A 144,179-nucleotide genomic window follows, 5' to 3' on the forward strand; every position below is an offset into this window, starting at 1 on the left:
CAGAGGAAGTTGCAATCCAGCCTCTCCAATAATAGCACATCTCAATCTATATGGAAATGAGGCCAGGGTTTTTAATGACATTTGCCCCTGGAAAAAGTGAAAGACACAAGGCAGACATCATCTAAAGCGTGCCTAACGGGATCTATTGATTAGAGCTGTGAACTGAGACTAATTATCTGAGTGGGAGAGAGAATGAACAAGATGCCGGCTTTTATTTTTTTATTTTTTCACACTGGCTTTTTCCTCTAAAGTGTGTGCATAGATATGTATGGAAAAAGCAATTACAATCTTGGCGCCATAACTATTTGTACCATCATGCTATCTGGAATACAAAGAAATGGGAGCCCCAGGCATTGTACTGCATGGCTGATCATAGCCTCATGTTATCTGAATTAAGCATATTCACTATGATTCCACATTCAAATATAAATGCAAAGCAAGATGTGTTTGTCTCCTAAGCACATGATAATGCAATGTTTTTAAGATCCACAGTACAACACAAAACACTGGAAAATATACTTGCAGTATAACAGATGGTTTTAAGTATAAATGAAGAGACATTGCTCAATATTTTTGCCTAAGCTAATTGCTTCGTATCATTACATTACTATGGGCTGCTGTTGGCAGTGAGCTTTAGTGTTGTCGGCTTCCTGTCTGAGTTCCATGTTTGACTGAACGCCCCCACATTCCCTATCTGACTGCAGCACAGCCCCACCTCACCCCCTCTGCCCCCTGCTGGGGAAAACATAGTATTCTTAGGCAACACAGTCTGGGAATCCACCCCAAGTCTGAACCCTGAGCGTGTGAAACATATCTGCACTGTCCGCAACCCTGTCTCTGCTCCATTTACACAACAGGCCCGGCCATGTGATCCATGTTGCCAGATCTGACTGTTTGGGATGCCTGGCTGGTCCGGATGGGACAAGTCCTCCATTCATACCCTTGTTCACTGCGACCAAAAGATTAGTCCTGGGGATTGTGGGTAATGGTCCTCTCCCAGCCGACTTATTATCCCACCACAAAAATAGATCATTAAACTTGTTTCCATGTTGAAATACTTCTGGCTCTCTTTTGCAATGTGTTCTGGTGTTGTGCCAGGGAGTGCTTCCCTCAGAGTTCTCACTCTGTCGGCTATGCCTCTTGTTGCTGATGAAAACACCACCACAACTTTACACAATGGCAGCACAACATCACAAGGGTAGGTAAATTGCATGCAACGCAAGAGTGGCCTCAAAAGCGGCTTACGCAACATAAAAGCGGCTGCTCAGCGAAACAGGGCTGATTTATCAAGAAACACTGCTGTGGGTGAATTGAACGGCTCAGATTTGAAAGGAGAAAGGCAATTTGTCGCCTTTAGAAGTACACTGTGGTAAGTTAATAAAAAGCACACCTGATAATGCAGCATGCTTTGGGTGCATGGTCTCTCCTCTCTGGAGGTAGAATCGGCACTGCTATGCTGGCGTTTCATGGAGCTGTGAAGTGTGGCTGCTCTACATATGCTACAAGGCGTGTCTAACCCCTGACCTGCTTGTGTGGATTTCCGCCGGGCCTTCTTGATGTCCTCCTCGTGTTTGTTCATGTGCTTGATGTCCAGCTGCTGGGTCTTCACTTCCAGATCTTTCTGCCGGTCTGCCAGGGCTTTACGGGCCTACAGCAACCCAAGCAGCAGTGTGAATACAGAAACAATATGAGTCATTTCATGCTAATCCTCAGATCTAGTGAACCTACAGCTATTACCACAGTCATGGCAGCCCTTTCATCTCGGCTACCTATTTCCCCACTCAAATCCCGGCCTCATCCCTTAATCTATTCTTATTTCACATCACAGGATCTTCCTTCATCTCGCCTGTTGAGGCAATTCTCCAATGTCATGATGTAACACTGTTGGAAATGTAAACACAGCACTTGGCAGACACGAACCGTAAACCCACAAAATCTCCTGTGTTTAATGGATGCCTCAACTCAAATAAAACGAACAGGACGTTATGATCGATCGATTAATCTAGTCTATATGATTACCATGGGGAGAAAGATAGGCAACAAAAAGCAACAGGTTTTTCCTGAGCAGAAAAACAGTTCATCTTATAATACGTTGAACGGTTTCAATCGTCCAACAGAATAATGCTGTGGTGCAGTCAGATCATTCCTAAACCACTTCTTCTGACATACATGCTGGATCATTTAAAGCTTCTCTGGTAAAACCTGAATTGTAGGACAAAGATTATAGGATGCTTTGGTTTAGAATGGTCCATACCTTCTCCACGCCTGCATAGCGGCTGGCCAGCTGCTTCCTGAGGTCTATGATGTGGTGATCGTACTTCTTCAACTCCTTCTTGAAGTTGTCTCTGAACGTCAGCAGGGGCTTCTCCACCTCACACTGGAGCTGAAGAGGTACAGTTATTACAGTTGTAATTGATATGTACTTATGTGTAACTACACTGTAACTACATTGTACCTGCCTATCTAACTATTATATAAACACACCAATTTATAGTCCTGGTAGTCCTATACAGGATATATGTGACCTAGCTGCATAAAGCATGGATATAAATAGTCATGAAAAGTGCACTTAGGCCACTATATGTTCAAGAGGATTTCTCACTCTTCCACACGTTACCTAACCCCATCCCATCAGTCGTGGTGTCTCCGAGCTCAGAGGAGAGGGGATCATGGCGTGCTGTATGTCCGCATCCTGGGGCTCATCAGAAGACACCACTAATGAATCAGACAATGGAGGCTATGTATAGCTTCAATGCTACATCTGCTTTATTTTAAGCATTCTTTAGACCCAGTAGAGTTTTTTTTCTTCACTGGTAAATGCTGCTGTAAGCCCCCCCTCTTTTTTCTTTGCCCATGTCAGACCAGAGTGAGGTAAACAAACACACCAGGACGTGGTCCTAGAGGCCTTGTATTGACCAAAGGAACACATAAATAAACTGACTGCCAACTAAGCCTTCTCTAAGGGCTCCATAGCCCATAGAAAATACATCTTATAATGTTATTGAAGGTATGAGTGAAGCATGGATGTTGTCCACTTCCGTCGGTTCACATGGAGATTTTGTAATTTTCTTGGTCTGTTACAGTACATGCAATCATAACATCCACAGTATCTTCTAGCAAGACAGTAGGCTACCTTATTGGAGAACTTGAGGTGGACTTCAGCCTCATCATGACAACTCCTCTTCAGCTGGGCCCAAGCTTCCCCAAGGGTTCTGGAATGGGATCAAACAAGAGACATCAACCAAACTGGATAGAATGGATGGGAAAACACTCAAGTAGCAAACAGGTATATGGTGAAGAATAGAGAATGAATAGAAATCTATTCTGTTAACTCACTCACCCTTCCTCCTGAGCAGCCAAGGGGCTCTGGGAGAGCTTGGAGAGGTTCTTAGAGTATTCATCTTCAATCTTTATCCTGCAACGGACAACGACAGCCATGGGGCTCTAAAGTATGGGACTCCAGGGAAGACCAATAGAGGGGTACATTTTTTAAAGCTGACAGAGTTTCAGAGGAGCATTGGTGCATGGAGACACTGTCCTCCAGTATATCACCGACACCCAAAGACATACAGCACTGTGGCCACTATGATGTTCAAAGGCAGAAGCCTATTATTCTGTGCTGAGAAGATATCAAACAATATCCTTTAACAACAGCCTGGATATAAGTTAATGCACTTTCCTGTGGAAAGGCCAGAGATGGGAATGATGTGAGGCTATTTACTCATGGCCACCCCGAGGGCAACTCAGAAATGCAAGCCATATTTCTGTGACATTCAATTATCCCACAAATACCCATTAACCATACACATCTGAGCAAACCTGTCCTCTACGGGAGGTCACGAAGGCCATTCCAAAGAAATGGATATGGCCAGAATCTGACATCAGGTCAGCTGTCTCACTGAACCAATGAAGAAAGGTCAGCCCTGAATTAGAACGTTGGGGAATGGGACCTTTAAATGAATTGTGTGAATACAGTCAGGGGAAAAAGTGAAAGTCCACTTAATTATCAAGTCTATTGAGTCAATGGGAACTTTTGTTGTGGGCGCAAAATGGGGCCTCTTGCTATGCTGAAGCCTATGAAAGCATATGTTTAGGACGTCTACTTTATGTACGTCTACAACGTTATAAACCTAGTACAGTACAACACATGTATCTGAATTCAGATGTGCATGGGGATGATACACCTGGGGCAGCAGCTAGCCTGGCGGTCAACAGTGTCGGGTCAGTCCCCAAGTCGACTAGCTGAAAAATCTCTCCATGTGCCCTTGAGCAAGGCACTTAACCCTAATTGCTCCTGCAAGTCGCTCTGAAGAAGAGCATCTGCTAAATAAATACATTGTAAATATATGAATAGATACTATAGAGTGGAGCCAGGTTGTCAAGGACAAAATAACCCACACTCTACAATAACATAATGACAAGAGAACCCTGTTTCACCCTGATAAGACATGACAAACAGTCCAAATAAGATTACGATCAAAAAAGATACGATAAAGAGAATCAATAACATTTCCCAACACACAAAATACACAGTACCACTGACCCCTTCCAAGCTGACTATGTTGTGTTACCTCTCCCGGACGAACTCAGCCATCTCTTTCTGCATCTGTTTGCCCTTGAGCTGTTTCTGCAGCAGCACCTCAAAGCCGCCCACAGAGGGGGTCCCTTGGGGGTCCTTCTTGTCAGTCTGAGGGAGAGGATGGAGCATCAATCACACACCCAGACCAATACAGCCACAGACTTCATTTCATGGAGAAAATGACATTGTTTACATTGAGTGTGTGTGAGTGGTGAGGGGTGTTGGGGAGTGTGTGTGTGTGTGGATGAGTGTATGAGTCAGAGAACTACAAATGTATGTGTTAAGGAGTGCATGCGCGCGTGGGTGTGTTCGTCAGTTGCGTGTGAGTTATGAGTGTGTGTGTGTGTCTAAGGGTTGAACAAGGAGCAGCACATCCCACTATGTGTACCAGGATGCGGATACGACAGGGAGTGATGTGGTAGCCCCACGTGAACCAGAGGTGACAGATTCATTTCACACAATGGGCTTGAGCTTTGGCTGAGTGGAGCACATTATGCCACAGAAATACAGACAGCCACTGAGAACATGACTCAGTGGAACAAGAACAACCATCCAAATCACAGTTCAGTGAAAAGAGGCTTCTGTTACAATCATGTTTGTAGACACATGAGTTGGCGTTAATATGACAGACAAAATCTACCCTGTTGGATTCAAAGTCATATGTAACAGGGCTGAGATTCCTATAAACATAGGAAGTAGGGATCTTGTTCTATGAGCTGGAGAGTGGTTTAGAGATGTCAGGGCGCTATCTTACCCAGAAGTAGTCACAGTAGCTCCACTCATTGGGCTTCAGTAGCTGCTGCTCTGGTTGATCTGGCATCACACTGGGCAGCGGGAAGGTCACGCAGTTGATCTGAATGCAAAAAAAATAGTGAAACGAATTCAAGAGAGTGAGAGACAAGTGAGAGAGGTTTTCTGTGAGACATCAGAGGGAGATGAAGAAGGAAAGGAGGAGGAAAAGAGGCTAATTGCCTTCAACTCTCAGGAATGAATGTGGGAGAAACACTATGGTTAGAGCAGACATCAAAGGTGCCATTTGTGGGAGATGTGCATAGAAGCTTCTCATTTGGAGACGGGACATGGAGGCTCGGTTTGTGTCTGTCATGAGGACGGGAGTAAAGGTCAGGAATGAGTAAATACTCTCCGGGGGTGTTGGTCATCAAGATGGTGACCCAGAGAACCCTCGGAGGTGGAGAAGGGGCGGGGAAAGAAATGGAGAGGGACAGACGGAGGGGAGAGGGACAGAGAAAGAGGGAGAGAAAAGAGAGGGGGGAGAAAGAGAGAGCACAAACCGGCCAGTCCTGGCCTTACGATCCTTACACTTATTTGCGATAAACTAAAACAACATCATAATGAAGAGAAAGACCTACAATCAGTGATATAGAGGCAACAACCAACAACAACCCAAACCACTGTAGAGCGGAGTCACAGCTTAACACACCCAGCACTCAGACTGAATACACACTCTGGTCAATAGCGTCTTCAATTACCCTTAGAGGACTGCAATTATGTAATGTTCACCATCTGTAACCTCTCCCTGCTGGCACAACAACATGTCTTCTATCTATGCCATACTGCCAATGACATCCCAGCAGACTACATGGACATCCAGACATGCTGAATCTCAGATGCACAAATATGTATTATGTGTTCACTGCTTGGCTAAAGCACACAAGGAAAAAACACACTGTGCACATTTCTACTAGCTGATTGCCATATTTGCTTATGTAACTATGACAATGTTTGAAGCTTTGTGTTGCAAATCATTGAGCCTATTGGGAGTTGGAACTATTTAGAATTAGGGAGAGATTTAGAGAAGTTCCTGAGAAAAAACTGTCAAACAATGGAAGCAAGCCCGAAAAGCTATTCTGTAATAAATATTAACATGAGCTCTGTTATTTCCTGAAGGCAACCAGCCGTCTGCAGAGATCTCCAACTCCTGCTTGAAATCAGTTCTATCAATGACCCCTGGACATCTAATATGTACACACACACACACACACACACACACACACACACACACACACACACACACACACACACACACACACACACACACACACACACACACACACACACACACACACACACACACACACACACACACACACACACACACACACACACACACACCTATAAGTCTGCATAATATGCATGCTTCCACACATCACATGAGATACAGTAGCAGGAACACACATAGAAGTGTCGTAGACTCTTTCTAACACTACACAACAGGATTTACATAGTTGGTGGAGCCCAGTCACTTTGTTCATTTTCTGCCTGAGAGATCAGACTGATTGTCACGGACACCAGATTTTCCATCACACTGATTCGCCATCTATCACTTCTGTTGTTTATCTCCTGCTCACATCCTCCAGAAAATGAGACCATCTATCTGCAGCATGGCTGTCTCTATAGCTCACTACTCTTTTATGGGCTCTTAGTGGGGTGCTACACTGTTAGGACTCAGAGATTCATATTCATTACCGATATGAAAACCAGGGAGAATTGTATGGCACTGTTGGCACTGTGTGGTTTATAGTAGTTGATGTTTTTGGACAGTCAGCTAATCGAGGGTGTTATGGTTCAGCCTGACAGTGTTATGGAGATTCTGAGAGGCAGGCAGGGTCATAGCTTATGAATGATTCACATGATGATGGTCATTCCTGTAGTTTAGAACAGACTAATTACACTTACCCCCAACAGCAGACAGTGTTGACAAGTGCCAGTTTGCCTAATCACCCAGAGGGACAGTCTGTCCTCTACCTGCATTCATTATACAGTCATTTCCACCCTAAAGGCTTAGGCAAATGTAGAAAGGTTCATTCATTGCCTGGACGTTTAAAAATTGTGAGCTGGACCTCACACATTGGAATGGTTTAGCTCTGCTGAATAGACAGAAATATTACTAACAGCATGGAAAATAATCCATGCTTAGAGACATAAAGCACAGAAAATAAACCATGCTTAGAGACATAAAGCACAGAAAATAACCCATGCTTAGAGACATAAAGCACAGAAAATAACCCATGCTTAAAGACATAAAGCACAGAAAATAACCCATGCTTAGAGACATAAAGCACAGAAAATAACCCATGCTTAGAGACATAAAGCACAGAAAATAACCCATGCTTAGAGACATAAAGCACAGAAAATAACCCATGCTTAAAGACATAAAGCACAGAAAATAACCCATGCTTAGAGACATAAAGCACAGAAAATAACCCATGCTTAGAGACATAAAGCACAGAAAATAACCCATGCTTAGAGACATAAAGCACAGAAAATAACCCATGCTTAGAGACATAAAGCACAGAAAATAACCCATGCTTAAAGACATAAAGCACAGAAAATAACACGTGCTTAAAGACATACACAGGGTGTCAACACATAAATCTCTTGCCACCTTAGCTAACACTATCAGAAAATAACTCTTCAGAAAATAACTCTTCCCCCAGCACATACGCACACGCACACACACACACACACACACACACACACACACACACACACACACACACACACACACACACACACACACACACACACACACACACACACACACACACACACACACACACACACACACACACACACACACACACACACACACACACACACACACAGAGACTGTAGGGTACTCAGCCACTGTTGCTAAGCGACAAATTACTTTTGCTGTAAAGGCACAATCCCCCATAATAACACTATTCTCAGAATGCTGTGGCTTCCTCCAACTCATTAATTTAATGAGTGATTATTGGTTAAAAAAAATATAATAATAATACTCAAAATAACCCAACTGAGTCTTCCAAACAACAAGTCAAACAGCACTTGAGTATGTTTAATGAGGTGGAAAACATGGCTGGCTATTCAGATGATTCAGCCCTGTCCATCTTCCTTCCATCACACTCAGGACCAGCCTTAAAATACGGAGGAGACAACAACACGGTTACGGGTCTACTGGTCTCAAATCAGTGGAGGCTGGTGTCACTTTAAATGGGAGGATAGGCTCATTAAAATGGATTAAAACACATTAGACACACCGTTCCATTCACTCCATTCCGATCATTAGTATGAGCCATCCTCCCTTCACCAGCCTCCACTGTCTCTAATGGAGGGGCCGTGATCCATCTATATGGGATCTGAGTCTGTCCATGACAGCTGGAAGACAGGTCACGTGACGCAACATGCATCATGGGACAACAGAAAAACACTCTCCTGGATTGACATCATGATGAACGCCATACTCAGCATCAACGACTACAACCTCCCATTATTCCAATCATTACACGACACCACTTCTTCTACGCAATGAATGAGTCCCTGAACAAAACCATGAATATCAATAATCACAGACCAATTACCCCATTCATGCCATTTCTCTTTACACCGCAAAGTATAAAACTGCATTATAATGGAATGAATGTCACCTAATCTACTGGTCTCCTTTTCTGAGATGTTCATTGCTTGATCCATTCATATTTCTACAGAAGACATGACGTCATGGTTAAATGTTGTGCACAACAGCACCACAATCATTTGTCAACAATGCCATCAATCAAGCCCTATAAAACAAAGCTCACCTGTAAAAAAAATATCTATATATATATTAAAAAACATGTTTTTTATTTTTCCACAATATCAATTCAATTTGTTTTTCTGAATGGCTCCAGTGTTTCCAATGGCAGTGTTTTCCATTTCAGCACCATTAATCAGTGTGCTATTGCTTTTGTAACCATGGAAACTGGCAGCATCTCTCTGTGCAGGTCGGTGGTGCTTCACAATAGGCAGACTGACAGCTCCTGTGGCTGGAGCAGGCCAGCGAGCCCACCGAGCAGAACCAACACTGGGCACACACAGAACTGTCTGTCAGCCCTCAGCCCAGCACTCACCATCTCCTCCTACATTCCTCATTATAGGTTACATAACCACGAGGTCCAGTGTCAGAACAACTTAAACACTCTGAGGGATGTTCTACATAAATCTGCATACATGTGGTCCACACAAATCCCTAATTTGCTAGAAATGAGTTTATATATTTCTGAGTATAATGAGTTTAATGAATGCTAGTTATGGATACGTGGGAGTAGGAATTCAAGCTGCTTGTCGGATGTATAAATGTTTTCATTAGCTGTTGTTGATGGAGAGTAGAACGGAATTATAATCATGGCTGTAATGTGGAAGTGTTGATGTTGTGTTTTGGTGAATGCAGTCCTGGGTGAACTGCATTGTCCTGCAGCCATGTGGGGTCCATTGGGGGGTGGGAGGGATGCAGCATTACACTCACATAATATATTTCTATGTTTTCTAGAGAAGAAGACTCAGAGGGCTCGTCAGATTCTGGATCTGTCTACAAAGGTCTTGTGCTTGTGCTTTTCAACAAAATCAAAGCCCATCATACATTGAAAGAGTATGATAAAAACATGACTTTGCTGCATGGGATACCTATTCTCACTCAAAGTCTGCGGCAGCTTCTGTGAACTGAGAGAAATCTGAACCTCTTCATTGCTTATGGACGCATCTCCTGTGTGTAAATGGCGCTTGTGCAAGCGTCAGTCCCAAACCCACAAGACTGATAGAAGGGAGCAGACACAATTACAGTCCATGAGAAAAAGATTAGCAGTTGACCTGTGGAAACCCCACTGATTAAGACTAATGTTCTATCCAATAGGCTGTTTGGTGTGGCAGCAGTGTTCCTGCACTGTGGGTTCCCCCATCACTCCACAGAGATCTGCAGCCAAACACAGAGGCTACACTGCTACACGGACACACTGTAGCATAGTGGGTAGATGCAGTACATTTTAACGTTGGCAGATGGTGGAATGAAATACACAAACATCTAGCCTATTGTCGGGTAAAACATTGTTATCTGCTTTCTTCTGTTCAATTATCTCAAAAGGGAATAATCCTAGATAAAAATAAACATTCTGTCAAATCTGCTGTTTCTCCCTGGTGCAATGGTGCACAGGATCTGTATCCTAAACACAGTCTGAGGCTGCTGCTGCTTTGAGAGAGAAAGGAAACAACAGAGATAGACAGAGAGAGAGAAAACAGAGAGAGATAGCGAGAGAGAACAACACAGAGAGAAAGAGAGAGTGAGGGAGACAGAGAGAGATGGGTAGTGAGATGGAGAGGTTCTGGGTTTGGAACTCCAGGGTACTCACTGTTATCTTGGTCTCCTTGATCTCCTTGTTCTGCCTCTTGGCTGGTGAATTGTTCCCCGGGTTCTGTTGGGAGAGACAGGAGGCATCGTCAACATCAAAGCTCTCCTCGGTGTCAAAGCTGGCCGCCTCCATCATCTCAAAACACCGCTTCTCCTCCTGCTCCTCTCTCTGCTCCTCCCTCTGCTCCTCACGGGGAAACCCTGCTTCTGCAACTGAGGCTGCCTCTCACAGCCTGCTGCCTGCCTGACGTGGTGAGTCGAGTGGAGACGCGTCACGGGGGTGGGGTGGGGGGGTTGAGTAAAGGGCTGGGGAGAATGGAGGAGGTGTGAAGTGGAGAGTGGGGGTGGAGGCGGTTGGTCATAGTCCTAGGTGCGCGATGAGGCTAGCCTCCAGTTAAACTGCTGTCACCCGAGTCTGGAGGTTGACGGCAGGGGGAAGATGCAGCAAGGAGCCCTGTGTCTCCCTTCTGTCCATACTGAAAACTAGTAAGACAACACATGGATGGAGCCAGCGGAAGAGAGCGAGAGAGAGTGCTTTAGCAATGTAAACATATGTCTCCCATGCCAATAAAGCCCCCTTGAATTCAGTTGAGAGATGGAAGGCTGAAGGAGAGGTGGGGATTTATTAAAAAATTTGATCACCATGCCTCCCTCTTCCCTCTTCAGATAGATAGAAAGAAAGAGACAGAGAGAGAGGGATTGTGAGAGAGGGATTGTGAGAGAGAGAGAGAGAGAGAGAGAGAGAGAGAGAGAGAGAGAGAGAGAGAGAGAGAGAGAGAGAGAGAGAGAGAGAGAGAGAGAGAGGAGAGGGATGGTTTTGAATGAGGGAGGAGAGGGGGCAAGGTCTGAGGGAAATGGCTTAGTAATGATAACTAGAAGGCTAATTATGATTAAGAGGCAGGAGGAAAAGAGGAGGAGGAGGAGGGAGAAAAACACAACCAATGAACAGCCTCTCTGGCCCCACATGTGTGTTCATGAGCTTTAGAGCTTTGGTCTCTGTGTGTGTGTGTGTGTGTTTTAGGGAGATGTGTATGTGCATACAATACTGTCTGACAGTGTGAGTGTGTGTTAGCTTAATGACAATACAGCGCGGTGTGGGTACAGGATGTCTGATAATAGTGTGTGGGTTCAGGATGTCTGATAATAGTGTGTGGGTACAGGATGTCTGATAATAGTGTGTGGGTACAGGATGTCTGATAATAGTGTGTGGGTACAGGATGTCTGATAATAGTGTGTGGGTACAGGATGTCTGATAATAGTGTGTGGGTACAGGTCTGATAATAGTGTGTGGGTACAGGATGTCTGATAATAGTGTGTGGGTACAGGATGTCTGATAATAGTGTGTGGGTACAGGATGTCTGATAATAGTGTGTGGGTACAGGATGTCTGATAATAGTGTGTGGGTACAGGATGTCTGATAATAGTGTGTGGGTACAGGATGTCTGATAATAGTGTGTGGGTACAGGATGTCTGATAATAGTGTGTGGGTACAGGATGTCTGATAATAGTGTGTGGGTACAGGATGTCTGATAATAGTGTGTGGGTACAGGATGTCTGATAATAGTGTGTGGGTACAGGATGTCTGATAATAGTGTGTGGGTCTGATAATAGTGTGTGGGTACAGGATGTCTGATAATAGTGTGTGGGTACAGGATGTCTGATAATAGTGTGTGGGTACAGGATGTCTGATAATAGTGTGTGGGTACAGGATGTCTGATAATAGTGTGTGGGATGTCTGACAGGATGTCTGATAATAGTGTGTGGGTACAGGATGTCTGATAATAGTGTGTGGGTACAGGATGTCTGATAATAGTGTGTGGGTACAGGATGTCTGATAATAGTGTGTGGGTACAGGATGTCTGATAATAGTGTGTGGGTACAGGATGTCTGATAATAGTGTGTGGGTACAGGATGTCTGATAATAGTGTGTGGGTACAGGATGTCTGATAATAGTGTGTGGGTACAGGATGTCTGATAATAGTGTGTGGGTACAGGATGTCTGATAATAGTGTGTGGGTACAGGATGTCTGATAATAGTGTGTGGGTACAGGATGTCTGATAATAGTGTGTGGGTACAGGATGTCTGATAATAGTGTGTGGGTACAGTGTGTGGGTACAGGATGTCTGATAATAGTGTGTGGGTACAGGATGTCTGATAATAGTGTGTGGGTACAGGATGTCTGATAATAGTGTGTGGGTACAGGATGTCTGATAATAGTGTGGTCTGATAATAGTGTGGGTGTACAGGATGTCTGATAATAGTGTGTGGGTACAGGATGTCTGATAATAGTGTGTGGGATACAGGATGTCTGATAATAGTGTGTGGGTACAGGATGTCTGATAATAGTGTGGGGTACAGGATGTCTGATAATAGTGTGTGGGTACAGGATGTCTGATAATAGTGTGTGGGATGTCTGATAATAGTGTGTGGGTACAGGATGTCTGATAATAGTGTGTGGGTACAGGATGTCTGATAATAGTGTGTGGGTACAGGATGTCTGATAATAGTGTGTGGGTACAGGATGTCTGATAATAGTGTGTGGGTACAGGATGTCTGATAATAGTGTGTGGGTACAGGATGTCTGATAATAGTGTGTGGGTACAGGATGTCTGATAATAGTGTGTGGGTACAGGATGTCTGATAATAGTGTGTGGGTACAGGATGTCTGATAATAGTGTGGGTGTTTTTGGAGGGCTGATACATCTTTGTATGTTTTTCAGGGGTGGGGGTCCAGAGGGTGGATGAGCGGAAGAATTGATGTACACATGTGTGAGTGCATCGTATTTGCGTGCGGAGGGAGCCAAAGGGTGTGTGTGTGTTTACCCACGAGTGCGTGGTGGTGTTATCTGTGTGGGCAGGGCGCAGCCACACTTATCCTCTCTTTCTCGCTCTCCTTATCTCCCTCTCTCGTTCCACTCTCTCCCTCTAATGATGGCGTTCCACCAGAGGCTGCAGCATGTTTGCAGCGAAAAGCAGAGCTGCCCCTGTCCGTACACGTGATCGCCCCAAGGACACCACCCCACTGTGCACTTCTCTCCACCCCTGCTTATTACAACACCCCCCTGCAGAGGCCAACACAACAACACAGTCAGCTGTAGTAACCCAGTGAAAGCCTCATGCTTCGCATCGACACACTCTCACCTTCCTCCTCCGAAACATGGCGCCGTTGACCAGCACCTACCGATGTGTCCGGGCTGCTCGGAGCGCGGCAATCCAGCCAGCGGACTTTCCCAGAAGCCCAGGACGCCCAGTTCTCCCAGTTTGAGCTATGAAGATTATCTTGCTGTTGTCCTTACAACATCTGTCAACAAACCCTGCGGCGTGGTCCAAATCTCAGCTGCCCATATGGCCCAAATCTGTCCATGTATTCTCCCGTTAGCTGATGACGGGGTACTCACTATCGCTGGGTAATTAGTCACGTGGGTTGGCGTGTAATACTTCTTGGCCCAGGTTCATAGCTGCTCAAAGCAGGACTGGGGAGGAACATAGAGGACAATTTTTGTCCTGAAGAATATTTGATGCGTGCGATGGATTTCAAGCATACCATATCAAGAATAAACAGTGAATTGTTGCATTAAAATAGTACAAATGTTCATTAGTTTGCCTGCAACATGTCATAGGTGTTACAGGAACCATTATTGAGTTTGAGCTGCTTAATGTTGATGTGAAATCAATATCAGACAACTATTTCACTCCGATCAATACGTTGAGCTGATTGCAATGTTCCAACAGTAATAGACTTAACGGGTTGGACAAAATATAGGTTTATCAGGTGAAGTCCCTTTTAAAAAGGGTATTGCAGACTGCAGTGCTGAGTTGAAAGTCTCACCTGTTTGTCCATAGTGGTTCTCCGTAGGGGCACGCCAGGGGGGTCCGTGGGATGCATAGCTCTTCCTGTGGTGTAACGTGTTCCATTGACTACAGGGGAAAAGATCAGAAATGTCATTGAGATGATTGACAGATTAAACCCACTCATTACTGAATCAGTTCAGAACGATAAACAGATGGGGGAACATACAACTCCTTCATGTGAAGGACTGGGTATCAATCCATTATAGTGAAAAGGTCAGGTTGTGCTTATATCTTCAAGTGACATCTTAATGTTGTGGAGTCGTTTGCATCCTAACAGTAGGGAATAATACATCCCCATTCATCATCCAGACAGAAAGCAGTTTGCACTCCCTTATATCCCTCCTTTGTCCCAGCTTCAGTCCATCTCACTGGGCTACGGCTCAGTACACTGCATATCTCATAGGTGTTTTCATCTTCTTCTCCCTCTGGCCCATAAGAAAACAATGGCCTTGAAATAATGCAAACGGCCTAAAGGGAGATGATCCTGTGTGTGTGTGTGTGTGTGTGTGTGTGTGTGTGTGTGTGTGTGTGTGTGTGTGTGTGTGTGTGTGTGTGTGTGTGTGTGTGTGTGTGTGTGTGTGTGTGTGTGTGTGTGTGTGTGTGTGTGTGTGTGTGTGTGTGTGTGTGTGTGTGTGTGTGTGTGTGTGTGTGTGTGTGTGTGTGTGTGTGTGTCACAGCCCTGCGTATGTCTATGGTAATGTCCCTACTCACATCCTACAGGGTTCTAATGGTTCCTCATCAGCCGTGATTCATGGCCTGTCGCTGCATATCAAGGAAGCCCATCACAAAATGAGCTAGAGTATTATTACAATTGAAGTGGAAAGTTTACATACACCTGAGCCAAATACATTTAAACTCAGTTTTTCACAATTCCTGACATTTAATCCTAGTAAAAATTCCCTGTCTTAGGTCAGTTAGGATCACCACTTTTTTTCAAGAATGTGAAATGTCAGAATAATAGTAGAGAGAATGATTTATTTATGCTTTTATTCACATTCCCAATGGGTCAGAAGTTTACATACACTCAATTAGTATTTGGTAGCATTGCCTTTAAATTGTTTAACTTGGGTCAAAAGTTTCAGGTAGCATTCCACATAAGTTGAGTGAATTTTGGCCCATTCCTCCTGACAGAGCTGGTGTAACGGAGTCAGGTTTGTAGGCATCCTTGCTCGCACACGCTTTTTCAGTTCTGCCCATACATTTTCTATGGGATTGAGGTCAGGGCTTTGTGATGGCCACTAAAATGCCTTGACTTTGTTGTCCTGTTTTATTTCATCAGACCAGAGGGCATTTCTCCAAAAAGTATAATCTTTGTCCCCATGTGCAGTCGCAAACAGTAGTCTGGCTTTTTTATGTCGGTTTTGGAGCAGTGGCTTCTTCCTTGCTGAGCGGCCTTTCAGGTTATGTCGATATAGGAATCGATTTCCTGTGGATATAGATACTTTTGTACCCGTTTCCTCCAGCATCTTCACAAGGTCCCTTCCTGTTGTTCTGGGATTGATTTGCACTTTTCGCACCAAAGTACGCTCATCTCTAGGAGACAAAACGCATCTCCTTCCTGAGCGGTATGATGGCTGCATGGTCCCATGGTGTTTATACTTGCGTACTATTGTTTGTACAGATGAACGGGGTACCTTCAGGCGTTTGGAAATTGCTCCCAAGGATGAACCAGACTTGTGGAGGACTACAATCTTTTTTCTGAGGTCTTGGCTGATTTCTTTTGATTTTCCCATGACGTCAAGCAAGGTCTTGAAATACATCCACAGGTACACCTCCAATTGACTCAATTGATGTCAGTTAGCCTATCAGAAGCTTTTAAAGCCATGACATCATTTTCTGGAATTATCCAAGCTGTTTGAAGGCACAGTCAACTTAGTGTATGTAAACTTCTGACCTATTGGAATTGTGATGCAGTGAATTGTAAGTGAAATAACCTGTCTGTAAACAATTGTTGGAACAATTACTTGTGTCATGCACAAAGTAGATGTCCTAACCGACTTGCCAAAACTAGAGTTTGTTAACAAGAAATTTGTGGAGTGGTTGAAAAACAAGTTTTAATGACTCCAACCTAAGTGTATGTAAACTTCTGACTTCAACTGTACATCAGCATGACTCCTGAGGGAAGCTGAGCACCACAGCCATGTAAAGACATGACATAATGACCCCTGAGGGAAGCTGAGCACCACAGCCATGTAAAGACACAACATAATGACCCCTGAGGGAAGCTGAGCACCACAGCCATGTAAAGACACAACATAATGACCCCTGAGGGAAGCTGAGCACCACAGCCATGTAAAGACATGACATAATGACCCCTGAGGGAAGCTGAGCACCACAGCCATGTAAAGACATGACATAATGACCCCTGAGGGAAGCTGAGCACCACAGCCATGTAAAGACATAACATCATGACCCCTGAGGGAAGCTGAGCACCACAGCCATGTAAAGACATGACATAATGACCCCTGAGGGAAGCTGAGCACCACAGCCATGTAAAGACATAACATAATGATCCCTGAGGGAAGCTGAGCACCACAGCCATGTAAAGATACGGCATAATGACCCCTGAGGGAAGCTGAGCACCACAGCCATGTAAAGACATGACATAATGACCCCTGAGGGAAGCTGAGCACCACAGCCATGTAAAGACACAACATAATGACCCCTGAGGGAAGCTGAGCACCACAGCCATGTAAAGAAATGACATAATGACCCAGCTCTACCTCACACATAATGGAGCAGAGACCAGGTGAATAGGGATCAGAAGGGGATACTCTGTTAGAGAGACATATACAGAAATATATATCAAGGGATCAAGCTATTTTACGAGGTCTCAGAACAACAGTGTGCTAAAATGGAATGGTATGAAGTCTCACTAGGTATCTGCGGTATCATCAACAGAATGCTCTGCCACAGATATGGAGCCCATGGCGGTGCTGTCATACTCATTCTAGACCCATGGCTGTCTCCATGAATGCTTTGCATTATCCAAGCAGACTGAGTTATGAGTTACAGGCAGTGTAATCTGAGCCCACTTCCTGTTCAACACTACTTCACCCTCTCTAACCTTACCCCCAATCCGCCCAATCCCTAACTTCCTGGGGCTCGTCTCCAGTGCCGGGCCGGGGCATCCGGAGCCCAGGGAGGATCCGGGCTGGACTAGCCAGGCAGAGAGATCCCTCAACCTGGGCTCCGCTACTACCCGCGCCCCTTCTGGGAGGATTAGCCTTGTCTGGTCTGACAAATCCCTACAGCTGGCTATTCTCTCCCTGGTTGTTCTCCCAGTGTGTGGAGAGAACATGCCAGCAGTGGAATACCATCTACTGGCCTGGGATGGTGTTCCGCAGACATACAGTAATGAGAGGCAGAACCTGAAATGCCCCTAAATAAGCCAACAAGTGTTCCAGCTAGCTACAGTAGGTCAAGTTAGATTGCTAAGGCTTCAGTTGTACAGCTACTACACAGCGAAGAAGAATTATTGCTATATCGATGCAAGCAACACTTTTGACACTTATTTAACTCAATAGATAAGGTAGATTTAAATCAGAAGAGGCTTGATGTTACCTTCTGGTAAGGAGTTTCTTTGTGCCGGTGGTCTCACTGGGGTTCCATAAGTAGCAGAGGGCCGTTCCCATGTTGTTTCTGGAAGAACACATAAATGGTTAAAGCCAAATGAGGAGTAAGGCACAATGGACACACAGTTCCACAGTTTCCCTGAACGCTGAATGAAACTCTAAAGAACACAGGTGGAGAGCACAACCATTCAGAAATGTTCAGAAAGTATTGTAGAGGACATGGTCACACAGGACTATAGCGGGCGACTACAGTGTTCTGATAATCAGTGTTCTCGTTCAGTTGAACAGAGAAACAAGACGAGAATACTTGAAATGAAAAGTATTGAAATTAATGATTCACTTGCAGAAAAAACTATTGATATTCTTGACATTCTCTGAGAATGTTCCCGGGGCATCAAAGAAACATCTTTTCAGTTAGTGGAGCAAGAAGTCCTTTGTTATCTGGACAGTGTTAGAGAAGCTTTCTGACTTTCAATCAGGCAGAGACACTGAAAAACAATGATCTGATAACGTCGGCACATTACATGCTCTTGAGTAATAAAAGTGTTAGATTTGCTTGAAAATACAACTGAGTGCCCTTTAAAAATAGCATCTCGAATCAGTGTAATTCAAAAACACATTCTAATCATTATGCAGTTGAATTAAAGTCCATGATAGAATTCAGAATAATAATGAGTGTTACAGCATGTGGTTTTATAAAATAGCCCCTGGGTCTTTATCTCTACTACAGTGTGTGGTGTGCCAAGGTGCAGTGTTCTGCCAGAGTGCTGGAGCTGCCGTGGGTGAAGCCTGGCTTTGTCCTGTGGGAAACAGTCTTTTTCTCTGGCTCCTATCCCATTGAGGCACACACACGCACACGCACACACACACACACACACACACACACACACACACACACACACACACACACACACACACACACACACACACACACACACACACACACACACACACACACACACACACACACACACACACACACACACACACACACACACACACACACACAGCTCTTACTGTGTAGTGCAGAATCATACCACCAAATGAAAAGGGTCCGATAAGCATCTGTATAAAAGCAGGTATTTCTTCTGTCTAGTAATCAGGGGTTGTTTAAATGTCATTACACAGGACGGCTTTGTGGAACACATGGTTTGAGCTGCTGAGGTACCTGCAGCAATGGCTGCCATCACCACACATTTGGGCTAATCAGATGAAAGTGGATGAGATGTTAAGCCCTCCTTCAGATTAATGCACTGGAGAGATGATGATGGGGAAGGGTAATGAGCTCTCTGAGACGGCAGCATTTCACAGCAGAATTGGAAACTATGGTTACCAAACAAAACACTGACAAATGGAACTGAGGGTTTCTGATTTTAAAAGATGTGAACCTACACACTGGAGAAGGCTGTTAAGGCAAACATCTGTGAACGCTAACCTGACGCAGTAAAAAAACGAAGTAAGCTTTATGCGTGTGGACGCGTCACACTGTTTTTGCTCGTGAAAGGATGAAATATGTATTGGTTCCAGCATAATCGGGAGGTTATATAGCTACAGTAATAATGCAGATATATACATTATATATACATAGTCAGAGAGGTATTGTAGAAATCTATGGTGCTGGCAGAAGGTGAATCACAGCCAATAGGAGTGGAGGATCTGACAGATTTCTTCCACCCTCCTCATAATATTGATCCTCCTCTCACATGAGTGAGCATGTCAGTAGGGTTGTGGTGGAGCTGTGTGCCTGGCTTACCTTTGCTGCCGGTGTTGACATAGTACCTGCATCCCTCGGGTGACTTGTAACCTCTCCAGCCTTGGGGAAGAGGGACACTCTTACTCTCATCCCCCGGTGCAGGGCTGGTGGCCGCTGGCTTCTGTCACAAACATACCACTCGTTTCACTACCAGATAATTAATATAAGCTGGGACTGTTTCCCAGTCTTGCTCATATAAATGGTGAGTACAAATATTAACTATTCATTGAGAAATGGTGATTTTGTTCTGTTTTTTTACTGTAATTGATTTGTGCACTTGATTAATACACATAATGTTCCATACTACGTATCTGCATATCAAGGAGGGGTTGCATCAGCCTCTAATGTTCCCAATTAGCAGTGTCTGCTCATTTCTTCCCAGTTACAGTACAAAGTACTCCCACATTTCGAAAGCAGGCTGATCACAGGCGCAGACACAGCTGTGTAGGAAAGATCTGTTTTAATTAGGAACAATGTCATAATTAATATAATGATTCATTCAGGAAATATTGAACTGTGACAAGGAAGGGGAAAGCTTGTTTGATTGTAAGAAGGGTGTTCTTTTCTTGGAACCCTTCATGTGGTTGTTGGTAAACTGAGAAGACCCCACTGCTGAAAGAGACTCTGCAAACCCCCACCTAAACAAGCCTAATGGAACAAAATGAGAGCTCTATGACAACACAGATCTGCCTTATGTTTATCGATGAGCAAAGGAAGCAAACAAAGAAAAGAACACCCTCCCTACAATTAAACATGGGCAGGTTTGAAAATGCTGTGGATTTGCTTTGCTGCCTCTGGTACTGGGGGCCTTGAACGTGTAAGTCGCTCTGGATAAGAGCGTCTGCTAAATGACTTAAATGTAATGTAATGTAATGTAATGTGTGCAAGACATCGTGAAATCAGCAGATTATCAAGGTGTTCTGGCGTGCAATGTTCAACCCAGTGTCCTAAAACTGTGTCTCTGTCAGTGGTGTAAAGTACTTCAGTAAAACTATTTTAAAGTACTATTTAAGTCGTTTACTTTACTTTACTATTTATATTTTTGACAACTTTTACTTCACTACATTCCTAAAGAAAATGATGTACTTTATACTCCATACATTTTCCCTGACAAAGTACTCATTACATTCTGAATGCTGAGCAGGGCAGAAAACGGTCCAAACTTAATGATGGTGTTGGAGTCGTGCCTGGCCATGCAGTCGTGGGTGAACAGGGAGTACAGGAGGGGACTGAGCACGCACCCCTGTGGAGCTCCAGTGTTGAAGATCAGCATGGCAGATGTGTTGCTACCTACCCTCACCACCTGGGGGCGGCCGGTCAGGAAGTCCAGGATCCAGTTGCAGAGGGAAGTGTTAAGTCCCAGGTTCCTTAGCTTAGTGATGAGCTTTGAGGGTACTATGGTGTTGATCGCTGAGCTGTAGTCAATGAATAGCATTCTCACTTAAGCAAATAACATCCGTTCCGATGTGCTGTTATTATTTAGAGGCTATTCTTTTCGGCTCACAGTGCTTTCTTCAGGGCTTTCACAGTGCTTCCCTTGGTTGGAGGGTGTTATTCACAATGATCCACTATCTGGATAAATAACAATAACAGCTTCTTGGACCTTATCAGCAGTTCCCAGAAGGCTCATACACACCCATAAAGCTCCTGGTCACATTGCGACTACATAATTTACTGCAGTGTACTTTATAAGGCCCTCTGTCCGATACAGCAGACAGCTTTGACTGGACAACACACACTGTTGCTAATGACAATGAATTGTCGGTCAGGCCATCCCTGTAGATTAAAGAGGACAGGGATGGCCTGACCGAGGACAGGGATGGCCTGACCGACAATTCATTGTCATTAGCAACAGTGTGTTGTCCAGTCAAAGCTGTCTGCTGTATCGGACAGAGGGCCTGCTGAACTCTGCCTGTACCACTTCTAACATGGTGACTGGCTGCTAGTCACGACCCTACCCCAGATCCACTGCAGAGTGTGGGGACAGAGGGGGAGGAGAGGGTGAAAGGGAGGAGAGGAGGGAAGGATAATAATGGAACGATAAAGCAGAGAGATCCTGCTGATATCTACACTTGTTTGATGTACAAGATAAAAGGGATTCCTTTCTGTCTCTCTTTCTGATATAAAGCACTGGGCTTGCAGTGAGCAGTTTGCAGTGAGTACAATACAAAGCACCTCGTCTTCATTGACGAGCCATGCTGAGCTGCAGGAAACTGTCCTCAGTCATTTATCATGAGCTCATAAAATGCATTATCCTTCCTCAAGCTCCCATAAGTACATACTGTATGTGATTACACTATGTCAGACAAATCATGAACATACTGTATCACCAAGGAGCACAATGTCCATTAGCTTAACATAAATCAGACTTTATACAAGTATAATGGCCACTACTAACCCTGACCTAATGCATCTTAGGCAGCATACCATCCTCTGAACCATGGAATAGCAGTGAACTGGTACTTTTTTCCGGAGACATGAATCGTTAACTAATTAATCCTCCCAGAGAAATGTAAATGACAGATTTTTATCTTGAGATTTGTATCATATGTGATTTATCTCACTTCCCTGAGCTGTAGCGATTTCACATGTCCCCTGGCAAAAAACTGTTGAATAAAGCGGAACGGCGTCCGAGCTTTCAAATAATTTAAAAGGACAAAATCCTCTGGATATCTCCTGCCAAATCCCACAATCCTCTGGGGTGGTGCTCCCACTGCAACCCCTGGGAGGAGGCTCTTTATAGAGTATACTCCCCTCCAGTTTCCTCAGTTCCCATTGAATACCAACAAAGCAACAGGACCGGCTTTCTCCCACCACTACAGAGGAGAGTCTGGGCTCTTGCTGTTAGCATGCCCTTCTGTGGCTTCATTGGTATGACTGGGAATGAATGAGAGCATTAACCCCACTTTGTGCTACCTGCAATAGGGGGATTATTATAGTGCAGCACCTGAAGCTGGTTAGAGACAGGGGTACTAAAGGAAGGGCCTAGTGTTAAATCCTCACCCTTGACTGATTTTCTCTACACTCGGCTCTGCATGTCAATGTATCTCTCTGCCTATTGTATCCATCCTACTTAGGGCCTATCTCTCTCACTCAGTGGTGTGGCCCGGTGGGCAAAGCCCTTTCACTGTCACTCCAGGAAGTCTTGGTGGTGCACCGAGTGCCCTGTAACAGTTTTAAACTTCAAATTGCTTTCAACATCAAATTACCATTCGCTAAGCTCCGCCCCAGAATTTTTAGCAACCAATCGCAGTGCGATAACTGTCAAGTCTGACACATTGGACAAGCTCACCTTCCAATTGCATGAAAGCCAGTGAGGGCTATGGCACAAACTTATTTAGTTATTTAAAAGAAAAATGAAATAGCTTAATAATTGAGCAGTGCAAAGGGAGTATTGTGATTCCTGAAGTGTAGAGTCTGTTGATGGAGTATTTTTCGAATCCGAAATTATACTTTTGTTACATTGTATAACTTGTTTAGAAAAATGTATGTTAGCTAGCTAAGTTAGCAATGTTATGAACACAACTCTCATCTGCTGTTGAGATCAGGATATGATTTATGAGCACTAGTTAGCTCCAGAAGTGGTTATAGCTTTGACTGCATGCTGAGTGAATTCCGCACCATTCAGTGGTTAGCTACACTACAAACATTACCAGGTTCCCTTGAAGCAATTGTAATGACAGTCCACCACAACATAACCAAGAGTTAGTAAGGCGTAGTCTGTGTAAGGCGTAGTCTGTGTAAGGTGTAGTCTGTGTAGGGCGTAGTCTGTGTAAGGCGTAGTCTGTGTAAGGCGTAGTCTGTGTAAGGCGTAGTCTGTGTAAGGCGTAGTCTGGTAGCGGTGGTGCATGCTAGTAGTGTTTCAGTCGGTGACGTCACTCGCTCTGAGACCTAGAAGTAGTTGTTCCCCATGCTCTGCAAGGGCCGTGGCTTTTGTGGCTCGATAGGTAACGATGCTTCAAGGGTGGCTGTTGTTGATGTGTGCAGAGGGTCCCTGGTTCAAGGCGAGGAGAGGGACGGAAGCTATACTGTTACACTAGTTTTGAGTCATCAGTCAATCGAGTTGATTGTCATTGTATGACCCTTTGTTTAGAATGTCTACATACTGAGGTGATTTCAAAAACACTGCATCTGCATTGATTCAATCTGCTACCTCAGGCTCTGCTATGCACATAATATCTTCCATTCTGTCCAATCAAATCAACTAAAATGAAGGCACTGTGGTGCTTGATGTCAGTCAACCACATTTGTGTACATGTTAAATAATACATTGCAACAAAATGTTGCATTCAAGTTTAGTAAGGTAAGTGACTCTTAATCTGAAACACTCATAAAACAGTAGACGAAAAGTAATTTGTTTTTACATGATTTTCTCTGTGGCTCCAAGGCATGTACAGTACTAACTGTACTGTAAATTGCAGTAATTATGAGAAAAGTCTTGTAAAACAACATACCGTAACTCCACACATGATAATGCTAAAAAGGGGCGAACATGGACAGATCAGTGTGCCTTGTTTCTTACACAGGCTAATGAACGTGACAATAAACAATCCAGACTTCAACTAACAGGTTCTGTTTTTTTCTTTCAAAGGAAACAGAGCCTTCCTGAAGACACAGAAGAAGAGGACATTTGACTGAGCTAGGAGAGCAGGGTGGCTGAGGGACAGAGGGACATTTAAAACCAACAGTGAAGCTCAAAGTGTTTTGGCAGGCCCCCCGCCCCACACGGCACACATTGTGCTGCAGACGAAGCGGGATATGAGAGCTATATCTGGACAGAGACAGACAGACGATGTCAAAGCAGAATAAAAATCCACAAAACTCAAAAGAAATGAGAAATAAAATACAACTCCATCCGACACAAAGGCTTGAACAGAGCCAATGAATCTCCGGTACCCATTCTGTCTGAATATCACAATTGTTCCACTGAAGCAACAGTGTTCCATTGAAGCAACTCATTAATATGTCAAAAAATGTAACGCCGCACATAAAGTACTGTCAAAAATGTCACTGATATCAGAGACTGATAATAAAAGCATTAAAAACAAAGCCTTACCATGTTGGGCTAAGACTACGTCGTCAGGAAGCAAACAGCCAAATGAGAGAAGTGTCCGTTAACTAGTCACAGTGAACACTGAGTGGGACAAGGTTCTTTTAGAACCAGGAGGAGGAAACATTTGTCACACATATGGGTTCTCATTACTGGCCAGAGTGACATGGCACCCAGGGTCAAAGCTAAGACATGGAAGGAATGGACAGACACTAAACATCTTTCTACTCCGCCTCGTTTCTTTATTTACAAGATGAAGAATAAAACGGTCCAGGAAGAACCATCTTGTGGTATGAGACGTTTTCTATGAGTCTTTGTTAGCAGATGTAAGGGTCTGGAAGCCCGTTCCCAGATGCAGCCAGGACCCTGCTCCATGGCAGGCCACACAATGGCCAACACTGTGAGACAGAGCTGTGAGGCACTCGCAGGCAACAAGGCCCGTTTTGTGTTGGTCCGTCCCTCCATTTCTTATAAATCAAATTGACCCTGTGTGAAGTGTGTTCGAGCTGCCACACTTCCCTCTGATACTGACTGATTGTGACTGACTATCTCTAACATGGCATGCAGCCGGCCAGGCTACATCATCTGGCAGCTGGCTAGACAGAGATCTAAATGAAAAAGCGATAAGAACCAGAGAAGACAGCAGACACATTTTCAATCTTTAGAAACACAACTTTCAAGCAGAGTTGTCCTGTTCAACGTCAAGTTCGTTTACAGCCAGGATGTCGGACATGTCCTTAAGAGCTCATCAAGGCCATGGGGGACTATTTGTGTGGAATATGTTTATAAGGCCTATTTATTTTGTCCTTCTCACAATCACTCAGCTAAATGCAAATCAGAACAAAGGCACACAGAACGCATACTCAGCATTAAGTTCTCAAAGCCTGTTACAGTAGTTAGTATATCTGGTACACAATGTGCACTATAGGGACGGCTTCATGATGAGATTCTTGAGATGTTGATGATTGACAACACATGATAATGTCTGAAACGAACACGTTGTCCTCTTGCGTTTTGAATATGAGTTAGAACACATAAGCTCACACTAAACGTTCCATAAAAGAGGACACAGTGTTTCTTGTTGACTGAACTTGTTGATAAGTGGCAAAGCACCGTTTATTAGCTCCAGAGCATACTGGAGAGCATACTGGAGAGCATACTGGAGAGCATACTGGAGCAGCATACTGGAGCAGCATACTGGAGAGCATACTGGAGAGCATACTGGAGAGCATACTGGAGCAGCATACTGGAGAGCATACTGGAGAGCATACTGGAGAGCATACTGGAGAGCATACTGGAGCAGCATACTGGAGCAGCATACTGGAGAGCATACTGGAGAGCATACTGGAGCAGCATACTGGAGAGCATACTGGAGAGCATACTGGAGAGCATACTGGAGCAGCATACTGGAGCAGCATACTGGAGAGCATACTGGAGAGCATACTGGAGAGCATACTGGAGCAGCATACTGGAGAGCATACTGGAGCAGCATACTGGAGAGCATACTGTAGAGCATACTGGAGAGCATACTGGAGAGCATACTGGAGCAGCATACTGGAGAGCATACTGGAGCAGCATACTGGAGAGCATACTGGAGAGCATACTGGAGAGCATACTGGAGAGCATACTGGAGCAGCATACTGGAGAGCATACTGGAGAGCATACTGGAGAGCATACTGGAGCAGCATTGACCGACTTCAATGGAGTGTTTCATGTTATCAAACAATCTTCACTGAAGGAGCAGCAAGAATTCAATGTTGGTTCTCTCGTCTGTTATGAGGGGTATAAAAGACAAACATGCACCTACAGCAGCTGTGGAGTATCTGTATCTGATCAGTTAATGAGTGGATCAGACTGATCAGTTAATGGAGTTAATGAGTTGATCAGACTGATCAGTTAATGGAGTTAATGAGTTGATCAGACTGATCAGTTAATGGAGTTAATGAGTTGATCAGACTGATCAGTTCATTAGTTCATGAGTTGATCAGACTGATCAGTTAATGAGTTCATGAGTTGATCAGCCTGCAAAGCATAATAGTCCCCTTTCAGATTGCTCAACTTTCAAATACACTTCATATACTGTACCTTTGATTACCATTGTAAAGTGTACTGTATATACATATAGTTACATCACGTGTGTGTGTGTGTGTGTGTGTGTGTGTGTGTGTGTGTGTGTGTGTGTGTGTGTGTGTGTGTGTGTGTGTGTGTGTGTGTGTGTGTGTGTGTGTGTGTGCATTCGCGTGTGGAGGAGGCCTTCTAGTCAGGCAGGCCCTATTACTGTACATTTTGAAATGAAAGACGACAGGTTTGAAAGGCTTGCTTATTGTCATCGACATCTTGTACTAGAAAAGCTTTTCACACCAGAACGTGATTGATGTAGCTACGTTAAGCCCAGTAAGTAAGCGCCCTCTTGTGGAAGATAACGGTGAAACAAGCAGTGTGATGCTTTCACTCACACAGAATGAAAAGGAATAGCCTTTAGAAGATTTGACTTGACCATTTAAAATCCATAAAATGTTACACCAAGCAACAGATACATAAATAAACACAGTATCTGACATCTCAGTACATGATCTGTAATTCTTCAAACTGAATTACGTTTGTCACCCCAAAGCACAATATTCAGTGTCCAACAACTTGAACTACAATGTCTTATTTGATCGTTCTCAGTTTAGGTATGTATTCATTTGTTATCTCATACATTCAGAATGCTGTTCATCGACTACAGCTCGGCATTCAACACCATAGTACCCTCCAAGCTCGTCATCAAGCTCGAGACCCTGGGTCTCGACCCCGCCCTGTGCAACTGGGTACTGGACTTCCTGACGGGCCGCCCCCAGGTGGTGAGGGTAGGCAACAACATCTCCTCCCCGCTGATCCTCAACACGGGGGCCCCACAAGGGTGCGTTCTGAGCCCTCTCCTGTACTCCCTGTTCACCCACGACTGCGTGGCCACGCACGCCTCCAACTCAATCATCAAGTTTGCGGACGACACAACAGTGGTAGGCTTGATTACCAACAACGACGAGACGGCCTACAGGGAGAAGGTGAGGGCCCTCGGAGTGTGGTGTCAGGAAAATAACCTCACACTCAACGTCAACAAAACTAAGGAGATGATTGTGGACTTCAGGAAACAGCAGAGGGAACACCCCCCTATCCACATCGATGGAACAGTAGTGGAGAGGGTAGCTAGTTTTAAGTTCCTCGGCATACACATCACAGACAAACTGAATAGGTCCACTCACACTGACAGCGTCGTGAAGAAGGCGCAGCAGCGCCTATTCAACCTCAGGAGGCTGAAGAAATTCGGCTTGTCACCAAAAGCACTCACAAACTTCTACAGATGCACAATCGAGAGCATCCTGGCGGGCTGTATCACCGCCTGGTACGGCAACTGCTCCGCCCTCAACCATAAGGCTCTCCAGAGGGTAGTGAGGACTGCACAACGCATCACCGGGGCAAACTACCTGCCCTCCAGGACACCTACACCACCCGTTGTTACAGGAAGGCCATAAAGATCATCAAGGACATCAACCACCCGAACCACTGCCTGTTCACCCCGCTATCATCCAGAAGGCGAGGTCAGTACAGGTGCATCAAAGCTGGGACCGAGAGACTGAAAAACAGCTTCTATCTCAAGGCCATCAGACTGTTAAACAGCCACCACTAACACTGAGTGGCTGCTGCCAACACACTGTCATTGACACTGACCCAACTCCAGCCATTTTAATAATGGGAAATGATGTAAATATATCACTAGCCACTTTAAACAATGCTACCTTATATAATGTTACTTACCCTACATTATTCATCTCATATGCATATGTATATACTGTACTCTACATCATCGACTGCATCCTTATGTAACACATGTATCACTAGCCACTTTAACTATGCCACTTTGTTTACTTTGTCTACACACTCATCTCATATGTATATACTGTACTCGATACCATCTACTGTATGCTGCTCTGTACCATCACTCATTCATATATCCTTATGTACATGTTCCTTATCCCCTTACACTGTGTATAAGACAGTAGTTTTGGAATTGTTAGTTAGATTACTTGTTGGTTATCACTGCATTGTCAGAACTAGAAGCACAAGCATTTCGCTACACTCGCATTAACATCTGCTAACCATGTGTATGTGACAAATAAAATTTGATTTGATTTGATTTTCATTGTGTAAGGACACCTTGTGTGTGGATATTAAGTTCAAAGCCCTTGCAGACTAGGCTATCCTGCTGTCCATGACATATCAAATGTTCAATCAAAGTGAAATACAAATCCTGCATCATTCATTTCTAGTTGGCATACACTTGGATGTCACTATGTGTCACCTTGCTGTGACATTGCACTCTACAGTCACATGGTATAATAACATTCTGATGAAGCCTTGTCTTAAAGGGATACTTCGGGACTTCCCCAGAGTGAGATGAACTTGTGGATACCATATTTATGTCTCTGCGTGCAGTTTGAATGAAGTTCCTAACAAGCGCAAATGCCAACTAGCATTAGCTCAATGGCTAGCAGTCTATGAATATCTGCTAGCATGCTAGTAGATACCCATAGACTTCCAGTCAGTGGCGGCAGGTAGCCTAGTGGTTAGAGCTTTGGGCCAGTAACAGAAAGGTTGCTGGATCGAATCCCTGAGCTGACAAGGTAAAAATCTGTTATTCTCCCCCTGAGCAAGGCAGTTTACCCACTGTTCCCCAGGTGACATGGATGTTGATTATGGCATCCACAAATTCATTTGACTCCTGGGAAGTAGATAAAAGGCCAAAATGAACAATGAACAAAATGTCACATGAAAATGATTGACTTTACTTCTTTGTGAATATTATGGTCAGTAGAGTGGACATTCTGATGAACAGGAGAAGAACAGGGTTCATACTGTAACTGCTGTTTGGACTGTGGCCATGTACTTATTGTTAAAACAGCTGTATCCAAGTCCGGGGCTTTGTACTCCAGTATTTCCATCCCAATTAACCTGAATTATTCTTTAAAAAGAAGGGAAACAATCCTCTTCAAATCATCTTGAACGTGTCTGAGTAATCATGTTACTTTTCTACAATCACTGAAACCGCACTAAGACAGTCATTAAACAAGCTGCTGGTTGTCAGATGTCTCTGTTATATCACATTCCCCGGGGTAGAGGAAAAGGGGACAAATCTATTAGCCCATAATTTATATAGTTTGCTCATACTGTAACTATGGTACGTAAAGTTGTCTTTGGCCAATGTTAAGTCTGATATGGAATATTTAGTAGAGTACCCCTACTTTATTTTAAATGTAGCCGAGTCTATGGAATTGGATCTTGATTAATGCAACAACCTGGATGAATGAATAGTGAGTGTGTCCAAAGTGCCTACTAAGCACAACTCATATTTATAGCTTTGGGGTCATTTTCAAATGCTCTTCTCAACAACAGCAGATGAATGCTTTGGCAGATATTACTGGTGCAAATTCTCAAGGACAATGGCCCAGTATGCTCTGGCCCAGTATGCTATGCTCACCCCCTAGCATCAGCAACAAGGTAAGTCTCCCCCTGCTTGACAAGAATAGCTGAATTCTTATAACTTCATGTTAAAAAGCAGATTTCCATGTTATGTGGTTGCATTCTCAGACGGGCTTCTGGACCGTTCATATGCACAGCTTTTTTGGTGTCAAGGGATTCAGTAATTGCAGTAAGCTGCAAGAAGTAGGTAGGTGGATTGACAAATGCCAATTTAATCTTTGACTTTCAAGGAAGAAAAGGCCTGAGGTTAAATGTGTTATGTTATACTGTATTCTTACAGGCCAAAATGAGCGGGGATGGAGAAATGTCCATCTTCAGGCCAGCTTTCTAGTACCTGAGGAAATCAGAGAAGGAGAGGATTGAGGCTCAGTGTACGCCCTTTGATGCCAAAACAGCCTGTTACGGCAGTGATGACAAAGAGCTCTATGTGAAGGGGCTCGTCCAGAACATAGACAGAGACAAAGTCACCGTCCAGACCCTGGATGACAGAGTAGGTCCACGGTGGAACCACTGTAGCAGTCAGTGGCAACATGGGCTCATTTCCATTCAATGTGCCAGATTGGAGGCTTGCCTTCAGCAGCTTTCAGAACCCTGCTGTATTTTGTTTCTATTTTCCAGACTGTAACAGTCAAGGAGGACCAAGTCTCTCCAATGAACCCTCCCAGGTTCGATAAAATGGAGGACATGGTTATGATGACCCACCTCAATGAGCCCTCTGTGCTGTATACCCTCAAAGAGCGTTACGCAGCATGGATGATCTATGCAGGTCTTTTACAATGATACACATTTTTTTAATTGATAATATCATTGTTAAATGTATCTAACAAGGGCATAAATGTATCTTTTGTATTGACAGACCTACTCTGGTCTGTCCTGTGTGACTGTGAACCCCTATAAGTGGCTCCCAGTCTATAACCCAGAGGTGGTGAGCGCCTACAGAGGGAAGAAGAGGATGGAGGTTCCACCTCCTATTTTCACCCTCTCTGATAATGCCTATCAGCTCATGCTAACAGGTATGTCACCCACTGCTTTAAATGTCTTTTCATTACATATTGTGATTTTGAACATCCAACTCATTGTGCTTATTTTTCTTCAGATCGGGAACATCAGTCTATCCTAATCACATGAGCATCATGTGTTTTTCTTTTTTTAATTGATGCAGATATAGTAGTTGCCAGTTAAGTATATTATAATTACACAATAATCAGATATTTCTCTTCAACAGTGCAGAATCCGGTGCAGGCAAGACAGTAAACACCAAATGTGTCATCCAGTACTTTGCGACAATCGCAGTGTCTGCGTACCAGAAAAAATAACCAGTCAGCAAGATGAAGGTAAGTTTATACCTTTTGTAGTGCAGTGGCTTTGACCGGTGCTGTACAGAAACGGGCTTTAACTGGAGCTGTACAGAAATGGGCTTTAACTGGTGCTGTACAGAAATGGGCTTTGACCAGTGCTGTACAGAAACGGGCTTTGACCGGTGCTGTACAGAAATGGGCTTTGACCAGTGCTGTACAGGAATGGGCTTTGACCGGTGCTGTACAGGAATGGGCTTTGACCGGTGCTGTACAGAAATGGGCTTTGACCGGTGCTGTAAAGGAATGGGCTTTAACTGGTGCTGTACAGGACTGGGCTTTGACCGGTGCTGTGCAGAAATGGGCTTTGACCGGTGCTGTACAGAAATGGCTTTGACCGGTGCTGTACAGAAATGGGCTTTAACTGGTGCTGTACAGGAATGGGCTTTGACCGGTGCTGTATAGAAATGGGCTTTAACTGGTGCTGTACAGGAATGGGCTTTGACCGGTGCTGTACAGAAATGGACTTTAACTGGTGCTGTACAGGAATGGGCTTTGACTTGTGATGTACAGGAATGGGCTTTGACTGGTGATGTACAGGAATGGGCTTTGACTGGTGATGTACAGAAATGGGCTTTGACTGGTGATGTACAGGAATGGATGTCAGATATATTTCCTTTCTTGTGGCAGGGAACCCTGGAGGATCAAATCATCCAGGCTAACCCTATGCTGGAGGCTTTTGGGAATGCCAAGACGGTGAGGAACGACAACTCCTCTCGCTTTGTGAGTGAAGCCAGAATTCAACAGAATTGTTTTTTACGTAGAAGCGTAGCAATAAGAGCTGAACAATGTTTTTTTATTTTCTCAAAAAGGGCAAATTCATTAGAATACACTTTGGTACAACAGGTAAACTGGCCTCAGAAGATATTGAAGTGTGTAAGTACAACATTTGTTTTGTTGCTAAAATGCATTTCCAGACTTCCTTTTTGGAACGATGCTCCGTTCTTAACTTCCCTCCTTTCAGTGTGGGAAGTTAAGAACGGAGCATCGTTCCAAACAGGTTCCGCTCTGTTCAGAGTAAGGTGTTGATCAATGTGCAGTGCTGTATAGACAAAATAAGATATCATTCTCTCCCCAAATGAGCTATTGTACATAGTCTATATACCTACACTTCCTGATAAATTTGTACGTTACATATTTTCAGGAGAACCTTGGCAAGCTCATGACAAACTTGAGAACAACCCATCCTCACTTTGTGCAGTGTTTGATTCCAAATGAGACCAAAACACCAGGTACTCAGGATAATCTGCTCAATATCAACTCCATTGAACCACATGGTCATCCACCAGCTGCGCCGCAATGGTGTTGGAGGGTATCAGAATCTGCAGGAAGGGATTCCCAAGCAGAATCATTTATGGGGACTTCAAGCAGAGGTAAATTGGGGGACACATGTTAATGTAACGGAGTTAAGAATGTGCCTTAAACTCACTCCACAGCTGGCTTGAAATGTTGCCGATGGAGCTATTCAATTTCTACCTTTTGTATAGCTCAAATGGTTGGTAAGTTGTCAAGGAGGGACGGCTGTGTGTTTGTGAGCAGAGGATCACTGGTTCAAGCTCGGTATAGGGACAGTGAGGAAGCTAAACTGTTAGCAGCACTTGGAGGTCAGTTTCATTACGGACTACTTGGTATACGGTTTCTAGTGTATTCAGTACTAATGTTATGCAGGTGAATGAGGACCCAAAAGCGACTTGGCGAAAACAGAGTTTTAATCCAGTAAGAAACTTTACAAAACAAAAAGCATAATACTACTCGTAAAGACGAGAACAGACTGGAGACTTGATCGAGAACTGCAGGTTGCCTCGGGAAGGCACTTGAACCTAGCAGACTCAGACACCTGCTCACCACGCAGCATCTGAGGGAAACACGACACGACAGGGCAAAACATAGACACAGCACGGTGAATTATAGATAAGGATCCGACGGGGCAGGAACGGAAAACAAGGAGAGAAATAGGGACTCTAATCAGGGAAAAGGATCGGGAACAGGTGTGGGAAGACTAAATGATTGATTAGGGGAATAGGAACAGCTGGGAGCAGGAACGGAACGATAGAGAGAAGAGAGAGCGAGAGAGTGAGAGAGGGAGGGGAAGAGAGAGGGATAGAAAGAGGGAAAGAACCTAATAAGACCAGCAGAGGGAAACGAATAGAAGGGGAAGCACAGGGACAAGACATGATAATTAATGACAAAACATGACAGTACCCCCCCACTCACCGAGCGCCTCCTGGCGCACTCGAGGAGGAACCCTGGCGGCAACGGAGGAAATCATCAATAAGCGAACGGTCCAGCACGTCCCGAGACGGAACCCAACTCCTCTCCTCAGGACCGTAACCCTCCCAATCCACTAAGAATTGGTGACCCCGTCCCCGAGAACGCATGTCCATGATCTTACGTACCTTGTAAATAGGTGCGCTCTCGACAAGGACGGGAGGGGGAGGGAAGACGAACGGGGTGCGAAGAAAGGGCTTGACACAGGAGACATGGAAGACAGGATGGACGCGACGAAGATGTCGCGGAAGAAGCAGTCGCACAGCGACAGGATTGACGACCTGGGAGACACGGAACGGACCAATGAACCGCGGAGTCAACTTACGAGAAGCTGTCGTAAGAGGAAGGTTGCGAGTGGAAAGCCACACTCTCTGGCCGCAACAATACCTTGGACTCTTAATCCTGCGTTTATTGGCGGCTCTCACAGTCTGTGCCCTGTAGCGGCAAAGTGCAGACCTCACCCTCCTCCAGGTGCGCTCACAACGTTGGACAAACGCTTGAGCGGAGGGAACGCTGGACTCGGCAAGCTGGGATGAGAACAGAGGAGGCTGGTAACCCAGACTACTCTGAAACGGAGATAACCCGGTAGCAGACGAAGGAAGCGAGTTGTGAGCGTATTCTGCCCAGGGGAGCTGTTCTGCCCAAGACGCAGGGTTTCTGAAAGAAAGGCTGCGTAGTATGCGACCAATCGTCTGATTGGCCCTCTCTGCTTGACCGTTAGACTGGGGATGAAACCCGGAAGAGAGACTGACGGACGCACCAATCAAACGACAGAACTCCCTCCAAAACTGTGACGTGAATTGCGGGCCTCTGTCTGAAACGGCGTCTAACGGGAGGCCGTGAATTCTGAACACATTCTCGATAATGATTTGTGCCGTCTCCTTAGCGGAAGGAAGTTTAGCGAGGGGAATGAAATGTGCCGCCTTAGAGAACCTATCGACAACCGTAAGAATCACAGTCTTCCCCGCAGACAAAGGCAGACCGGTAATGAAGTCTAGGGCGATGTGAGACCATGGTCGAGAAGGAATGGGGAGCGGTCTGAGACGACCGGCAGGAGGAGAGTTACCCGACTTAGTCTGCGCGCAATCCGAACAAGCAGCCACGAAACGGCGCGTGTCACGCTCCTGAGTCGGCCACCAAAAGCGCTGGCGAATAGACGCAAGAGTGCCTCGAACACCGGGATGACCAGCTAACTTGGCAGAGTGAGCCCACTGAAGAACAGCCAGACGAGTGGAAACAGGAACGAAAAGGAGGTTACTAGGACAAGCGCGCGGCGACGCAGTGTGCGTGAATGCTTGCTTAACCTGTCTTTCAATTCCCCAGACTGTCAACCCGACAACACGCCCATAAGGAAGAATCCCCTCGGGATCAGTAGAAGCCACAGAAGAACTAAACAGACGGGATAAGGCATCAGGCTTGGTGTTCTTGCTACCCGGACGGTAAGAAATCACAAACTCGAAACGAGCGAAAAACAACGCCCAACGAGCTTGACGGGCATTAAGTCGTTTGGCAGAACGGATGTACTCAAGGTTCTTATGGTCTGTCCAAACGACAAAAGGAACGGTCGCCCCCTCCAACCACTGTCGCCATTCGCCTAGGGCTAAGCGGATGGCGAGCAGTTCACGGTTACCCACATCATAGTTGCGCTCAGATGGCGACAGACGATGAGAAAAATAAGCGCAAGGATGAACCTTATCGTCAGACTGGAAGCGCTGGGATAGAATGGCTCCCACGCCTACCTCTGAAGCGTCAACCTCGACAATGAATTGTCTAGTGACGTCAGGAGTAACGAGGATAGGAGCGGACGTAAAACGTTCTTTTAGAAGATCAAAAGCTCCCTGGGCGGAACCGGACCACTTAAAACACGTCTTGACAGAAGTAAGAGCTGTGAGAGGGGCAGCAACTTGACCGAAATTACGAATGAAACGCCGATAGAAATTAGCGAAACCTAAAAAGCGCTGCAACTCGACACGTGACCTTGGAACGGGCCAATCACTGACAGCTTGGACCTTAGCGGAATCCATCTGAATGCCTTCAGCGGAAATAACGGAACCGAGAAAAGTAACGGAGGAGACATGAAAAGAGCACTTCTCAGCCTTTACGTAGAGACAATTCTCTAAAAGGCGCTGTAGAACACGTCGAACGTGCTGAACATGAATCTCGAGTGACGGTGAAAAAATCAGGATATCGTCAAGATAGACAAAAACAAAGATGTTCAGCATGTCTCTCAGAACATCATTAACTAATGCCTGAAAAACAGCTGGCGCATTGGCGAGACCAAACGGCAGAACCCGGTACTCAAAATGCCCTAACGGAGTGTTAAACGCCGTTTTCCACTCGTCCCCCTCTCTGATGCGCACGAGATGGTAAGCGTTACGAAGGTCCAACTTAGTAAAGCACCTGGCTCCCTGCAGAATCTCGAAGGCTGATGACATAAGGGGAAGCGGATAACGATTCTTAACCGTTATGTCATTCAGCCCTCGATAATCCACGCAGGGGCGCAGAGTACCGTCCTTCTTCTTAACAAAAAGAACCCCGCCCCGGCCGGAGAGGAAGAAGGCACTATGGTACCGGCGTCAAGAGACACAGATAAATAATCCTCGAGAGCCTTACGTTCGGGAGCCGACAGAGAGTATAGTCTACCCCGAGGAGGAGTGGTCCCCGGAAGGAGATCAATACTACAATCATACGACCGGTGAGGAGGAAGGGAGTTGGCTCGGGACCGACTGAAGACCGTGCGCAGATCATGATATTCCTCCGGCACTCCTGTCAAATCGCCAGGTTCCTCCTGAGAAGTGGGAACAGAAGAAATGGGAGGAATGGCAGACATTAAGCACTTCACATGACAAGATACGTTCCAGGATAGGATAGAATTACAAGACCAATTAATAGAAGGATTATGACATACTAGCCAGGGATGACCCAAAACAACAGGTGTGAAAGGTGAACGAAAAATCAAAAAAGAAATAGTCTCACTGTGGTTACCAGATACTGTGAGAGTTAAAGGTAGTGTCTCAAATCTGATACTGGGAAGATGACTACCATCTAAGGCAAACATGGGCGTAGGCTTGTCTAACTGTCTGAAAGGAATGTTATGTTTCCGAACCCATGCTTCGTCCATGAAACAACCCTCAGCCCCAGAGTCAATCAAGGCACTGCATGTAGCACCCGAACCGGTCCAGCGTAGATGGACCGACATAGTAGTACAGGATCTAGATGAAGAGACCTGAGTAGTAGCGCTCACCAGTAGCCCTCCGCTTACTGATGGGCTCTGGCCTCTTACTGGACATGAATTAACAAAATGTCCATCAAATCCGCAATAGAGGCACAGGCGGTTGGTGATCCTCCGTTCCCTCTCCTTAGTCGAGATGCGAATCCCTCCCAGCTGCATGGGCTCAGTCTCAGAGCCAGAGGAGGGAGATGGTTGCGATGCGGAGCAGGGAAACACCGTTGATGCGAGCTCTCTTCCACGAGCCTGGTGACGAAGATCTACCCGTCGTTCTATGCGGATGGCGAGAGCAATCAAAGAGTCCACACTGGAAGGAACCTCCCGAGAGAGAATCTCATCTTTGACCACTGTGTGGAGTCCCTCCAGAAAACGAGCGAGCAGCGCCGGCTCGTTCCAGTCACTAGAGGCAGCAAGAGTACGAAACTCTATAGAGTAATCCGTTATGGATCGATCACCTTGGCATAGGGAAGCCAGGGCCCTAGAAGCCTCCCCACCAAAAACTGAACGGTCAAAAACCCGAATCATCTCCTCTTTAAAGTTCTGGTAATTGTTAGAACAATCAGCCCTTGCCTCCCAGATAGCTGTGCCCCACTCTCGGGCCCGGCCAGTAAGGAGTGAAATGACGTAAGCAACCCGAGCTCTCTCACTAGAGTATGTGTTGGGTTGGAGAGAGAACACAATATCACACTGGGTGAGAAAGGAGCGGCACTCCGTGGGCTGCCCGGAGTAGCAAGGTGGGTTATTAACCCTAGGTTCCGGAGGCTCGGCAGGCCAGGAAGTAACAGGTGGCACGAGACGAAGACTCTGGAACTGTCCAGAGAGGTCGGAAACCTGAGCGGCCAGGTTCTCCACGGCATGGCGAGCAGCAGACAATTCCTGCTCGTGTCTGCCGAGCATGGCTCCTTGGATCTTGACGGCAGTGTTACGAGCCTCTGTAGTCGCTGGGTCCATTCCTTGGTCGGATCCTTCTGTTATGCAGGTGAATGAGGACCCAAAAGCGACTTGGCGAAAACAGAGTTTTAATCCAGTAAGAAACTTTACAAAACAAAAAGCATAATACTACTCGTAAAGACGAGAACAGACTGGAGACTTGATCGAGAACTGCAGGTTGCCTCGGGAAGGCACTTGAACCTAGCAGACTCAGACACCTGCTCACCACGCAGCATCTGAGGGAAACACGACACGACAGGGCAAAACATAGACACAGCACGGTGAATTATAGATAAGGATCCGACGGGGCAGGAACGGAAAACAAGGAGAGAAATAGGGACTCTAATCAGGGAAAAGGATCGGGAACAGGTGTGGGAAGACTAAATGATTGATTAGGGGAATAGGAACAGCTGGGAGCAGGAACGGAACGATAGAGAGAAGAGAGAGCGAGAGAGTGAGAGAGGGAGGGGAAGAGAGAGGGATAGAAAGAGGGAAAGAACCTAATAAGACCAGCAGAGGGAAACGAATAGAAGGGGAAGCACAGGGACAAGACATGATAATTAATGACAAAACATGACAGTACCCCCCCACTCACCGAGCGCCTCCTGGCGCACTCGAGGAGGAACCCTGGCGGCAACGGAGGAAATCATCAATAAGCGAACGGTCCAGCACGTCCCGAGACGGAACCCAACTCCTCTCCTCAGGACCGTAACCCTCCCAATCCACTAAGAATTGGTGACCCCGTCCCCGAGAACGCATGTCCATGATCTTACGTACCTTGTAAATAGGTGCGCTCTCGACAAGGACGGGAGGGGGGAGGGAAGACGAACGGGGTGCGAAGAAAGGGCTTGACACAGGAGACATGGAAGACAGGATGGACGCGACGAAGATGTCGCGGAAGAAGCAGTCGCACAGCGACAGGATTGACGACCTGGGAGACACGGAACGGACCAATGAACCGCGGAGTCAACTTACGAGAAGCTGTCGTAAGAGGAAGGTTGCGAGTGGAAAGCCACACTCTCTGGCCGCAACAATACCTTGGACTCTTAATCCTGCGTTTATTGGCGGCTCTCACAGTCTGTGCCCTGTAGCGGCAAAGTGCAGACCTCACCCTCCTCCAGGTGCGCTCACAACGTTGGACAAACGCTTGAGCGGAGGGAACGCTGGACTCGGCAAGCTGGGATGAGAACAGAGGAGGCTGGTAACCCAGACTACTCTGAAACGGAGATAACCCGGTAGCAGACGAAGGAAGCGAGTTGTGAGCGTATTCTGCCCAGGGGAGCTGTTCTGCCCAAGACGCAGGGTTTCTGAAAGAAAGGCTGCGTAGTATGCGACCAATCGTCTGATTGGCCCTCTCTGCTTGACCGTTAGACTGGGGATGAAACCCGGAAGAGAGACTGACGGACGCACCAATCAAACGACAGAACTCCCTCCAAAACTGTGACGTGAATTGCGGGCCTCTGTCTGAAACGGCGTCTAACGGGAGGCCGTGAATTCTGAACACATTCTCGATAATGATTTGTGCCGTCTCCTTAGCGGAAGGAAGTTTAGCGAGGGGAATGAAATGTGCCGCCTTAGAGAACCTATCGACAACCGTAAGAATCACAGTCTTCCCCGCAGACAAAGGCAGACCGGTAATGAAGTCTAGGGCGATGTGAGACCATGGTCGAGAAGGAATGGGGAGCGGTCTGAGACGACCGGCAGGAGGAGAGTTACCCGACTTAGTCTGCGCGCAATCCGAACAAGCAGCCACGAAACGGCGCGTGTCACGCTCCTGAGTCGGCCACCAAAAGCGCTGGCGAATAGACGCAAGAGTGCCTCGAACACCGGGATGACCAGCTAACTTGGCAGAGTGAGCCCACTGAAGAACAGCCAGACGAGTGGAAACAGGAACGAAAAGGAGGTTACTAGGACAAGCGCGCGGCGACGCAGTGTGCGTGAATGCTTGCTTAACCTGTCTTTCAATTCCCCAGACTGTCAACCCGACAACACGCCCATAAGGAAGAATCCCCTCGGGATCAGTAGAAGCCACAGAAGAACTAAACAGACGGGATAAGGCATCAGGCTTGGTGTTCTTGCTACCCGGACGGTAAGAAATCACAAACTCGAAACGAGCGAAAAACAACGCCCAACGAGCTTGACGGGCATTAAGTCGTTTGGCAGAACGGATGTACTCAAGGTTCTTATGGTCTGTCCAAACGACAAAAGGAACGGTCGCCCCCTCCAACCACTGTCGCCATTCGCCTAGGGCTAAGCGGATGGCGAGCAGTTCACGGTTACCCACATCATAGTTGCGCTCAGATGGCGACAGACGATGAGAAAAATAAGCGCAAGGATGAACCTTATCGTCAGACTGGAAGCGCTGGGATAGAATGGCTCCCACGCCTACCTCTGAAGCGTCAACCTCGACAATGAATTGTCTAGTGACGTCAGGAGTAACGAGGATAGGAGCGGACGTAAAACGTTCTTTTAGAAGATCAAAAGCTCCCTGGGCGGAACCGGACCACTTAAAACACGTCTTGACAGAAGTAAGAGCTGTGAGAGGGGCAGCAACTTGACCGAAATTACGAATGAAACGCCGATAGAAATTAGCGAAACCTAAAAAGCGCTGCAACTCGACACGTGACCTTGGAACGGGCCAATCACTGACAGCTTGGACCTTAGCGGAATCCATCTGAATGCCTTCAGCGGAAATAACGGAACCGAGAAAAGTAACGGAGGAGACATGAAAAGAGCACTTCTCAGCCTTTACGTAGAGACAATTCTCTAAAAGGCGCTGTAGAACACGTCGAACGTGCTGAACATGAATCTCGAGTGACGGTGAAAAAATCAGGATATCGTCAAGATAGACAAAAACAAAGATGTTCAGCATGTCTCTCAGAACATCATTAACTAATGCCTGAAAAACAGCTGGCGCATTGGCGAGACCAAACGGCAGAACCCGGTACTCAAAATGCCCTAACGGAGTGTTAAACGCCGTTTTCCACTCGTCCCCCTCTCTGATGCGCACGAGATGGTAAGCGTTACGAAGGTCCAACTTAGTAAAGCACCTGGCTCCCTGCAGAATCTCGAAGGCTGATGACATAAGGGGAAGCGGATAACGATTCTTAACCGTTATGTCATTCAGCCCTCGATAATCCACGCAGGGGCGCAGAGTACCGTCCTTCTTCTTAACAAAAAGAACCCCGCCCCGGCCGGAGAGGAAGAAGGCACTATGGTACCGGCGTCAAGAGACACAGATAAATAATCCTCGAGAGCCTTACGTTCGGGAGCCGACAGAGAGTATAGTCTACCCCGAGGAGGAGTGGTCCCCGGAAGGAGATCAATACTACAATCATACGACCGGTGAGGAGGAAGGGAGTTGGCTCGGGACCGACTGAAGACCGTGCGCAGATCATGATATTCCTCCGGCACTCCTGTCAAATCGCCAGGTTCCTCCTGAGAAGTGGGAACAGAAGAAATGGGAGGAATGGCAGACATTAAGCACTTCACATGACAAGATACGTTCCAGGATAGGATAGAATTACAAGACCAATTAATAGAAGGATTATGACATACTAGCCAGGGATGACCCAAAACAACAGGTGTGAAAGGTGAACGAAAAATCAAAAAGAAATAGTCTCACTGTGGTTACCAGATACTGTGAGAGTTAAAGGTAGTGTCTCAAATCTGATACTGGGAAGATGACTACCATCTAAGGCAAACATGGGCGTAGGCTTGTCTAACTGTCTGAAAGGAATGTTATGTTTCCGAACCCATGCTTCGTCCATGAAACAACCCTCAGCCCCAGAGTCAATCAAGGCACTGCATGTAGCACCCGAACCGGTCCAGCGTAGATGGACCGACATAGTAGTACAGGATCTAGATGAAGAGACCTGAGTAGTAGCGCTCACCAGTAGCCCTCCGCTTACTGATGGGCTCTGGCCTCTTACTGGACATGAATTAACAAAATGTCCATCAAATCCGCAATAGAGGCACAGGCGGTTGGTGATCCTCCGTTCCCTCTCCTTAGTCGAGATGCGAATCCCTCCCAGCTGCATGGGCTCAGTCTCAGAGCCAGAGGAGGGAGATGGTTGCGATGCGGAGCAGGGAAACACCGTTGATGCGAGCTCTCTTCCACGAGCCTGGTGACGAAGATCTACCCGTCGTTCTATGCGGATGGCGAGAGCAATCAAAGAGTCCACACTGGAAGGAACCTCCCGAGAGAGAATCTCATCTTTGACCACTGTGTGGAGTCCCTCCAGAAAACGAGCGAGCAGCGCCGGCTCGTTCCAGTCACTAGAGGCAGCAAGAGTACGAAACTCTATAGAGTAATCCGTTATGGATCGATCACCTTGGCATAGGGAAGCCAGGGCCCTAGAAGCCTCCCCACCAAAAACTGAACGGTCAAAAACCCGAATCATCTCCTCTTTAAAGTTCTGGTAATTGTTAGAACAATCAGCCCTTGCCTCCCAGATAACTGTGCCCCACTCTCGGGCCCGGCCAGTAAGGAGTGAAATGACGTAAGCAACCCGAGCTCTCTCACTAGAGTATGTGTTGGGTTGGAGAGAGAACACAATATCACACTGGGTGAGAAAGGAGCGGCACTCCGTGGGCTGCCCGGAGTAGCAAGGTGGGTTATTAACCCTAGGTTCCGGAGGCTCGGCAGGCCAGGAAGTAACAGGTGGCACGAGACGAAGACTCTGGAACTGTCCAGAGAGGTCGGAAACCTGAGCGGCCAGGTTCTCCACGGCATGGCGAGCAGCAGACAATTCCTGCTCGTGTCTGCCGAGCATGGCTCCTTGGATCTTGACGGCAGTGTTACGAGCCTCTGTAGTCGCTGGGTCCATTCCTTGGTCGGATCCTTCTGTTATGCAGGTGAATGAGGACCCAAAAGCGACTTGGCGAAAACAGAGTTTTAATCCAGTAAGAAACTTTACAAAACAAAAAGCATAATACTACTCGTAAAGACGAGAACAGACTGGAGACTTGATCGAGAACTGCAGGTTGCCTCGGGAAGGCACTTGAACCTAGCAGACTCAGACACCTGCTCACCACGCAGCATCTGAGGGAAACACGACACGACAGGGCAAAACATAGACACAGCACGGTGAATTATAGATAAGGATCCGACGGGGGAACGGAAAACAAGGAGAGAAATAGGGACTCTAATCAGGGAAAAGGATCGGGAACAGGTGTGGGAAGACTAAATGATTGATTAGGGGAATAGGAACAGCTGGGAGCAGGAACGGAACGATAGAGAGAAGAGAGAGCGAGAGAGTGAGAGAGGGAGGGGAAGAGAGAGGGATAGAAAGAGGGAAAGAACCTAATAAGACCAGCAGAGGGAAACGAATAGAAGGGGAAGCACAGGGACAAGACATGATAATTAATGACAAAACATGACAACTAATGCTTGGTCCCATGTTTCAGGTACAGTGCTATCCCAGGGGGACAGTTCATGGACAACAAGAAGGCTGCGGAGAAACTGCTAGGCTCCATTGATGTAGATCATACTCAGTACAAGTTCGGCCAAATCAAGGTGCACTTTTCACACTGTAATAGTAATGCACAAACCCTATATTTGATAGTAAACCAGAATCCTATTTTTCAGGTGTTTTTTAAAGCTGGTCTCCTGGGTGCTCTGGAGGGGATGAGAGATGCCCATGTTGTGACATCCACTCAGGCACTGTGTCGAGGATATGTTGACAGACTGGAGTACCAGAACATGATGGCCAGAAGGTATGGAAACATGGGTATTTTGCAATATCAACACTGAACTCTGGGATATCATTTAAGTCAATTTTGAATGAAAACAAACATAATAATCTTGACTTGACTTTGATAGGGAGTCCATTTACACCATACAATATAATTTCCGCTCATTCATGAACGTGAAACACTGGCCATGGATGAAACTATATTTCAACTCTTGCCTCTTCTGAAGAGTGCAGAATCGGAAAAGAGATGGCCCAAATAAAGGTGGATTTCACTAAGTGCAAGGAGGATCTGGCCAAATCAGAAAGGAGCTTGAGAAGATCTCCATTGTCCAAGAGAAGAATAACCTTCTCCTTCAAGTTCAGGGTGTAAGTACTCCCAAAATAGTTTAATAAATAGTGAAATACATCTGCAATTAACATAACACTTTAGTAGTTATTACATCAACAAAATGTTATTATTTCTGACTTAGGAATCCGATCATCTGCTGGATGCTGAAGAGAGATGTGAGGGCCTAATCAAAAGCAAGATCCAGATGGAACACACACTTAGAGGTAACAGACTAGAGGATGAGGAGGATGGGAATGTTGAGCTGACTACAAAGAAGAGGAAGCTGGAGGATGAGTGCTCAAGATAGACACGGATGACTTAGAACTCACCTTAGCCAAAGTGGAGAATGAGAAACATGCCATAGAGAACAAGGCAATCCACCTACTCCCATTAGGTTATCTAAGGGTTTAAACCATTTAAACAGTTTCACAACACTTCATTATTTCAGGTGAAAAATCTTAAGGAAGAGACCATGTCCCAAGATGATGATGTCACTAAACTGACCAAAGAGAAAACCCTCCAAGAGGTCCACCAACAAACACTAGGTGACTTGCAATCAGAGGAAGACAAAGTCAACACTATGAACAAGGCTGAGCTGCAGCAGAGCATGTGCAAGGCCAACAGTGAGGTAGTTCTGTGGAGAACCAAGTATGAGACTGAGACTGATGCCATCCAGTGCACTGAGGCCAAGTACGATCCAACATAACTGAGCTATTTTCTCCATGTGATCGCTTCAACCAAAGGGAAAGGAATTATGGAATTCCATGCTTTAACGTGTTTATTTATATGACAAATATAGCCTGTCTATAATAAGTACTATTTTGTAATTTGCAGAGTGGAAGCAGAAATTTGAGGAGTCAGGCAGAGCTGGAGGCATTGTTGAAAGAGGTTCGCTTCATGGGCACTAAACTGTCAAGAGATTCTTCATTTTGAAATCTCGAAACACTCAAACACAAAAACAAAAACCTGCAACGTATGTCAAGGTTCTTTATTAAGTAAATGCGCTCATGCCACACTACCTTTAAGTATAGAAACAATTATGCTTACTGAAAATGTTTTTCTTTTCTAGAGGAAATGATGGATCTTACTGGACAGCTAGGGGAAACAGGAAAAACCATGAGCTTGAAAAGTCAATGAAAGTCTGAACAGGAGAAGACAGAGGTTCAGACTGCCCTGGAGGAGGCAGAGGTAATAGTAAAGATGGGCACCTCATATTTATCCTAATTCCCAACTACAATACCTTCCTGTCTATTCTGACTGTACATTATCTCCCATTCAGGCATCTCTGGAGCATAAGGAATCTAAGCTCCGTGTACAACTGGAGGGCAGGGTATGTAGCAAAGGTAATTATAATACTGTATTGCATACTGATTCAAAAACTTCTCTATCTAGGTCCGTGATCTGGAAAATGAGCTTGAGGCTGAGCAAAAGCAGGGGGTTGATGCTATCAATGGAGTTCTTAAATATGAGAGGAGGGAGAAAGAGCTCACCAATCAGGTAAGAAATAAGAACGTATTAATGTACCGTATAATCAAGAGGTAAAGTCATATTGTCACCAACATTTTAACAGATGCATTTATTTTCCATTCATGGGCATAGCCCTAGTTTCAAATTAAAGTGCAATCCACTTATCACATTGTCCTGAACCTTTTGTGAAAAATAAACATGCACCTGTGATTTCATACAGACTGAGGAAGACAAGAAGAATGTTACTAGACTTCAGGATTTGGTGGATAAATTACAGATCAAAGTGAAGGCTTACAAAAGACGGTCTGAGGAAGCTGTAAGCAAACCATATACCAAGGACCATTCTCCACAAAATGTTGAGTATTAAAGTGAAGGTTGGGCTCTGACTGCAATAATTAATGTCGGCTAACCTACACTGCATCTCATTACATTTCAGGAGGAGGAAGCTCATGTTCATATGGCCAAATTCAGAAAGGTGCAGCATTAAAAAAGAAAATGTATATTGATTATTGTAAACCTTAAACTCTTTTGATTTGGCTTAATTGGGTTCATTTTTTAAACATTGTGTTTTGTTTTTAATATAAATGTTTTACCTCTGCTTCATCTAGTGCAGATTGCATCTCACTTTTCTGTTTCCACTTGTCTTCTGACTTTCTCCAGTTCATGGACACTCTCTCCACTCTCACCAATTTGCTCCTCTGTATTTTCAAAGCCATACAGTACATGTCAAAAGACAATCGGGTAATTTCATATTGTAAAACCTTAAGGTTTTTATGTGTGGTGACTATTACGTCATGGATTGTCACGTTTCATGAATTGGGTTTACGTTGTAGGTTTTTATTCTCCCTTTTGAGAGTTTCCAGATGATCCAGAGCTTCTTCAAATGAGCTTTTCATTTTGAAAAGATCTGTGGTTTGTGATCGAGATTCTTTCTGAGCACTTTCCAGCTCCGACTGACTCATACTTCTGCTTCCAGTCAACTAGAATCTAAAATCATGTAATGAGTATTGTCATTAATACATAAAAAGATCAAATCAAACTTTTATATTACCTTGTCAAAGTTTCTTATCAAGATTAGCAGCCATACTAGTTGATCTCCCCACATCAACCATGAGATCCTCCATTTCAATCTGCAGTCTCTGCTTAGTCTTTTCCAGTGGAAAGTGAGACCGTTTTTCACGATCATGCATAGGGTAACCTATGGCAAACAAGTAGAACATCTATAAAAAGTTGGCAATTACTTGGCCTCTTCAAGTTCCTCGGTGTGTTGGATGGCAGCAGTCTCATACTTGGTTCTCCACAGAGCTACCTCACTGTTGGCCTTGGACATGCTGCGCTGCAGCTCAGCCTTGGACTCCTGTTCTTCCTCAAATTGTTCTCAGAGGAGGTCACAGTCGTGACGTGCTGAATGTAAACTATGGGCCAGGGCATTCTTAGCCTTGATGAAAACAACACACTGAGTGTACAAAACATGTATTTCCATGACAGACTGACCAGGTGAATCCAGATGAAAACTATGATCATTTATTGATGTCACTTGTTAAATCCACTTCAATCAGTGTAGAGACAGGTTAAAGAAAGATGTTTAAGCCTTGAGACACTTGAGACATGGATTGTGTATGTGTGCCATTCAGAGGGTGAATGGGCAAGATAAAAGATTTAAGTGCCTTTGAACGGGGTATGGTAGTAGGTACCAGGCCGTCCTGAGGGCAAAAGCAGGGGCTGCAACTCAATATTAGGAAGGTGTTCCTAATAATTGGTATACTCAGTGTAAAGTAGGTCTCGCGTATAAGATTTTCAATGTATTCAATATAGTATGGTAACAATATTAGGTGACCTTTCATTACCTCATCAAGATGTCTCTTCAGGTCATCATTTTGTGATGTAAACCCATGCGTGGCTCTTGTCAGTTGTGAAATGAGACCTTCCTTCTCCTCCATTGTCCGATTTAAATTCCCCTACAAGATACAATTAGAATACGTGTTAAGGTAGTTTTTGTTTGTTTCTCCTCCACATGTAAAAAGGAAGGATGATTAAAATAACCATTCTCAAGTTGGAGACGGGCCTTTTGATTACTGTCATTGAGATGACGTACATTCTCCTGTCTTGGTCTTTAACTCGATTAGCTGACCCTCGAGAGGCACATTTCTTTCAAGGTTAACCTGTATTGTAGTAATATTGAGATTTTGTCAAATGAACCATGAAAGCTTAGGTGACAATTTGATGCTATTTGTACGTTTTATGATACCTTGGATTTGGCCACAGCTTCCATGTTGCTGACCAAGTCATCTATTTCCATCTTGTTTTCACTCTTCTCCAGTTTCTGCTTAACTCTCTGGAGGTTGTCAATTTGTTCTGCCATACTGTCTGTCTGCTTCTTGCGAAGAGCGGAAGCGATGGACTCGTAATGCAAGGTGGACTCCTCGAGGTCTCGAAGGCAGCTTCTGAAACTCAGCCTCACACTTCTTGTTCCTCTCAATTTGAGAAGCAGTGGCTCCACCAGCCTCTTCAAGCCTCTCACTGATCTCAAGTTCCCTGGAGAGATCAGACCTCTGCCTCTCTATCTTGATACAAGCAGAGCGCTCAGACTCAATTTCTTATTCGAGTTCCTCAATACGAACCTTGAGAGAACATACCATTTTAAAACAAAGAAGTTTGAGCAAATAATTTGAAAGATATTAAATGTTTTACTATATTACATTGTGTTCCTTAATCTTCTTTCAAGCTGGGAGCTGTGTTAGTTCATCCTCAATTTTGCTTTGCAGCTGTTTCAAGTCTTTCCTGCAAAGGGGAAATATATTGAGTATATTTGACCACAACAGAGGAGATCTTGCTTATTACTTCAACAGTTTCTGATTTTATTTAAGTTTTTCATCTGACTGCTGCTTTTCATTCTACAGGTCCATTATGGCTTCATGTGTCAGTTTCACATCACACTCAAGCTTTCTCTTGGCTCTCTCAGGGTCTATGCGGATCGTCTTCTCTTGCTCCAGAGAACCCTCAAGCTATGGTAGGAAAACAAGTAGCGAGAGAATCATTACAATGCAATCCTTTTTTTCTACTGATAAGGTGTTACTCACAACATCCACTTTTTGTTCAAGCACAGCTTTTGCTTTTGTCAGAGTGTTGACTGTCCTCCTCTGCCTGGAGATCATCAAGGGTCAGCTGATGTGCCTCTTGGAGGCCTTCTCCTTGGTCAACTTGGAATGTCTCTCATCCTGACCAAACATCTCCTCTGTTAGGTTTTTAACCTGCAATGGCATAGTGATGTTAGTAAAATACCTGCAAAGAGGAAGATGGATACTGCAATTTCATATAAAAATGCAAACCTTGTTTTCAGTGGCATGCTTCTCCTTCTCCACTTTGGCCAAGGTGAGCTCTATCAATATCTTTCTTCAGCTCAGAGCACTCATCCTCTAGCTTCCTCTTATTGGCAGTCAGCTCAGAATTGATTTTGTCTTCATCATCCAGTCTCTCGGTCAACTCTTTCAGTTTGTCTTCAAGCTGTATTTTGCTTTTAATGAAAGCCTCACATCTCTCCTCTGCATCCGAAAGAGTTTCGGAATCCTAGGAAAACCGATTGTCTAATGGAACACTTCTTAAACACTACACTACACCCGATATGTTTAAAAGCAATGATAGTTCATGTTGACAATTCTAATAGCACTTACAGATTGAACTTGTGACATGAGTTTTTTTTTCTCCACGAACAGAGAAACATCTTCTCCTCCAGTTCCTTTCTCTTGGCCTTTGCCTTTGCCAGGTCCTCCTTACATGTGATGAAGTCCTCCATCTTCTCCACCTGCTTTTCACTATCTGCACTCTTCAGAAGGGGCTTGATCTTGAAGTACAGCTTCATCCATGGCCAGTGTTTCACGTTCATGAATAAGCGGTGGTTGTATTGCAGAATGAACACACAGTCTCTGAAAAATAGGTAATTATAATGCCATATTATTGAGCAGTTCTAATGTTCTAAGCATGTACTTTGTTTTAAAGATAAGGATACAAATATTTCAACTGATGGGTTGTCTTGATTCTTTATAGCCAGCTGAGAATTATTTTCTTATGAGGTACCCACGGCACAGTGCTTGAGTGCCTGTCACCAGAGAGGCCAGTTTTTCATCTCGCAACTCCTCTTCTCAGCAGACCGGCTTTAAATAAGACCTGAAATAACATGGCTTACTGAGACACGGATGCTGTTGATAAACTGTATGTGTATATACAGTGCCCTCTAAGTATTGAGACAGTGACACTTTTCTTAGAAGTGTTTAGAAACATTCATTTACAGTAAAAGTGATGCCAAAATTACATTATACATTATTTACCATGTATTTCTATTGGGCACAAAATAATCTGAAACACAACCAAAACAAACAGCAAATGCATCCAACAAATTGTAGTCACAAGCTTGATGTAGTCAATGCGTGCTAGAAATATGGGACCAAATACAACACTTTTGACTACTTTAATACACATAAGTGAATTTGTCCCAATACTATTGGTCCACTAACATGGGGGAGACTATGTACAAAAAAGTGCTGTACTTTCAAAATGATTTCAAATTGAGAGTTTTGGAGTATAGAGCCACAATAAGAAAATGCTTGACTGTCCCAATAATTATGCAGGGCACTGTATAAACACCATGTGAAAATCAGCAGAGAATAACTGCCATGTGGTTTTGCTTACAAGAGCATGTTTATAAAGTAATTGGATCATCACCTTAGTATGTCCAAATTTATATGGTGTGTGTGTGATCAACATCAATTGATCCAAGAAGCTTCTCTGAAGCTTTCTTGCCATCGAAGAACTGTCCTTCTGGGATACCACTGGCATTCAATATTCTGTATCTGTCAGATTACAGAAGACGCAATGGCAGGCATAAGAGATTACTAAACTACCAAATGAATGTTGTGGTAGTTAAATTATGAGAATAAAGATTTACCCCTGCTTGAAGTCAGCATATATAATCCTGCTTGGGAACCCCCTTCCTGCAGATCCTGATACACTCCAGCACACCGTTACAGCGCACCTGATGAATAACCAGATGATTATCCACTATACCTGTATTCAATAGAAATGAATGAAAAACATCACACACATGACAATAGCGCCATATTTTTGTCATGTATAGCAGCTTCCTCAATGTCACAAATCAAATATGTTCAGTGTTTTCCTCTGTAAAGTCCTGTGGTCTCTTTGTTGGATTTTTAACAAGAATAGTTATCTGTCAGCAGAGCAGTACCTGGTGTCTTTAGTTCATTAGGAATCAGGCAACAACGTGAGGGTGATTGCTCCACAAGGTGGTCTTTAACTTGTCAAGATTTTCCTGTGGAGAAGAGTATTGCCGTTAGAATTACACATCTCCTTCGATCTTAGTTGATATAAATGTCACACGAGTTGAATATACTGATTAGGTATTAATGTACCCTGAAAACAGCAGAGACCGTCTGGAAAGAGCCACCTTTCTGCTTCTTCCCTCCTTTCTTTTTCTCACCACCACAAGCATCTTCATAAAGAAGAGACATTTACTGTACCAACAAATGACAATCAATGTAGAATGTACTCATTACCATCCCACTGGGCACACACTGATTGTAATCAATGTTATTTCTATGTCATTTCAATGAAATGAAGTTGAACCGACGTGGAATAACTGTTGAATTGACATCTGTGCCCAGTGGGATATGACGGGCATACTACCTGCATCACCAGCCGCAAAGGAGGCATACAGCAAAGCCAGCAGTTTGACTGGTGACTTCTGGTACAGCTGCACGACAGATTCATTCAACGGGTCCTTGTTCTTGTCCAGCCAGCCAGTGAGACTGTAGTCCACATTACCAGCATAGTGCACCAGGGTGAAGTTGGCCTCAGGTTTGCCTTTGACGATCTTTGGCTTTTGGAAGGCTTGGTTCTTTCCAAGATGCTGGTGGTACAGTTTGTTCTTGAAAGAAGTGTCTGAAGACTTGGGGAACATCCTCTTCAAGGATGGAGGAGATGCCCAATGGCTGTTGATGAAATACTTCTTACTTGAAGTATAGGTATTGATGAAAAAAATACTTTTTCAAATGACTGAAAGTGGGTTTTTAATATTTTATTATACCTTCTCAATAAGCTCAATGCAGGCAGCCAAGTCCATACCAAAGTCAATCAGCTCCCATTCTATTCCCTCTTTATTGTATTCCTCTTGTTCTAGCACAAACATGGTGTGGTTAAAAAAACTGTTGCAGTTTCTCATTAGTGAAGTTAATGCAGAACTGCTCCGATCTGTTGTACTGAGTTTTTAAAAAATCAAACCATTTATATGGTTGTTCACCACTGAAGATGGCAGTCTTGACATAGCTGCATTTAAGGTTGCTTAATGATGTTTTAAATACATTTTAGAAAGATAAGTATAAAGAAATGAACTTACATCAAAGATTTCAAACCCAGTGATGACCAACACTCCTATATAGAATTGTCTTGCCTGCTTCGTATGGAGCATCTCGTTTATTCTGCTGACCATCCATAAGAACATCTTCTCATAGATGGACTTTGTAAGATTTACCTTCTCTTGAACTAAGGGCTTATCTTGAACCATGAAAAACAGCTCTAGACCATTATTCCTCCTACACCAAACTTTACAGTTGACACTATGCATTGGGGCAGGTAGCCTACCTCTGGCATCCGCCAAAACCAGATTAGTCCATCGGACTGCCAAATGGTGAAGCATAATTCATCACTCCAGAGAACACGCTTCCACTGCTCCAGAGTCCAATGGCGGGAGCTTTAAACCATTCGAGCCGACGCTTGGCATTGCGCATGGTGATCTTAGGGTTGTCTATGGCTACTCGGGCCTGGAAACCCATTTCATGAAGATCCTGACAAACAGTTATTGTGCTGTAATTACTTGCAGAGGCAGTTTGGAACTCGGTAGTGAGTGTTGCAATTGAGGACATACAATGTTTACGTGCTTCAGCACTTGGCGGTCCCTTTCTTTGTGGCCTACCACTTTGCGGTAGTTGCTCCTAGACGTTTCCACTTCACAATAACAGCACTTACAGTTAACCAGGGAAGCTCTAGCAGGGCAGACATTTTACAAACTGACTTGTTAGAAAGGTGGCATCCTATGACGGTGCCAGGTTGAAAGTCACTGAGCTCTTCAGTAAGGCCAATCTACTGCCAATGTTTGTCTATAGAGATTGCATGGCTTTGTGCTTGCGTTTTTATACACCTGTCAGCAACGGGTGTGGCTGAGATAGACAAATCCACTCATTTGAAGGGGTCCACACACTTTTGTATGTTTAGTGTAATTCACATTTTTTGTTGCTGCTGGATAATTTTCCTGCTGTAGCAAACAAACTCAAATTAACATCCTACATCCGTAGTCAAACAATTGCTTAAGCTATGACATAAGCTTTCATATTTAGTGGATGCAAGGTTACCAGTTTTGAAATCAAAGGGCCTGTAATGGTTGTCTAGCTGGTGTTCAGATGAACACATTATGGTATCAAGCTTCTATATGTCCATATCCAAGGTTGCTGAGATACATTAACGGAACGTTTGGAATACGTATGGGGAGTCTCACGGTGCTAAGTAAGGAGCACGAAGGGCGGACTGATGAGTGACCGTTTGAAAACACACAACAGCATTTTATTTGATTTTAAGATGGTTGAATGATTACACACTCACAGTAGCTCTTTTGGCGTCAATGATAAAGAGCCAGACCCATTACATGATGAGTTTGACCTTAGGTCCTTGTGGAGAAATATGACCATGCTTATGTCTCAGGGGTGCTCCTGCTAACTAGTTCACAGCATTCTGATAAGGCCAGAGGGCATGGATGCACATCTCCAGTCACAGAGGGCTGTAGTGTGTGATGGTTTTTGTCCTCGTCTTTTGATCATAGACTATTTTATATCTGGGCGGAGAGAGAATTGTTCATCCCTTCCATAGACGTTCTATTAAATCAAGCCGGCTTAGGCCTAAAATGTGAATACTGATTTAAGAAAGGATACACATTTTTATATTTAACCTTTATTTAACTAGGCCAGTCAGTTAAAAACAAATTTGTATTTACAATGACAGCCTACCGAGGAATAGTGGGTTAACTGCCTTGTTCAAGGGGCAGAGCAACAGATTTGTACCTTGTCCACTCGGGGATTTGATCCAGCAACCTCTAGCCCACACTCTAACCACTAGGCAAATTGATGTCAATGATGTTTATGTAGCATATCATTTTCTAATATAAAATAAAACAGAAACCTTGAGTGCATTGTGTTATGTCCTGTATTAAGACCCTGCAGCTGTCATTTAGTGCTGCTAAGCACCTGTCTGAACTGAGTGTCCAGGTCCTCAAATACAGAGCATCCCCATCATGTCCCCCCCCCATTGCCTTTGAGTGTTTATCATCACACTTGCTTCCTCAGCCTGTGTCAATGTGACCCAGAGTGAAAGTCGCACAGCAGTAATTAACTAACCCATCCTCAACAGGGTCAGGGACAGCCACAAATGTCATATAAATGACAGCTGCTGCCAATTAGTGGAACAGAATGAGATGAGGGCTGTTCAAAACCAAGCTTTTAATAATCCACGCGGTACCTTGTACCTACAATGCTCACAAAATGTTGCGGCCTCATCATCTGTGCTTTAGTGAGGTACTTCAGAGAGTTTCCTCTTGCTCATTCCTTATAGGTGCACTGTGCAGCCGTATACTTCTCATGTCCATTTCTCTGTGTTTAAAAAAAAAGAATACGGCTAAGAATGACATATCTTATGCTATAACACAATATAGGATCCTGATTCAAATGTAATTATAGGATGTCTATGGTTATTACCTTATCATAACCCAACAAAACCCATTTGTTGCAGGGATGTGAAGTAGTGTTGTATTGTTTGTGTTCAACTGCAGAGAAGGAGAAGCATCCGTGTAACAGGAAGATACTGTTTGTGTTACACTGAAGTGGCCAGTTGACCAACCACCAGTAAATAGGGCACAAAATGATATTTGTATTCCTCCCCTGCTCCATATCATATACATTATAACCTATCTACAGGTGTTACTGTTGCATTAACGTCTAAGAAGATGTGTGTGCAGCAATAGGTTGCATAGCAATGAGTAATACATTCGTGTGATTACAATAAGCATGATTGCTTGTTGCCTGCCACATTTAATGTATATCTTGATTATTGAAACTTGATGTCCCTTCATCACACGTTCACTCTTTCTCCATCTCCCACTGTGTGGGGATGTGTGTTGTATGGGCGTGTTGAAAACACAGGAAGTGTCTCCATCTATTGGTCGTTGAACAATACTACAACAATGGAGCCTATGCCTGCAGTTAGATAGTCATGTGACTGAAAGAAGTTACTGTCACGAGTTCCATCCTTAAGGATCTCATATTAACAGCATGCCTGTCAAATGAACCAGACACTGTTCCTTGATCTCTATGCTTCACACAATGTTTTTTTCTTCCATTAGTAAGCTCTGAGTTTGGATGCTTTAATGAGATGTATTTTTTAGATGCATTTTATGATTGGGGTGAGTTGGGGGAGAGGTTCAGGAATTCACACAGTGATCCTGGTATGTACAGTATCTATACGTGGAGAATAAGTGGACAATGTGTTTGCATTCTCAACTTGTCCAAAAATCTTTTCATCTTCGAAAGTCATTGTGTATTCATGATCGTTACTGATAAAAGCAGTGGATGATTTTGATGTAGTGTAGCACCTGACAGATGTCTCTTTGATAAATGAGAGATGAGTGGACACCTCTGACATAACCCTGTATGAGGGGAAGCTAATCTCCTGGAGTATGAATGTTTCTCCAATAATGCCTGGCTTTTGGATTTTATTTTTCTGCACTCTACCTCGCCTAGAATCAAGCTGTATGTCTCCTAAAGTCTAGGTCAGTGAGGCCAAACTGTTGTCAGACAGCTATCCCTGGAATCTGTCTGTATTCACTCAAAGTTGGATTCAGAGCTGTCTCTAACATACACTGAAGAATGGATATGTGTCACAGACATCATCGTGGAAATGCAGCGTGGATTTTATTTTATTTATGTAAATGTCACCAACAAAACAAGAAACAACCGTGAAGCTTACTAGGGCAAAAGTGCCACTAACAAAGATAACTATCGACAAAATACAAAGGAAAAAAGGCTGCCTAAGTATGATTCCCAATCAGAGACAACGATAGACAGCTGTCCCTGATTGAGAACCATACCCGGCCAAAACATAGAAACAGAAAACATAGAAATAAAGAAACTAGAATGCCCACCCTAGTCACACCCTGGCCTAGCCAAAATAGAGAATAAAAGCCTCTCTATGACCGTGTGTAACGGTTTTCTTTAGGTGAAGTAGAGGCGGACCAAAATGCAGCGTGGTTGTTATTCATTGTTCTTTAATAAAGAAACTGTACATGAAGAAACTAACAAAACAACAAAACCTGAAACAGTCCTATCTGGTGCGAAACACAGAGACAGGAACAATCACCCACAAAACCAAACACAAAACAGGCTACCTAAATATGGTTCCCAATCGGAGACAATGACTAACACCTGCCTCTGATTGAGAACCATATCAGGCCAAACATAGAAATAGACAAACCAGACACACAACATAGAATGCCCACCCAGCTCACGTCCTGACCAACACTAAAACAAGGAAAACACATACGAACGATGGTCAGAACGTGACAGCGTGGCACTATGAGACGTTATTTATGGGTAAATACTGTGATGGGTTTTCTAGTTTTTCACAACAACCATTCCACCCAAAAATATTACAGCTCAGGTATTAAATGGTATTCTTTTTCTTGGTAGTAGGTTATTTGTTTAATTTTGCTTTTAAACTATTAAACTATAATTAAACTATGATGCCTTAACATGCCCATATATTTGAAAATAAGAACTAAAATAACTGTTTTTTATAGTCTATGCAATTGGTCACAAGACATACTGTATTCTATTCTACTGTATTTTAGTCAAAGCCACTTCGACATTGCTCAATCTAATATGTATATATTTCTTAATTATATTCTTTTACTTTTAGCTTTGTGTGTATTGTTGTGTACTGTTAGGTACTACTGCACTGTTGGAGATGGCGAAATGCTTGTGTTCCTACACCTCCAATAACATCCGCTAAATATGTGTATGCGACCAATAACATTTTATTTGAAGAGCCCATAATCAAATCTACATTCAGTTAAAGGACTTGAAGAGGGTTTTATTCATCAATTCCTAATTATTCTTTGGTCTGTGTATGTTTTTTTCATTGCTCAACCTTTATGGTGGCTTGCAACTGTTTGGGAACCTTTGGTCTATGCCAGAAGTTTTACCTCAAATGTATGACACAAAGACAATAGACCAGTATGATACTGCTTTGTAGTATTTCATTCTAGTTTTACAAGTTACATTCATTTGTACTGTATTTCATTGTCATTTTCAGCTTTTAAGTAGAACATCTGAGCATGGCAGTGAAACTATAGCACAGAGGAATGCTAACATACAGATGTATGTACAACGGTCTATGCATGCATGTATCTTTGCAACAATAATTATTGTATACTGGATCTACATTCTGTGTCTGAGTTATTGTAATTCTAAACATGAATTACAGCACTATCAGCAGAAGATGCCCATATCTCTATTCTTCTCCCTTGATGCCAACATCAAGACTCTTAGCTCAACATTTGTTCACTTGGCATTCTGCCATGTCTGCTTCATCAAGCTCATGTTGCACCTTCCTGAATTTAGCCAAATTGATACTGGTCTGCTCATCCTGTGGTTCACAGAAAATAGATAGATATGAATAAGTTAGAGAGTGGTGATGTGTTGTCCTATTCATTTAATAATACTCTGCACCGTTGTTGCCAATAATATATTGTACTCACCGCCTCCTCACTCTGCCCTTGGTAAGCTTTCACCCTCATCTGCAGCTTGTCGACCAACTCCTGCAGTCTGCCTACATTCTTCTTATCTTCCTCACCCTACAAACCCAGTGTTATTAATTACTCACATATTTTATCATGATTCTGTAAAAGTCAGGAATAAGCAACCTAACATATTTTACCTGATATGTGAACTCCTTGACTTTTCTCTCATATTTTCGCACACCCTTCATGGCTTCCGCACCACATTTCTGCTCTGCATCCTGTTCATTCTCCAGCTCTCTAACCTTGAGTGTAAATAATGTATTACAAAATAATCACAAACTAAGAGAGTGTGAACTGGAAATAAAACATTTATCTTTATTCTTACTCTGGTCTCTAGTTTCTGGAGCTCTTTTTTTCCACATTTCAGGGCTAACTGCTCAGCTTCATCCAGACGCTGCAGCAAGTCTAACAGAGACCTCCAGGTTCTTCTTCATCCTCTCCATGTGAGCACTGGTGTCCTGCTCCTTCTTCAGCTCCTCAGCCATCATGGCAGCCTATCGATACAGCATTTGTAATCAACATTGTTAAAGCAGACTTAATTTGGGCTGAGATTTACACTGAGTTCGGACTTACATCTATAATAGCCTTTTTTAGCTTTCTCATCTGCATTTCTTGCTTCTTGGACTGCATCTTCCACCTCTGATTGCAGCTGAGTTATGTCAGACTCCATCTTCTTTTTTTGTGCTGATGAGACCAGTGTTCTGTTAAATGAGTAAAGAGATAAGGTAACACAATAAGTTCAATTGCTACATTTCACTCAAGGCCAAAGTTCTGAATTGTTTATGGGGCCTCACCTGAGAGTGCAACAGGTGCATCCTTTTGCTCATGTCGACCAGCTCCTCCTCGGCCAGTTTACGGCACCGCTCTGACTGCTCTAGTGTTGCCCTCATCTCCTCAATCTCTGCCATCATCAGTGTATTGCAGCATTCTACAATGGCCAGCTGCTTCTTCAAGTCCTCCTGCCAATGGAGGGCATTATCCAAATGGACCGGAGTGTCCTGAAACAGAAAGGTCATGAATAAGTCCAATACCCACTGACTAGGACTTTGATAGAGACGGTGAGTGTTATGGTTGAAAAGAAAAATGGGTTTCTGGAATCAAACACTAACTTTGAGCTGGCCCGGGATGTTTCTGAGCTGCTTGGTAGCATCAGCTGCTTGGTGGTTGGCATGGCCCAGCTGAATCTCCAACTCATTTAGGTCCCCTTCCATCTTCTTCTTGACTCGGACGGCATCGGTTCTGCTGTGGGTCTCAGAATCTAGAGCACTCTGCAGGGTGTCCACGGTCCTCTGATGGTTCCTCTTCAGCAGATCTATTTCCTCATCTTTCTCTGCCACCTTTCTGTCAACCTCTGACTTGATCTGGTTCAACTCCAGTTGAAGGTCGAGCATCTTGGCCTCTTCATGTTCATGGGAGGACTAGAAGAAGACAAGTGCACAGAACAGAAACATTTGCGGTCATATTCAAATAATACATGCAGGGGAATGCACAGTATGTGTGAGAAAATGGCAAACCTCTTCTTCAAGAGTTGTTTGGGTGTCCATCTTGTCCTGTTCAGCTTGTTTCGCTGCCTTTTCCAGTTCATGGAAGGTCTTTGCAGACTGTCCCACTTGCTCAGTGTTATCTGTTATTTCCTCTGAAAATTGACAAAGCAATATGTTTGTTACATGCAGACCTATAAGCTAAAACTCATACATACATTCTATGAGGATATGTTATGATTTTCGAGGGTGATGATGATCATACGTTGAAGGTTCTTATTCTCTCTCTTCATGTTCTCTAAGTGATCCAGGGCTTCATCTTGAATAGGTCTGTGCTCAGAGACCTGGACTCCCTTCGTGAGCCATCCAGCTCAGACCAGGTCTCTTCATACTTCTGTTTCCATTCAGCAAGATCCTGATGTTAAAAAAAATCACATGAAATTCAATCCAATTGTTGAGACCGAACCACACCACAGTCTTTAGTAATTGAGACAATAGAGAAGTCTGATATGAAATATGATTATTTTTTCAAAGCTCCTCTGTTTCTTGTCCAGGGTGACAATGGCTGAACTGGACCTCTACATATCAACCATGAGGTCCTCCACCTCTGCTTGTAGTCTCTGCTGGTAGTCTCTGCTGGTAGTCTCTGCTGGTAGTCTCTGCTGGTCTTCTCCATTGAGGCACACTTAGTATTCATTGTCTCTGTCTGCTCTTCAGAATCCTGGAGGCGTTGGGCAAACTTCCTCCTTAAAAGGGGAACAAACAGTAGTAAATCAATTGATTAATTAATGAATGTATGTTACAAAATAATATATGTTTTACCCATCAGTACACTAGCTTAGCATCCTCAAGTTCCTCAGTGCGCTGGATGGCAGCAGTCTCATACTTGGTTCTCCGCAGAGCTACCTCACTGTTGGCCTTGGACATGCTGCGCTGCAGCTCAGCCTTGGACTCCTGCTCCTCCTCATACTGCTCCCGGAGCAGGTCACAGTCATGGTGGGTGGACTGTAAAACCATGGGCCAGGGCATTCTTAGCCTAAAGCCAGAGACAATTCATAAAGTTAGTCTTAGCTTATATCGTCGTTGTGAAATAATTATAGCTTGTAATTGGCAAGAGTTTGTCTAACCTTAACTTCCTCCTCCAAAAGTCTCTTCAGCTCTTCAATCTGTTGACTTATCACTAGTTTCAATCTGCTCAGCTGGGACACAGTTAGCTCCTTCTCCCCATGCTGGCGTTTGAGCTCACCTATTCAAGAGATATTGTAAAAGTAGCACACTAGCAGCGTAGTTCTCAAACTATGTATCAAGTCCTTCATGTAAATGGGATTTACCTGAATCTTACCATTTTCTGTTTGCAAGTGAGCATTCAGGGCAGTGTAATCATTTAGACACTCATGGGCCTCGTCAAATTTGTTATTATACTCATTACTTTGGTCTTCAAGAGTTCTGCAGTCTCTCAAGGTTAGCCTAAAATGTTCAAAATAAAAACAGACAAAATGCTCTAACAGTAAGTAACCAGTGTATCCAACCTGGACTCAGGGGTAGACGTAACATAGTAAATGTAAATGTTATGTTTCGTATGGTATGTATTCATTTGCAGATGTCAATCATCCATTTCTATGATATGTCGCAAATTGTGTTATGTTACGAATTTACAAATTCCAATTTTATGTGGCTAATGTTAGCTAGGCTATGATTTAAGTTTTGGGTTAGGAGTTAGGTTAAAGTTAGGGTTAGCTATCAGAAAAGTAGGAAGTGTTCCATGGACCCTACATGGAAAGGCAGAATTCTGTCTGGTCAGGCAACCTTGAGAGCAAACAACCCACATTACATGTTTCAAACCTTTACATACCTGGTGTTTTGGTCTCATTTGGGATGATGCATCTCACAAAAAGGGGATGTGTGGACCTCAGGTTAGACATAAGCTTGTTGAGATTTTCCTGAGAGAAGGTTATGAAATTATCAAAAATAATGAACAAGCAAAACAATGCTCACTGAATTGTGCATGGAAATGTTCTGGAGTCTACATACGATCATTAGATGGATCTACATGTTCATAGGAGTAGGAGGAAACAGTTTTACCCTGAAAAGTGCAGAGACAGTCTGGAAAGAGGACCCCTTCTTTTTGCTCCTCTTTGGTTTCTATCAGCTACAGAAAGAGAGACATAAAACAATTATATTTCAACTCAAGGTCATTTTTCACTGATGTCTTATAATGCTGATGTAAACTCACCATCAACTAAGACAAACGTTGCAAACAACTGAGACAATAGTGTGTTGTACAACTGTGTTGTACCACAGTGTCATTCAGTGGGTCCTTGTTCTTCTCCAACCAGCCACCAATGTTGTAGTCCACAGTGCCAGCGTAGTGCACCAGGGTGAAGTGGGCCTCTGCCTTGGCTTTGGCAGACTTGGGCTTCTGGAAGTTGCTGTTCTTTCCAAGATGCTGATCGTAGAGTTTGTTCTTGAAGGAGCAGTCTGTTGCCTTTGGAAACATGCATTCTTCTTCAAGGATGGATAAAATACCCATTGGCTGTGGAAGATTTAGTGTAACGGGTTTAGAAGAACCAAGGTTCATTGTTTTGATCATGTCTGTCTACTAAATTTCAACATTTTGCTTGTAACCTTTTGAATTACTGTCAATAAACAGATGTTTTTCAACTCTGTCCTGTTGATCCTAGCTTACTGAATCCATTAACAGTTAGACTGTAAAGAGTGACTTAAAGGAAGGCTGAAAAGGTCACAATACCTTCTCAATAAACTCAATGCAGGCAGCCAAGTGCATACCAAAGTCAATGAACTCCCAGTCTATTCCTTCCTTCTTGTATTCCTCTTGTTCCAACACAGACATGTGGTGATTGAAAAACTATTGCAGTTTCTCATTAGTGAAGTTGATGCAGAGCTGTTCCAGGCTGTTCATCTACATGGTTTACAAAATTAAATTAAATAACATACAATCAATTATTATGTTGTTGTAAATGTGTTTCAAATGAAGAGTCCACTCATACCTCAAATATCTCAAATCCTGCCATGTCCAGAATGCCAATAAAATGCTGTCTGGGCAATTTGGTGTCTAGCTGCTGGTTTATTCTGGTCACCATCCACAAGAACAGTTTATCATACACTGCCTTAGACAGGACACCACCCATGGAGTTATTCACCTGCAAATGAGACAAAACACATTTTAGGACAATTAAAATTTGTGAGAGTTGGTTGAGGGTCACTCATGTCTGTACACACTTCAATGTAGTTGTCATACCTGTTGAACTGTCTGTCCTTCGGTGACATATTCATTCCCGACCTTCACTCTGGGATAGCACACAGCCTTCAGTAAATCAGCAGAGTTCAGGCCCATGAGGTAGGCGACTTTGTCAGCCATTATTGGATACACGAGACAAAAAATATGAGTGGATTCTGGCTGTGAATAAGTGAAGATTTAATTAGAATTTCTAAATAAGTCAAAATCAAAGACTGCTGACCCTCAGTGCCATCAGGCTCTGCCTGTTCCTCACGCTGCTTCTGCTTGAACGTCATGTTCCCATGATGCATCACAGCACCAGTCAGTTTCTCCTCTGCATTGAAGCCTAGGATATCAATGGCACTCTATTGGGGCAGATATTGGAGCTCAGTCAAACACATATAAACATTTAATCAGTCCCTAAGACAATCTTATACAGTACAGTTGAGGGCTTTCTATTATGTTTTCAATGTAGTTATTTTCCAAGCTGTGTGGGTAACATAAAGATATGCGATATAAGGTATAGGTGGACTAACATCTGTGACCATGAGCTCTTCTGTGTCATTGATGCTTTGCACTGTTATTTCCCCCGGACTGATGAAAGGATTGGTGATGATGAGCAGCATCTCTGGTCAACATGATACAGAAGGTGTATAGTTATATTGGTGTTGGAGGCTGAACTTACAGTACAGCACATTTTCCAGATGGCATATTCCAGACCTCTTTTTAGATGCAAAACATTTAAAGGGGCAATCTGCAGTTCAAACAACAAAGTGGTTAACCTACCACTGTTTTTGGTAAACAGTTGAGGGATGGGGCTGGGGAAATATAACCACTCTCAAATTCGTGGACAGAGCTATGGATGTGGGGACTGACTCGGCTATACAGTTTTTTTATTTACAATTACATTGTTTTACTCCATTGTTCGTAAACAATCTTATATTTTGGGTTCTGATGGGGAACGACAGTTGACCTAGCTCATGAGGCATTTATTCTTCAAGAATCAATGGGTGTATATCATTAATTTAAAAGTACACAAATGGATGTAGCAATCACAGATTGGCCCCCTAAAGAAACCAATAACCTTACAGTCCAAAACTACAATTACTGTGTATGGCTTTACATATATCCACCAGCTAGAATTACTCAACTTGCCAATTAACTCAGGCTTCTTAATGGACATGATCTGGTAGAGATGTGATAACTCCTTTCTGCTAGGAGCTGAAACGTTACCCTGGATTTTTCCAATTGGTCTAAAGGAGGAAATCATAGAAATCATGGGACATCTTGTTCCAATCCAGAGCAATGGCCTTGTATTTGCAAAGAAAATAGGCAAGCAAACTCACAAGTCTCAATATCAACTGAGGACAGCTTCCCCTTTGTTCCAAAGTGGATGCGGATTAATTTTCCCTGTATGTTTCCCAAATATTAAATTGTTTTTAAATTGTCACATTTCAGGTAAGGTGACTGGTTTATGAATGCATGCCTGACTATATGTTAACCCTATATGCTCATACTGTATGTTGATCAAACACACTCAAAAAGCGAGAAGAGTTGTCGTTCCTCACAGTCTTGGCATTCCCAAAAGCCTCCAGCAGAGGGTTAGCCTGGATGATTAGATCCTCCAGGGTTCCCTTTGAGAATAAAAGTGTTGGCAAGTATGAGTAAAAGCACTTGACAGTAAATGCAATAGAAATTACTTTTGCAACAGAAAATGCAAGAGGGAACTATATACATCTTATGTTAATGTAACATGAGTATGGATAGAACCTGAATTTTTCCATTGATTTCCTTCTTCTTATCACTTCCTCCAGCCATTGCGATTGTGGTAAAATACTGGATGACTCGCTTGGTGTTTACAGTCTTCCCTGCACCAGATTCTCCACTGTCAAAATCAAGATTGAACAACACAATTGAGTGTAATAATGCAAACTTTCCTAGTAAATCCAGTTCTTTACAGAGGCAGACAATTAGTAACAGCATGTGCAAAAGTACATACGTGATAAGGATGGACTGGTTTTCACGATCTGTTGAAAGAAAATGGTGGTGGTGGAAAAAAAAGTTGTGGAAAAACTATCCCATTTTCATACTTGAAGTAAAGATGCCTTAATAGAAAATGACTCAAGTAAAAGCGAAAGTCACCCAGTAAAATCTACTTGAGTAAAAGTCCAAAAGTATTTTTTTAAAATATATATATATATATACTTAATCATCAAAAGTAAATGTAATTGCTCAAATATACTTAATTATCAAAAGTAAAAGTATAAATAATTTCAATTTCTTTATATCAAGAAAACCAGACGGCACGATTTTCTTGTTTTTAAAATGTATGGATAGCCAGAAATCATTTACAAACAAAGCATTTGTGTTTAGTGAGTCCGCCAGGTCAGATGCAGTAGGGATGACCAGGGATTTTCTCTTTAAGTGAGTTAATTATACAATTTTCATTTCCTACTAAGCATTCAAAATGTAACGAGTACTTTTGGGTGTCAGGGCAAATGTATGGAATAGAAAGTACATTATTGTCTTTAGGAATGTAGTGGAGTAAAAGTAGAAGTTGTCAAAAATAGAAATAGTAAAGTACACCCCAAAAAACTACAGAAGTAGTACTTTCAAGTATTTTTACTTAAGAACTTTACACCACTGGATAAAATTGCCACAATATGATACATCATGAAATGAAGATTATACCTGTTAGCATAAACTGATAGGCATTATCAGAGATGGAGAAAATGTGGGGTGGGACCTCCTTGCGCTTCTTGCACTGATAGCCAGCCACCTCCTCTGGGTTGTAGACCGGGAGCCACTTATAGGGGTTCACAGTCACACAGAACAGCCCAGAGTAGGTCTGCAATAGGGGAACAACTCAGGTTATGTCATTCATGACATTGATTGAACCCATTAAACTAGTTGGTAGATGTTTGATTGACAATGCAATTAGAAGATGTACGTATGACTGAGTTGAAATGTAATCTGTGTCTGCTTACATAGATCATCCAAGCAGCGCAGTGCTCTTTGAGGTTGCACAGCACGGCTGGCTCATGGAGATGGGTCAACGTGACCATGTCCTCGATCTTGGCAAATTTAGGAGGGTTCATGGGGCTGATGTCATCCGGATTCACTGTGACAACCTGCAACATGATCAAATAAAGGAGAGGGCAGTTAGGGGAGGCAAGTTTCCATTCAAATAACGACCCAGTTGCATTCTAGAATAACAACTGGATGAAACTGCATGGAAATCATTCCACGGTGGCATAATACACTTTTTTATTTAGCATCCAAAAGGCTTAGAAATGACATGTACTCTGAATTTCAGTCACTCTCACATAGTAAGTCAAATATATCATGCTTTCCCACTGGGCAAACACTGGTTGAATGTTGTTTCCAAGTCATTTCAACAACAAAAATTGTATGCAATGACGTTGAATCAATGTGGAAAACTGATTGAATTTGAAAAAAGTCATCAACGTAAGTGAATATTGTCTTTTCTTAACACAACTGTGAACCATGGTGGAATGTTTTGTTGACATCACTTTGAATTCAGGTTAGCTGACAACTCAACCAAATGTAAATAAAAACTAGACGTTAAACTTACGTCTGTGCCCAGTGGGTTAGAACATAGCTGTATGGTCAGATGTTCTAGACCATTTGATATGTACTCACCCTCCCATCCTCAGTCTCCACTATGACCTTGGAGATGTCTTGGCTCTTGATTTTGCCTTTCACATACTCCATCTTTAGATCTGCCACAAAGCAGGCTGTTTTGGCATCAAATGTCTTGACCTGTGCCGCAATCCTCTCCTGCTCCGGCTTGCGGAGGTACGAGGCAGTCTATATTCCTTGAGAAGATCCAATAAACATCAAAGGCCTAAGTATATGATTTGGTCTATTCTTACCTGAGTGTTGCAGTTACAAAATCTATGATCACATTAGGACAACCCCTGGTGTTTCAGAAAAGTGACAAAGACTGTATGGATGCTCTCTCTCTATGGATGCAACCTCTATTTTTGTTAAATGTTGGCTGTCTCAACAGTACGCCAAAGACATACCTCCCATGCTCTGCTGTCATCGCACTAAGAATACTTTTTATAAGGGATGGCTTGTTTTTTTTTCTATTTGCTTGACAGCTTCTCTGTATTTGTATAAAAATCAAATCTGGCTCATACGCCACCGTGGAAAAGTAAAGTATGTCCATTTTGTATTTTCAACTGTCTATCTATAGCTGTATTGTGTCACATTTAAATGTTTTCAATTGTAACCCTGCAGCCTGTCCATTAAAACGCAATGATGGCTAAGGATGGCAGTTTAGAGGGCTTGGGTTCAGACACGACATTCCTCATTTTCTGGGATCAGGGAAGATTAGGTTTGTTAGGGCATTGCTCAGATTTTGGCATTGGGCGACTGGGATCACGGTCATTTAGGGCTCACTGGGAGGGCATGGCCCGATACGGGCTTGGGTTGACAGGTGGCAGTTAGCACGTTCCAGACAGACAGAGACATGTCCGTCTGCTGTGTATTCCATTGTCATTCAAAGACCTGAGACGAAGAGATATTATCAAAAACCTTTTCAGTTTTGCTTTCTATTGACCTAATGCTAAACTGAGGTACTGTTGCTCTATGAGATTGGATTGAGTCACAGTGACCAATACATAAATGTGCAATAAAAATGAAACATACTGACACAGCATATTTGACACAGGAATGAACAAAAATCATCTGAACAAAAATGATCGACTAAACTGAATACCAGAGGCATTTGTCGACTCTATAATGAAGCACGCTGAAGAAATACAAGAATTCTGACAATACAAACATCTAAGTTGCTTCCAAATGTGATGATGCTACATGTAGTAAAACGCTTTACAGACGACCTGAATATATCTCATACAAAAGCAGCCCATGCCTCACCATGGCTTCAAAAAAATCCAGGCCTCCGTTTATGCATATACAGGTGGCATTTCAAGAATGCAATGTCAAACAATACAATACATTCAGAGTGATGTAGATGTTTCAATTGGTTTATGTTCCGTTTATTCCTGCGTGTGGCAGTGTGCAAGAACAATTATAAATTCTATGAAATAAACATTTTACTGATTCAAATTCAAACTTATTTTGAAAACAAAATTGACTGATATACTGTTGTACATACATTTTAAGCACAAAATTATCTCTGGCCCAGGGTGTTAGTGCACATTAGTAAAGGAACGGTCACCAACGCCCTGGACCAGAGCTAGCACAACATATAGGATCTTGACATCCCATTTAGAGACTAGATCAGGGGTGTCAAACTCATTCCATGGAGGGCCAAGGCTTTTAGTTTTTCCTTTCAATTAAGACCTAGACAACCAGGTATGGGGACATTCTAACTAATTAGTGACCTTAATTCATTGATCAACAACATGGAAAGAGTGAAAAGCCACAGACACCCGGCCCTCCGTGGAATGAGTTTGGCACCTGTGGACTAGACAGATGCTGCCTCATCATCAGGTAGTTTAGTTTAGACTGTTTGTCTGATATCATGCACTCCATTGGACAAGCTCCTAACCACGCATCAGTTAGACTGTAAACTGACTGGCATAGAAGTGCTGTGGTCATAATCATGACCCTCCACAGTTCCCTCTAAAACTCATGGGATGTCACATGCAGTCGACAATAGAACTCCAACGCCTGCATTCTTTCTATCAATTTCCTTTATATCTATTGATTAACTCAGCTGCGCACGATGCTAAACAATTTCTTTAGACTTACACTCTATGCATGATCCTATTCTATCCTATAAACATGTTACAAAGAACATTTATCTGTAAAACGTCAAATGAATGTGTCAATTGTCTCCAAGGAAAGAGTCAGTAGAGTTGTACGGTGTGTGGGCCATTCACTTTCATAAACTATGGCAAACTGACACTGCATCAAAGCCAACCTAATTGGTGATTTAATATCCCATGAATGTCATTTGAAGGGCTGGCAACGGCTGTGGGTATAATTGGTCATGGACAGGCAGTAGGCACGCTACCACTGGCTATGCTGACCTCCACGTTATAGTAGAGTATGTACATTGACTGTGTCAAGGACACTGCAAGATTGTGGGAATTTGAAGTCACAGTGCGAACGTGAGGAAGTAAGGAGACAATCCCCGTCGGCTGGTTCTGTCCGAGACAGACTGATGCCTGCCCCTGGTGGAAAATGAATCTGAGGACGGATATATCTGCCTTAGATTAGAGGGTCAACGGACAGGAGACCACAAAATAAAGCTGCTGATAAGCACTTCTAGTCTGAAAGGACACCCAGTTTTAGGGGGACTGTCTCAGACAAGACATCCACAGGGACAGACACTGATCGTATCATCAAACTCAACTCTCCAGGGCAACAGTGTACATTGAATAAGGCACAAGGGACTCCTGTCCAATTTTGCAAAGAGACGGGCATTTACTGTAGGTTGGACACAAATCAAGATATGGAATGGTTCAGTGGGTGAATTCATGAGCATACAAGATAAAACTCTCATAAAGGATGATTTGATACTTTGACAGCTGAAAGGTGACCTCTTCTCATCTAGAAGAGTATTCTTCCCAGTAATCACAAACCACCAACCAGCCAGGAATGAGTGGAGTGCTTTGCCAAAGAGTGCTGAATAACTGCTGTGCTCTCCCTAGTTCAGGTTAACAAGGGGGAACTCGACAGGGTCTTGCCTAAAATACAGTCATCAGCTGCGTATTCAGTTTGCAAGGATATTGAGAAATAATTTGTATGTATTATAAAACACAAATAAATTATGAGTGTGTGTGTGTGTGTGTGTGTAACTTCAACAAAAATTATATGTTACTATGAGCCAGTCATGCATCTATGGCTATAACCAGAAATAGAGGCTCCGGTGATTACCATTTATTTGCAGAACAATGCGCCCAGTCAAGACACTGGCCTGGCTGTCATATCAATAGCAACATGATTACAAATCAAGCTGTTAAATTAATTATCTAGGACAGTACTCTTGAAAACTAATACAAACAACCTTAAACTCTGACCAGCATGTGTTTGCCACTAGGAACAGGCTAGTCTACAATATGGTTGCACAAAGTGAAGCCCTGATAACCTGCATGGTAGCCTACGACTACAAGGGCAGTAAAAAATAAATAATAAGACACAGACATAACTGTAAGTCCAAGTTTAATAAATTAAACATTACTTTGGAAATTCAGTTGAAATATGACGGATTTATGAATAGTACAAATTGAGTAACCAAAGAGTTATAACAGTGCATAAATGTTTCTGGTGTCACTGAGACGAGTCCAGGTATTGGGCCAGACTTAACAGCAAGGCTAAAAAGAAGAATTCGTGTAAAGGAAGTAAAGCCGAACTCTAACTGCACAACGACAACGATTCATGTTTTTTTCCATTAGGAGTGTCCAAGGGTAAACACTGGAAACCTTCAGCAGGACCTTCAGTCCTGCTGGGCCAGAGGCTGCTGGGCCAGAGGCTGCTGGGCCAGAGGCTGCTGGGCCAGAGGCTGCTCACGGTCTCTGAAGGCTGTGGGAGGCACACAAGAGGTGTTCCCAGACACAGACAGTGCACTTGACCAGTTCTCCTTCATCTCACCTCTTAATTCCCCTTCTTGTACTTCCTCATGTGTGATGCGATGGAAGAGGAGATCTCAGCGCTCCTCTTGTTCTGTCCAAAATACTCTTTGAACTCTCCGTCCGGACCAACCAGGTACATGATGATTGTGTGATCGACCTGCAGTCAAGAATAAAAGGAGGTTTCATTTAGATATCAATTCAGCTGGGAAAAGTGGGAATATCGACTTTACAATGAATAAATGAGAGTTCTGAATAAGGGCAGGATCAGACGATGAACTCACAATGTAGTCGTTGTCTTCATCCTTTGGTCCCTGGCTGTAGTAGACTCTGTAGGCTCGAGAGACCTGGTCAATTTGGGCCATTGTCCCAGTCAGGCCAATGAGCTTAGGGGAGAACTCTGGGGATAGAGGACAGAGGGGGAATGTTATTGTTCCACCAATGTGAGTCTAAGCCCCCCTTTTACCATAACATGGAAGCTACAGTAGTTAATATCTTGTTCTCTTTACCTTTCACATATGTCCCCATGGCCTCAGGTGTGTCCCTGTCAGGATCAATGGTGATGAGGATGGGGGTCAGGTTTGGAAGAGACTGTATCCTGTCTGGGAAACATGGAAAGAGATGATGTTGATCACAACAAATCTCCTGTACATCCCAGGGTTGTAGCATTAACATTATGCTTTGTGACAACATGATATGAGTGACTGACTGGCTACTCACTCAACCATCTAATTGCCATGATATTAATAAATAATATGATGCATCATAAAGAGATGATTAAAATAAAAATACTTTACCTATTTCATCCACCACCTCAATCATTTTCTCGATTTCATCAGGACAGATGTCAGGGCAGTGTGTAAACCCAAAGTAGATAAGGACCCACTGGCTGAGGAAATCCTCACTTTTACAGGGTTTATTATTCTGATCCACAAGAGAGAATGGACCCCCAAGTGCTGGTTTCCCCATGGACTTTGTCCTTTCTCTTTCAATCACTGCAGTGAATGTGTAAAAAAGACAACATAATGTAAAACAGATTGCTACCAACATGTACAGAAACTGACGATTAACTCCAGGAGAAGTTCAGCTCGGAACATAAATTAATGTGTGTAAATCCACTGTTGGGTGTAGCCTACTGCATGATGGTGAGCATGCTAAGAGGTGAAATGCCCTTACATTCTTCTTTTTCCTTCTTGAAATATTTCATTCCGGCAAGGAGAACACCCCCGAATGCAAATGTTATTGCTAATGATTTCCAAGTCACTGGCTGCAGAGGACAGATGAATGGAGACAGGCAGAGCAACAAGGTTAAAGACAAAGCAAAAGGCACTGTGCTTTATTTTATCCATAGACATTAAAACCAGGTTTTATCAGGTGCCCAGACACAGTTGTTTACATATCACTCAGAAATGAATTGATACGTTTACATACCCCTGTCTTTTTGGTTTTATCACCAGAAGGGGGCGGTGGAGGTAAAGACGAGAATGATCTTGAGTCGTAAAAAGACAACCACTGTGATGTCCGACACGTCCAACTCCCGCATAGATTTACCTGTGCAGTGCATGAGTACACACAATATGTTAACATGGTAGATAGGTACAAGGATATCTGTCTTCAAGCTGTTAGTCATTCCGCGCTTCAAACGGTGAACACATTTGATCCTAGTCTGAGTGTTGTGAGCCATGTATGACCTACCAGCCCGTGGACTGTCCGTGGTGAGAGATCTGTGTACGGAGAGCCAGTCTTTCTCGATAAAGCGCGTGTAAAGCTGCAGATTGTGCTCACGCTTTGGTGCGAAATCATACGGTTTAACAGTCGACAACTCAAAGTCTGATACGATACTAGGCCCACTGCCATGATGTTGAGCTAGTTTGTCAAGATCTCAATGCGGAAATGGTGGCAGAATTTTACACAACGTGAATCATGAAAGTAAAAACGCTTTCAAATTCCTGATCTTGGATCAGTATACCTTTAACAAAGATTCTCATTGACCGAGTGGCTCGCAATATCAACTTTTTAAACTGACCCTGGACCTGCCGGCGAACACAGTTATTTCTGTCTGTTGGAACCGGAAATTACGCACCTGAAGTCCTTTTTTTGTACTGGGTTCTCTGGGGGCTACTGACATCTAGCTATTGTAAAACACAGTACAGACAATTAACTTTTCATTGGCAGTAGCCTACTTCTGCTGCCAACTTTAACAAGTTAGGAGCACCAAACACAAAATTAGTTTGATTTAATTCGATTTAAATATAGCCTACATTACTTTTAAAGCACATATTTTTATTTTTATTTTTTATTTCACCTTTATTTAACCAGGTAGGCTAGTTGAGAACAAGTTCTCATTTGCAACTGCGACCTGGCCAAGATAAAGCATAGCAGTGTGAACAGACAACACAGAGTTACACATGGAATAAACAATTAACAAGTCAATAACACAGTAGAAAAAAATGGGCAGTCTATATACAATGTGTGCAAAAGGCAAGAGGAGGTAGGCGAATAATACAATTTTGCAGATTAACACTGGAGTGATAAATGATCAGATGGTCATGTACAGGTAGAGATATTGGTGTGCAAAAGAGCAGAAAAATAAATAAATAAAAACAGTATAAAAACAGTATGGGAATGAGGTAGGTGAAAATGGGTGGGCTATTTTCCTATAGACTATGTACAGCTGCAGCGATCGGTTAGCTGCTCGGATAGCTGATGTTTGAAGTTGGTGAGGGAGATAAAAGTCTCCAACTTCAGCGATTTTTGCAATTTGTTCCAGTCACAGGCAGCAGAGTACTGGAACGAAAGGCGGCCAAATGATGTGTTGGCTTTAGGGATGATCAGTGAGATACACCTGCTGGAGCGCGTGCTACGGATGGGTGTTGCCATCGTGACCAGTGAACTGAGATAAGGCGGAGCTTTACCTAGCATGGACTTGTAGATGACCTGGAGCCAGTGGGTCTGGCGACAAATATGTAGTGAGGGCCAGCCGACTAGAGCATACAAGTCGCAGTGGTGGGTGGTATAAGGTGCTTTAGTGACAAAACGGATGGCACTGTGATAGACTGCATCCATTTCGCTGAGTAGAGTGTTGGAAGCCATTTTGTAGATGACATCGCCGAAGTCGAGGATCGGTAGGATAGTCAGTTTTACTAGGGTAAGCTTGGCAGCGTGAGTGAAGGAGGCTTTGTTGCGGAATAGAAAGCCGACTCTTGATTTGATTTTCGATTGGAGATGTTTGATGTGGGTCTGGAAGGAGAGTTTGCAGTCTAGCCAGACACCTAGGTACTTATAGATGTCCACATATTCAAGGTCGGAACCATCCAGGGTGGTGATGCTAGTCGGGCATGTGGGTGCAGGCAGCGAACGGTTGAAAAGCATGCATTTGGTTTTACTCGCGTTTAAGAGCAGTTGGAGGCCACGGAAGGAGTGCTGTATGGCATTGAAGCTCGTTTGGAGGTTAGATAGCACAGTGTCCAATGACGGGCCGAAAGTATATAGAATGGTGTCGTCTGCGTAGAGGTGGATCAGGGAATCGCCCGCAGCAAGAGCAACATCATTGATATACACAGAGAAAAGAGTCGGCCCGAGAATTGAACCCTGTGGCACCCCCATAGAGACTGCCAGAGGACCGGACAGCATGCCCTCCGATTTGACACACTGAACTCTGTCTGCAAAGTAATTGGTGAACCAGGCAAGGCAGTCATCCGAAAAACCGAGGCTGTTGAGTCTGCCGATAAGAATATAAGAATATGGTGATATCCTGTAGCTATCGAGGCGCAGTTGTGTTAAATAATAATACCTAATTATTTGGAGCCTTGAGTAGGCTACAGTACATGCATTTCTTTCAATTTCGATTTCTGATGCAAAAATAATAATAAAAAGTCATTTATATTTGTTATTAAATTGTTTTATTTGATTGTGATTACACCAGATATCACCACAAGTGCAATGGGTTGCCTACAACAACAAACATGTTCAGAAAGAGAAAAGTATGATTCCAGTAAAAAACGGAAAATGTATCAATCATATACATTCTAATTGATGACATTGTCACTTATTTAGATGTATGGTTTAGCAGGGGTGTTTTTTACATGCGTCTTTTTAAACTATGCATTCATGATTTCCATACTGCCACTGTAGCTAGGTCATATCCTCTTGTAAATGTTCCATCCCGCAGATATGTTGCTCACTCGTCACTGGACCATCTTACATTTAACATTTAAGTCATTTAGCAGACGCTCTTATCCAGAGCGACTTACAAATTGGTGCATTCACCTTATGACATCCAGTGGAACAACCACTTTACAATAGTGCATCTAAATATTTTAAGGGGGAGGGGGTGAGAAGGATTACTTTATCCTATCCTAGGTATTCCTTAAAGAGGTGGGGTTTCAGGTGTCTCCGGAAGGTGGTGATTGACTCCGCTGTCCTGGCGTCATGAGGGAGTTTGTTCCACCATTGGGGAGCCAGAGCAGCGAACAGTTTTGACTGAGCTGAGCGGGAACTGTACTTCCTCAGTGGTAGGGAGGCGAGCAGGCCAGAGGTGGATGAACGCAGTGCCCTTATTTGGGTGTAGGGCCTGATCAGAGCCTGGAGGTACTGAGGTGCCGTTCCCCTCACAGCTCCGTAGGCAAGCACCATGGTCTTGTAGCGGATGCGAGCTTCAACTGGAAGCCAGTGGAGAGAGCGGAGGAGCGGGGTGACGTGAGAGAACTTGGGAAGGTTGAACACTAGTCGGGCTGCGGCGTTCTGGATGAGTTGTAGGGGTTTAATGGCACAGGCAGGGAGCCCAGCCAACAGCGAGTTGCAGTAATCCAGACGGGAGATGACAAGTGCCTGGATTAGGACCTGCGCCGCTTCCTGTGTGAGGCAGGGTCGTACTCTGCGGATGTTGTAGAGCATGAACCTACAGGAACGGGCCACCGCCTTGATGTTAGTTGAGAACGACAGTTTGTTGTCCAGGATCACGCCAAGGTTCTTAGCGCTCTGGGAGGAGGACACAATGGAGTTGTCAACCGTGATGGCGAGATCATGGAACGGGCAGTCCTTCCCGGGAGGAAGAGCAGCTCCGTCTTGCCGAAGTTCAGCATGAGGTGGTGATCCGTCATCCACACTGATATGTCTGCCAGACATGCAGAGATGCGATTCGCCACCTGGTCATCAGAAGGGGAAAGGAGAAGATTAATTGTGTGTCGTCTGCATAGCAATGATAGGAGAGACCATGTGAGGTTATGACAGAGCCAAGTGACTTGGTGTATAGCGAGAATAGGAGAGGGCCTAGAACAGAGCCCTGGGGGACACCAGTGGTGAGTGGTGAGGAGACAGATTCTCGCCACGCCACCTGGTAGGAGCGACCTGTCAGGTAGGACGCAATCCAAGCGTGGGCCGCGCCGGAGATGCCCAACTCGGAGAGGGTGGAGAGGAGGATCTGATGGTTCACAGTATCGAAGGCAGCCGATAGGTCTAGAAGGATGAGAGCAGAGGAGAGAGAGTTAGCTTTAGCGGTGCGGAGCGCCTCCGTGATACAGAGAAGAGCAGTCTCAGTTGAATGACTAGTCTTGAAACCTGACTGATTTGGATCAAGAAGGTCATTCTGAGAGAGATAGCGGGAGAGCTGACCAAGGACGGCACGTTCAAGAGTTTTGGAGAGAAAAGAAAGAAGGGATACTGGTCTGTAGTTGTTGACATCGGAGGGATCGAGTGTAGGTTTTTTCAGAAGGGGTGCAACTCTCGCTCTCTTGAAGACGGAAGGGACGTAGCCAGCGGTCAGGGATAAGTTGATGAGCGAGGTGAGGTAAGGGAGAAGGTCTCCGGAAATGGTCTGGAGAAGAGAGGAGGGGATAGGGTCGAGCGGGCAGGTTGTTGGGCGGCCGGCCGTCACAAGACGCGAGATTTCATCTGGAGAGAGAGGAGAAAGAGGTCAGAGAACAGGGTAGGGCAGTGTGAGCAGAACCAGCGGTGTTGTTTGACTTAGCAAACGAGGATCGGATGTCGTCGATCTTCTTTTCAAAATGGTTGACGAAGTCATCTGCAGAGAGGGAGGAGGGGGGAGGGGGAGGAGGATTCAGGAGGGAGGAGAATGTGGCAAAGAGCTTCCTAGGGTTAGAGGCAGATGCTTGGAATTTAGAGTGGTAGAAAGTGGCTTTAGCAGCAGAGACAGAGGAGGAAAATGTAGAGAGGAGGGAGTGAAAGGATGCCAGGTCCGCAGGGAGGCGAGTTTTCCTCCATTTCCGCTCGGCCTTCCGGAGCCCTGTTCTGTGAGCTCGCATTGAGTCGTCAAGCCACGGAGCGGGAGGGAGGACCGAGCCGGCCTGGAAGATAGGGGACATAGAGAGTCAAAGGATGCAGAAAGGGAGGAGAGGAGGGTTGAGGAGGCAGAATCAGGAGATAGGTTGGAGAAGGTTTGAGCAGAGGGAAGAGATGATAGGATGGAAGAGGAGAGAGTAGCGGGGAGAGAGAGCGAAGGTTGGGACGGCGCGATACCATCCGAGTAGGGGCAGTGTGGGAAGTGTTGGATGAGAGCGAGAGGGAAAAGGATACAAGGTAGTGGTCGGAGACTTGGAGGGGAGTTGCAATGAGGTTAGTGGAAGAACAGCATCTAGTAAAGATGAGGTCGAGCGTATTGCCTGCCTTGTGAGTAGGGGGAAGGTGAGAGGGTGAGGTCAAAAGAGGAGAGGAGTGGAAAGAAGGAGGCAGAGAGGAATGAGTCAAAGGTAGACGTGGGGAGGTTAAAGTCGCCCAGAACTGTGAGAGGTGAGCCGTCCTCAGGAAAGGAGCTTATCAAGGCATCAAGCTCATTGATGAACTCTCCGAGGGGACCTGGAGGGCGATAAATGATAAGGATGTTAAGCTTGAAAGGGCTGGTAACTGTGACAGCATGAAATTCAAAGGAGGCGATAGACAGATGGGTAAGGGGAGAAAGAGAAATGACCACATGGGAGAGATAAGGATCCCTATGCCACCACCCCGCTGACCAGAAGCTCTCGGGGTGTGCGAGAACACGTGGGCGGACGAAGAGAGAGCAGTAGGAGTAGCAGTGTTATCTGTGGTGATCCATGTTTCTGTCAGTGCCAAGAAGTCGAGGGACTGGAGATGAACTCTGCCTTGTTGGCTGCAGATCGGCAGTTCCAGAGGCTACCGGAGACCTGGAACTCCACGTGGGTCGTGCGCGCTGGGACCACCAGATTAGGGTGGCAGCGGCCACGCGGTGTGGAGCGTTTGTATGGTCTGTGCAGAGAGGAGAGAACAGGGATAGACAGACACATAGTTGACAGGCTACAGAAGAGGCTACGCTAATGCAAGGAGATTGGGATGACAAGTGGACTACACGTCTCGAATGTTCAGAAAGTTAAGCTTACGTAGCAAGAATCTTATTGACTAAAATTATTAAAAATGATACAGTACTGCTGAAGTAGGCTAGCTGGCAATGGCTGCGTTGTTGACTTTGTAGGCTAGCTGACAGTGGCTGCGTTGTTGACACTACACTAATCAAGTCGTTCCGTTGAGTGTAGTAGTTTCTACAGTGCTGCTATTCGGGGCTAGCTGGCTAGCTAGCAGTGTTGATTACGTTACGTTGCGTTAAAAGAACGACAATAGCTGGCTAGCTAACCTAGAAAATCGCTCTAGACTACACAATTATCTTTGATACACAGACGGCTATGTAGCTAGCTATGTAGCTAGCTACGATCAAACAAATCAAACCGTTGTGCTGTAATGAAATGAAATGAAAAATGTGATACTACCTGTTGAGCGAAGCGGAATACGACCGGGTTGTTGAGTGCGGAAGTTCTATTCAGTAGACGTTGGCTAGCTGTTGGCTAGCTAGCAGTGTCTCCTACGTTAAGGACGACAAATAGCTGGCTAGCTAACCTCGGTAAATTAAGATAATCACTCTAAGACTACACGCTCTAAACTACACAATTATTTTGGATACGAAGACAGCAAAGACAACTATGTAGCTAGCTAACACTACACTAATCAAGTCGTTCAGTTGAGTGTAATAGTTTCTACAGTGCTGCTATTCGGTAGACGGTGGACGTTTGCTAGCTGGCTAGCTGCTGGGCAGATAGCAGTGTAGACTACGTTAGGACGACGAAATACGAAGTTGCAATAGAAGTGCTGACTGTTTCACTTTGTTCTCCTCTTTCTTTTCCTTTTTCTTCTGTCCTTCTTTTGTCCTTATTTTGTCTTCCTTTCTTCTGTTAACTAGATATTTTTTGTTGTTATTCTTTGTAAGCTAGCTAGCTTCTTCCAGGAGAGTCCCTAGCAACTGCTTAGCAACAAGTAAACAATTCTGCTAGCAATTCACCTAGCTAAGATAACTGTACAATTTTATGAAAAAAATAGTTAATTTTTCAAAAGCCTGTCTTGTTTAGTTTGTTCCTTGTTTTGTCTTCTATTGAGTCTTGCAGTTTTCTCTTGATTTTTTCGATGTACTTCACTCTAAAAAAACATTTAAATCTCAATAAATACAGGAGCTCATTTTTCAGCAGCTGCTCAATTTAGAACTCCAACCGAATAGTGAATGGATATCTACGGTGCAGCTTTACAATGCGGGGGCCAGCTGGTCCTCAGCTCCTTGTTAATGTAGTAATACAGCCAGGCCACAAAGGGGAATATTGTCATGGCAACAGCAATGGACAGTCTGAGAGCCCCAATAGAACTAATGGAAAATAGTTACGACAGTACAGATATCAGTGATGTGCTGAGTTTGAGTCTTTTTTAAATAAAGTATTGCATGTAGGGATAAGGTCCAAATCTATGTTGAAAGTCCTTACCTTCCAGAGTGTTGACACAGGAGAAGCCAGACAAGTATCAACATGAGACCAGAGAATTCCCTGGGGATAGAGAGAAACAGGTGTGACCAAAAATAATTATTGTACACAATGCTCATCTAAACAGAAAAATATATTGACTGTGAGACTATACCTTCCCTCCTCTTGCTGGAAGATATTTGTGATGTGCTCTTTATACAGAGTCCATCCCATCATGGAAACAACAGCAGTCGAAATAAGCACATGAAGTTTAGCAATTCTCCTCCAAAGTAGTGTCTCTGAAAAACAGTCTCTCAAGCATTTAAACATTCAGGGTGCAGTGCAGGCTCATGCATATATATTTCTAGCTTTAACTACACTCATGATATAGCTACAAGATACTAAACAGTCAATGGCCAAAAATGTTAAAATTGAAATGTTATTTACTGATAGGAAAAATAGGCAACTATCATTGATGGATCTCTATTAATCCATAATGCCCACATACCTGCTACATGTGGTTTAATGGCAATCAATAAACACAGATTTGCTGGAATAGCATAGGCAACCTGGAAATAGAAAAGGTGTGTATGTGGAGTACTGTAAATAAAAATGCACATTGATTATAGTAATTCATTAAGAACATTAAACGACTAAAAAAAACGTGATCCTACCATCCATAACACTGCATCCGGATCGTTAATCTATGCCAATAAAAAAGACAAAGGATAAGACATGGGATTTACTAATTTGGCCCAAATATTCGAAGACAGACATACACCATGTTCACTCATTAAATGACTGCTAAATCCATGAGTTCAACAGAAGCAGATATGCCTACAGCTAACGCCAAATACAGTAGGCTATAGATACAAAGTATCTCAAACAATGTAACCAAATAAGGGAATCACTTGCCTGCACATAATTTGCCAGAGCAAAGAACAATGACATGCATACATTGCAACCTCTCCAAATGATCAGAGAAAAGTTCGTTTTTGTGCACCTAACTTCAAACTAGGTTCGTTCATTGTCATGGTCTATAACTACAGAACCAGTTTCTCGTAATCAGCAATTCGACAGCAAATTGTCCTCCTGGACTTTTAATTTTAAAAAAAAGTTTCGACAAGTGAACATTTATAGGCACTATAGCAAAGTCGCCAAGACTCGTTGTTTTGTATCTTTTTTTCATGAAAAGTGCTTTCTGAATATATATGAATAAGGAAAACGATTAAACGTTACATATGTGTTACTGTTACATTAAATACTGATTTGGCTACTTTAAAATAAAAACTATTCTGGACAGTATTACACATACTTTAAATGTACGTAAACTGACATTTTACTGTTAACTGTATGGTAACTCATAGCCTAATACAATTAGGCTAGAAATCGCCCCTACCCACTGATACACGGTCAGATATTTGTCTTCCCCATAGTGTTTAAGGTTAACGCAGGCGGTATGGTTATCTGAGCCTAGATTTGTGTTCCTCGAACTCGGCCCACAAACACAGCAGCGTCGCGTTGGAAGCAGTGGGTGTTCACCTTCGCAAGTGACATTTTGGTCAGCTGACTGAGTCTCCAACAGAGACGAAAGAGGAAGCGAGACACCCCACTCGCTATTGTTTTCTTGTTCAATTAAACTAGGTAGACCAGACCAAGCTGCTATTGCATTTGTGTCTATGAGAGACACACCCAGTTAAGTAAGCCGGAACTGACCTTTTTTCAATCGTAAAAGGACTGACTGAATAATCTTTATTTATCCACCATCTTTGGTCTCGACTCTATGTGGAAAGGGGGTTACCGGACTGTCAAACACTGTCCGGATTTCGTACTGTTTGTTGGTAGTTACAGTCTTGTTCGGTAGCGCTCTCTACAACCACATTTGAGTCGAAGAAGTCGAGCCAGTTTGATTATTCTCCAGTCTTGTTTTGTAAGGGTGAAGTTGCTCTCTGCATTGCAGCCTAGTGCTGCTGATGGAATTCAAACACACAATGGCGACACCCAGCCCCAACAACTCAACAACATCTACCAGCCACAACAGCAATAACGCAGGATCTACAGGCTCACATCACCATCAATCCCAGTCGCAACACATAACAACAATGAGCAGTATGCAAGGTAAGGATTGTAAAATACCGGCTTGTTAAAACACCACTCACAAACAAATATCTAGTTAACGGGAGTAACCTAATGACTATGCTAATGAACTAGCTACCTATATTGGCTAGCTATATACTTACTAACATAACTTGCCTCAGTTGTATTCACACACTATTACTAGTTTGTTAGTTCGCTTGGTGTCTACAGTTAACGTTAGCTAGCTACTGTCAAAATCAGTTGGCCTCACAACCAAAACATTGTCTTCTAAGCAAATAACGGGTTCTGGAAATGTGTGTTAGAAATAAGTAACACCAAAAACAACGTTAGCTAGCCACAGCTTACGTTAACTAGTGAATAGTTAGTAAGTTAAGTCGCTTGCTGGGTAACGTTAGCTAAGGTTTGCTAACAAGCGGCATTGCTAGTTAGCCTAAATAACGTTAGCTAGCTATAGAATATAAGAAGGCCTGTCATGATTTATCTGGATCTGGTCATGTGTTGCTTACTGTCTTTCAATGTCAGGTTACCTCTAACTAGCTAACTACAATATGTTGCCGTTCTAAAAATAACAAGATCATTTTGGGATGTGTTTTGGGGAAATTCATTGTATCTACTAACATGCTACTGTAGCAGTTACCATATAATTCCAGTCATTGCACTAACTCTAGTTAGCATTAGCTTGCGAAACTACCTCAACTACTGGATGCAGAGACAATGTTATCCATGATTTGATCTGACTCTTGTGAAGTGGATAAAGGGCTTTATTATTAATTTATTACTAAAATCCCGAAGTATCCTAGGCCAGGCAGTTATTGGTAGCTCAGTGAAACTGTTGCATGAGAATCTCTTAGATTTCAAATAACGTTAACTTGCATCCACCAGAAGAAATCTGTTAAATTTCCACCCAATGCATCATTAGCTAGCTATGTTTTTACAAACTATATATTTTTTAACTTACAGAATCCAACACGTGCTGGAGATGTCAGAGTGAAACAGGTAGCTAACGTTACTGTCAATATTACACATTTCATAAAGATCATATATTTTTGTTGATGCTTTAACAATAACTGTCGTAGCTCGTTAGTTTCTTTTGGATCTGGTTCTATACTTTTGCATGCCGTTCTCAATCTGATATTTAACAGGTAGTAAATTAAATAAATATGTTATGGTCCACTTCTGTCAAAGTATTGAAACTACATTTCTGTGATATTTTTCTTCCCTTTCCATAATGCTACTAACTTCCCATAACCCTCCTGACTTGATGCTGATCAATGGTGAGCTGTCCCAAGAATAGTTTCTTCAATTGTCATTGTCTCTCCCTGCCAGGATCATTTTGTGGATGCATTTAATTTTCTATCTCACACCACTCCATTAAAAAAAACATTTGTAGGTTGTTGTTTTTATAGGTCTACCCCAATTAGCTCCACTGAATCATCCTGAGCTAATCCTCAATCATACCAAAGTTATATTGGTTATTTCTGGCTATATATGTGTGCATGTAGATTAATTCTCCCCCCCCCCCCCCCCCCCCCCATATGCAATACATTTTTCTGTTTTCTGTGTGGTGGAATGCTCAGCTTTAACGTTTACCAGTTCACTGACGTGGGGCCAAGTTGTAAAAGTTCAGTAGTTCACTCAGAAGAAAATAATTTGAGTCTGTCACGAGGCCATAGCCACATTTGTTTACAGGGACATTTCAAAGTGCAGTGTTACATTTTACAGTGAACAAAAAACAGAACAAAACACGGTCTTCCAGATTTGAATAATAAATATGTTTTTAACTCTTCAGTTATTTGGTTGGTTTCTTTTGGAAAAGTGCATACAACATGAATACAATAGGGTCTGGGAAATGTACCATATATAGCATAGGTTTACATCTCTTGCACTTGTCTTCTCTATGTTTTTAGTAGGCCTTTCTTAGCACCAGTACCTATTCAGCCAGTTGTCTCTGTGTTCAAATTGTATAATTTGGGGGGCTTACGCAAAGGAGCTTTTCCTGCTTCAAACTAAGTACATTTATGATTATTAACTCTAACATGCAACATTGATAACAAGGCTGCTGCAATTTCAGCTGGTAACATCTGATAAGTACCCTAATTATTTAGTTAAGTATTGCATGTAGGTTAGGCCTAGATAAAATATTTCCGGTCGGGGTTTCTTCAATTGGGCTAGTTGGTCATGTTCTAGTGTGTGTAGTAGTTGTTGTCCACACTTGGTATCAAACTGTGATTCATAGACTTTTCCAGTAATGAAGCACCATTTAGCAAAAATCAAGTTGATTTGAGATACTTCAAATAGCTGTCAGTCATGGTGGTGCCGGGTGTCGGGTGTTGGGTTCCCTGGTCTAAACTGAAGCTGAGAAGAAAGAACAGTGTTTGTTTTCACCACGTTTCCTAATAGAACTTGATTGTTTTTTGTTTATCGGTCAAACCTTAGCCTAAATACAGGTGAAATATGAAAAAGAAATGTTCTCTTCTCACCTCCTAGGGTTTCAGATAAACCTGTCTGGAGCTCCCCCAAGTAAGCCAAACCTCTTTTGCTACAGTACCAACAGTTCTCAACCCTTTGCTTCCGCCTGATTGTCTGGTATGGGGGAGTCTGTCCTCTTTTCTCAACTAATCCAAGTGAAGAGTTGTTGGGGTCAAGTAGGCTTGTGCCGGTTTTGATAGTTACGGCTAGTAGTTGAGGCTAAACATTGATTATCCTAGAGTTAGAGTGTAGCTTATGTTGGTCTGTGATTTAAGACATTAGGTCATAATATTTTACTGATGCAAAGCAAGTGAAAGAAAGACTTGTCCAACTGTGAGTCTTATTGATTTAACTTCTCTGTAGTTTAAAAAACACCAACAGTTGGTGTTAACCATCCTGTATGTTTTTACCTTACTATTAGTTATCACCAAACAATTTAGTTTCATAATGTTTATTTACCAAGACGTTCCAATGCATATTCTGATCATCCATCATCGGCACAAGCCTAGGGCTAAGAGCTTCCATTAGCATTGGTGTATATAGATTCACACTTGGCTTTCAACCGGTCTTTACCACTGTTTGGTTTTAGCCTTCTACACAAAATAGCACTGTGTTGGAAATGTATTTTATCTTGACAGACGTGTAGTCCTTTTGCTTGTATTTATTAATTAGGTTGTATTTATTAATTAGGTGTGTTTTTAATAAACATTAATGGAAGCTCTACTTTTTTAAAAGTTTTAGCATTTTTAGTCAGCTTGCTACTAACAAGCAAAACTAGCTAGTAATGCTTGGGGTTTTGCCACCTTGTTTTCCAAACCAGTTTGCAGCTGTTTTGTTTTGAACACTTAAGTGATTTTTGGCATGAGCTGTACTTAAACACTTGCCTGTTGAGACATGGAGACACTAGTGTAATTTGCAATAGCTTGTGCCATTTTATTGGAATTTGAATACATACATTCTTGTGGTGTTTTGGGTGGAGAGAACAGAATGCATCCTTCATTTCAAGGTGAACTCAGAACAGTTCTACTTGGGAAGCTCCTTCTCCCCTGGCAATATTTTCTAGTCTGTAGTGTAGGCTATTTGACTCTTATGTATGGTTATGAGCCAAAAGTCACATTTTGTATTTTCAAAGATTTTCTGTCAGAACAATGCTTTTGTTGAGTGAGAATCTCATTACACAATGTTGTCATGTTTCACAGTCTCTGGGTAGTAGCCTAAATAAATAAAAACATGTATAAATCAAGGAAGAAATGGTCCGTTTTTAATTTAAATTCTCACCTATTCCCTCATTGTTTCAATTACCAAGCAAAACATGGTAGGTGAGTGTTGGATTGTAGCTAAGCCTCCATCCTGAATAGCCATAGGATGTGATCTAGTACTAGGCTATGGTTTAGAGCAGGTGTCTACTGAGAAGTGTATGCCTCTACATCAACTTCAGTGAACTGGTTAAAGTATATAACTACCATCTGCAATGAGTCACTGGTACAACCAGGACATGTCTTGTAAAAATACCTCCAGGGGGTTTCTGTTCCTGGCCACTGAGTCTATAGCATACACATATTTGTTTGAGAACCTGTTATTAGACCTACTCGAGATTCATTTTAATTTGGTCAAGACCTGTTTTGTTGACTATCCCATATAGTTCAGTATCAGCCTAAATCTCAAAAGCAACATCTATAGAATAAATGTATGTTCTCACAGAGAAATATAAAGAGGGATGCCTTTGGTAAGAAGCAGGTCATTACTCTTACATCTATCATCCCTAGATGTGGATTGCATGACTTCAGTAAATTTACTTGAATACTCTTGTTAAATTGACCTCTCCATTGCTTTACTGGTCTCATTCTGTGGTATGGTAACTGTTTGTTTTCATGTTGTCTTTGAGTGTGTAAGTGTTGTTTTCTGGTTCTTGGCTCTACAACTGCCATAGATGTCTTGTGTGCAATCTGACCAACTCTGCCTCTTCCCTATCAGGTAAACGCAAAGCACTGAAGTTAAATTTTGCCAATCCCCCGATTAAACCAACGACCAGATTCACTCTGAGTACAGCAGGACCCCCATTCCAGAACCCCCACATGTAAGTTGACCTCCAAACTTTGCAATGGATGTGGTTTTCTGAAGATGTACATGGAGCGGAATTTGCATTAGCCACAATGCAAACTCCTGCATAATGAATTGTTATGACTCTGCACTCTAGTCTACAGTCTGCTGAGACTCTTCATCTCCAAAGCCACACATTGTCAATGTAACATTCAGTACTGTATAGGTACCCAGGCAATCTGTCACAATAAAGACAGGCTAAGTGAGGTTGGAATGATTAGCAGTTGTTGTATTTCTATCTCCACCTGCTCATGGAAAACAGAGCGTAACTGAATGTAGCCTCAAGTACCTGTTTGGGCAACACCATTGTAGTGAATGTGAATAAGCCCTGTGTCTTTGCTGTGTAATTAGAAGATAACATGAGCCTGCTAAGTTACCCTGGACAAGCAAATGACTGATGCTGGATAATGCAAACTGAACAAACGGATGTCAACTAACCATCCTTTTTCAGGTGCCGTATCATATACAGTGGGACAAAAAAGTATTTAGTCAGCCACCAATTGTGCAAGTTCTCCCACTTAAGAAGATGAGGCCTGTAATGTTCATCATAGGTACACTTCAACTATGACAGACAAAATGAGAAAAAAAATCCAGAAAATCACATTGTAGGACTTTTAATGAATTTATTTGCAAACGTATGTATGTATGTATGTATGTATACTGAACAAAATGTATGTATGTATGTATATATGTATGTATACTGAACAAAAATATAAACGCAACATGTAAAGTGTTGGTATCATGTTTCATGAGCTGAAATAAAAGATTCCAGAAATGTTCCACACGCACAAAGCTTATTTCTCATTCTGTGCACAAATTTGTTTACATCCCTGTTAGTGAGTACTTTACCCCTTGTCGAGATAATCCATCCACCTGACAGGTGTGGCAAATCAAAAAGCTGATTAAGATTTATGATCATTACCCAGGTGATCCTTGTGCTGTGGACAATAAAATGCCACTCTAAAATGTGCAGTTTTGTCACACAACACAATGCCACAGATGTCTCAAGTTTTGAGGCAGAATGCAATTGGCATGATGACTGCAGGAATGTCCACCAGCGCCGTTGCCAGAGAATTTTAAAGTTAATTTCTCTAAGCCACTTCCAACGTCATTTAAAAAGATTTTTTTTGTCAGTATGTCCAAACGGTCTCACAACCGCAGACGTGTAACCACGCAAGCCCAGGTCATCCACATTCAGCTTCTTCACCTGTGGGATCGTCGGAGCCTATGCCCTCCCAGGCCCACCCATTGCTGTACCCCTGCCCAGTTATAGGAAATCCATAGATTAGGGCCCAATTTATTTAAACTGACTGATTTCCTTATATGAACTGTAACACAGCAACATCTTTGAAATTGTTTCATGTTGCATTAACATTTTTGTTCAGTATATGATTGAGGTGAAATTAACTCAACTAAGATTGTGTTTCTTATGTCTCCCACCGATTTCTGTGGCCAGAGAGAGGCTGCGTACGCATAGTATTGAGTCGTCAGGGAAGTTGAAGACCGCCGGTGGCGATTGTGACTTCACGGCTGAGGACCTCAAGGACCTGGGGGAGATTGGGCGGGGTGCTTACGGCTCTGTCAACAAGATGGTGCACAAGCCCAGCAACCAGATAATGGCTGTCAAGGTGACTGCCCCTTACTGACCTCTTATTGACTAAACTACAGGAAGTGTTCAGGGCAAGATTTATGCCTGTTCATCAGTCTTCGGCTATATTGTGAAATGAACACTCAGTAATCATCATAATCACCAAAGTGTAACTGACTCTCATTGCAGGATATGGTAACATGTTGCTCATGGTAAGGGGAGGAAGGCTTGTAATAATGGCTGTAACAGAGCGAATGGAAACCATGTGTTTGATGTTGATACCTTTCCACTAATTCCACTCCAGCCATTTACCACGTGCCCGTCCTCACCAATTACGGTGCCACCAACCTCCTGTGGCTTCCAACCATAGTCACAATTGAAAGCAACATGCATCTGATTACAATGTGTGTCTCCCACAGAGGATTAGGTCAACGGTTGATGAGAAGGAACAGAAGCAGCTGCTAATGGACCTGGATGTGGTCATGAGGAGTAGTGACTGTCTCTACATAGTTCAGTTTTACGGGGCTCTTTTCAGAGAGGTGACCATGCAAGTTTTTCACTTCTTTGTTTTGTTGATTGATTTCTCTACATAGGAAATGCATTGGATGTCAATCAATCGTTCTGTGTAGTTAGCAATAAGCAGTGTATTGTCTTCACGCAGTAATGTTATGTCTTACGATTCTTTTCTTTGTCAGGGCGACTGTTGGATATGTATGGAACTTATGTCTACCTCCTTTGACAAATTCTACAAATATGTATATTGTGCTTTAGATGATGTGATTCCAGAGGAAATATTAGGCAAAATAACATTAGCTGTAAGTTTTCATGCATTTTCTCCTTACATAATTTACACGGATTAAATTTGACAGGAAGGGTACATATTTCTCTATATTAATTTAGTTGCTATGTGTTTTCATTACAGACTGTGAAAGCACTTAACCACTTAAAAGAATACTTGAAAATAATTCACAGAGGTAAGACGACTCCAAAATGGAGACCTTGTTCTTTATTTCCTCATTTGAAATGTGTATTGCCTTATTACCTCACTGCTCTATTTACTGTACCACAACAGAAGTGGCACTTCCTTTACCCAAAAGTCTTAGCCTAACTCTGTCATGTCTACTATATGTTTCTCCTCTCAGACATCAAGCCATCCAACATCCTCCTGGACAGGAATGGCAACATTAAGCTTTGTGATTTTGGCATCAGTGGGCAGCTGGTGGACTCCATTGCCAAAACCAGAGATGCAGGGTGCAGACCGTACATGGCAGTAAGTGATGTATGGGGATTTTGGTGCAATGTTTCATTAATAGCTGAAAGACAAGACAAGTGGAAGATGTACAACTAAGGCTCTTTCAAAGAATACATTTCACTTTCACACGATCCAGTACATAATAAGAATTCAACTGTTTTGGTACTTAGTGACTTGGTGGTGATCGTCAGTTGTAAGGAGACTGTGGTTTTGTTGTTATTGAGGGGAGGCAGGTAGTTAAGATTGTTGGACCAGTAACTGAAACATCGCTGGTTCAAATCTCTGAGCCGGCAAGGTGGAAAAATCTGGCGTTCTCCCACTTGAGCAAGGCAGTTAACCCCTAACAACAACTGCTCCCCGGGCGCTGATGAAGCGGATGCCAATTTAAGGCAGCCCCCTACACTTCTCTGATTCCCCTTTCCTTATTGTTGATGGCAGCTTTGGTAATTATATTATGGTTGCTACTGATATCTGTTCTTGCAGATGCTTGTTGTCTTGTTCCTATTTTGGACTAGCTGCAGAGGAATCTCATTCAGTCTGTGTGTATGTGACATGGTTGTAGTCTTCCAAACTGCTGGCAGTGCAGTTGAATGAGCTCATCGTGTCATCACAGGGTTAATTTTCTGGCGGTGGTATTGCTGAATGGAGCCGCGGCCCCTCCAGTTTCCATTCTAAATTTGGCATCTCCCTATCAGGACGTAGGGCACACCTCTGCCATATCTCTGCCACGCATCTATCAGAAGGCCAAGGAAGGGCTGGGTTACTTCATTCATGTCTGTCAGAATAAAGCTGTTTGGGTTGGTGCTTCCACAGCTGTGAGCTCACAGTGCAGGAATCCAACCCACATGGCTCCAGTTTCCTTTTTCAAATATAAAAATTGCAGACCTGCCAGGTGCTTCTTGCTTTAGCACCATTTGTCTCTGTTTGGTCTAGATATTAGAGAGGGATTGATTTCACTTCAATGGAATATTATGTACTACACTACAATTAAGTAGGTTAGATTTGGTTCATGGTATTTGGTTCTGGTGACAGTCTAGCCCTGTTCCCCTCTGGTTGTTATGATTTAGATCATTTAGCTGGCAAGTGGCCACATGTCTGAAATGTTTGTTGGAATATGCTCACTAATTATTTTGCACACTGTAGTGTCAGGTTAATTTTGCTACTACCATTATGTACCAAAGCATTATTTAATCCACAGTTCAGTAATTTTAATTAGGAAATACTTTTTGTATTTGAAAGCAATTACACTTCTAAATTAAATGTGCATCATGTCGTTTTGAGTTAATATACGCTGAGTGTACAAAACATTAGGAACACATTCCTAATATTGAGTTGCATCCCTTTTGCCCTCATAACAGCCTCAATTCGTCAGGGCATGGACTCTAAAAGGTGTCGAAAGTGTTCCACAGGTATGGTGGGCTAGCCCATGTTGACTCCAATGCTTCCCACAGTTGTCAAGCTGGATGACCTTTGGGTGGTGGACCATTCTTGATACACACAGGAAACTGTTGAGTGTGGAAAAACCCAGCAGCGTTGCAATTCTTGACAAACCGGTGCACCTGCCAACTACTACCATACCCTGTTCAAAGGCACTTAAATATTTTGTCTTGCCCATTCACCCTCTAAATCGCACACATACACCAACCATGTCTCACTTGTCTCAAGGCTAAAACGTCTTTAACCGGTCTCCTCCCCTTCATCTACACTGATTGAAGTGGATTTAACAAGTGACATCAATAAGGGATCCTAGCTTTCACCTGTTCAGTCTGTCAAGGAAAGAGCAGGTGTTGTTAATGTTTTATACACGGTGTAGTAGGTCGGAGTAGTTGTGTTTTGAGTTAATAACATGTCTGAGTAGCTGTGAGCTGTGTCCTAGGTGAGAGCTGGGCAGCCAGATCTTTTTTAGTCTTGGCAGAGGTGAGCTGATGCTGTAGCCACTATGCCATAAAACACATCAGTGCTGCGGTCAGGGAATTCTGTCCCACTGCTGTGAATGGGTGACATCATCATCTATTTCTGGTGCATGAATGAATGAGCCAGAGGAGAGGAGGTGCTCCCTCCACTCAGCAGCATGGCTGGTGGAAGTCTGCTTCTGATGACCTGGGCACAGTTCGGAACCACTGCATTTTTTTTTATATGTGTGGAGGTGAGGTCATATGTGAAGTAACTGGCTGAAGTGATTATTATGAAAGGTGTGTAGAACCAGGCAATGAGGACATGGACAGGGTTTTCCGTAGGGCTGTCCCAGACTAAAAATTCATCTTGGTCGACCAATACATTCACAGATTTCACAACGCACTGTGAGCCCTCACGCCCCTACTCCACCACTACCACATCTACAGTACTAAATCCATGTGTGTGTATGCATGTATGTGCCAATGTTTTTTGCTTCACAGTCCCCGCTGTTCCATAAGGTGTTTTTTTTAATCTGTTTTTTAAATCTTTTACTGCTTGCGTCAGTTACTTTATGTGGAATAGAGTTCCATGTAGTACTGTGTGCCTCCCATAGTCTGTTCTGGACTTGGGGACTGTGAAGAGACCTCTTGTGGCATGTCTTGTGGGGTATGCACTATGCATGGGTGTCCGAGTTTAGACAGACAGCTCGGTGCATTCAACATACCTCAATATCTCTCATAAATAAAAGTGGTGATGAAGTCAATCTCTCCTCCACTTTCAGCCAGGAGAGATTGACATGCATATTATTCATATTAGCTCTCTGTGTACATCCAAGGGTCAGCCGTGCTGCCCTGTTCTGAGCCTATTGCAATTTTCCTAACTCCTTTTTTGTGGCACCTGACCACACGACTGAACAATAGTCAAGGTACGATACAACTAGGGCCTGTAGGTCCTGCCTTGTTGATAGTGTTGTTAAGAAGGTAGAAGCTAGGGCCTGTACGACCTGCCTTGTTGATAGTGTTGTTAAGAAGGTAGAAGCTAGGGCCTGTACGACCTGCCTTGTTGATAGTGTTGTTAAGAAGGTAGAAACTAGGGCCTGTAGGACCTGCCTTGTTGATAGTGTTGTTAAGGCAGAGCATCGCTTTATTATAGACCGACTTCTCCCCATCTTAGCTACTACTGCATCAATTTGTTTTGACCATGACAGTTTAAAATCTAGGGTTACTCCAAGCAGTTTAGTCATCTCAATTTACACATTATTTATTACAAGATTTAGTTTAGGTTTAGTGAGTGTTTTGTTCCAAATACAATGCTTTTAGTTTTAGAAATATTTAGGGCTAACTTATTCCTTGCCATCCACTCTAAAACAAACTGCAGCTCTTTGTTGAGTGTTGCAGTCATTTCAGTCGCTGTAGTAGCTGACGTGTTGAGTCATCTGCCTACATAGACACTGGCTTTACTCAAAGTCAGTGGCATGTCATTAGTAAATATTTTAAAAAGCAAGGGGCCTAAACAGCTACCTGGGGGAATTCCTGACTCTAACTTAATTATATTTGAGAGGCTTCCATTAAAGAACAGCCTCTGTGTTCTGTTAGACAATTAACTCTTTATCCACATTATAGCAGTGGGTGTAAAGCCATAACACATACGTTTTTTCCAGCAGCAGACTATGATCGATAATGACAAAAGCTGCACTGAAGTCTAACAAGACAGCCCCCACAATCATTGTATCATCAATTTCTCTCATCCAATCATCAGTAATTTGTGAAAGTACTGTGCTTGTTGAGTGTCCTTCCCAAAAAGCATGCTGAAATTCTGTTGTCAATTCTTGTCTTTCATAATTTGGTCCGATATACTTGGATGTGGAGTTTCAGCATTTGCTGCTGGCGTGTCACCCTTAAGTTTTTAATGACTTTTTCCCCATTGGCAAGATAAGCAAAGTAGTTTGCAATATCACTGGGCTTTGTGATGAATGAGTTCCATTAAATGAATGGAGCATAGTTGGCTTTTTTTCCCAAAATGTAATTTAAGGTGCCCCAAAGCTTTTTTAATATCATTCTTTATATAATTCATTTCATAGTGTAGTTTCTTTTTATCTAGTTTAGTCACATGATTTCTTAATTTGCAGTACGTTTGCCAGTCAGTTGGGCTGCCAGACTTAATTGCCATACCTTTTGCCTCATCCCTCTCAACCATACAATTTTTTTCAATTCCTCATCAATCCAAGGGGATTTAAGTGTAGTCATTTTCTTAATGGGTGTGTGCTTATTAGTAACTGGAATAAGTTGTTTCATAAATGTGTCAAGTGCATCGTCTGGTTGTTCCTCATTACACGCCACAGACCAGCAAATATTCTTTACATCAACATATGAATCGCTACAAAACTTCTTGTATGACCACTTATACACTATATTAGGCCCAGCCTTTTGGACTTTGGTTTTCCTAGATATGGCAATAATATTGTGATCATTACATCCTATGGATTTGGATACTGCTTTAAAGAAAATGTCTGCAGCATTAGTGACGTGCGAGTATGAGGTCGAATAACATTGAAGAGACACTATTTAGAAAATTATTTTGTGAAACCACACTTTCTGCACTGTTCAAATTTGTTTTATTTAGTATAGTAAACGTTTCTGTCTTAAGCATCCTAAATAATGCCATAGATTCCGTTTTTGAGAAATGGTTAACTTGAAGGGCAAAAAAAGAAGCCTGAAGTCTGATGTGAACCTGGTATTCCAACTGATCATATGCTACTAAATCCAATGATTAATCGTTGAGCCACTGAATTTTTATGAAAACAGTGGAGAAAACAATATTCTCTGATAATCACATCTGCAGATGCCACTAATGTGCGTTGTGAACAGATAATCACAGATAATGACTGTTTAATGCAGATGCCACTAATGCATTGTGAACAGATAATGACGCTGAACAGATAATGATTGTGAACAGATAATGACGCTCTGTTTAATGCAGATGCCACTAATGTGCATTGTGAACAGATAATGACGCTCTGTTTAATGCAGATGCCACTAATGTGCATTGTGAACAGATAATGACGCTCTGTTTAATGCAGATGCCACTAATGTGCGTTGTGAACAGATAATGACGCTCTGTTTAATGCAGATGCCACTAATGTGCGTTGTGAACAGATAATGACGCTCTGTTTAATGAACCATTTTTCGGTGAAAGCACCAACTCCTTTCCCATCACTACTATTCACCATTCGCTTACAATTGAACAAAACCTGGCCTAAAAGTTCCCCCCAAAAAACTGCAAAAGTGTTTATAGAGTTACAAGCTTGATACAGTTGTGTGAGAAATTATATGGAACCAAAAACAAACCTTCAGATTACTGTGATTTTGTCCAAATACTTGTGATTTCTTAAAATGGGGGAACTATAGATGCATAAAGTGCTTTAAAACCGATACCCTCAAATATATGGTGTTATTTTATACTGTATACACACTTGTCTCTCAAGTCTGTTTAGACCTCCCCCAAGTTGTCTAATTTTGAACATTTTATTTGAATGGTTGTTCTTCATTTTAGTTTCTCTTTTAAAGGCCCATCTATGATATCACCATGATGAATTGTAACATGTTTTCCTTGTCTCTTCCACAGCCTGAGAGAATAGACCCAAGTGCCTCCAGACAAGGCTATGACGTCCGGTCAGACGTCTGGAGTTTGGGGATAACACTGGTGGGTCATCAACCCTCTTGTCCACGTTCTCTTTAACATTCAACGAGCTATTTGAAGATGCACTGAATGTTAAATCCACAAGACAAGATGGTATATTGTAACTGTAGACTCACCATGGTGTCTTTGTGGGGTTTGTTTTACAGTACGAGCTGGCGACTGGGCGGTTTCCCTACCCAAAGTGGAACAGTGTGTTTGACCAGTTGACACAGGTGGTGAAGGGAGAACCTCCACAGCTTACCAACTCAGAAGACAGGCAGTTCTCCCCCAAATTCATCAACTTTGTCAATCTGTGGTAAAGGACAGATACAACTTCTGCTGGCACTGCTTCAATGTTATTCTCACGATGATATAGTATAAGTTGAAGTACATTGAATCACTGCAGAGCAATATTGTCAATGTAAACTACTGCATATTTTCGCAGTATTCACCCACAAATAATAAAATGTGAAATTCACAAGGTAATCTTCTGCATGAGACATCCTCTGGATTTGATTTCCCCCTGGAGGACAAAGCATGTAATGTCTGTTTTAAGTCTCGAAGAGAACCATGATGTGGTTTATTGCAGAGCAGAATTTTAATTATTTATTCCCTTTATTTATTCCCTTTAGCCTTACAAAGGATGAGTCAAAAAGGCCAAAGTACAAAGAGCTTCTGGTAAGTATGTACGTCCCGTGTGGCTCAGTTGGTAGAGCATGGCTCCCACAGTACCGGGGGTGGTGTATGCATACGAGCGTCTGCTAAATGACTAAGTATTAGTGTCATTTTATTACATGCAGCGATACTTATTATTATTATTATTACATGTTTCTGGTTCTCTTAAATACAGAAACATGCTTTCATTCTGATGTATGAGGAGCGCTCAGTGGATGTTGCCAGTTACGTCTGCAGAATCCTGGATCAGATGCCTACTTCTCCCAGCTCCCCCATGTACGTCGACTGACTAGAACAAGTAGAAACGGAAGCCTGGAACAGAAACAACAAAACAATGACCTAAAGAGTTGCTTCATCCCATACTGCAGTGTTAAACTAAGACAGGAAATGTACAAATTAAAACACCACGTGTACTAAGACTGGTGATCAGTCACATCTGTATGCTATCAACATTCTCACACTTTTCTCTATCCTACACACACACTTACATGTAAGTACAACTAGTAACTGAATGAATATACCATGGTCTTGGTTCACCTCAATGTGAGACCTCATCTCTTAATGTGGATACAGTACAGTGATTTAAAATCTGGACATGTATTTATAGTGTTTAATCACTTGTGGAATATATGATTTGGAGATACTGGAATCATGCTCTTTGACTCTTCCATGTATGTGACTTTAAGAATTGTGGTTGGTATCTTAAATGAAACCTTGCTTCTTATGGTGTAAAGCAATTTAAAACATAACGGCATTGATGGACAGGATCATGTGGCCTCCATCCAATGTTGTGAGGGTGCTGCCGTCACTGTGCAATGGACTTTGTGCTGATTATATAAATAAAAGAGAGAAATAATTGTGCTTTGAGAGACATTTAGTTACTCTGCATATATTTGAGCTCAGGTTAATCCATTTGATGTAAGAAGGCAAGCAACCACACAAACACACTCACTCGCTCTCTCAGCCATGGCATATGCAACACTCTCTTTAAAAGCTAAGCTCTATGTATGTTTGGTGCAGTTGATCTGTAATTACTCATGCCATCTTGTATCCCTGTATATAGCTACACATTTATCTGTAATCAAATTGCCTACTGTTCTGGATGTTGCAACCGTTCTAATGGACCCGACCGGCCCCTAATTATTTCAGCTGATATGCCAGTACTTGTTTCTCAAATGCATGGCACCTGAACTGTTTTCAGACTGATTGATTGACTCCTATAATATTCACAATGTACACCGAATCTAGAGGTTTAGTACACACACTTCACATCTTTTTAGATTACCAGATCTAATTTATTTTACTGCTGGCAAAATACTGGTACAGTAGTAAACTATTAAATTGGCTGGATATCATTGCATACAACATGCATTTAAATGTTTGCAGTTTTACTGTAGGACATTCAAAATAGAATATCTTGCTGGGCAGAATGTGTAAAATATTTAATGACCTGAGAATATTAAAATGAGCTTATGAAATAAGGATGTATCAATTTATTTGATCTTTCATCTGACTGAAAATATGAGTGTACATTTTGAGCTTTGGTGTCATAGAAAATGTAAGAACTATCCAACAAAACCTGTACAGGGATTTGACTTACTGGTGTTAATACAGAGTAACTCTGGCAAGTGGCAATGGAGCATTTGAAACACATGAAGACCTTATTTACTAGTTTTCGCTTTTATAATTCATTATTTAGTCCATTCCTTTTGGTCAGGATAATTGCTGCACAATAAAGGAAAGCAACGGCCTGGCCTGTAAGTCAGAAAGCACAATATGAAGAAACATTTAATACAAAAAAGATTGATATTCAAAGAAATAGCCATGACAATATCTCAACTTATTTCAGGGGTCAATGGGTACAAGCTAGCAGGATAAATGGCCAAATGTGAAGGATAAATAGCCAGTGTGAAGAGTCTAGCCCTATAATACAATGCCAAATTCATGATATTAATCAACATTTACATTTGGATATTGTATTTGAAATTCATAACATATATTAATATAAATATATGACTATCCAAATCTAAATGTTTATTTTTAACATGAATTTGCTGTACAATTTATCAGTCTACCAGACCTGCTACATATGAAGCTATTGATAAGCTCTGTTATATTACTGAAGGGAACGTTGTCATATGATTAGCGTTTATCAAACATACTCCAGTTTATTGATTGGTTGTTTTATTACTATATTGCAAATCAATGCAAAAGAACAGTGAGACCTGCCACATTTATTAATACTCAGCTGGCCCCTCCCTGGATGTTGTGTTACATTTTCTACAACAAAGCTTTCTTAGTGTCCAACAAACGTTCTCTACCCTTAACCTTGTTCTGAACTCCAAAACAAAGGTCATGTGGTTTGGTAAGAAGAATGTCCCTCTCCCCACAGGTGTGATTACTACCTCAAGAGTTTAGAGAGTTTAGAGCTTGAGGTAGTCACCTCATACAAGTACTTGGGAGTATGACTAGATGGTACACTGTCCTTCTCTCAGCACATATCAAAGCTGCAGGCTAAAGTTAATTCTAGACTTGGTTTCCTCTATTGTAATCGCTCCTCTTTCACCCCAGCTGCCAAACTAACCCTGATTCAGATGACCATCCTACCCATGCTAGATTACTGAGACATAATTTATAGATCGGCTGATAAGGCTGCTCTCGAGCGGCTAGAAGTTCTTTACCATTCGGCCATCAGATTTCAATCAATCAAATGTATTTATAAAGCCCTTTTTACATCAGCTGATGTCACAAAGTGCTGTACAGAAACCCAGCCTAAAACCCCAAACAGCAAGCAATGCAGGTGTAGAAGCACGGTGGCTAGGAAAAATTCCCTAGAAAGGCCTAGGAAGAAACCTAGAGAGGAACCATGAGGGGTGGCCAGTCCTCTTCTGGCTGTGCCAGGTGGAGATTATAACAGTACATGTCCAAAATGTTAAAATGTTCATAGATGACCAGCAGGGTCAGATAATAATAATAATTACAGTGGTTGTAGAGGGTGCAACAGTTCAGCAGCTCAGGAGTAAATGTCAGTTGGCTTTTCATAGCCGATCATTCAGAGTATCTCTACCACACCTGCTGTCTCTAGAGAGTTTAAAACAGCATTTCTGGGACAAGGTAGCACGTCCGGTGAACAGGTCAGGGTTCCATAGCCGCAGGCAGAACAGTTGAAACTGGAGCAGCAGCACGACCAGGTGGACTGGGGACAGCAAGGAGTCATCAGGCCAGGTAGTCCTGAGGCATGGTCCTCGGGCTCAGGTCCTCCGAGAGAAAGCGAAAGAGAACAACACCCGTTCTGCCAGTCACATTCTGTTAAAGGTCCCCAAAGCACACTCATCCCTGGGTCACTCTCTTTTCAATTCGCTGCAGCTAACGACTGGAACGAGCTGCAATAAACATTCAAACTGGACAGTTTTATCTCAATCTCTTAATTCAAAGACTCAATCAAGGACACTCTTGCTGACAGTTTAGTCTGCTCTGCGTGATGTATTATTGTCTCTACCTTCTTGCCATTTGTGCTGTCTGTGCCCAATAATGGTTGTACCATGTTTTGTGTTGCTACCATGCTGTATTGTCATGTGTTGCTGCCTTGCTATGTTGTTGTTTTAGGTCTCTCTTTATGTAGTGTTGTGATGTGTGTTTTGTACTATATTTATATATTTTTAAATGTTTAATCCCAGCCTCCGTGCCCGGAGGAGGCCTTTTGGTAGGCCATCATTGTAAATACGGATTTCTTAACTGACATGTCTAGTTAAAGGTTAAAAATGACAAAATAAACACTTTTTATTTTTATTTTTAAAATTGTTTTTTTATTAACAACAAATCAATACATAAAGCACATGAGGGAACACAAGCATACATAGATTACAAACAACAGACAATCGAGGGGGTACAATATCACATTACAATTACACACCAATGATGGAGAGTGTGATGAAGACGTCATCATTCTACGCCGGAAGAAACACAGTTGAGCGTCAAATCACATGTCTCAACTGCTGAAGTCCTGACTGGATGTTTATATTTCAATGATATGTGTGCTGATAAGTAAAATTTTATTTTCATAAAGATTATGCAATGATTATCGATAGGTTTGCTGTCTTGTACGACGAGCAGAACTGACTTCAATTAAACCGAATGTTTAGTATGACTAAAGTGTCTCTACCCTGTAAATCTATTGCATGGCTATTCGTGAGACACACGTCTACAAGTCGCCAACAAAGCTTCGCATGCAGTGAACATCGTTTTCCCCGGACTATTTTCCAGTTTCTGCGGACAATGTCTACGAACACAACAGACAACCAACACCGGGGATCAAAGAAACCCAGAGCACCCAAAGAAACATTGCGACATGTGAAGTCTAGAGAACAGAGGAAACGTGGAGTGGATGTGCATGGACCAGCCACTGTCTACGCGCAGGTCGTCGGGGCAGGGAGCCGAGATAATGGCGCATCACTTTATGTCTTCTCTGAGTTCAATAGGTAACTTAACCGGAGAACATGAGTGTCTGACAATTTGTAACATTGCCAAATATATTTGTATAGTGTGTATCAGAAAGGCACTTGGCTGCAGCATATTTGTTTACCCTTTTTCCTCTCTGCAAGGTACCTCTTCAACTGTGGTGAGGGAACACAGAGGCTGATGCAAGAGCACAAGTAAGTTGATTTGCATCCTGTTAATGTTCAACTAAAATCTATAATTCAGTCTCGGCTCAATAAATCTCAATGTTCCTCTTGTCAGGTTAAAAGCTGCTCGCTTGGACAATATTTTCCTCACTAGAATGAGCTGGGAGAATGTTGGTGGTCTATCAGGTAAGTTGCTTGTTATTCTAGCCACATGACATGAACCTGGAAACAACTGTGCATACATAATAGACAGATCAAAGCTTATTGCATGATTAGCCTATGTCTCTGTGTACTGTTGTGAAAAAGTAAGTACACCCCATGGAAAGTGGTCTTTTTGTTGTTTTTACATATTTGCGCACATATTTGAGCTAAATTCCAACCACATTCATTGATAAAGGTAACCCATTTGAACAAATCACAAAATAAAAATGTTTGGCTGCCATGTCAAATGCCATGTTTGGCTAAAACGAAACACTGCCTTTGAACAGAAGAACCTCATACCAACCGTAAAGCATGGAGGTGGTGGCATTATAGTTTGGGGCTGCTTTGCTACCTCAGGGCCTGGCCAGTTTGCCATTATTGAGTCAACCATGAATTCAATATTATACCAGAGAATTATTGAGGAGAATGTGAGGCCATCTGTCAAAAAGCTGAAACCAATCCGAATATGGATCTTGAAACAGGACAATGATGCAAAACTACAACAGAATGGCAAAAAATAAGAAATTGAGGGTATGGAATGGCCCGAGTCAAAACCCAGATCTCAAATGTGTCAAAAAAACAGTGGGGGGACTTGAAGCTGGCTGTGCATGCAAAACAAGCCCTCATACATGACACAATTGAAGCAGTCGTGTAAAGAAGAGTATGCAAAAATTCCTCCCAGTGGATGTAGGAGACATAGACAGTGGCAAGAAACAGCTACATGAAGTTATTTTAGCCAAAGGGGGCAGCACCAGATATTGAAGCTAGGAGTGTACTTATGTTTCCTGCACTATGGAATTGCATTTCTGACTCTTTTTTTTATGATTGCAAAGTATAATCTTTCGGTGTCTTTTGTTAAATTAGAAGATTACATAGCCATCTGTCCAAATATGTACAAAAAAATACCACTTTCCAGGAGGTGGTACTTACTTTTTCACATGACTGTAGATAGATAGGTCAGAGCTTATTGTATGCTTAGCATATGTCTCCGCGTATGTCCTTAGGTGTGATAAGTTGTGTACTCTCTGGTTTAGGGATGATATTGACACTGAAAGACACTGGTGTCCCTGAGGTTGTTCTCTCTGGACCACCACAACTGGTGAGTGGACATTGTAGAAGTATAAAAGATAGTCTGTAATGAGTCAACTGTTTTTGTGGTATCCTGAGTCTAATATGTCATTTCCTCCTCTTGATCTAGGAGAAATATGTGAATGCCATCAGAGTATTTTCTGGACCACTGGAAGAAATCAAGCTAGCTGTTCGACCTTACACCGAGAAACAATACACAGACGACACGATGACAGTTAGTCAAATACCAATATTTGGTGAGTACTAGAATCACCTTTGTAATTTTATTTAGCATTGAGTGATTTACTGTTACTCACACTCTTTATCTTAAAGCATGTTAAGTTTATGACGGGTAAAATAGTGAGTATTTGTGTTCTCATCCTGAAGAGTTGGTAGTTGACACTCTCTTAACCCCAATTATACCAGCCCAGCTCAGAGAGGACGGGCCAAAGTGCTCCCCTAACTCAGGGAGGAGGAGCCCCTCCAGTAGTCCCCAGAGGAGGGAGCTGTGGAGGCCGGAAGACTCTGAGGACACCAGCACAGACAGCAGGAAGGAGAGAGCAACCAGCCCAGGTAAGACTAAATTTGTAGGCTCGGAAGCCCAGGCTGCACATGCTCTGAATGTTACAAACCCTGGGGACGTTCACAGGAAGATGATAAAAAGAGGGGAAGTACGGTGAAGTCTACATGGAAACTAGGGACGTTTATCAAACCAATCAACTATTTTGCAAGGATGGAGCTCCAAACAGGTTGTGTTTCTGAAAATGTTTCTGACTTGCAAAAATCTAGCTAGCATAAGATACAAAACAGGCTGCTAAAACTTTGTACGACACAGTAGGAAAAGAAATATTGACGATCAAAACAAGGAAAAACAAAAAAAGAAACGCAAGGAAATGCCTGTCCTGAGGGAAAGTATCATTTATACTCAGAGCCAATCAAATGCAAGTGTTAACCCAGGCAGCGCTCCCATTCAAATGCAAAATTCAATACTAAACTTATCCAGACTTCTAATAGTCAAGTCAACGGGAAGAGATTGGGAAGGATGACTACATTTACATTACATTTAAGTCATTTAGCAGACGCTCTTATCCAGAGCGACTTACAAATTGGTGCATTCACCTTATGACATCGAGTGGAACAGTCACTTTACAATAGTGCATCAAAATCTTAAAGGGGGGGGGTGAGAGGGATACTTATCCTATCCTAGGTATTCCTTAAAGAGGTGGGGTTTCAGGTGTCTCCGGAAGGTGGTGATTGACTCCGCTGTCCTGGCGTCGTGAGGGAGTTTGTTCCACCATTGGGGGGCCAGAGCAGCGAACAGTTTTGACTGGGCTGAGCGGGAGCTGTACTTCCTCAGTGGTAGGGAGACTAAAGGAGCATGCAGCGCTATCAGGGGCATCAGTGCCCTAGTTCAATGTTGAGCTCCAAAGGACACAATTTCTCACATTGCATTTTCATCTCAGGTGGAAAATCAAGAGCAACAAGGGATCCATCTTTAGTTGTGGCATTCATTTGTAAGGTAAGAAACACAATCTCATTGTCTCAGTGACATAATGAATTATTGCATTTTGATGCAATTTATGTTACATTTTCTCTTTGACTTGCAGCTTCATCCTAAGAAGGGGAACTTCTTGGTTCCTCAAGCAAAAAACCTTGGGTTACCAGTGTAAGTTGATTTTTCAATACAAATTCAGTTTTTCCTGCTCAACAAACTTGAGCCGGTAATGACTTTTTGATGCACTTTCTCCACAGAGGCACTGCAGCTATTGGTCCTCTCATTGCAGCTCTGAAGGATGGGAAAAGTGTTACCTACGAAGGAAGAGAGGTACTTCAATTATATTTGGTTGATTGTCAGGGCTCTGGAATTTTGGATTAGCTATTGTAAATGTTAGATACATTTGGTCTTGTTATCTGATTTGATCCTGATGGTTGTCCTACAGATCCATCCTGAGGAGGTGTGCACTCCCACTGATCCAGGACCAGCCTTCATTGTTGTGGAGTGTCCCTCTGAGGAGTTTGTTCAACCAATCTGCATCGATCAGCAGCTGAGCAGGTAATGGCCTGAGCGAAGTTGGCCAAATGTGACAAAGGCTGCTTCTGCATCCTGCGTCATTACTCCTTAGGCCTTCTTCAGGAGGTTGTAGTTAAGTTCTGAGTTATTTGTCTCATCTGCAGATACCAACGTGGAGGAACAGAGGACCCTGCTGCCTTAGTAGTCCACATGAGCCCCGAGTCTGTGCTGAAAACAGATGAATACAAGCAATGGATGGAAAGGTACAACATCAGCCATATGTAATACTCAGTTTCAGACTGTTTACATATTCCATATTCTGCACTTCACTTGTCTCTGTTTTCTGTTGGTCTTTCTACATGTTTAATGTTTTTGTGTGTTTTTGTATTTTAGGTTTCCATCTACAACGGAGCACCTGATCCTGAATGAGCAAGTTTGCACTGTTCACAATGTCAGGAGCCACAAGATTCAAACTCAGCTCAATCTGATTCATCCAGAGATATTTCCAGAGCTCCAGCACTATACAACAAAGGTAAGTTGTGAAGTGCTACAACTTTCATTATTCACCATTGTAACCTGCTGTTACACAGAGATAAGCGTGTTCATTTGGAAACCTTTTGTAGCTTGTATTGTGCTAATCTGTTTCTAATCTTGTTTTTGTAAAAACTTCTGTTGTTGATCTTCTCAAGGAGACCCAGGCTGCCCTGCATGTCCCCAATGTCAGAGCCGAGTGTCTTCTGAAGTTCCAGCTCAGACCCAAGATTGAATGGCAAAGGTGAGTATGTCCTTCAGGCCACAATTTACCAGACATTAGTCTCCACTTACCCTTTGTCAAATAACCATTTCAGATGAAACACTACTTTCAAGTGTGACTTACTATTTCTTCTATGATCTTATAGATGCCAACACTGTTAAAGTCAAATGAGAGCGTCGCTGCCCCTCTCAGCACTATGTGATGAGTGGTGTGTGTGCTCTACTGTTTCTTATTCATCAGAGACGCCATCCCCTCTTGTGACACTGAAGAGTTTGTGAAAGAGGCTGCAGAGGCCCCTAACTTCCTCCAAGAAGTGGAGGAGTGTAAGCGGTTCCGTGCGACTGATGCTGCAGTGCTGTCTGGTGAGCCCTGCTCTGATACAGGTCAGGCTAGAAGCCCAAGGGGAGATGTTACATTGCTCCATCAATTTCTCTTTACTCCTCTTGAATGGAGTTGCAAACATTTCACTCTGGGCATTTGAGAAGGTAACAGAGTTTAGTTTCCTGTAGTCCTTTTGTCTGTCTGATAGAATATCCTAGTTTTATGTCTGAAATTTCAGTGGCATAGCAAAATTTTGTGTTGTATCATATGACACTGTGTTTCTTGCAGGGCGGGCAGACAAATACCCAGAGGTGGTCTTTTTAGGAACTGGATCAGCTCTTCCTATGAAGATCAGGAATGTTAGTGGTAACTTGGTCAACATCAGGTAATGGCCCTCAGTTAGACTCGAGTTACTATAGAAGATCCTTAAAGATATGTCTGTGTGAGGTAGCCAGTATAGATGTCTGTATGTCTCTCTGTGTTTATGCTCTGTCCCATCTCCTTCAGTGCCACTCAGTCAGTGCTGCTGGACTGTGGAGAGGGCACCTTTGGCCAGCTGTGCCGACACTATGGGGACAGTGTGGACGAGACTCTTGCAAAGATCTCAACTGTCTTCATCTCTCACATGCACGCGGACCATCACACAGTAAAGATTATTTTTCCTATAAATATTTTTTTATTACGGCGTTATAGCATAAAGTAATTTCAAATCATTTTAAAGAATATGACTTTATTTTCCAGGGATTGTTGAGTTTGCTGTTTCAAAGAGAGAGAGCCTTGGTCAGTAGAGAGTTTATCTTTTTTCAGATTTTAAGATGAGTCCTGTTTAATTCATGCAAAATGGAACCCTTTAATGAATGTATGTCCTTATCTCTTCACCGTTCAGGCAACTCTTGGGAAAGCCTTCAGCCCCATCTATCTGATAGCCCCTGTCCAGATGATGACCTGGCTCAACCAGTACCATGACCACTGTGAGGAGATCCTCAGCCATGTCAAGTATGTCAGGAAAGACACGCCTAACTCTGTTCAATTCATGCTTTCAAACCGGGTGATATGATGTCCATCGTCTCGAATATTGATGTATTCTTGACTATGTTTCAGCATTGTCCCTAGCAAAGTCATGTGTGAGGGGGCTGAGGTGTCCAAGTTCAAAACCAAGGCATTCATCCAAGCGCTGCTGAAGAAATCTGATTTAGCAAAGGTATGTGGAGACTTGAACAGGCTGCTTCGTGGTTCAACAAGACTCATTGTTAGCCTCAATAAACAGTCATTGAACCTATCATCAAAGCTTAAATACATATATTCTGTTTTTCTCATAGTTCCAGACTTGTCCAGTGCGTCACTGTAAGAATGCCTTTGCCTGCAGCATCACTCATCAGTCTGGCTGGCAGCTGGTCTTCTCTGGGGACACAATGCCCTGCGATGCCCTCGCACATATGGGTCAGTAGCAACAGTTCTCGACCCCAATTGTGATGTTTGTACAGATCCCAGAATTTGTGTGATGTGAAAAGATTTACACACTCTCTATGAACCACACTTGTGACTTCTGGATGAAATGGTAAATACTCACCAATGCCATTTGATTTGCCGTTAAGGTGCGTTCCACAGAGCCATACTCACATTTTGAACCCAGAGTGTATCCTGTAACTTCTATACAGTTGCTGGCGGTATGATATACATATAGATCACTGTTAATGGACTAGACATCTACAGTAGCCAGTCTGATCTGAACCTGTCATCCATGCTCTATGCTGTCTGGCATCATTTACCAGATATTGCTTATTGCTATCGATCGGCTCCGATGTTCACTATGAATCACAAGGTCTCCCACATAGTTCCTGTGGGATCCCACTTCATCGTCTCTTTTTAAATTGTTCGACTGGATGTGATCCAGCTGAGGACTCCCAGAGAGAGCCTGTCTATATCCCATGCCTGTTCATTATAGAGGCCTGGGTGTGCCAGACAAGCAGGGCTGGCTGATGGTTTATTACACAGAGCTGTGTGATTGATTTCCTCTGGGAAAGGAAGAGAAGCTTGAAGTGCTGTGCCATGCAGCAGTCTTGTGATTCATGTTTGTCATTGTGTTTTCAAAGGAAAGAATGCAACTTTACTTATTCATGAAGCCACATTGGAAGATGGATTGGAGGACGAGGCTGTTGAGAAGAGACATAGGTTAGTAGATGGATCTAGTATGGTGCTTCTCTTCAGAGGTGTCCTTCGTTATTCTATTAGAAAACTATCGTTCTTGGGCTGGATTCAATCAATATCGCGGAAGATCTGCGTAAAAACATTTCTGATTGAGTCGACACATGCAGTCTCCGCAAACGAGGAGACATTGCCTTTTTATTTCAATCGAGCCATAATGCATATCTTCCGTGATACTTCTGTGATACTGATTGAATCCAGTCCTAAGTGTGAAAATATGACATGCATTGAAGGAGGTAAACAGAGATAGACTAGTGCCATTTTTCAGCTGACAAAGAAACTCAAGGAGCTTTTGACAAGCCAGTCATTTTTAGAGGGCATTGTAACTGGCTGCATTCTTCTGAGATTGACATTGATTTCTGGAACTCTGTATTGGAGGTAATGAAGGCACTTCTGCCTTCTAGATGGAATTTCAGTGACTTTGGTTAAAGAGCTCCATCTCGCATTGAAAACAACTTGAAAGTCATTGAGTTGAACTGAACAAATTCTGGATAGCTTATCATGGGGTTAAGTCTGGTAATTACTGTTAGAATAGTAGCAGAGTAGCATCATGCTTCTCTGCTTGCCTCCCAAAATGACAGTACCACCTCCCAGGCCATCGGTATTGGCATGAAGATGAATGCTGAGTTCATCATGCTGAACCACTTCAGCCAGCGCTATGCCAAGATCCCCCTCTTCAGTGAGGACTTCAACGACAGAGTGGGAATATCTTTTGACCACATGAGGGTAAGTGAGTGGTGAATGGTGTACTTTAGTCCACTTGTTATGCATAGCAACATTGAAATGTTTATGTGGGTTCTGCACATCTGAAATGAGCTTTTCCACTGGATATGTGTAGCCTCAGAATGAATTAGGACCCTGATTCACTACAGTATGAGCAGACAATGCCCCTAGTCCAGGTAGAATACTCTCAGACAACTTCAGTTTAAATCTAGAGGTACCATTTTAAGGTAACATTCAGAATGTGTTAGACTCCCATCAGAGATACATCTCCAGCTGCCTCCAAGAAGGCTGGGTATGTTGAAAGACCTCCTCTGAGTGATCTCTCTTCGCTGTCTATCCTCAGATTCGGTTTGGAGACTTTAGAATCCTCCCCAGACTCATCCCGCCCCTCAAAGCCCTGTTTGCCGAGGAGATTGGAGAGATGGAGGAGAGGAGAGGGAGGAGGGAGCTTAAACAGATGAAAGGAGTCATTGCTGAAAGCAACGAAGAGCAGAGGACACCCAATGAAGGCGAGACGGGCAAAGGTGCCAAACGAGAGCCAGAGGAACCAACACAGGACGTGGGAAGTAAGAGACTCAAAACAAACTAAGACCCTGACCATAGCTTTAGGTTACACCAGAGATTAGTGGAAATCAAATGACTGTTATTTTATTGAGTTTGCTTTATTTAATTGTATTTTTATGAGAAACTTGCATGAGTGATGCTCTGTAAAGTAAGAGATTTTCATTTGGCTGAACTGGCTGCCTTCCTATACGCTTGTGAATAAAGAATTTCTGCTTTTCCTGTCATTACCATTGCTGTGTATAAGAAACATGTAATTAACATAGTCTTTGATTTTGCATTTAAAAAGTAAAGCAATGTCAATCATGCTCCATGGTATTGGCCTGTTGTTTTCTAGCAACATATTGTGAACAACTCATACAACGTTTATGTCCTATTAAACTACTCCCTTAAAAGTTGTCAGACATGGGTGAAGTAGTATTACATTGGACTGATAGTCATACAGCACCATGGTCACTCGTTGCTTAACAGTTATTGGCGAAGGTTGAGGTTGCATTTCATCATAGATGATGGTCTAGGTGTGCTGTGTGATGGTATGAATATGATATAAAGCTTCACGAACCAGATGAACTGTTTTTTTCCTTTATATGAAATACAAAATGTGCTATTGTTCTAGCCCTGAAACATGAACAATTCGACCGTGATATATGTCAAAAACAGCCCTGACCTTTCAGTGAGACAAAACCCCCTAAAGCACTGTGCCAGCAGCATACTCTCTCTGTGTGACAACTCTGTTTTGATGTCATATTTATTGCAGTAATCAGAATAAAGTTAGGACACCTTATATACCAATTAATGGGGCTACTGCAACTTTACTGACAGGTGGCGTTTGCAGCTGACAGTTCACTCTAAATGGATCCCTATCAGAGGAGGCTGGTGGAAGGAGCTATAGGAGGACGGGGTCATTGTAATGGCTGGAATGGAATGGTGTCAAACACATCAAATATATGGAAACATGTTTGGAAACCACATGAAAATACGTTTGACTCCATTCCAGCCATTACAATGAGCCTGTCCTTCTATAGTTCCTCCCACCGGTTGCCTCTGATCCCTATACAGTATGTACAAAGAAGGATGGATAACTGAGTGCCTGTATCGCAGCTTCTTGTCTATACCAGAGAGCACAGTAGCCTATACTATAGTGTGATGCAGTACTGTCCCTCCACATGGTGGCTGTATCGAGCTGTCAATGTTTTATTATTCTATAGATGGGCCAGCAATAACCTTCTGGAAGCTGTCTGAGAGAGGAAGGGCCACAGCCTCGCCACCTTCCATTTCAAAGACCGTTTACTGGCCAGTCTCTCAAATGACATGAAGTGTTGACTGTAATCCACTCTAGATGAGATCATTTGCCTACACTAAATGCATCAACCAAATCTAATTTTATTAGTCACATGCGCCGAATACAACAGGTATAGAGCTAAAGTGAAATGCTTACTTACGAGCCCCCAACCGACAGTGCCGTTTCAAAAAACATGAATAAGAGATAAAAGTAACAAGTAATTAAAGAGCAGCAGTAAAAAATAACAATATTTACAGGGGGGTGGCGGTACAGAGTCAATGTGCAGGGGCACTGGTTAGTTGAGGTAGTATGTACATGTAGGTAGAGTTAATTAAAGTGACTATGCCTAGATGACAACAGAGAGTGGCGGTGGGGGGAGGGGCGGGGGCAATGCGAGTAGTCTGGGTAGCCATTTGACAAGATGTTCAGGTGTCTTATGACTTGGGGATAGAAGCTGTATAGAAGCCTCTTGGACCTAGACTTGACGCTCTGGTACCGCTTGCCGTGTGGTAGCAGAGAGAACAGTCTATGACTAGGGTGGCTGGAGTCTTTGACAATTTGTAGGGCCTTCTTCTGACACCACCTGGTATAGAGGTCCTGGATAACAGGAAGCTTGGCTCCAGTGATGTACTGGGCCGTTCGCGCTACCCTCTGTAGTGCCTTGCGGTCGGAGGCCGAGCAGTTGCCATATCAGGCAGTGATGCAACCATACTCTCAATGGTGTAGCTGTAGAACCTTTTGAGGATCTGAGGACCCATACCAAATGTGTTCAGTCTCCTGAGGGGGAATAGGTTTTGTTGTGCCCGCTTCACGACTGCCATGCTGTGCTTGGACAATGTTAGTTTGTTGGTGATGTGGACACCAAGGAACTTGAAGATGTCAACCTGCTCCACTGCAGCCCTGTCAATGAGAATGGTGGCGTGCTTGGTCCTCTTTCCTGTAGTCCACAATCATCTCCTTTGTCTTGATCACGTTGAGGGAGAGGTTGTAATCCTGGCACCACACGGCCAGGTCTCTGACCTCCCTATAGGCTGTCTCGTTGTTGTCTGTAATCAGGCCTACTGTTGTGTCATCAGCAAATTTAATGATGGTGTTGGAGTCGTGCCTGGCCACTCAGTCACGAGTGAGTGAGGAATGTATATGCTCTCTTGGAGCAGCAGGTAGCCTAGTGGTTAGAGCATTTGGCCAGTAACTGAAAAGTTGCTGGATCGAATCCCGAGCTGACAAGGTAAAAAATATGTCGTTCCGCCCCTGAACAAGGCAGTCCCATAAGACTTACCTCGTTGGCTCAGCCACTGTTCCCCGGTAGGCTGTCATTGTAAATAAGAATTTGTTCTTAACTGACTAGGTTCAAATAAAATTCCTGTTAGACTTGCCTGTCTGAGAACTATTGTAAACAGTAGTGTAATGCCAGAGTTTTCTGTCCCAGCTCTTTGGCGTGAATATGTTCACAGAATTTACTGAGGTTGAATTTCCATTGGTTTACTAAAGCCCCTACAGAGAACAGCTGAGGCCAGTAGTGATCCTCTGTCCAGTGCTGGCCACTTTGTCTGCATGTCCCTTGGGTAACATTTGCATTTCAATTGGGTATTGATCTTTCCACATTGATCATTCTCCACCTAGAGGACTAGATCCAGCACTAGGTGGTTATCTCAGACTTGTTGTTGTGTTGCCATGTGAAGGGCCAGTGATAATTCATGATGTTGGAACTTCCCAAAGTCTGTTATCTTAGTTTCCTTTCAGATGATTGGTATCATTTTTAGGCAAGTCAGTGACAGGCTAGGAATGACGGTTAACTGACGGTTAACTGCCAGATTTTTACCTTGTTAGCTCGGGATTGGATCTAGCAATCTTTTGGTTACTGGCCCAACGCTCTAACCACTAGGCTACCTGCCACCCCATGATGCATTATGTGGCATGACTCAGAGTAGTGTCTCCCCATATCATTTTTTTAAACAAAAAAAGAAAACTGAGGTATCAAATATACTCTGGGAGTAAGAATTTAGTCAATATCTCTGTTACAATATTTCAAATGAGATCAAAATTATATTTCTGAGCCTGTCTGGAGAGGTATAATACTATGAGCCTAAGACTACACAATGACATCTTTACTCTCGTTCCCAAAATACGAGTGGATATGATATTTTCTAACCTGTGCTTCAGTGAAGTAGCAGAATTGTCTTGCGGCGAATCTCACACTTCACAATACCAACATGACTTGCGAGTCATTGCAGCTTAATGTCTGCTCCATTCCTGCAGTGGCATCGTGAGAGAGAGTGATGTAGAGTCATTATTTCCATTTACCACTTGAGGGAGCGGAAACCATGAAAATCTACTCAACACAAGGTAATGGCACATATAGGCTCAGGGAATTCACCCATGAGAGGGGCCAATCATCAATGGCACATAATTACAAAACACTCCTGAAATCATAAAGATTTTAGGAGTGATGCAGTGGTGAGCCACAATTGTCTCATTCAGGTTCCAGAAAGATATTATTTACATTTGAGCAGACACTTCTATCAAGACAGACTTACAGGAGCAATTAGGGTAAAGCACCTTGCTCAAGGGCACATTTTTCACCTAGTCAGCTCTGGGATTCAAACCAGCAACCTTTTGGTTACTGGCCCAACACTCTTAACTGCTTGGCTACCTGCCACCCTATCTCTGTAATGCAAGTCTTTACTGAATAAGAAGTATGTATACGTTTTGTCTCATGTTTTCAAGGAGGCTATTTCAGGCCGTCGGTCTTATCCCCCTATAACACAGCTCCAGTATAGTGTGTCTGTGTGTGTTACCCAAGTGAGACATGACAAGTTCTACCTGGAGAGAGAACTGAGATGGGAGCTTTGGAGTTCTGAGGCTTACTGTAGCCTACATCTCACAGGAAACAGAGGATACTTAGCCCTGTGTAATATGTCATGTCAGATGCACAAAATTGTTGGAATACTGCAGACCTGTTCCAACACAACCTGCTATCAGATGGATTTCCATTAGAATATTAGCTGGGCCTTGAATGATTAATAAGCAGGTTCTAGATGAAAATCTGGGGGACTCCTGTGTCTGTTAATTGTACACCCAATACGTTTCTATCAGGTTTTCCTTTAGCATTTCCTGAAACAGCAACAAAAAAGGCATTTCTGAATGGGTAAGGGTGTTGGATACATACAGTGCCTTGCGAAAGTATTCGCCCCCCCTGGAACTTTTCGACCTTTTGCCACATTTCAGGCTTCAAACATAAAGATATAAAACTGTATTTTTTTGTGAAGAATCAACAATAAGTGGGACACAATCATGAAGTGGAACGACATTTATTGGATATTTCAAACTTTTTTAACAAATCAAAAACTGAAAATTATTCAGCCCCTTTACTTTCAGTGCAGCAAACTATCTCCAGAAGTTCAGTGAGGATCTCTGAATGATCCAATGTTGACCTAAATGACTAATGATCATAAATACAATCCACCTGTGTGTAATCAAGTCTCCGTATAAATGCACCTGCACTGTGATAGTCTCAGAGGTCTGTTAAAAGCGCAGAGAGCATCATGAAGAACAAGGAACACACCAGGCAGGTCCAAGATACTGTTGTGAAGAAGTTTAAAGCCGGATTTGGATACAAAAAGATTTCCCAAGCTTTAAACATCCCAAGGAGCACTGTGCAAGCGATGATATTGAAATGGAAGGAGTATCAGACCACTGCAAATCTACCAAGACCTGGCCGTCCCTCTAAACACTCAGCTCATACAAGGAGAAGACTGATCAGAGATGCAGCCAAGAGGCCCATGATCACTCTGGATGAACTGCAGAGATCTACAGCTGAGGTGGAAGACTGTGTCCATAGGACAACAATCAGTCATATATTGCACAAATCTGGCCTTTATGGAAGAGTGGCAAGAAGAAAGCCATTTCTTAAAGATATCCATAAAAAAGTGTTGTTTAAAGTTTGGTGAGACACACCTGGGAGACACACCAAACATGTGGAAGAAGGTGCTCTGGTCAGATGAAACCAAAATTGAACTTTTTGGCAACAATGCAAAACGTTATGTTTGGCGTAAAAGCAACACAGCTCATCACCCTGAACACACCATCCCCACTGTCAAACATGGTGGTGGCAGCATCATGGTTTGGGCCTGCTTTTCTTCAGCAGGGACAGGGAAGATGGTTAAAATTGATGGGAATATGGATGGAGCCAAATACAGGACCATTCTGGAAGAAAACCTGATGGAGTCTGCAAAAGACCTGAGACTGGGACAGAGATTTGTCTTCCAACAAGACAATGATCCAAAACATAAAGCAAAATCTACAATGGAATGGTTCAAAAATAAACATATCCAGGTGTTAGAATGGCCAAGTCAAAGTCCAGACCTGAATCAAATTGAGAATCTGTGGAAAGAACTGAAAACTGCTGTTCACAAATGCTCTCCATCCAACCTCACTGAGCTCGAGCTGTTTTGCAAGGAGGAATGGGAAAAAAAATATGTTTCTCGATGTGCAAAACTGATAGAGACATACTCCAAGCGACTTACAGCTGTAATCGCAGCAAAAGGTGGCGCTACAAAGTATTAACTTAAGGGGGCTGAACAATTTTGCACGCCCAATTTTTCAGTTTTTATTTGTTAAAAAAGTTTGCAATATCCAATAAATGTCGTTCCACTTCATGATTGTGTCCCACTTGTTGTTGATTCTTCACAAAAAAATACAGTTTTATATCTTTATGTTTGAAGCCTGAAATGTGGCAAAAGGTCGCAAAGTTCAAGGGGGCCGAATACTTTCGCAAGGCACTGTATCAAGAAGACTCCTTCCTTTTGTAGATAAGACAAGTGCTTTAACTCTCAGTTGAATGTAACGTGAGTGTTTTTCTGGGCTTAGTGGGCTCAACGGACAGGTGATTACCGTATTTTCTGGAGTGTGAAGCAGTCTGTTGAAGAGTCAAAGCTTCCAGGTCCAGTCCATTAGGGCCCATTCTAGTGACAATGGCCCATTCTATCTGGGGTCACCTAAACCACAAGCAGTGGGGCAGAGAGTAGGCTAAATCTCTCACAGCTTTTGTTGTGACTAGAATTCGTCAGACAGAAAGTGACCATGAAGATGTACTGGATCTGCAGTCAACATTCACGTTCATTGCTCGTATATTTAAAACACCGATAGTATGAAGCTTGCGTTTTAATTGTATCATTCATTTGCTACTCTGATTGTTTCTGTCTGTACATTGAGTTTTTTTTAGCGTGACAAAGACCCCTAGTAGGCCAATTTGGCTTTGGTATTGACCCTCGCCATACAAGTAGTCTTATCTTTCTCTGAGAAGCATTTGCATGTTATTTCTTTGGTAGATGTGCTGTGTTTGCCTTTCTTTTTCATGGTGGTTATTTGTGGATATGGTTTAGGTCCTCAAGGGATTATTTCTAAATGAAGTCGAATAGAAGAAAGAAGGTTCTCCATCATCTCTGCATTCAACTATCTTGTCTGGAGACTTTATCTACCCAATATAGCCATAGATAAAAGAGAATGTCATTCAAATATAACATCGTCAAACAGGGAGCCACTTCATTGTTAATGTTTGTCATATATTTTTGTCTAGGAGGGGAGACGGCAGACGTAAACAGAACGGGGCAGGAGGGCAGCCTCCAATCAGATACACTTCTGCAGACTTGAATGTTGCCTCAGTCCAAAGTCAATTATGCAGCCTGCTCTGCTCTCTTCACATTTTCTGCCTGGCTGCTGATTCAAAGAGGGGCCCTATTCTCCGCCAGAAGGAATCAAAGTGTGAGATAATCTGAGGGGACTTCTGTGAAATTCGATGACTGAAGAGGGACCGGGACTTTAAGCCACTCCAATTGGAGGTTACGGTTCTGGCCAACTCATCACAGCTCACCTGGACAGGTCAGTAATTGTGGGCAGACTCCCTGGCGACTCGCCTGAGACCCCCACACGACTGTCACTCAGGCGTCACCTCATATCGAGCTCTTCATCTCCACTCCTCATCCTCTGTCATCCATCTATTACCCTCTGTCCTACTCCGTCGATCCTAACGCCTGAGGAAGATCCAACCTGGACCTATCTAGAACCCTCCCCTGCAAGGAAGGAAGTGAGAGGGGGAGGCTGTGAAATTGAGATCAGAGTTCCAAGCCAGATCTTTGATAACTTTGCAACACGGTGAAAATAGATTTTTTTAGACTTTTTAATGCTACATAAAGAAAAGACAAGAGAAAGAAGGTGTGTACAGAGGGCATTAGTATTCCACGTAGCAGGGCCAGGGTCGGCCTGCCTTCCCCACGACGAAGCTGCATTAACAGACTGTCTGTAGAAGAAACCTCAGGAGACATGAACAACACTGGTCTTACCTGGCCCTGCATGTGAATGAAGTTGGATTCTCCCCACGCTGCCACGAACGACAGGGTGCTCTTACATTCACCAGCAGTAACCCAACAAAAAGCACCTGCCGCATAAATGCAAAGCACAGGAGATTAGAGGGGCAAGATGGGATTCGGGATGTGCTGGCTTGACAAAGTTTCAGATTTAGAGAGCACATTTGCATAAAATGACTGACTGCCATAGAAGGTTTAGGTGGATGGACTGTAGCATTGATTTCTTATTCAAACCCAAGACTGTTGGGAATATATGATGAAAGAATGGCCAGCAGCCAACAGTGAGAGCGGAAAAGTGAATAATTTCATGGTACTTAGTACACGTTGTACGACCCCTTTTTGGTCCTTTACAGTAGGTAGTGATGGAAGATGTATTTCTATCAATGTACACTTACATAGTATTCTAAACAAGTCAATAATATCATGCCCTTAATGTACTTATTAAATTGTTTGCCAAAATACCACTTTATTTGAGCTTTATGATTTAGAAGACTAGAGGCCCCTTATGTTTTTTTTAAATAAAAAAATCTGATCTTGTGTGGCTAAATTCTCTCTCCCTCTCCCCTACTTCCCTGTTTCTCTCTCCCTTTCTCCTCCTTCCCTCTTTCTCTCTCCCTTTCTCCTCCTTCCCTCTCTCTCCCTTTCTCCTCCTTCCCTCTCTCTCCCTCTCTCCTCCTTCCCTGTTTCTCTCTCCCTCTCTCCTACTTCCTGTTTCTCTCTCCCTCTCTCCTACTTCCTGTTTCTCTCTCCCTCTCTCCTACTTCCCTCTTTCTCTCTCCCTCTCTCCTACTTCCCTCTTTCTCTCTCCCCATTCCACTTCCTTCTCTGTCAACATTGTTTCAAAATTCAAAGCAGAAGACGCCTAATTTGAATGACCTTGTAAGGGGGCCTAATACTTTTTTGCAAATCCTTTGCTTTTAACGAAAAACGCCGTGCATTGAGTGGAAAGCTCTTAATACTGCTCTGACGTTGACTTGCTTTCTCAGTATTTGAGTGATCCCCAAAGCAGCAGCATATCACTCTGTCCCTAATGACATTGCCATGGACTTCAGTTTATGCACGGTGAATAACCCCTCTATAATATCCTATTTTCAAAATGTCCTGCTAAAGTTTCAAAGTGCCCTTCAAAAGTAAACTTTTGTCAGTCCAGTTTTACATCAATATTTGAGTGTCTTTTTGGAAGACGGTATAGTTCGTTGTTGACACTGTAGTGTAGGTAGGGCTCTCTAGCTGTTGATAATCCTGGTGATACTCAAACACCGCGACTGTGATTGTGATGCATTTCTCATGCCTACCTTATGGTAAGAGAGGTGTAGTGGGGTAATATCTGATATGTGTATATTATATACACACCTCACACGCGACCCATAATAAGACTATGCACTTAGCCTATTAAATGTATTTATCTGACTCCATAAAGAGGATTTAGAAATATGCACAAAACTATAGTTGAGTTACAGTAATAGGCAATCAAGAAAGGTCTAACAATTTTATTTCAAAGGCAAATTGATTGATTTAACATTATAAAATGAATTATTACATTGTACAAGGCATAAGCTTAAGTTACAAAGCATTAACAAGCATTACATGGCATTATCTAGGCATGAAGATCCTAGAGTTACCAAAGCCAAGCATGAACAGAACAGGCTTACTCAAGCCGAAGGCCTGGGTAGCTTACAAGAGAAGCATACATACAATCTTAGTCCATGGGCAGGATACAGGATAAGAGGCAGAATAAATGCATTTATTAAGTTCCTCGGCATACACATCACAGACAGACTGAGTTGGTCCACTCAAACTGACAGCGTCGTGAAGAAGGCGCAGCAGCGCCTCTTCAACCTCAGGAGGCTGAAGAAATTTGGCTTGTCACCAAAAGCACTCACAAACTTCTACAGATGCAAAATCGAGAGCATCCTGGCGGGCTGTATCACCGCCTGGTACGGCAACTGCTCCGCCCTCAACCGTAAGGCTCTCCAGAGGGTAGTGAGGTCTGCACAACGCATCACCGGGGGCAAACTACCTGCCCTCCAGGACACCTACACCACCCGATGTTACAGGAAGGCCATAAAGATCATCAAGGACATCAACCACCCGAGCCACTGCCTGTTCACCCCGCTATCATCCAGAAGGTGAAGTCAGTACAGGTGCATCAAAGCTGGGACCGAGAAACTGAAAAACAGCTTCTATCTCAAGGCCATCAGACTGTTAAACAGCCACCACTAACATTGAGTGGCTGATGCCAACACACTGTCATTGACACTGACCCAACTCCAGCCACTTTAATAATGGGAATTGATGGGAAATGATGTAAATATATCACTAGCCACTTTAAACAATGCTACCTTATATAATGTTACTTACCCTACATTATTCATCTCATATGCATACGTATATACTGTACTCTATATCATCGACTGCATCCTTATGTAATACATGTATCACTAGCCACTTTAACTATGCCACTTTGTTTACTTTGTCTACATACTCATCTCATATGTATATACTGTACTCGATACCATCTACTGTATGCTGCCCTGTACCATCACTCATTCATATATCCTTATGTACATATTCTTTATCCCCTTACACTGTGTATAAGACAGTAGTTTTGGAATTGTTAGTTAGATTACTTGTTGGTTATCACTGCATTGTCGGAACTAGAAGCACAAGCATTTCGCTACACTCGCATTAACATCTGCTAACCATGTGTATGTGACAAATAAAATTTGATTTGATTTGATTTCCATTTATAACATTTGAAGGTGTGACTCTTTACATTTACATTTAAGTCATTTAGCAGACGCTCTTATCCAGAGCGACTTACAAATTGGTGCATTCACCTTATGAAACCAAAACCAACCACCATTGATCAATTAAACGATACCCAAGTTACAGTAACCTGATCACCCAGGCCCAATCTCCACAGGATGTCACAGCATCTAAAGGCTTGTGTGTGGGATGAGACAGTGGAGATAATGCAGAATTGCTAAAGACGATAAAACCCTTTGCATAGACCAGTTAGAGTTCACCCCGTCCAGATACAAGTTACCACAGAGATCATACATCCATATAGATAGCATCAGAGTTATCCTCAGGGGACAAGTTTTAGATAGATACCAGACATGGAAGCAATCGCATCACGAACATACATTTAAATAATCAGTCCTCTGGTTACTGTAACAGAGAGATACATGTTGGCACTTCAGAGGAGGAAAGGCCGACTAGTCCTTGGGCATTGTCTTTTTTGTTTTGCTGGGCCATTTGCCATACGGCCGGAGGTGACAGACAGCACATAAATTAGGGACGGGTCTACAGAGGCACTTAAAAGAAATTGATGGTCTCTGCTCTTGCATAGTTTATTGATTCATTATGACATGAGTAATGGGCAGTAACTTATGGCAGAACATATTACAGTCTCATCTTAGATCTGTTGCTACAGTATCATGGATATCATTACCTTTTTGGGTTACACTGAAACTGTTGTCAACTTATGGTTCATTGCTTTATGTGTAATAAGTGTAATAAGGTATTTGCATATTGACATATTGCACCTTTGACCTGGGAGAGCCTTGTGTTTGTTTTGACTGCATGCTGTGAAAACTCCTCGTTATCCATCTTCCCTCTTCATACCAGCAGATCAAGACCAGCCTCGCCAGTGAAGAACTGTGTATCAGTTCTTTATTAACAGTAAATTGCCTGTCTTGCAAAGTTGTTTTAAAAACAGCTTGTTGGGATAAAATAAAATGAAAAATTCCCTTGACCACAAACACAAATTCCATCTAGACACCGTTGCCCTAGAGCACACAAAAAAACTATACATACCTCGGCCTAAACATCAGCGCCACAGGTAACTTCCATAAAGCTGTGAACAATCTGAGAGACAAGACAAGAAGGGCCTTCTATGCCATCAAAAGGAACATAACATTTAACATACCAATTAGGATCTGGCTAAAAATACTCAAATCAGTTAAAGAACCCATTGCCCTTTATGGTTGTGAGGTCTGGGGTCCGCTCACCAACCAAGGATTCACAAAATGGGACAAACATCAAATTGAGACTCTGTATGCAGAATTCTGCAAAAAATATCCTCTGTGTACAATGTAAAAAACAAATAATCCATGCAGAGCAGAATTAGGCCATTACCCACTAATGATCAAAATCCAGAAAAGAGCTGTTAAATTCTACAACCACCTAAGAGGAAGCAATTCACAAACCTACCTTAACAAAGTCATCACCTACAGAGAAATAAACCTGGAGAAGAGCCCCCTAAGCAAGCTAGTCCTGGGGCTCTTCACAGACACAAACAGACCCCACAGAGACACAGGACAGCAACACAATTAGACCAACCAAATAATGAGAAAACAAAACAATGATTACTTGACACAATGGACAGAATTTACAAAAAAAACAGCAAACTAGAATGCTATTTGGCCCTAGACAGAGAGCACACGGTGGCAGAATAGCTGACCACTGTGACTGACCCAAAATTAAGGAAATCTTTGACTATGTACAGACTCAGTGAGCATAGCCTTGCTATTGAGAAAGGCCGCCGTAGTCAGACATGGCTCTCAAGAGAAGACAGGCTATGTGCACACTGCCCACAATATGAGGTGCAAACTGAGCTGCACTTCCTAACCTCCTGCCAAATTGTATGACCATATTAGAGACACATATTTCCCTCAGATTACACAAACCCACAAATAATTTGAAAATAATCTATTGGGTGAAATACCACAGTGTCCAATCACAGAAGCAAGATGTGTGACCTGCAACCAGTGAAGAACAAACACCATTGTAAATGCAACCTATTTGCACATCATTACAACACTGTATATAGACATAATATGACATTTGAAAAGTCTATATTATTTTGGAACTTTTGTAAATGTAATGTTTACTGTACAGGAATACCTAGGATAGGATAAGTATCCCCCCCCCTTTAAGATTTAGATGCACTATCGTAAAGTGACTGTTCCACTGGATGTCATAAGGTGAATGCACCAATTTGTAAGTCGCTCTGGATAAGAGCGTCTGCTAAATGACTTAAATGTAGTGTAAATGTACATTTTTTATTGTTTATTTCACTTTAGTTTTTTTCTATTTCACTTGCTTTGGCAATGTAAACATATATTTCCCATGCCAATAAGGCCCTTAAATTGATATTAAAATATAATATTGAGGGAGATGTGGCCAACACTCAATGCCAACTATTGAATTAAAGATTTACCACACACTGTCTGGATGTGTGCTGCATAGAATATATTGAGAGATAGCTAATTCTGTTCTGAAAAAGGAAAGCATGATTCTATCAGTTAAATCTCAAAAGGAGAAAGAGGCATACATAGAAAACGCCTTACAATGCATTCTGTGTTAAGACCAGTGGTTCATTTGTATAACCTTGTGGAATGGTGATCTAATTCTAGATGTAGTAGCTGTGCTCATTTGAAGACGCGTCTGGGGGAGTTTATCAGTTAAAGACGGGACAGGTTCAGTAAAACAACTGGCAGTCTTTAGGAGTTACATTATCTCTGCTTAAAGTTTATGTACATGTACTATTTGGGTGTGATACAGTTATGTGTGTTTGTGTCAGATGTGGGTCCAATAGAGTTACCTTAGAATACACAAAACTCCAGCTGAAATAGCATAAGCTGTAGCAGGCTGGTGGTGTTCGCATGCTGAACTCACTGGTGGTTGTGAGACAGACAGCTACACTCTTAGAAAAAAATCTGCTATCTAGAACCCTTTAAAGAACCCTTTTGGTTCAAGGTTCTACCAAAAAGGGTTCTTCAAAGGGTTCTAGATAGCATGTTTTTTTCTAAGAGTGTAAAAAAAAGGTTATATCCAGCAGATGAAACAAATGTCTCCTGTCTCTCCTTCGGCACAATTACCGCAGGTGGTCCGACGCTACAGATCTCATTGTGTCAGATCTCAGCACTTAGAGCTCACTAGCCTTCCGCTTGCACGTATCCCTCCCCTGCTTTGATTTCCCTGTGGGCCCACATGTAGCCCTGACACATGCGTGGGCCTCTGAGGCTGTTCAAGTTGACACAGCTGTCCTTGCTCTTGTCTTCACACACTGTCTACCTGGAACTGCGAAGAGGAAACTGTCATACTTCATTATGGTATTACTTAGGCCTGCGAGTTTTGACATCTTGTTACCCAGCTAACACATGTTTCCATTTCAAGCAAAAACTTTTCCTCAAGCAAAAATATGAGTTTGTTTGGTTCAGATGAATCAAGATGAATTGGTGTTACACAAAGATGAGGAAATTAACAGGTATATTTGTTATGATATAAATTCAGGGTTGGATACGTTACTTTCTAAATGTAATCTGTTACAGTTACTAGTTATCTGTCAAAAATTGAAATATGTAATGTAACTTGTAACATGTAACTTTTGGATTACCCAAACTCAGTAATGTAATTTTCAATTTATTTCCCCCAAAGAAGCATTCGAAGAAGACAAAAAGGATCCAACACATTTGGGGACCATCATAGTGGTCTCTGACTTGTGGTCAAGACTCACTCAGGTGGAATAAACTTATTCTTCCTCCTCTTTTCAATTGAATCTCATTGAGAACAGAAAGGTTTCATCATGTCTTTTTTTTTGCAAACATCCTTTTTGAATTGAAATGTAATCCAATAAGTAATCATGTAGTTTTTCAAAAGTATCTAAAATCTGATTACAATCCAGGCTGTAACACAACCGGCCGCGATTGGGTGTCCCATAGCGTCGTCCTGGTTTGGCCGGTGTAGGCCGTCATTGTAAATAAGAATTTGTCCTTAACCGACTTGCCTAGTTAAATAAAGGTTAAATAAAATAAAAATGTAAAACAATATTTTTGCTGTTGATGTAAAGAAAAACAAAAAAGGTAATCAGATTACATGTAACTTTTTACAGGTAATCAGTTACTCCTCAACCATGGATATAATACTGTATGATACATTGCCAAAATGTGTTGCTACATTGCCCATGCATATTTTCCCCTTAATGGTAAACACCAGAATGAGTGGTAGCCAATCACACAATGGTGTGGCATCTGTCCAGAGATAGTGTGAAGAGATAAGCTTTCCTGAGGAAGGAAGACAGCCAGAGGTAGACAAAGATGGATATTTCTTATATACCCAAATGTGAAAGATTGATTTAAGAAGTCCTGGGATAATTAAGCCTGAATTCAGTGCCTCTTCCACTTCCAGAATTCTTTCATTTGTTAACTTAAGAGACAAACACCCACAAGCATTCTGAGCCAAATCTCTGTTCCACCCTCAAGGTGGCCATGTGATGAACAGCATGTTTTAATTGTGATGAAGAAGGAATGCACCTGTCCGTTTATAGTTGACAAGCTGCTTGGTCATGAAAATCAAAGCAATCTAGCAACCATTGTCTTACGTCAGATGGCGTCACTCCTTTTCGACGTTCGTCCCTGCAGGCGGAATCAAGGCGCTATCTAACTTAAGACAATGCCTAGCTACAACATTAAATCAAATCCAATTGTATTTGTCACATGCACCGAATACAACAGATGTAGATTTTACCGTGAAGCACTTACCTACAAGCCCTAGTGGCGCAGTGGTCTAAGGCACTGCATCGCAACGCAAGAGGTGTCACTACAGTCCCTGGTTCGTATCCAAGCTGTATCACATCTGGTCATGATTGGGAGTCCCATAGGACGGTACGTAATTGGCCCAGTGTCGTCAGGGTTTGGCCTGTGTCATTGTAAATAAGAATTTGTTCTTAACTGACTTGCCTAGTTAAATTGATAAACAAAACAAAAAAACAGCAGTTGAAAAAATAGAGTTAAGAAAATATTTACAAAGTATAAAATAAAAAGGAACACAATAAAATGACATAACAATAACGAGGCTGTATATGGGGGTACCGGTACCGAGTCAATGTACAGGTTAGTCAAGGTCATTTGTACATGTAGGTAGGGGTAAATTGACTGCATAGATAATAAACAGCGGGGGATCAATGTAAATAGTCCGGTGGCCGTTTGATTAATTATTTAGCAGTCTTATAGCTTGGGGGTAGAAGCTGCCTTTTGGACCTAGACTTGGGCGCTCCAGTACCGCTTGCCGTGCGGTAACAAAGAGAACAGTCTCTGACACTGCCTAGTATATACACCACCGTGTATACAGTGTAGACATTGTTAATGTTGTAAATGACTATTGTAGCTGGAAACGACTGATTTTCTATGGAATATCTACATAGGCGTACATAGTCTAAAGAAGGCCAGTTTTATTGCTTCTTTAATCATAACAGTTTTCATAATTCAAAATGGTTTTCTAATGATCAATTAGCATTCAAAAATGATAAACTTGGATTAGCTAACACAACCTGCCATTGGAAAACAGGAGTGATGGTTGCTGATAATGGGCCTCCATATGCCATATTCCATAAAAAAAATCTGACGTTTCCAGCTACAATAGTCATTTACAACATTAACAATATCTACACTGTATTTCTGATCAATTTTATGTTATTTTAGTGGACAAAAAATTCTAAGAGACCCCAAACTTTAGAACGGTAGTGTAGGTCCTGGATGGCAGAAAGCTTGGCCCCAGTGAAGTATTGGGCCGTACACACTACCCTCTGTAGCGCCTTACAGTCAGATGCCAAGCAGTTACCATATCAGGTGTTGATGCAACCAGTCAGGATGGTCTTGATGGTGCAGCTATATAACTTTTTGAGGATCTGGGGATTCATGACAAATCTTTTCAGTCTCCTGAGGGGGAAAATGTGTTTTCGTGCCCCCTGTCACAGCTGTCTTGGTGTTTTTGGACCATAGTTTGTTGGTGATGTGAACACCAAGGAACTTGAAACTCTCGACCTGCTCCACTACAGCCCCGTCAATGTTAATGGGGGCCTGTTTGGCCCTCCTTTTCCTGTAGTCCACGATCATCTCCTTTGTCTTGCTCACATTGAGGGAGAGGTTGTTGTCCTGGCACCACACTGCCCGGTCTCTGATCTCCTTCCTATAGGCTGTCTCATCGTTGTTGGTGATTGTTGTATCGTCACTGTTGTATCGTCAGCAAACTTAATGATAGTGTTGGAGTCGTGCTTGGCCACGCAGTCATGGGTGAACAGGGAGTACATGAGGGGATTAAGCACACACCCCTGATGGGTTCCCGGTGTTGTGTGTTGTTGACTACCCTTACCACCTGGGGGCGGCCCGTCGGAAGTCCAGGATCCAGTTGCTGAGGGAGGTGTTTAGTCCCAGGGTCTTTAGCTTAATGATGAGCTTTGGGGGCAATATGGGGTTGAACGCTGAGCTGTAGCAAATGAACAGCATTCTCACATAGGTGTTCCTTTTGTACAGGTGGGAAAGGGTAGTGTGGAGTGCGATTGAGATTGAGATTTCGTCATCTGTGGATCTGTTGGGGCGGTATGCAAATTCGAGTGGATCTTGGGTTTCCGGGATGGTGTTGATGTGAGCCATTACCAGCCTTTCAAATCGCTTCATGGCTACTGACGTGAGTGCTACGGGGCGGTAGTCATTTAGGCAGGTTACCTTCCGACTATGGTGGTCTTCTTGAAACATGTTGGTATTACAGACTCGGTCAGGGAGAGGTTGAAAATGTCAGTGAAGACACTTGCAGGTCTGTGCATGTTCTGAGTACACGCCCTGGTAATCCATCTGGCCCCGCGATCTTGTGAATGTGGACCTGTTTAAAGATCTTGCTCACATTGGCTACAGAGAGCATGATCACACAGTCATCCGGAACAGCTGGTGCACTCATGCATGCTTCGGAGTTGCTTGCCTCAAAGCAAGCAAAAAAAGCATTTAGCTCGTCTGGTAGGCGCGTCACTGGGCAGCTTGCTGCTGGGTTTCCCTTTGTAGTCCATAATATAAGCCCTAATACATCCGACAAGCTTCATAGCCGGTGTAGTAGGATTCAATTGTAGTCCTGTATTGATGCTTTGCCTGTTTGATGGTTTGAGGGCATAGCGGGATTTCTTATTAGCGTTCGGATTAGTGTCCTCCTCCTTGAAACAGCAGCTCTAGCCTTTAGCTCAGTGTGGATGTTGCCTGTAATCCATGGCTTCTGGTTGGGGTATGTACGTATGGTCACTGTGGGGGCGACGTCATCGATGCACTTATTGATGAAGCCGGTGACTGAGGTGGTATACTCCTCGATGCCATTGGATGAATCACAGAACATCTTCCAGTCTGTGCAAACAAAACAGTCCTGTAGCGTAGCATCCGCGTCATCTGACCGCTTTACCTTCTTTATGTGCAGCACATTCTGAAGCATTGTCTTCTTGAATAATACATTGTGATTCTCATTGCAATCGTAAACAACTTATGACCCAGAGATGATCCTTAGGAAGAAACTATTCAGGACCATATCTGTTCAGATGATTAGTATGCCTAACGCAGACCAAGGGTATGTGAGAAAATGGTATACATTTGCAATCCTTGCATTATTTTGTGCATTAGTTATTAAATGATGAATCATCATAGAGAAAGTCCTTCTTATGGCAGTAACCTTCACTCGTATTCCGTCTGAATAGCTACGCTCAGCTCTATGTTAATTCCTCTGTCTTCACAGACTGCTCAATACAATATAAACAAAATAATTTATTGGCATTGCAGCATATGGTAATGTTTTTATAACAGCACAAGACAGATCATATTTGCAAATGAAACAAAGTACAAACAATATAGCTGTCTATTTCTGCAGAGAAAGAAATTATGGCAGTTTGAAAATACAATAGCTAGTGAGCACTTCTCAAAGGAACAAGAAGCCAGTCGCAGGCCAATCATTTTAACTCCAAGATGAGGACGTTTTAATTTAACATGGGAGGAATCAGAAATAATAGAATGATCATGAAGTTAGACTGTGGCTATTCAGTGGAAATGAATGGAGCCTTTAGCTGAGGTAAGGCTTTCTGCCTGGGGTGATGAATGTGTGCAGGCTTATTATCGTTGTACTGTATGGTGATATCATCTCAGTCTCTCCGAAGTCCCCCGGTGCTGTGGAAGAGTGTCCTTGGTTTTGATTTACTGTCAGCTCAAATACTATCCCAGGACTGGAGTTATAGCAGGCACTTTTTACATTGGGAAACCACTGATTTCACTTGACTCAGTCATGCTGAGAACCATCAAGCCTAGATGAAAACCGTGTTTTTCACTAATGCAACACACAGTTTAATAAGAAATATAAGGCCAAAATAGGAGCAAGTGCATGATAACATTTACATTACATTTAAGTCATTTAGCAGACGCTCTTATCCAGAGCGACTTACAAATTGGTGCATTCACCTTATGACATCCAGTGGAACAGTCACTTTACAATAGTGCATCTAAAACTTAAGGGGGGGGGGATGAAAACATAAGCTACTGACTTTAGCTGTATAACTTAATACCGAGGGTGATGAGTCTTTGACCGGGAAAAACAGAATTGATGTATATCCACTAGCACTGTGCTAAAAGTGAGGAAAATTGCCTAGCATATAAATCACATTATTGCACAGAAAGCCATTAACTGTCCCAAATGAGAATAGAGAGGCAAACCTTAATCCTAGCATTAATGGCTGACGTTAGAGACAATAGCCAAACCATTGCTTGTTAATGTGGCTTAATTGCTTTTTGGGACCATAATGAAATATTTCAAGGAAATGTAAATGATTGAGGAAAGCCCCCTCACTTAGTGTAAACCCGAGCATAACGGACAATGCAGCTAAAGTGCAGAGCGTTCCTGACATATGGCTATGAACGACAGGTCTTAGAATTGTGTTATTAATTATGGAGCTGAGTCAGAGGATGTTTGATGGACTGGTGCTTTTCCTTTTTTTTACATTTTTCTCTCACTCCAAATACAAACATACACATACAAACTTACAGACGCACACACACGACTCCATCCCATCTGCCCAGACCCACATGCTCACACCCCCATCCATAGTACCTGCATTATTGTTTGTCATGTGGCCTTAAAATAGTCTGGTGGTTTTCTATTGATTCTAAGGAATTCTGTTCAAATTGAAGCTGATGAGAAAAAAGTATTTCAAGAAAATGTTATTATAACATATGGACATTTTGTGCACCGCAGACTATGTTCTGTTTACATATGAAGGGGCAGTGAAGTCAAAAACATGATTTTACTGTGTTTTATATATATTTCCACATTATGAGGTTGGAATAATGCTGTAAAATTGAGAAAATGATGATAATGCACTTGTAAGAGCTGTTTGAAATTTCACCTTTTTTTTTTGACCCCCTGGTGACGACCAATAACAAAGAAAGTTTAGCCTCCGTTCTGCCAAAAGATAGTTTTCGGGTTACACATCCCTCCGATTAGGCCTCTCTCTCAGACCACTCCCAGACAGTCCTAGCTACATTTTTGCTTGAGAAATTGCATTTAGCTAAGAAGCTATTTTGTTTATTTTTGACCATTTGAATTGAAAACAATCACTCTAAGGTACTTAGATTTGATATTGAGATAAAAATGGCTGCATTTTAACTTTAAAGTAATGAACTACTATATTAAACCAAACATGTTCCTATAAAATGAAGCATGAAGAGTTTTTTCAACACAATGCAAGATTCCTTACCAATAATTGCGAAACTGTGCCAAATCAATTCTCTGATCAACCTTGTCACTATATTTCTCAGCAGATTACCTCCCCTCCAGGACACCTACACCACCCGATGTTACAGGAAGGCCATAAAGATCATCAAGGACAACAACCCCCCAAGCTACTGCCTGTTCACCCCGCTATCATCCAGAAGGCGAGGTCAGTACAGGTGCATCAAAGCAGGGACCGAGAGACTGAAAAACAGCTTTTATCTCAAGGCCATCAGACTGTTAAACAGCCACCACTAACATTGAGTAGCTGCTGCCAACACACTGACTCAACTCCAGCCACTTTAATAATGGGAATTGATGGAAATTGATGTAAAAATCTATCACTAGCCACTTTAAACAATGTTACTTAATATAATGTTCACATACCCTACATTACTCATCTCATATGTATATGTACAGTGGGGAGAACAAGTATTTGATACACTGCCGATTTTGCAGGTTTTCCTACTTACAAAGCATGTAGAGGTCTGTCATTTTTTATCATAGATACACTTCAACTGTGAGAGACAGAATCTAAAACAAAAATCCAGAAAATCACATTGTAAGATTTTTAAGTAATTAATTTGCATTTTATTGCATGACATAAGTATTTGATCACCTACCAACCAGTACTGTACTCTATATCATCTACTGCATCTTTATGTAATACATGTATCACTAGCCACTTTAACTATGCCACTTTGTTTACATATCCTACATTACTCATCTCATATGTATATACTGTACTCGATACCATCTACCGCATCTTGCCTATGCTGTTCTGTAACATCACTCATTCATATATCTTTATGTACATATTCTTTATACCTTTACACTTGTGTGTATAAGGTAGTAGTTTTGGAATTGTTAGGTTAGATTACTCGTTGTTTATTACTGCATTGTCGGAACTAGAAGCACCAGCATTTCGCTACACTCGCATTAACATCTGCTAACCATGTGTATGTGACAAATACATTTGATTTGTTGCCCTTACACCCTGTCAATTGCCTCAAATACACTTTGTATCAGCAGGTCTTGAAAATGGGCCTTCAAATTCCACCTGTGATCTTCTCAGGGGCAAGAAGAAACCTTCGATGAGCATCCAACTCACAGAGTTTAATGTCATTGTTGGTGGAATTGGAATACACCCAAAAACACTTTCAAATGTTTGGCACTTTGGATAATTAGGTCATTTGAATACTTGTAAAAGATTGTTTGCTTGCCAAAGATGGTTCATAATCACTTGTGTTAGTAATACCTGCAGACAGTAGTTGCACTCCTTTCGGGTGCAATAAAGAGGAGCTTCTGTGTGAAGGCTGCAATTTAAATTCTCAATTCCGTCTTGAATATTTACTCTTTCCTGACTGCAGGGTATAAAGTATAAAAGGTTATACAGCATTTAATTCAATTACCAGCACCCACCAGCACCCAAAGCCTACAGTGTAAATAATATGACCATTCTGCTTCATGGGCTCTCTGTCATAATCCAAATAGAATCTTCTATTATATTGAGTTATATTTTCAGTTGCTTTTACTCTCTTTCTTCACTTTGGCTCAGAATTTCATTGATCCCCTGGAGTGATACATCCCATATTCTCCACTCAAAAGAAACGTGAATAAAAAAAAGTCATGAAAAGAGAGATGAGAAAGAAATGATCTTGACTGTCAGTTGCACTTCTCCCCTGCAGAGTCGGTTCATCTCTCCACCGCCTGACATAATCGTCTGTAGATGACCCGTCGAGGGCTGCCGGCAGCAGAAACAGGTGTCCCACTGATGGGGAGGAAAAACGCAGACAAGCCGGAGAAATTCACCGCGTAATCCTTGGAGGAGGCTAGTGGACACACGGCAGGTCAACGGGTGGACCAGAGCAGGCCTCCAGCCCCCTGGCCTCCCTGTCTACCTCCATCTGTGCTAGAGATCAGAATAAAGATCTACAAAAAGCAGACAGGCTCTGTATTGATTCATATTTTAATAATGTATGTCAGGTCTTTTGCAATGAGGAGAAGACCTATGGGACTTGAGCTTATCCAAGGCCATTCATTTTCCTCCGGCACATAGCTTGAAATTTCCATTACTACAGGCGCCAGAGTAGCTCTGCATATAATAATCTCTTTACATTTGATGTCACAACAGTAGATTACAATTAGTTAATTCCTCCAGCACAATAGAATGCCATCAACTGCAAACCTATCAAGAGACGACAACCCTGGCAGAAGCAGGCACAATAGCCCCAACACTTTGTCATGCTGATTTTCCCACTGTTTGATGCATTTGCATCTTGGGATCTGCTGTTTTTTTTATCCCTGTATCCTCTGCTGCAATGGTAAAGACTTGTGTGAAGCTGACATGCTGTAAACTTCCCTACACTGATCATCTCTAAGCTTCCAGAATTACAGGAAAGCTGTCCTGAAAATAATCTCTCCTGGCAAAAAAATTAACATATCACAATGCAGACATAACCATAACTGCCTGTAGAGCATGTCAGCTTTAGAATCCCATTTACTGTCTGGTATCTTTCAGAAAACAGCCATGAGGTATTACTTCCTATTAGTGGCAATCAACCTCATAATCTACCTGGATTCAAAACATGGACAGGACAAAACTGTATGTAGACAGTCCAGTGGAGGCTGCTGAGGGGAGGACGGCTCATAATAATGCCTGGAACGGAGTAAATGGAATGGCATCATCCACATGGAAACCATGTGTTTGATGTACTTGATACTATTCCACTGATTCCGCTCCAACCATTACCACAAGCCTGTCCTCCCCAAATTAAAGTGCCACCAACCTCCTGTGATGGACACCCATCTCCTGCTGTAGCCTTAGTCATATCCTTAGTGTGGATGGGCCAGGCAGAGCAGAGTAGGTTCGTGATTAGAGGGTACCTGGACCACAGCAGAGTTGCAGGCAGGCATAATAACGATAATGCTCTATGTTCTGTTTTCATATAATGGGGCAGTGAAGTAAAACATTGTATTTTCTAGTGTTTTTATATGTTTCCACACTTTAAGGTTGGAATAATGCTGTGAAATTGAGTAAATTATGACAATGCACTTATAGTGTAAAAGCAGTTTGAAATTTCAGCAGATTTTTTTTTTGACCCCCTGGCGACGACCAACAACAAAGAAAGTTTAGCCTCCGCTTTGCCAAAATATAGTTTTCAGGTTACACATCCCTCTCATTAGGCTCCTCCGATTAGACCTCCCAGACAGTCCTAGCTACATTTTTGCTTGAGAAATTGCATTTAGCTAAGAAGCCATTTTTTGTTTCTTTTTGACCATTTGAATCGAAAACAATCACTCTAAGGTACTTAATTGCTACTCATAGCTTGAAATGTCCATTACTTCAGGTGCCAGAGTAGCTCTGCATATAATAATCTCTTTACATTTGATGTCACAACAGTAGATTACAATTAGTTAATTCCTCCAGCACAATAGAATGCCATCAACTGCAAACCTATCAAGAGACGACAATCCTGGCAGATGCAGGCACAATAGCCCCAACACTTTGTCATGCTGATTTTCCCACTGTTTGATACGTTTGCATCCTGGGATCTGCAGTGAACCAGGTGCAGCAACAGCACCACACTAGCCCTACTCCAGGATCTAACCACTATTCTATTCTCAATGCATATTTTACAATTACCAGCTCCCTTTTGACGTACAGTATTAGTCGTCCATTATGACTATGTTATTGTGTATGTTTGAAGTTAGATGTTAGAGTTGACAAGTTTAGGAGGATCAGCTATTTCCAGGAGAAGTCATTTGAGGGACATGTTTCACGAGTGTGATTTTCTTGGTGCTGAAATTCATGTAGAGGTAAAGCTGCATTACCCTTTTCTAATTGGATGTCATTATTTGGGGGCAAGTAGCTGAGACATGCTTTCTTTATTATGAAATGCAATTACTGGGTCTTGTAACTTTCTGCTCCTCCAGAGATGACTCTCTTAGATGACTCTCTTAGATGACTCTCTTAGTCAATTTGTCTCTCTCTGCAAAGCACTCTTGGTTACATAAAAGAGGGAAATCAAATTTATTTGAGAAAGAATGGTTTTATGTTCATTATTTTAGTGAATAACTTTTTAATGAGTTTTAAAAATCAGATGGAATTAAATCTTTTGTAATGAAACTATTTAGTATAAGATGGTTAATATTGCTTTGACTGCTGTGAGGAGAAATGAAAATAGGAGCTGAATTGCCTCATTAACGGTGCAATATTTACAGTATCAGCAACATAGCACCCATTAGACCATGTATATCTACTTGCAAAGAAATGATACTTTTCCACTCACTTTGTCAGGTTATATATCTTTGCAAACCGTTAGAGACCATTGTGAAAGTTGTTTTCCGTGTTCAACATTTTCTAAAGCAGTTTGCCAGCGTATAGGTTGTTCCTCTTGGCTTGCCTTACTTAATTGACCTGAGAACCAGTATACTATACCACATCATTCATTCAAGGCCCAGGACCTAGCGAGCTAGGAAGAATGTCAGACTGACAGAGTTAAAAAGTATATTCTGAAGCTATTACAGACTATTTCCTCTCACCAATAATTCTCTGTTTCTCTAGTGTCCCAATTTGTGGTGCTGGATATTGCTTGTTTTCTCTGGATAATGGGACACATGGAGAAGTAATGGCCACACTCCTCTATTGTTCCATTCTTCTCTCCCTCCCTCACCCTTCTCTCATTATTTCCCCCTCTGTGGTGAGGCAGCTGTGAGGCCAAGCCTCCCTTCATTGCTGGTCAAATGGCTCCTCTCGTGCTCATCGTGGGAGTGAGGAGGGATAGAGAGTGAATCTCCTGGGGAAGCGGAATCTAGACCAAAGCCTTCCTGTGCGCCGGCCTCGTAATTAAATTGGCAGATTAAATTCTCTCTTATTGTGGAGATTTAATGAATATTCGCCAGGCTTCGGAGCGTCTGGGTGACATGAGCTTCCCTTTAGTTATCACATGAACCCCGTCAGACTCACCCTTCCCCTGCTCCCTCTCCTCCTTCTTTTCCACTCCATTGGCTGAGAAGACACATCCTCCACCTCTTGACTTAATTCATCTCTTTCACCACAATGTATTTGTGCTGTTTCTTTCACTTCGTACAGGAACATAAGACGTGTGTGTGACTGTGTTCTCCACTCGGTGCATTGAGGGGCTATGAGGGGACAGGGACAGGTGGAGGAGAGGACAGGGATATCTTTGGGCTCTCTTTTCATGTCATTATTACGGTCATTTTCATGGTTATGCATTCATGAGGTTGATCCAGTCACTAACCAGGCTCCTCCACAGTAGCAGTTAATATGTCATGTGATTTCCACTGGCTGAATATGATTATGGTGCTTGACAGACAGTGGCGGGCAGGATGCAAGGACAGCTGGACACAAACAGGAAGAGGTCAGGCATAATGAGGAGGGGGACTGGTCCCCTGGCCTGTCACAGAGATAGTGATGGTGACAGGAATTTGTTTTTCAGATGTTCACATAAAACTTCACTGTCATCCTACTGTGAGGCAGAAATGTCCAAGGTGGGTAGATGGTTATTATTGTTATGAGAGAGATCATATACGTGAATGCCGCCCACTAACAAAGCAAAGCACATACAGAGGATGTCTCAAGGGTTGGAGGACCTAGCTGAAGTTATTGCACACTGAACTTTGAGTAGGTGTTGAGTAGTGGGTTGAGTGGTTAGACTTTTTGCTCCCAGTCATGAGAAGAGTACGGGTATTCAGAACCTCTCATTATTCGGGCCTGCACTCTTAGAATAAAAGGTGCTATCTAGAACTAAAAAAGGTTCATCGACTGTCCACATAGGACTACCCTTTGAAGAATCCCTTTTTGTTCCAATTAAAACCGTTTTGGGTTCCATGTAGAACCCTTTCCACAGAGTGTTCTACATGGAACCCAAAATAGTTTTACCTGGAACCAAAAAGGCTTATTCTATGGGGACAGCCTCAAAACCCTTTTAGAAAAGATTTGGCATGTCTCCTCAGATCCTCAAAAAGTTCAACAGCTGCAAAATCGAGAGCATCCTGACTGGTTGCATCACTATCTGGTATGGCAACTGCTCGGCCTCTGACCGCAAGGCACTACAGAAGGTAGTGCGTACGGCCCAGTACATCACTGGGGCCAAGCTTCCTGGCTCTCATATACAGTATACACATTAAAGTCTGCACATTGTAGTTTCATAATACATTTTTTATTGTAACATATATGGCATGAAAACATTGGTCTGTCTAGTTGTAGCTCCTAAACCCCCCTGATTGAGTTAGCTACGCAGAGTTGTCCATGCTGCTGAATGCTTTGTAAGCCGTACAAGGAATTGATCTATTTCTTCTTGATTTAAATGTTTTTTTAGAAGCTTATAAGCTAGTTTCATTATAGGAAATAAAACAAAATTAATAACACATACATCTACAACATTACATATTGTATAACTGCTATTGAGCCATAAAGTGTCATGTTTTGTCATTTATTATCTTGTCTTGTCCCTGTGCTTCCCATTCTATTCGTTTCCCTCTGCTGGTCTTATTAGGTTCTTTCCCTCTTTCTATCCCTCTCTCTCCCCCTCCCTCTCTCACTCTCTCGCTCTCTCTTCTCTCTATCGTTCCGTTCCTGCTCCCAGCTGTTCCTATTCCCCTAATCAATCATTTAGTCTTCCCACACCTGTTCCCGATCCTTTCCCCTGATTAGAGTCCCTATTTCTTCCTTTGTGTTCCGTTCCTGTCCTGTCGGTTCCTTGTCTAGAATTCACCGTGCTGTGTTTGTGTATCGCCCTGTCGTGTCGTGTTTTCCTCAGATGCTGCGTGGTGAGCAGGTGTCTGAGTCTGTCTGGTTCAAGTGCCTTCCCGAGGCAACCTGCTGTTCACCTGCTGTTCAAGATCGAGTCTCCAGTTTGTCCTCGTCATTTCGAGTGAAAGTTGTGTTTTTTGTTTGTATTTACTTTACTGGATTAAAGACTCTGTTTTCGCCAAGTCGCTTTTGGGTCCTCTTTCACCTGCATGACAGAAGGAACCGACCAAGGAATGGACCCAGCGACTTCAGACGCTCGTTACACTGCCGTCGAGATCCAAGGAGCCATGCTCGGCAGACACGAGCAGGAATTGTCTGCTGCTCGCCATGCCGTGGAGAACCTGGCCGCTCAGGTTTCCGACCTCTCTGGACAGTTCCAGAGTCTACGTCTCGTGCCACCTGTTACTTCCTGGCCTGCCGAGCCTCCAGAACCTAGGGTTAATAACCCACCTTGCTACTCCGGGCAGCCCACTGAGTGCCGCTCCTTTCTCACGCAGTGTGAGATTGTGTTCTCTCTCCAACCCAACACATACTCTAGAGAGAGAGCTCGGGTTGCTTACGTCATTTCACTCCTTACTGGCCGGGCTCGAGAATGGGGCACAGCTATCTGGGAGGCAAGGGCTGATTGCTCTAACAAGTTCCAGAACTTTAAAGAGGAGATGATTCGGGTTTTTGACCGTTCAGTTTTTGGTAGGGAGGCTTCTAGGGCCCTGGCTTCCTTATGCCAAGGTGAACGGTCCATAACGGATTATTCTATTGAGTTTCGCACTCTTGCTGCCTCTAGTGAGTGGAACGAGCCGGCGCTGCTCGCTCGTTTTCTGGAGGGACTCCACGCAGTGGTTAAGGATGAGATTCTCTCCCGGGAGGTTCCTTCAGATGTGGACTCTTTGATTGCTCTCGCCATCCGCATAGAACGACGGGTAGATCTTCGTCACCGGGCTCGTGGAAGAGAGCTCGCATCAACGGTGTTTCCCTGCTCCGCATCGCAACCATCTCCCTCCTCTGGCTCAGAGTCTGAGCCCATGCAGCTGGGAGGGATTCGCATCTCGACTAAGGAGAGGGAACGGAGGATCACCAACCGCCTGTGCCTCTATTGCGGAGTTGCTGGACATTTTGTTAATTCATGTCCAGTAAAAGCCAGAGCTCATCTGTAAGCGGAGGGCTACAGGTGAGCGCAACTACTCAAGTCTCTCCATCAAAATCCTGTACTACTTTGTCGGTCCATCTACGCTGGACCGGTTCGGGTGCTACATGTAGTGCCTTGATAGACTCTGGGGCTGAGGGTTGTTTCATGGACGAAGCATGGGTTCGGAAACATGACATTCCTTTCAGAGAGTTAGAGAAGCCTACGCCCATGTTCGCCTTAGATGGTAGTCATCTTCCCAGTATCAGATTTGAGACACTACCTTTAACCCTCACAGTATCTGGTAACCACAGTGAGACTATTTCTTTTTTGATTTTTCGTTCACCGTTTACACCTGTTGTTTTGGGTCATCCCTGGCTAGTATGTCATAATCCTTCTATTAATTGGTCTAGTAATTCTATCCTATCCTGGAACGTTTCTTGTCATGTGAAGTGTTTAATGTCTGCCATCCCTCCCGTTTCTTCTGTCCCTACTTCTCAGGAGGAACCTGGCGATTTGACAGGAGTGCCGGAGGAATATCATGATCTGCGCACGGTCTTCAGTCGGTCCCGAGCCAACTCCCTTCCTCCTCACCGGTCGTATGATTGTAGTATTGATCTCCTTCCGGGGACCACTCCTCCTCGGGGTAGACTATACTCTCTGTCGGCTCCCGAACGTAAGGCTCTCGAGGATTATTTGTCTGTGTCTCTTGACGCCGGTACCATAGTGCCTTCTTCCTCTCCGGCCGGGGCGGGGTTCTTTTTGTTAAGAAGAAGGACGGTACTCTGCGCCCCTGCGTGGATTATCGAGGGCTGAATGACATAACGGTTAAGAATCGTTATCCGCTTCCCCTTATGTCATCAGCCTTCGAGATTCTGCAGGGAGCCAGGTGCTTTACTAAGTTGGACCTTCGTAACGCTTACCATCTCGTGCGCATCAGAGAGGGGGACGAGTGGAAAACGGCGTTTAACACTCCGTTAGGGCATTTTGAGTACCGGGTTCTGCCGTTTGGTCTCGCCAATGCGCCAGCTGTTTTTCAGGCATTAGTTAATGATGTTCTGAGAGACATGCTGAACATCTTTGTTTTTGTCTATCTTGACGATATCCTGATTTTTTCTCCGTCACTCGAGATTCATGTTCAGCACGTTCGACGTGTTCTACAGCGCCTTTTAGAGAATTGTCTCTACGTAAAGTCTGAGAAGTGCTCGTTTCATGTCTCCTCCGTTACTTTTCTCGGTTCCGTTATTTCCGCTGAAGGCATTCAGATGGATTCCGCTAAGGTCCAAGCTGTCAGTGATTGGCCCGTTCCAAGGTCACGTGTCGAGTTGCAGCGCTTTTTAGGTTTCGCTAATTTCTATCGGCGTTTCATTCGTAATTTCGGTCAAGTTGCTGCCCCTCTCACAGCTCTTACTTCTGTCAAGACGTGTTTTAAGTGGTCCGGTTCCGCCCAGGGAGCTTTTGATCTTCTAAAAGAACGTTTTACGTCCGCTCCTATCCTCGTTACTCCTGACGTCACTAGACAATTCATTGTCGAGGTTGACGCTTCAGAGGTAGGCGTGGGAGCCATTCTATCCCAGCGCTTCCAGTCTGACGATAAGGTTCATCCTTGCGCTTATTTTTCTCATCGCCTGTCGCCATCTGAGCGCAACTATGATGTGGGTAACCGTGAACTGCTCGCCATCCGCTTAGCCCTAGGCGAATGGCGACAGTGGTTGGAGGGGCGACCGTTCCTTTTGTCGTTTGGACAGACCATAAGAACCTTGAGTACATCCGTTCTGCCAAACGACTTAATGCCCGTCAAGCTCGTTGGGCGTTGTTTTTCGCTCGTTTCGAGTTTGTGATTTCTTACCGTCCGGGTAGCAAGAACACCAAGCCTGATGCCTTATCCCGTCTGTTTAGTTCTTCTGTGGCTTCTACTGATCCCGAGGGGATTCTTCCTTATGGGCGTGTTGTCGGGTTAACAGTCTGGGGAATTGAAAGACAGGTTAAGCAAGCACTCACGCACACTGCGTCGCCGCGCTTGTCCTAGTAACCTCCTTTTCGTTCCTGTTTCCACTCGTCTGGCTGTTCTTCAGTGGGCTCACTCTGCCAAGTTAGCTGGTCATCCCGGTGTTCGAGGCACTCTTGCGTCTATTCGCCAGCGCTTTTGGTGGCCGACTCAGGAGCGTGACACGCGCCGTTTCGTGGCTGCTTGTTCGGACTGCGCGCAGACTAAGTCGGGTAACTCTCCTCCTGCCGGTCGTCTCAGACCGCTCCCCATTCCTTCTCGACCATGGTCTCACATCGCCCTAGACTTCATTACCGGTCTGCCTTTGTCTGCGGGGAAGACTGTGATTCTTACGGTTGTCGATAGGTTCTCTAAGGCGGCACATTTCATTCCCCTCGCTAAACTTCCTTCCGCTAAGGAGACGGCACAAATCATTATCGAGAATGTATTCAGAATTCATGGCCTCCCGTTAGACGCCGTTTCAGACAGAGGCCCGCAATTCACGTCACAGTTTTGGAGGGAGTTCTGTCGTTTGATTGGTGCGTCCGTCAGTCTCTCTTCCGGGTTTCATCCCCAGTCTAACGGTCAAGCAGAGGGGCCAATCAGACGATTGGTCGCATACTACGCAGCCTTTCTTTCAGAAACCCTGCGTCTTGGGCAGAACAGCTCCCCTGGGCAGAATACGCTCACAATTCGCTTCCTTCGTCTGCTACCGGGTTATCTCCGTTTCAGAGTAGTCTGGGTTACCAGCCTCCTCTGTTCTCATCCCAGCTTGCCGAGTCCAGCGTTCCCTCCGCTCAAGCGTTTGTCCAACGTTGTGAGCGCACCTGGAGGAGGGTGAGGTCTGCACTTTGCCGTTACAGGGCACAGACTGTGAGAGCCGCCAATAAACGCAGGATTAAGAGTCCAAGGTATTGTTGCGGCCAGAGAGTGTGGCTTTCCACTCGCAACCTTCCTCTTACGACAGCTTCTCGTAAGTTGACTCCGCGGTTCATTGGTCCGTTCCGTGTCTCCCAGGTCGTCAATCCTGTCGCTGTGCGACTGCTTCTTCCGCGACATCTTCGTCGCGTCCATCCTGTCTTCCATGTCTCCTGTGTCAAGCCCTTTCTTCGCACCCCGTTCGTCTTCCCTCCCCCTCCCGTCCTTGTCGAGAGCGCACCTATTTACAAGGTACATAAGATCATGGACATGCGTTCTCGGGGACGGGGTCACCAATACTTAGTGGATTGGGAGGGTTACGGTCCTGAGGAGAGGAGTTGGGTTCCGTCTCGGGACGTGCTGGACCGTTCACTCATTGATGATTTCCTCCGTTGCCGCCAGGATTCCTCCTCGAGTGCGCCAGGAGGCGCTCGGTGAGTGGGGGTACTGTCATGTTTTGTCATTTATTATCTTGTCTTGTCCCTGTGCTTCCCATTCTATTCGTTTCCCTCTGCTGGTCTTATTAGGTTCTTTCCCTCTTTCTATCCCTCTCTCTCCCCCTCCCTCTCTCACTCTCTCGCTCTCTCTTCTCTCTCTATCGTTCCGTTCCTGCTCCCAGCTGTTCCTATTCCCCTAATCAATCATTTAGTCTTCCCACACCTGTTCCCGATCCTTTCCCCTGATTAGAGTCCCTATTTCTTCCTTTGTGTTCCGTTCCTGTCCTGTCGGTTCCTTGTCTAGAATTCACCGTGCTGTGTTTGTGTATCGCCCTGTCGTGTCGTGTTTTCCTCAGATGCTGCGTGGTGAGCAGGTGTCTGAGTCTGTCTGGTTCAAGTGCCTTCCCGAGGCAACCTGCTGTTCACCTGCTGTTCAAGATCGAGTCTCCAGTTTGTCCTCGTCATTTCGAGTGAAAGTTGTGTTTTTTGTTTGTATTTACTTTACTGGATTAAAGACTCTGTTTTCGCCAAGTCGCTTTTGGGTCCTCTTTCACCTGCATGACAGAAGGAACCGACCAAGGAATGGACCCAGCGACTTCAGACGCTCGTTACACTGCCGTCGAGATCCAAGGAGCCATGCTCGGCAGACACGAGCAGGAATTGTCTGCTGCTCGCCATGCCGTGGAGAACCTGGCCGCTCAGGTTTCCGACCTCTCTGGACAGTTCCAGAGTCTACGTCTCGTGCCACCTGTTACTTCCTGGCCTGCCGAGCCTCCAGAACCTAGGGTTAATAACCCACCTTGCTACTCCGGGCAGCCCACTGAGTGCCGCTCCTTTCTCACGCAGTGTGAGATTGTGTTCTCTCTCCAACCCAACACATACTCTAGAGAGAGAGCTCGGGTTGCTTACGTCATTTCACTCCTTACTGGCCGGGCTCGAGAATGGGGCACAGCTATCTGGGAGGCAAGGGCTGATTGCTCTAACAAGTTCCAGAACTTTAAAGAGGAGATGATTCGGGTTTTTGACCGTTCAGTTTTTGGTAGGGAGGCTTCTAGGGCCCTGGCTTCCTTATGCCAAGGTGAACGGTCCATAACGGATTATTCTATTGAGTTTCGCACTCTTGCTGCCTCTAGTGAGTGGAACGAGCCGGCGCTGCTCGCTCGTTTTCTGGAGGGACTCCACGCAGTGGTTAAGGATGAGATTCTCTCCCGGGAGGTTCCTTCAGATGTGGACTCTTTGATTGCTCTCGCCATCCGCATAGAACGACGGGTAGATCTTCGTCACCGGGCTCGTGGAAGAGAGCTCGCATCAACGGTGTTTCCCTGCTCCGCATCGCAACCATCTCCCTCCTCTGGCTCAGAGTCTGAGCCCATGCAGCTGGGAGGGATTCGCATCTCGACTAAGGAGAGGGAACGGAGGATCACCAACCGCCTGTGCCTCTATTGCGGAGTTGCTGGACATTTTGTTAATTCATGTCCAGTAAAAGCCAGAGCTCATCTGTAAGCGGAGGGCTACAGGTGAGCGCAACTACTCAAGTCTCTCCATCAAAATCCTGTACTACTTTGTCGGTCCATCTACGCTGGACCGGTTCGGGTGCTACATGTAGTGCCTTGATAGACTCTGGGGCTGAGGGTTGTTTCATGGACGAAGCATGGGTTCGGAAACATGACATTCCTTTCAGAGAGTTAGAGAAGCCTACGCCCATGTTCGCCTTAGATGGTAGTCATCTTCCCAGTATCAGATTTGAGACACTACCTTTAACCCTCACAGTATCTGGTAACCACAGTGAGACTATTTCTTTTTTGATTTTTCGTTCACCGTTTACACCTGTTGTTTTGGGTCATCCCTGGCTAGTATGTCATAATCCTTCTATTAATTGGTCTAGTAATTCTATCCTATCCTGGAACGTTTCTTGTCATGTGAAGTGTTTAATGTCTGCCATCCCTCCCGTTTCTTCTGTCCCTACTTCTCAGGAGGAACCTGGCGATTTGACAGGAGTGCCGGAGGAATATCATGATCTGCGCACGGTCTTCAGTCGGTCCCGAGCCAACTCCCTTCCTCCTCACCGGTCGTATGATTGTAGTATTGATCTCCTTCCGGGGACCACTCCTCCTCGGGGTAGACTATACTCTCTGTCGGCTCCCGAACGTAAGGCTCTCGAGGATTATTTGTCTGTGTCTCTTGACGCCGGTACCATAGTGCCTTCTTCCTCTCCGGCCGGGGCGGGGTTCTTTTTTGTTAAGAAGAAGGACGGTACTCTGCGCCCCTGCGTGGATTATCGAGGGCTGAATGACATAACGGTTAAGAATCGTTATCCGCTTCCCTTATGTCATCAGCCTTCGAGATTCTGCAGGGAGCCAGGTGCTTTACTAAGTTGGACCTTCGTAACGCTTACCATCTCGTGCGCATCAGAGAGGGGGACGAGTGGAAAACGGCGTTTAACACTCCGTTAGGGCATTTTGAGTACCGGGTTCTGCCGTTTGGTCTCGCCAATGCGCCAGCTGTTTTTCAGGCATTAGTTAATGATGTTCTGAGAGACATGCTGAACATCTTTGTTTTTGTCTATCTTGACGATATCCTGATTTTTTCTCCGTCACTCGAGATTCATGTTCAGCACGTTCGACGTGTTCTACAGCGCCTTTTAGAGAATTGTCTCTACGTAAAGTCTGAGAAGTGCTCGTTTCATGTCTCCTCCGTTACTTTTCTCGGTTCCGTTATTTCCGCTGAAGGCATTCAGATGGATTCCGCTAAGGTCCAAGCTGTCAGTGATTGGCCCGTTCCAAGGTCACGTGTCGAGTTGCAGCGCTTTTTAGGTTTCGCTAATTTCTATCGGCGTTTCATTCGTAATTTCGGTCAAGTTGCTGCCCCTCTCACAGCTCTTACTTCTGTCAAGACGTGTTTTAAGTGGTCCGGTTCCGCCCAGGGAGCTTTTGATCTTCTAAAAGAACGTTTACGTCCGCTCCTATCCTCGTTACTCCTGACGTCACTAGACAATTCATTGTCGAGGTTGACGCTTCAGAGGTAGGCGTGGGAGCCATTCTATCCCAGCGCTTCCAGTCTGACGATAAGGTTCATCCTTGCGCTTATTTTTCTCATCGCCTGTCGCCATCTGAGCGCAACTATGATGTGGGTAACCGTGAACTGCTCGCCATCCGCTTAGCCCTAGGCGAATGGCGACAGTGGTTGGAGGGGGCGACCGTTCCTTTTGTCGTTTGGACAGACCATAAGAACCTTGAGTACATCCGTTCTGCCAAACGACTTAATGCCCGTCAAGCTCGTTGGGCGTTGTTTTTCGCTCGTTTCGAGTTTGTGATTTCTTACCGTCCGGGTAGCAAGAACACCAAGCCTGATGCCTTATCCCGTCTGTTTAGTTCTTCTGTGGCTTCTACTGATCCCGAGGGATTCTTCCTTATGGGCGTGTTGTCGGGTTAACAGTCTGGGGAATTGAAAGACAGGTTAAGCAAGCACTCACGCACACTGCGTCGCCGCGCGCTTGTCCTAGTAACCTCCTTTTCGTTCCTGTTTCCACTCGTCTGGCTGTTCTTCAGTGGGCTCACTCTGCCAAGTTAGCTGGTCATCCCGGTGTTCGAGGCACTCTTGCGTCTATTCGCCAGCGCTTTTGGTGGCCGACTCAGGAGCGTGACACGCGCCGTTTCGTGGCTGCTTGTTCGGACTGCGCGCAGACTAAGTCGGGTAACTCTCCTCCTGCCGGTCGTCTCAGACCGCTCCCCATTCCTTCTCGACCATGGTCTCACATCGCCTAGACTTCATTACCGGTCTGCCTTTGTCTGCGGGGAAGACTGTGATTCTTACGGTTGTCGATAGGTTCTCTAAGGCGGCACATTTCATTCCCCTCGCTAAACTTCCTTCCGCTAAGGAGACGGCACAAATCATTATCGAGAATGTATTCAGAATTCATGGCCTCCCGTTAGACGCCGTTTCAGACAGAGGCCCGCAATTCACGTCACAGTTTTGGAGGGAGTTCTGTCGTTTGATTGGTGCGTCCGTCAGTCTCTCTTCCGGGTTTCATCCCCAGTCTAACGGTCAAGCAGAGAGGGCCAATCAGACGATTGGTCGCATACTACGCAGCCTTTCTTTCAGAAACCCTGCGTCTTGGGCAGAACAGCTCCCCTGGGCAGAATACGCTCACAATCGCTTCCTTCGTCTGCTACCGGGTTATCTCCGTTTCAGAGTAGTCTGGGTTACCAGCCTCCTCTGTTCTCATCCCAGCTTGCCGAGTCCAGCGTTCCCTCCGCTCAAGCGTTTGTCCAACGTTGTGAGCGCACCTGGAGGAGGGTGAGGTCTGCACTTTGCCGTTACAGGGCACAGACTGTGAGAGCCGCCAATAAACGCAGGATTAAGAGTCCAAGGTATTGTTGCGGCCAGAGAGTGTGGCTTTCCACTCGCAACCTTCCTCTTACGACAGCTTCTCGTAAGTTGACTCCGCGGTTCATTGGTCCGTTCCGTGTCTCCCAGGTCGTCAATCCTGTCGCTGTGCGACTGCTTCTTCCGCGACATCTTCGTCGCGTCCATCCTGTCTTCCATGTCTCCTGTGTCAAGCCCTTTCTTCGCACCCCGTTCGTCTTCCCTCCCCCCTCCCGTCCTTGTCGAGAGCGCACCTATTTACAAGGTACATAAGATCATGGACATGCGTTCTCGGGGACGGGGTCACCAATACTTAGTGGATTGGGAGGGTTACGGTCCTGAGGAGAGGAGTTGGGTTCCGTCTCGGGACGTGCTGGACCGTTCACTCATTGATGATTTCCTCCGTTGCCGCCAGGATTCCTCCTCGAGTGCGCCAGGAGGCGCTCGGTGAGTGGGGGGGTACTGTCATGTTTTGTCATTTATTATCTTGTCTTGTCCCTGTGCTTCCCATTCTATTCGTTTCCCTCTGCTGGTCTTATTAGGTTCTTTCCCTCTTTCTATCCCTCTCTCTCCCCCTCCCTCTCTCACTCTCTCGCTCTCTCTTCTCTCTATCGTTCCGTTCCTGCTCCCAGCTGTTCCTATTCCCCTAATCAATCATTTAGTCTTCCCACACCTGTTCCCGATCCTTTCCCCTGATTAGAGTCCCTATTTCTTCCTTTGTGTTCCGTTCCTGTCCTGTCGGTTCCTTGTCTAGAATTCACCGTGCTGTGTTTGTGTATCGCCCTGTCGTGTCGTGTTTTCCTCAGATGCTGCGTGGTGAGCAGGTGTCTGAGTCTGTCTGGTTCAAGTGCCTTCCCGAGGCAACCTGCTGTTCACCTGCTGTTCAAGATCGAGTCTCCAGTTTGTCCTCGTCATTTCGAGTGAAAGTTGTGTTTTTTGTTTGTATTTACTTTACTGGATTAAAGACTCTGTTTTCGCCAAGTCGCTTTTGGGTCCTCTTTCACCTGCATGACATAAAGTCTGACCTTTAAATCTAACCCCAAGTTGCCACCCTATTCCAACAGACCTGTCTGCATGTTAGCATATGCATTCCAACCTGATCTGCTGGGGCTAGGAAGTTCAACTCTGGTGACACTATAGCTACTGAGAATGGGTCTGTGCCCATGTAACACTAATCCTCCCTCTGTTTATTGTAGAAGACTTAAAAAACACTTTGTTTGGAAGGTGTCAACCAGGGGATCGGGGCAATACATCACAACCCGTTGGCCATCCTGCAGATAACACAGCTCATCCACAGCCATTATCTGCTGGATCAGATTGGTCATCAGATTTTCACAGGGCCCCATACATCTACAGGCCCCTAGATCCCCCTGGTATCCATGGTAATGACAGAGAGGCACACAACACAGATGGCCT

The 144,179-nt window shown here is 43.4% G+C and overlaps 6 protein-coding genes and 3 pseudogenes across 9 annotated transcripts in view; 3 read left to right on the forward strand and 6 right to left on the reverse strand.

Annotated features, from left to right (window-relative positions):
* LOC123999583 (growth arrest-specific protein 7-like) overlaps positions 1-11,416 on the reverse strand; it is an 18,704-nt gene extending 7,288 nt beyond the window's left edge. Inside the window, exons 1-7 of the mRNA XM_046305494.1 lie at positions 10,744-11,416; positions 5,334-5,432; positions 4,572-4,687; positions 3,341-3,415; positions 3,134-3,212; positions 2,255-2,383; positions 1,525-1,648 (exon numbers count right to left, since the gene is read on the reverse strand). Of these exons, the coding sequence (XP_046161450.1) occupies positions 1,525-1,648; positions 2,255-2,383; positions 3,134-3,212; positions 3,341-3,415; positions 4,572-4,687; positions 5,334-5,432; positions 10,744-10,878 (757 nt within the window). The 5' untranslated portion in view covers positions 10,879-11,416. The remainder of the gene's footprint in view (positions 1-1,524; positions 1,649-2,254; positions 2,384-3,133; positions 3,213-3,340; positions 3,416-4,571; positions 4,688-5,333; positions 5,433-10,743) is intronic.
* A 2,483-nt stretch (positions 11,417-13,899) lies between these two features.
* LOC123999585 (growth arrest-specific protein 7-like) lies at positions 13,900-25,120 on the reverse strand. The gene is made up of 5 exons (XM_046305496.1): positions 24,980-25,120; positions 19,924-20,044; positions 18,160-18,249; positions 14,573-14,661; positions 13,900-14,216 (listed from the first exon to the last, which is right to left on the reverse strand). Exons 1-5 carry the CDS (start codon positions 24,980-24,982, stop codon positions 14,196-14,198), a joined length of 324 nt encoding a protein of 107 aa, XP_046161452.1. The 5' UTR covers positions 24,983-25,120; the 3' UTR covers positions 13,900-14,195.
* Positions 25,121-30,779: 5,659 nt separating this feature from the next.
* LOC123999000 lies at positions 30,780-45,005 on the forward strand (annotated as a pseudogene).
* Positions 45,006-45,364: 359 nt separating this feature from the next.
* On the reverse strand, positions 45,365-52,343 carry LOC123999020 (annotated as a pseudogene).
* A 5,045-nt stretch (positions 52,344-57,388) lies between these two features.
* Positions 57,389-66,896, reverse strand: LOC123999021 (annotated as a pseudogene).
* A 2,647-nt stretch (positions 66,897-69,543) lies between these two features.
* Positions 69,544-72,039, reverse strand: LOC124000185 (protein SCO1 homolog, mitochondrial-like). Its single transcript, XM_046306385.1, has 7 exons — positions 71,663-72,039; positions 71,399-71,518; positions 71,144-71,234; positions 70,765-70,962; positions 70,477-70,569; positions 70,252-70,367; positions 69,544-70,127 (listed from the first exon to the last, which is right to left on the reverse strand). The coding sequence occupies exons 1-7, from the start codon at positions 71,822-71,824 to the stop codon at positions 69,993-69,995; spliced, it is 915 nt and encodes a 304-aa protein (XP_046162341.1). The 5' UTR covers positions 71,825-72,039; the 3' UTR covers positions 69,544-69,992.
* Positions 72,040-78,485: 6,446 nt separating this feature from the next.
* On the reverse strand, positions 78,486-80,212 carry LOC123999348 (transmembrane protein 220-like). The gene is made up of 6 exons (XM_046305004.1): positions 79,630-80,212; positions 79,389-79,418; positions 79,223-79,283; positions 78,890-79,013; positions 78,739-78,798; positions 78,486-78,623 (listed from the first exon to the last, which is right to left on the reverse strand). Exons 1-6 carry the CDS (start codon positions 79,663-79,665, stop codon positions 78,494-78,496), a joined length of 441 nt encoding a protein of 146 aa, XP_046160960.1. The 5' UTR covers positions 79,666-80,212; the 3' UTR covers positions 78,486-78,493.
* A 167-nt stretch (positions 80,213-80,379) lies between these two features.
* On the forward strand, positions 80,380-95,330 carry LOC123999347 (dual specificity mitogen-activated protein kinase kinase 4-like). 4 transcript variants are annotated; one of them, XM_046304999.1, is made up of 13 exons: positions 80,380-80,832; positions 81,772-81,807; positions 83,299-83,331; positions 85,255-85,357; positions 86,837-87,008; positions 87,388-87,507; positions 87,664-87,783; positions 87,891-87,942; positions 88,111-88,238; positions 93,741-93,818; positions 93,962-94,110; positions 94,427-94,472; positions 94,645-95,330. In XM_046304999.1, exons 1-13 carry the CDS (start codon positions 80,688-80,690, stop codon positions 94,756-94,758), a joined length of 1,296 nt encoding a protein of 431 aa, XP_046160955.1. In that variant the 5' UTR covers positions 80,380-80,687; the 3' UTR covers positions 94,759-95,330. The 4 variants fall into 4 exon arrangements, with proteins under 4 accessions (XP_046160955.1, XP_046160957.1, XP_046160958.1 ...); XM_046305001.1 differs by lacking the exon at positions 83,299-83,331 and having other exon boundaries at positions 80,384-80,832; positions 85,267-85,357; XM_046305000.1 differs by lacking the exon at positions 83,299-83,331 and having other exon boundaries at positions 80,388-80,832.
* Positions 95,331-98,430: 3,100 nt separating this feature from the next.
* Positions 98,431-107,333, forward strand: LOC123999449 (zinc phosphodiesterase ELAC protein 2-like). The gene is made up of 23 exons (XM_046305262.1): positions 98,431-98,947; positions 99,071-99,121; positions 99,207-99,277; positions 100,327-100,391; positions 100,491-100,617; positions 100,787-100,933; positions 101,824-101,879; positions 101,968-102,026; positions 102,113-102,185; positions 102,301-102,413; positions 102,536-102,634; positions 102,765-102,903; positions 103,061-103,146; positions 103,366-103,487; positions 103,735-103,831; positions 103,954-104,092; positions 104,188-104,226; positions 104,333-104,442; positions 104,548-104,647; positions 104,766-104,886; positions 105,540-105,618; positions 106,233-106,377; positions 106,718-107,333. The coding sequence occupies exons 1-23, from the start codon at positions 98,604-98,606 to the stop codon at positions 106,961-106,963; spliced, it is 2,628 nt and encodes an 875-aa protein (XP_046161218.1). The 5' UTR covers positions 98,431-98,603; the 3' UTR covers positions 106,964-107,333.
* Positions 107,334-144,179: the final 36,846 nt, after the last annotated feature.

Source organism: Oncorhynchus gorbuscha, linkage group LG16, assembly GCF_021184085.1.
Source record: "Oncorhynchus gorbuscha isolate QuinsamMale2020 ecotype Even-year linkage group LG16, OgorEven_v1.0, whole genome shotgun sequence".
Classification (NCBI taxonomy): Eukaryota; Metazoa; Chordata; class Actinopteri; order Salmoniformes; family Salmonidae; genus Oncorhynchus; species Oncorhynchus gorbuscha.

Bases quoted from the DNA above. Each gene is read 5' to 3' on its own strand.
- LOC123999585 (XM_046305496.1), bottom strand. The intron at 18,250-19,923 runs GTAAGCCAGGCA...TTAACCATTTAT, and splicing joins TGTCAACACCGGCAGCAAAG to GTGTTCTTCCAGAAACAACA. The intron at 14,217-14,572 runs GTGAGACTTTCA...GTTCCTCCCCAG, and splicing joins GAACCACTATGGACAAACAG to TCCTGCTTTGAGCAGCTATG.
- LOC124000185 (XM_046306385.1), bottom strand. From the start codon at position 71,824: ATGGCAGTGGGCCTAGTATCGTATCAGACTTTGAGTTGTCGACTGTTA. The intron at 70,963-71,143 runs GTAAGGGCATTT...CATTCACTGCAG, and splicing joins CAAGAAGGAAAAAGAAGAAT to TGATTGAAAGAGAAAGGACA. The intron at 70,570-70,764 runs GTAAAGTATTTT...CATGTTTCCCAG, and splicing joins TGAGGTGGTGGATGAAATAG to ACAGGATACAGTCTCTTCCA.
- LOC123999348 (XM_046305004.1), bottom strand. From the start codon at position 79,665: ATGTCATTGTTCTTTGCTCTGGCAAATTATGTGCAG. The intron at 79,014-79,222 runs GTATGTGGGCAT...ACTGTTTTTCAG, and splicing joins CATTAAACCACATGTAGCAG to AGACACTACTTTGGAGGAGA. The intron at 78,799-78,889 runs GTATAGTCTCAC...CTCTATCCCCAG, and splicing joins TTCCAGCAAGAGGAGGGAAG to GGAATTCTCTGGTCTCATGT.
- LOC123999347 (XM_046304999.1), top strand. From the start codon at position 80,688: ATGGAATTCAAACACACAATGGCGACACCCAGCCCCAACAACTCAACA. The intron at 87,943-88,110 runs GTAAGACGACTC...TTCTCCTCTCAG, and splicing joins CTTGAAAATAATTCACAGAG to ACATCAAGCCATCCAACATC. The intron at 88,239-93,740 runs GTAAGTGATGTA...TCTCTTCCACAG, and splicing joins GGTGCAGACCGTACATGGCA to CCTGAGAGAATAGACCCAAG.
- LOC123999449 (XM_046305262.1), top strand. From the start codon at position 98,604: ATGTTTAGTATGACTAAAGTGTCTCTACCCTGTAAATCTATTGCATGG. The intron at 104,443-104,547 runs GTATGTCAGGAA...ACTATGTTTCAG, and splicing joins GAGATCCTCAGCCATGTCAA to CATTGTCCCTAGCAAAGTCA. The intron at 104,648-104,765 runs GTATGTGGAGAC...TTTTTCTCATAG, and splicing joins AGAAATCTGATTTAGCAAAG to TTCCAGACTTGTCCAGTGCG.